Source organism: Cetorhinus maximus, chromosome 19 (genome assembly GCF_964194155.1).
Source record: "Cetorhinus maximus chromosome 19, sCetMax3.hap1.1, whole genome shotgun sequence".
NCBI lineage: Eukaryota > Metazoa > Chordata > Chondrichthyes > Lamniformes > Cetorhinidae > Cetorhinus > Cetorhinus maximus.
The window spans coordinates 28,972,784-29,090,770 of record NC_135897.1 but is presented as its reverse complement, the minus strand read 5'-3'; the positions used below and the strand labels follow the sequence as shown (position 1 = coordinate 29,090,770).

The 117,987-nt window shown below is 44.1% G+C and overlaps 3 protein-coding genes across 3 annotated transcripts; all 3 read right to left on the bottom strand.

The window, feature by feature from the left end:
• Positions 1-14,161: 14,161 nt before the first annotated feature.
• LOC144694066 (uncharacterized) lies at positions 14,162-51,711 on the bottom strand. The gene is made up of 6 exons (XM_078564427.1): positions 51,515-51,711; positions 36,820-36,921; positions 33,329-33,373; positions 23,566-23,717; positions 15,492-18,575; positions 14,162-15,415 (listed from the first exon to the last, which is right to left on the bottom strand). The coding sequence occupies exons 2-6, from the start codon at positions 36,890-36,892 to the stop codon at positions 14,162-14,164; spliced, it is 4,608 nt and encodes a 1,535-aa protein (XP_078420553.1). The 5' UTR covers positions 36,893-36,921; positions 51,515-51,711.
• Positions 51,712-69,088: 17,377 nt separating this feature from the next.
• cops9 (COP9 signalosome subunit 9) lies at positions 69,089-86,505 on the bottom strand. Its single transcript, XM_078563619.1, has 3 exons — positions 86,358-86,505; positions 78,617-78,689; positions 69,089-69,367 (listed from the first exon to the last, which is right to left on the bottom strand). The coding sequence occupies exons 1-3, from the start codon at positions 86,418-86,420 to the stop codon at positions 69,330-69,332; spliced, it is 174 nt and encodes a 57-aa protein (XP_078419745.1). The 5' UTR covers positions 86,421-86,505; the 3' UTR covers positions 69,089-69,329.
• Positions 86,506-92,846: 6,341 nt separating this feature from the next.
• Positions 92,847-95,238, bottom strand: otos (otospiralin). Its single transcript, XM_078564513.1, has 4 exons — positions 95,129-95,238; positions 94,873-94,935; positions 94,585-94,611; positions 92,847-93,623 (listed from the first exon to the last, which is right to left on the bottom strand). The coding sequence occupies exons 2-4, from the start codon at positions 94,928-94,930 to the stop codon at positions 93,394-93,396; spliced, it is 315 nt and encodes a 104-aa protein (XP_078420639.1). The 5' UTR covers positions 94,931-94,935; positions 95,129-95,238; the 3' UTR covers positions 92,847-93,393.
• Positions 95,239-117,987: the final 22,749 nt, after the last annotated feature.

The window sequence follows — 117,987 nt, the reverse complement described above, 5'->3', positions numbered from 1 at the left end:
GCCGGCCGAGTGTGGACGCCGTGCATGCGCACGAGTGAGCGCTGCGTAATCTCCCTGAGGCACGGAGCTGGGGCATGTTATTGAATATTTTAAATTTTATCTTTATTTGCTTTTGGAAACCTCATCCTGCCTGTGGAAAAATGCAAAGGCCGCTTGGCCTTTTCGCCTGCCCGCCAACTGTTAGGTTGGACGGGCAGCAAAAATTTTAAGTTAATCGATTAATTAATGGCCTTAACAGGCCTTTTAATTGTCAGCGGGTGCACTGGCGGCTCTGACGTGCGCCCATCGACCGAACTATCGCGCAACTGCACGTTGACGCTCGGCCGATGTCAGTGCGTGTCATTTCACACTCGAGCAGGTTGGGCATGCGCCTGCCCACTGAGTGAAAATTTCTGCCCCTGGAAGTTTTATGAAATACTGACTTGTAATAAAAAAAAAGTTAAATTCAGCGATAACACGTACGTAACTGTCCCAAATTTACAATAAGTGTGGAGTGGGCGGATAAAACAACATTTTACCCGCCAGCCGCAATGGCGGCTTTTCACACTGTATCGTCCAAAACTGCTGCATTAGTTATGCATTCCTGGGAATCTCTCATTCGCCTGTCATGCTATCACCTCGCCGCTTCATCATGCTGAGTGCCATATTTAAGGTTTAGCCGCGCGCACACATCTCAGTGCTTCCAGCCCAGGACTACTGCAGGGAAGATGTCCACAAAAAGCAAAATGATTGCAGCCCCCAGGTTTAGTAACGGGTCACTGAAACACCTTTTGGATGCCATGGAGGCCCGCCATGATGTCCTCTAACCCCGCTCTGGATGGGCAGCAGCGTGACCAACCAGGCTTGGTCGGTGATGGCAGTGGTGATCAGCGCCAATGCTGCACAGAAGAGGTTGGCCATCCAATGCAGATGGAGGATGAATTATCTCATCCATGCAGCCAAGGTATGGCAACCATCTCACCACTCTAAACTCTCACACTCAAGCCCATCACACATTCACTGACATCTCACTCACTGCCAGCTCAAGGGACATCACCACCCATTCTCACACACATACCCCCACATGTCCATCTGGCCTCATCTCTTATGGAGACTGCCTCCTCAGCCTCACCATCCTGATGCCACTTGCACAGATCAACATGTGCCCCCCATACACACCCTGGGTACCCTCCTTCCCCAGTACAGCCCTCGTCCTGCAGCCTCTTCCCTTGCCTGAGGCCACTTCTCCCCCTTCGCAAAGCAAGCCCTAGCCCTGCAGCCATTGAAAAGCCACCGACATATGGCTGATATGGTAGGTAGAGACCTGCTGTGAGCCCCCTTAAAAGTGATGTGGTGCTGTCTGTGAAGCCTGGTGCTGATGACTGTGAGTGCTGACCAAAGCAAGGTAGGCAAACAAACCTTGAAATCTCGAGCGAAGTGCAGCCCGCCAGGTGCATGTCGCTTATCTGCTGTTGTGAAATACGTTGGTGGGAAGGCGGACAATTCAACGGCGTGGGGGATGATCCCAGCAGGCTAGTCTAACAAAGGTATGCAGATGTATTACAATGAGGTTCCCAACATCCGATGGTGGGAAATGCCACCCTCTGAGAGCCAACGATCGCTAACTGGTTTCACACCGCTGTGAACCCAATTGCGCCTTATTATCTGCTCACACCACCAAACATGCTCGATGCTGGCGGTCACGGAAAATCCAGGCCCACATCACCTTTCAAGTAAAAGGTGATGAAGTTAATGGTACATAAGTGCATAACCTGCCAGGACATAAAGGAGAAAAGGGAGACAAAGGCTATTATTACCACTCAGCATTCAGCATGGGACTGACCACAAGAAATCCTATCCCAAACATCCTCATTAAATTCTCCACAATCTTTTACAATGATCAAAAACACAACAATGATATGAATGACCATTATAATGTTAATCTATCATTAGTGATGTTGAATGACAAAAGAATATTGGCTGGAGCTGTGGATAATTTCCTGTTCTTCTTCAAGTAACACCATTATTAATATCAAATCCCTACTTCCACCACATGTACCTCAGAGAAAAGTGAATTGGGGAGATTATGAAAAAGGCTTGTTGTAAAAGGAATAAATGCTATTGATGTGATAAAGAGGGTTGAGAATGTATCAGAGCGGGCATTGGGATGAACTTTTATACATGTCCCATGTGCTTGGGAATTAGAGCCAGGGGATCAGAAGATGCTAAACACTTTTTGAAAACTTACAATGTCTCCTTTCTTCTAGCTGTTAAATGCAAACAGCCTGAAAATTGTCAGATAGAAAACTCATGCTAAGGAAGCAGCTTATATCTGTATATCCTGATTTTAAAGGAGCACCAACAGACAGTGAGCCAAGGACCTGCCATCGGGCACAGCACTTACTGATTGGAATAGATTGATTTTAGCATAAATGTCACAGTTCAGATGTTACATTTACTTACTGATGTTAATCAAAATTTTAAAGTACATAGGAATATGGGACTTAGGAGCGGCAGTAGGCCATTCAGCCCTTCAAGCCTGCTCCACTATTCAACAAGATCATGCTGACCTGGTTGTGGTCTCAACTTCACTTTGCCGTCTGCCCCCCTGCCACCCCTGCCCCCCCACCACCCCCCTCCCGCCATATAACCCTTGACTCCCTTGTCTATCAAAAATCTGTTTAACTCTGCCTTGAATAAACTCAATGACCCAGCTTCCACTGCTTTCTGGGGAAGAGAATTCCACATACCAATGACCCTTTGAGAGAAAAAAAAAATTGCCTCATCTCTGTCTTAAACGGTAGACCTCTTATTCTTAAACTGTGTCCCCTGGTTCTAGTCTCTCCCACAAATGGAAACAGCCTCCCGATATCTAACCTATCAAATCGCTTCAGGGTATTATATGTTTCAATATGATCACCTCTCATTTTTCTAAACTCCATTGGGCCCAATCTGTTCAAACTTTCTTCGTAAAATAAATCCCTCATCCCAGGAATCGAGTGAACCCTCTCTGAACTGCTTTTAACACAATTATATCCTTTCTCAATAAGGAGACCAAAACTGTACACAGTATTTAACTGTACACTCCTAAAAAAAAACTAATGATTTCTTGCTGATTTTTTCGGACCTTAGGGAGGAGAAACTGGAGGTTTATAAACATTTGCCAATCTACAGAGAAATAAATGATCTCAGGATGTGGGAAATATGCCATTAGCTGATTTAACTGCCTTCTTTCAGCAACCAGACCTGGTGGCTGTCGTTCTTGGAACCCCATCTCAGTGAAAGCAAGCAGTACCAGGAGAGATTTATTAGTAATAACGAATGCGTTAAAGTTCAGTTGGTTTATTCTCCAATAGACAGTCATGGGGTTAACCTTAAGGCTATCTATCACTGTCATTCCAATTCCCATTGAAGAAATGTTAAGAGTGCTCACCTACCCATTTTTGGCAATGGAACACTAGCAAGGGGATATATTTTGTCCCTTTTAAAGGTTGGGATGGGATACAAATAAAACTGCTGATGAGCTCTGGTGTGGTCTTGACCCCTGTCCTGTAGAAGTATACAACTCAAGTTGTTCCACACAGAAAATGCTGCTTTGATTCAGTTTCCCAATTTTACCAACGCTGCATTGGAAAAGTTGCAAGTTAAAGTTGCAACATCCTGACAAGGCAAGAAAGAAACTGAGGGGGAAAGTTATCCCATTTCTGTGCATCTCCTTGCAGCCAATTCAGGACATCATTGGCTCAGGGTCTTTATCATCTTCTCAGCTACACTACATGCATGGTCCAGGAAAACTAAGAATTTATATAGGAGCAATCAGGCGAATCGAGGGAATTTACCCTCAAACTGGAAAAAGGCAAATATAAATCCATCACAAATATTTGTGAAAAAGAAAATGATAGACCTTGCATTCATATAGTGCCTTTCACAATCTCAGGGTGTGCCAAAGCGCTTTACAGCAGAACAAGTAGTGTAGCCCACAATTAAAGAGTAGATACTGTTGTAATGTAGGAAATGTGGCAGCCAACTTGTGCACAGCAAGCTACCATAGACAGCAATAAGATAAATGACCAACTATTTGATGTTGGCTGAGGAATAAATGTTGGTCAAGTCATCAGGAGAACTCTCTTACTCTTCTTTGAAAAGTACCATGGGACATTTTATAGCCACCTGAGAGGGCCAACAGAACCCCGGTTTAACATCTCATCCAATTGACAGCACCTTCAAGAGTGCAGCACTCCCTCACTAAAGTGGCAGCTGAGATTGTATCCAAGTCTTTGTAGCAGAGCTCGAATCTACCATATCCTGATTCAGAGATGAGAGTGCTACTACTGCCAGCTGCAGTGAAATATTAACAATATTAACTTAGCATTGTTTAATCCTTGGGTTAATTAAGATTCAGGCATATAAACATGTGAAGTAGGAGCAGGAGTAGGCCATTTAGCCCCTCAAGTGTGCTACACCATTCAATGAGATCATGGCTGATCTGATTGTAACCTCCTGGCAGGAGATTTAGAGGGGATGTGAGGGAGAATTTTTTCACCCAGAGGGTAGTGGGAATCTGGAACTCACTGCCTGAAAGGGTGGTAGAGGCAGAAACCCTCATAACATTTAAGAAGTATCTGGATGTGCACTTAAGATGCCATGGCATACAAGGCTATGGGCCTAGTGCTGGAAAATGGGATTAGAGTAGCCACGCACTTGTTTGACCGGCACAGACTCGATGGGCCGAAGGGCCTTTTTCTGTGCTGTAGACCTCTCTGAGTCTATGACCTACCTCCGATAACCTTTCACCCCCTGTTTATCAAGAATCGATCTACCTTTGCCTTAAAAGCATTCAAACACTCTGCTTCCACTGCCTTTTGAGGTAGAGAGTTACAAAGACTTTCAACCCTCTGAGAGAAAAAAATGCTCTTCAATTCTGTCTTAAATCATCGGCGACTCCTTATTTTTAAAGCATGACCCCTAGGTCTAGAAGTGCCTGAACTTATTCTACCTTGATTTGACATAGAAGGTTTCATTTTTCATTCACACACAGTTATTTTTGAAGTTGACAGGGCAAATTGAGGAGGCTGGTAAAAAAGCAAATGGCTGTATTAATAGAGGCAAATGATACAAAAACAAGGAAATTATGTTAAACCTTTCAAAATCACTGGTTAGGCCTCTCAGCTGGAGTGTTGTCTCTAATTTTGGCACCACAGTTTAGGAAGGGTGTCAAGGCCTTAAAAAGGATGCAAAATGGTACCAAGGATAAAGGGCCAGTTATGTGGAGGGACTGGGGTTATTCTCCTTAGGGCATAGAATGTTAACTGGAAATTTAATAAAAGCGTTCAAAATTATATAGAGTTTTGAAAGAGAAGAAAGAAGGATGGCTGCTAATCAGGGGATACAGATTCAAGACCATTGGCAAAAGAAGTGGATGGGAGCTATGGGGAATTGCTTTTCACGTAGTGAGTTATGGTCTGGAACACACTGCCTGAAAGGGTGGTGGAAGCAGATTCAATAATAACTTTCAAAAGGATGAATGTGAGCTTGTAAACTGTCACTTAGGTATTTACCAACCATATAGAATGTTTTAAGCTAATGCATTAGTTTCACAGTTTAACAAAGAACAAACTTTATCTTGGGCCAGAATTTTTTCATCAGCGTACAGGGGCGAGCCCCTCATGCTGCTGCGTCAAATGACGAGAGTGGTGACATCGGGCGAGTGTCCCAGCATCACCGCACGCCATCGTGATATTTCAGTCAGCGGGCGCGCGATGATCTCCGATGCGCGCCCGCCATCAATTAACGAGCCACTTAAGGCCCTTGAGGCAGCAATTGTCGGGGATTTTTCGGGGCTCGTGCAATCTTCAGGATGTCGCACGGGCGCAACGGGCAGGCCATATTTTTATAAACCTCATCCGCCGGCGGGATAAGAGGGGTGAGTGGGGTCACGAATGTTATTTATCAGATATTTAATGCTTAAAGTTACTGATACTTGCCTGTGTGAGCAGGAATACTTCAAAGCTCTTCAAAGCTGCTTGGACAGGGCTAACAGGCTTCAGGTCAGGTCTCTGAGTAAACATCATTTCTGGGGCCTTGCTGGTTTCAGGAAGCCTTCCCTTAGCCTGGGAATGGGAGTTCTGCTCTCCACTGGAGGCACCTCCTCTGAGGGGGAAGAGAGGGCCAGAAGGGAGAGGAGGCCAGGAGTCCACATTCAGCCTCCAGGGGAGCCACTTTTGGGGGAACAGGCGCAGGCACAAGGGACACAGGGCCAACAGGAAGTCCAATGCGGCAGGGGCCGCGGAAGGCGCCACTGTCCTGCTACCAGGGTATACAAGCGGCGAAGCAGCTACCTCAATATGTCTGAGGTGCAGTGCCGAAAGAAGCTCCGTCTCTCAAGGGAGACAGTCACCTCCATCTGTCAGATGATTGGCCCTGAGATCTGCACCAACTGTGTGGGTGGGCACCCCATGCCAGTGGCGTTGAAGGTCACAGCTGCCCTCAACTTCTATGCCTCTAGCTCTTTCCAGGGGTCAGTGGATAATCTTTGCGGAGTCTCCAAATCAGCTGTCCACACTTGTATCAAGCTGGTGACAGACGCTCTGTTCAGGAGTGCACTACCGCTGGGATGAGGCCAGTCAGACAGAGCAAGCCAGAGGCTTCGCGGCCATTGCTGGCTTCCCCCGCGCCCAGGGTGCAATAGACTGCACACATGTGGCCATCAAGGCGCCAGCGGGTGAGCCTGGTGCCTTCGTCAACAGAAAGGGCTTCCACTCCATGAACGTGCAGATAGTGTGTGATCACAGGATGCTGATTCTACAAGTCTGTGCAAGGTACCCAGGCAGCTCCCATGAGGCATACATCCTCAGACACTCCCAGGTGCTGAGGCTCTTCAGTGCACCAGCCTGGCTGGACAGGCGGCTGTTGGGTGACAAGGGCTATCCCCTCAGAAGATGGCTCATGACGCCTCTCCACCATCCAAGAACAGAAGCTGAGCAGCGGTATAATAGGAGCCACGCCTCCACAAGAGCTGTGGTAGAGAGAGCCATCGGTCTTCTCAAGATGCGCTTCTGATGCCTGGACCGTTCAGGAGGTGCACTCCAATACCTCCCAGATTGTGTGTCACTGATAGTGTTTGCACGCTGTGCTCTCCAGAGTCTGGCACTGGAAAGGGGCGACGCAGTGGATGAAGAATATATAGATGCAGTTGCTCCGGCTGCATGCAATGAGTCCAGTGGTAAGTCTGAGGATGAGCACTGTCAGAACACTGAGGGGGTAGACGCTGACCCGGGCAAATTCCAGGGAGGCAGGGACACCAGGGAGGCTTTAATCCAATGAACCTTCAGCTAGCCCACCACAGATGGATCTCCAACAGGCTGCAGGCTCCACACTCGATACCCGAGTGCAAAATCTGCCTGGGTAAGGACATTAACTAAGTGCTTTGACAATAAAGCTCAATGTCAAACAACTCACTCATAACATCATGTTACCTACAGAAGTAAGGAATCACCCTGAGCCATGCTCACATATCAAAATTTAATGATTTAACAAAATGAAGTACAAAAAAATAATTACAAAGGTGTTACACATCGCACCAAGTGGTCATGAGCTAATAGCGGGGCAACATAAAACCACCAGTGAGAAACACATGGAGTGACTAAAGTGCCTTAAGTTTGCGTTTGTGGGTGCTACATCTAGGTGCTCCCCCCTTGCTGGCACTGGCATCTGAGACAGCCTGCTCACTGCGCTGCCCTGTTGGCCTCGATGACCTTGGCGGGCATCCTCTGGCCCTTGGAGCCTTTGATGGCCCCACCTGGGAGGGAGCGGCCAGTACCACAGCTGGCATCTCCCCAGTCACCGCAGCCTCATTGGATCCCATGGTCACTGGCAGAGCGGCAGAGGAGCTGCTGCCCTCATCTGGGGCACCCTGAGAGGAGCCCACAGAGACGACAGGCAGCTCCTGCACAAACCTGAGATTGCTTCGGACCTCCCTGCTCACCAGTGATGGATGGGCACCGAGCTGGACTACTTGGTGCCCAAACCATCTCCCACACCAGCTGAGGTCAATGCCGCTGTTGGGGTTTGTATATCCGAGCGCAACCCCAGGAAGCCCTGATTGTTCTCCTGGAGGAGCCTCTTCACAAGAGTCACCAATCTCTCCATGAAGGAAGCATGGCGCTCGGCCATGAATCTCATTGCATCGATGATGCTCTGCGTGGATGCCTCCAGCACAGGCACCATGTCACGCATAGCCTCATGTATCTCCGCCAGATCCTCCCGCATACCCTACTGCACTTCCAGCTTCTGCTGCCTCACGGACGACTCCAGAAGCACATCATCAGCCACCAACCGGGTATGTTCCTGGTCCCCAGCAGTCCTCCGACTGCTAGCGCCATGGGCACTCTCTGTCTCTGCCCGCACCTCAAGCGAGTGTGAAGTGCCCTCACCGCTGTGCCCTGGGGCACTAGCCGATGATCTAATTCCTACCGAGGTGCTAGTATCTGCGCTGGTTCTTGCCTGGAAGAGGTGGTGTGACACTGGTGAGTCCAATTGTTCAGGGCGTTCAGGTGTGAGGGAGCCCCTCTGCCTCCTCCTCCCGACCCTGCTCTGGTGATGCTGAAAGGAAGAACAAGGACATTTGATTAGTTAAAGTGGAGACAATGTCACTGTGCATGCCTATCCCCCAGATCAGTATGTGCTCATCCTCCCATAATCAATGGTCAATCCATGTTGCAAACTTCAATCACTGAGCATTCAGCAGTGCCATGGCTGCTGGGACACACATGGTGACCTGAGTGCTCGGCAAACATATTTCCCTGTGGCACCCCAGCCTCCCCGCCACCGGTGGACCTGGGAGCATGGCGCCTCTCCAGATCCATCGCCTCCTGCTCACATCTGGTCATGATGGCCAACTGGGCCTGGCCTCCGCCAGTCCACATCCACTCGGCGGTATTGTGTGCAGTCTTCTCCTGAAAAGGAGAAAGGAGCATTGATTAGTCCAGCCTGTACCTGGATTCCCATCGCATCCCTTCCACCCCAACCAGAGTGGGACATTGCAGGACTCGAGTGCTTCATCAGCCCACAAAGAAGCCAGGGCTGACCCCCCTTGCCCAAATGCTGCCTCCATTACATTTGGCACCACATGGTCTAACCTTGCAAAGCAAGGAGGCACAAGCACGTGGAATGCCAAGGGCAGCAGATGGATTGGTGCCCCGCCACCTGGAAGCTCCCCTCCCAGCATGTCAGCACCCTGACTTTGACATGTTTCACAGTTCCAGCACTCTGCCTAGGTGCAGATCCTTGAGGTTGCCCCCAAAACTCTACCACACATGCTGCTGGTGCAGAACCCATCTCAGCACTGCCCTCTCAGGGTGAACTAGGCATGGGCAATATCTGCTGGCCCACCCAGTGAGGGAAACATGCTGTGAAGGATTCAATGCTGTAGCTGCGCTCAGAGTTTGGGGCGGGCGGGCCTGGGGGGGAAAGCCAACCTGCTGTGTTGTGACCTCTGTCAACATGGTACTCACCCTTCCCGTGCGCAAGAGGTCGTTGAATCGCTTGCAGCATTGGACCCACGTGCGTTGCACCACATCATGGGAGCTGACTATCTCAGCCACCTCCTCCCAGGCACGTTTGGTCAGGTGGGGGGTGTCTCTGCCTCCCGTCCCTCGGAATGAGGACCTCCCGCCGTGCTGCCACCTCCTCCAGGAGGGCAGCCAGGCACTCATTGGAAAACCGAGGGGCACACTGCCCCGCTACCCTACCCTCAAGCCTGGCCTGCTCTCCAGCAGCGCTTTGGGGAGCCCTTCTACTGGCCATGATGAACAGTCTTTGCAAGGCTGCCAGCGCTGTATGTGAACAGGCCGCCGGGTCGCCATTGGACCTGGCAGTCATTACACTCCCGCCACCGCCCGCCCACTCCCGCTATCCTCGGGAGCCGAGAAATATGCTGGGTGGGCCTTAATTGACCCGCCCACTCCCGAATGGGGAGTGACGGGGAGAAAACTCTCCCCTTGGGATATTTTAGGAACATGTTTAGTAAAATGTATTGAGCAAAATATGACAATGACATTCAACCTCAAAGTGTTAATCCTTCAATATTTTTGAAAGATAATTTATATCGTCATGTCATTTATTATTCTCCAAGTAGAGAGAAAGAGAATGTCAGGTATCCCGGCCCAGAAGCCAAACATTAGATGGCAATTTCCCAAGACTGACTAGGAACTCTGTGCTCAGAATAGTTTATTTGTTTTATATGTAGATGCCAAGTGGAGGCAGGCAGATCCCTATAGGAAGAAAACAGAGCTCAGATTACCCTCAGACCAAGGCTACTAAGTTGCTCAGGAGCTACAATGGCATAAACCAATAGTCAGTATTCACGACTCTTCTACCTGTTGCTCTGACCACCCACTTTCATTTTGCTCAATCATATTTCTCTGTATTCCAGCTTCAAGTGCTGGCAAAAAGGTTCACACCTAAAACATTAACCACTTGTTTCATGGCTTTAATTCCCTGAACACTCATCACCTAACTGCAATTGCAAATGGTTCGTGAAGACAAAAACATCTTTAACTTCATTGCTGCTCAAAATCCCAACACAACAGACAGATTTGGAAATGTGAGCCAATATAATATGGCATCATGATTTTTCCCATAAACATAACAAGGTTATCTACCCAACTGCTTCTAGTCCAATGTAAGGAAAAGTCAGCCAAGGGTACCAGGTGGCCCCATTCCTTCTCCCTCCCCACAGCCACGCCCAGCTCCCCACCCCCACAACTTAATACAGAATTCTCAGTTACAGGCCCAGATTTCTGTATGAACTAATAAACCTAACAAACTCCAAGTGCACAAAGGAGGTCATTTGTTCCCCTCTTTTAAAGTAATGTTAAAATCATTCAACATTCGCGACTAGAATTTTTCGTTTGATTCAGAAGAAAGTGTAATCCGGTGACTCTACAGGAAATATTGGCTTGCTTCAGTAAGTAAAACATATTGTTCAAGTAAACGAAATATGTAAGTGTCTTCGAGCCAAAGTTACAGGGAACAGTTTGTGAATTTACTCCAAAGACGTGTGTGGACTGCACTTAGCGGGAGGGGGCACCAAACCATTTGGAATACATTGAACTGAAGAATGGACTATTTGAATGAAATGTAGGGAAAACATACATTAGGGTCGGTCAGCAAACGTAAAAGCGGAGGCAAGTTGCGGAATTACATTGTGTTCCTTTCACCAGCCTTTGCTGTAAAGAGCAAAGATTATGCTGTCTGAACGGATGTGTATTTCTGGTGTTCTCTGATGTTCGCTCAGATTTCCAGCATTTTCACTTTTCCCAAATGGCCGGTTCCACTTTTCAAATACTAACACCCTGGCCTCCACGACATCTGAAAACGTTATCTATGTAAAGGTCCAACCAGGTTCGGTGACACATTTACAGAGAAATATGTTGTGACAGCCTTCGGCTATCGTTGTCTGTAAGTCACGCAGTATTGCACCTCTTGCTCCTCCCTTCCACCCCCACCCCTTTCACATAACAATCAGATTAAAAACATGTCAAATGACCCCTCTAAACTACCGGTTTCAGATTGGTATCTGTGGGAGTGCAGCGTACAGCTGGCAGAATGGAGTTATACCGCCGCAGGATATCCCTCCACATTGCAGCGAGATTGGCTACAAAGGAGCTTTGTGCCTCCGTCTTTAAAACGCACGCACGGAGCTCCCGCTGATCATTTCTCTCTCTCTCTCTCTCTGTCGGCAGAGTGGAGTCTCAGTTCTCTTTCACACTGAGCTCTGGCCAATTGTTGGAGCATCAGGCTCGCCTGGTGACTCCAGAGCAGCGCTGGGGAGTGTCTGCTGTCCTACACTGTTACTCAGTCCCGCGGCTCAGGCTGGGCTCTGCAGTACCTGACAAGTTTTTCTGTGTTATATATGAAGCTTGTTCAGATTTTTGCAAGTTTCATTGAGGCAAGGAGAGCTCAAGAAATGACCGCTCAGCGAAACGGTCAACAGACGGGAACAGGTCTTACCACCAGACTGTTCCCACCCCTTCCTTCTATCCGTCACTTCTTCCTCTTCCCGTTTCCCTCCTCCCTTTCTCCTCTCCCCCCTCTTCCTTCCCTACCTCCCATTCTTCTGTCTCCGTCCTCTACCTTTCCCGTTCCTTCCTCCTGCCTCTTCTCCCCCTTGCTTCCCTCCCTTTCCTACCCCCTCTACTCCTTCTTCCTTTCATCCGCCTCTCCCCTCCTTTCTCTTTATTTCTTTCCCCTGACCAAATTTCTCCCCTTCCCTTCTGAAAACTTGAATCTTTCTTAGCCTATGCTACCTGATCTAAGCGGCTATCCCTCATTTCTGAGTCTGTAGGGTGAGAATCAATCCCTTATTTCACCAGAGGGGACGTTGATGCTCAGGCGGAACCTTTCCTTCTATCTTCTACACAAACATCTAGCAGATGTCACTGTAATAAAGAATTGGAAATCCAGCCCATTTTCTCTTTTTTAAACCCAGCGACTAAACATACCTTCCTTACCATTTCATTGGCTCAGACCAGTTTTAGGAATAAACAGTGAAGCCTTGTTGATTTGTTCAGTCACTGGTTTATTCAGTTAAGCAATTCTGGGGAGCAAGCGATTGAATTTTAGTAATAAACTAACAATTCTTGTTCTTGCTTTCATTTTTTTAAATGCAAGTCATAAAATGTACATAATTATAAAGTTTGTTCACAAAACAGTATTCCATTATAGTTTTCAACCAACGTCTTTTGTATTTATCCTTCACATTAGATTCATGGAATGACCAGCCCACATTTCCTACACAAAGTTGGAAACTAAACTCTGACACTCTGGTGTTTGGTTACGCTCACGTTGTCCTTTAGCACATTTCATATCGTTAGCTTTTGAATAAACATTGCTACCATCTTTCAAAATTCTCTTTAATTGCCATTGGTTAACTTTGTAAATTAAAATTCAACCAAATAGACTTGTATAAATACATATCGCCGAAGGAGGTCATTAGACCAATCAAACCTCTAAGTGAGGTTACCACTTGGTCCCATTTTCTTGCACTTCCCTTTTTGCATATACATTTTTTTTTCTATTTTAAATATTCATCAACTTTGAAAGCCTGTTTCTTGTAGGGCATTTCATGTACTAACAATTCTCTGCATTTAAAAAAAAACTCCCAGCCTGAAATGAAAGCAAAATGCTGCCGATGCTGGAAATCTGAAATAAAAACAGAAAATGCTAGAAAAACTCAGGAGATCGGGCACATCTGTGGAGAGAGAAACAGAGTTAATGTTTAGAGTCTGTATGACCCTTCTTCAGAGCTGAACTCCCAGACTAAAACGTTCAGTTGGTATTGCTTTCCTAATTAATTTTAAAAGTCCAAGAGAACAACTTATATAATGGGAGTTATCTGCACAGGAAATAATCTAGTATTCAACGAATTTTAGTTTCTCTTAATTTCCTTACAGTCTGAAATATGATGACACATAACATTTGGAGTAAAGGAATTCATCACCCTTTTCTGTTTAAATGATATACAATCAGTGGGCTTCAGTTATAACTGAATTAAAATGGACGGCAATGGATATTTTGATGTGATATTAGACGTGTTGGTGCAGAAAGAAAACTACACTTTTCCATTTGAATATATTTATATCCCACAAGACACAAGATCAATTAACTAAAAATGCTTTTTTGTTTTTTCATAAGGTCATAAAAATCTGGCTAGGTATTAATACATGATTTAGACGTTGTAAATACAAGGCTGATGAAGGATAGAGAAATAAGTCTGCACTTATGATGTCTTAGTACGTTGTAGAATTATCTGTCAGTTTATGATGATCATATTGAAGTATGCTGCATCAGGACCCCAGTAAAAACTGTTGGCATAGACACAAATTAGTAGGAAATGTGTTCTTTTATTTACTCACTCAGATCAATATTTTAGATTCACATCTCTTCAATTTTCTATTATTCAAAGGCATACAATAAAAATAAAGCCATCACAAATAACTTTCCCCCACCAAAGGTAATAGAGTTGAGCAGATCTAATTATCTTCTTTAGAGGTGTTTAGATTTCCGTGAGAATCATCTTCAATTCCAGTTCCACGATGAGTCTCCTGATCACTTTGATATTGTTCCTCGTACCCTGCGCTATAAGGGTTATATATATTATGATATTGATCATAAGATGTTGTCACGTCATTATTACCATTTTCATAAGGACACGGAGTTTCAAGGTCTGGATCACAGATGATTTCATAACGGCTGGTATCATGGAAGTCAGCCTCTCCGTCGGTAACACCAAATCGCCCCATGCGGCATTCAAAGTCACAGTCAGAATCTGGCTCATAAAGACCGTCCTTTTCATTGCGACAATTGGAGTCATAGTATGAGTCACAATCTTCTCTGTGTATTTGGTCATCACCATGAGATTGAGAAGTCTGGCAGTCAGAATCATGTTCGGGATTACAGTTGTGTTCTGGCTGATAAGACTCTGTTGCCACTTCAGCACAATAAGGGTCATATGGGTCACAGACTTTTGTCTGTGTTCGTTCACTGGCATAGGAGAGACTGCTACTGCAATCAGGGTCGTGGTCAGGGTTACACTCACGCCCCATCTGTTTGTGACAGTTTGAATCATAATCTGGGTCACAATCTTCTGTAGCTCTTCTGTCTTGTGTTTGCTCATTAATGTGAGGTTGAGACCTGTCGCAATAAGGGTCAACATTAGGATCGCAATTCTCTGTAGCAGCTCTTTCTTGTTGTCGAGCACGATATTGGGAATAATAACACTCAGGATCAGAGTAGGGGTCACAATTCTCTGTAGCTGGTCTTTCTTGCTCCCTGTCTTGATATCGGGAATAACACTCAGGGTCAGAGTGGGGGTCACAATTCTCTGTAGCTGGTCTTTCTTGCTCTCTAGCTCTGTATCGGGAATAACACTCAGGGTCAGAGTGGGGGTCACAATTCTCTGCAGCTGGTCTTTCTTGCTCTCTAGCTCTGTATCGGGAATAACACTCAGGGTCAGAGTGAGGGTCACAATTCTCTGTAGCTGGTCTTTCTTGCTCTCTAGCTCTGTATCGGGAATAACACTCAGGGTCAGAGTGGGGGTCACAATTCTCTGTAGCTGGTCTTTCTTGCTCTCTAGCTCTGTATCGGGAATAACACTCAGGGTCAGACTGAGGGTCACAATTCTCTGTAGCTGGTCTTTCTTGCTCTCTAGCTCTGTATCGGGAATAACACTCAGGGTCAGAGTGAGGGTCACAATTCTCTGCAGCTGGTCTTTCTTGCTCTCTAGCTCTGTATCGGGAATAACACTCAGGGTCAGAGTAGGGGTCACAATTCTCTGCAGCTGGTCTTTCTTGCTCTCTAGCTCGATATCGGGAATAACACTCAGGGTCAGAGTGAGGGTCACAATTCTCTGCAGCTGGTCTTTCTTGCTCTCTAGCTCTGTATCGGGAATAACACTCAGGGTCAGAGTAGGGGTCACAATTCTCTGTAGCTGGTCTTTCTTGCTCTCTAACTCTGTATCGGGAATAACACTCAGGGTCAGAGTAGGGGTCACAATTCTCTGTAGCTGGTCTTTCTTGCTCTCTAGCTCTGTATCGGGAATAACACTCAGGGTCAGAGTGAGGGTCACAATTTTCTGCAGCTGGTCTTTCTTGCTCTCTAGCTCTGTATCGGGAATAACATTCAGGGTCAGAGTAGGGGTCACAATTCTCTGTAGCTGGTCTTTCTTGCTCTCTAGCTCTGTATCGGGAATAACACTCAGGGTCAGAGTGAGGGTCACAATTCTCTGTAGCTGGTCTTTCTTGCTCTCTAGCTCTGTATCGGGAATAACATTCAGGGTCAGAGTAGGGGTCACAATTCTCTGTAGCTGGTCTTTCTTGCTCCCTGTCTCGATATCGGGAATAACATTCAGGGTCAGAGTGGGGGTCACAATTCTCTGCAGCTGGTCTTTCTTGCTCCCTGTCTCTATATCGGGAATAACACTCAGGGTCAGAGTGAGGGTCACAATTCTCTGCAGCTGGTCTTTCTTGCTCTCTAGCTCTGTATCGGGAATAACATTCAGGGTCAGAGTAGGGGTCACAATTCTCTGTAGCTGGTCTTTCTTGCTCCCTGTCTCGATATCGGGAATAACACTCAGGGTCAGAGTGGGGGTCACAATTCTCTGCAGCTGGTCTTTCTTGTTCCCTGTCTTGATATCGGGAATAACACTCAGGGTCAGAGTGAGGGTCACAATTCTCTGTAGCTGGTCTTTCTTGCTCTCTAGCTCTGTATCGGGAATAACATTCAGGGTCAGAGTGAGGGTCACAATTCTCTGCAGCTGGTCTTTCTTGCTCTCTAGCTCGATATCGGGAATAACATTCAGGGTCAGAGTAGGGGTCACAATTCTCTGTTGCTGGTCTTTCTTGCTCCCTGTCTCGATATCGGGAATAGCACTCAGGGTCAGAGTGAGGGTCACAATTCTCTGTAGCTGGTCTTTCTTGCTCTCTAGCTCGATATCGGGAATAACATTCAGGGTCAGAGTGAGGGTCACAATTCTCTGCAGCTGGTCTTTCTTGCTCTCTAGCTCGATATCGGGAATAACACTCAGGGTCAGAGTAGGGGTCACAATTCTCTGTAGCTGGTCTTTCTTGCTCCCTGTCTCGATATCGGGAATAACACTCAGGGTCAGAGTAGGGGTCACAATTCTCTGTAGCTGGTCTTTCTTGCTCCCTGTCTCGATATCGGGAATAACACTCAGGGTCAGAGTGAGGGTCACAATTCTCTGCAGCTGGTCTTTCTTGCTCTCTAGCTCTGTATCGGGAATAACATTCAGGGTCAGAGTAGGGGTCACAATTCTCTGTGGATGTACTTCTATGACAATAAGGATCACGTTCAGGATCACAGTTTCTGTCGTGTTCAGGTACTCGATTATGTTCTTCATTTTCATGGCAGTTGGGGTCATAGGGGTCACAGCTGTCACTTGGCTGAGAATCATGAACTGGATAACAGTCTGGGTGATAATAGAGATCACAATCGTAACCGTCCTTTGTTTGACCTTTGTACATAGATTGAGGTCTGCGACAGTCACGATCATACTCAGGGTCACAATCAGGACCTTGAACACCTTGGCCAATAGATTTTACATTTTGTCGACATCTAGGGTCACGATAGGGATCACATACAAATTCACTTTTACCACTGTATACAGAGCTATCAGGACGACAATAAGGGTCATATCTGGGGTCACATTTAGAGTCTGGTGCAGGCTCATCCTTAGGATGATATGCTAACTGACAGTTGTGGTCATAGTATGGGTCACAATCATATGGACTTTTATATGCAGCCACGTTGGAACGGCAATATGGATCCTTTGCAGGGTCACAGGCAGAGTATGTGGAATGTACTTCTTTCTTTGTTCTTGGAAAACAGTTAGAATCTGAGTATGGATCACATATTTGCTTTAAGTAGTCAACTAGTGCCAGACAGTGTGGATTGTTTGGATCATATGGATTACAATACTGATTCACTAACTGAGCATATTGGGCATAAGTGTAAGGTTGTTGGGAACATTTTGGATCTTTAAAGGGGTCACATAACTGTACTTGGGCTCTGCAGTTGGGGTTTTTGTATGGGTCACAAGGCTCTGCTATGCCGTATGCAGATTTCTGTGAATCAACGGAGTACACTTCTGCTCTGCAGTATGGATCTTTCTGTGGGTCACAGGAGTACGCTTCTGCTCTACAGTATGGATCTTTCTGTGGGTCACAGGAGTACGCTTCTGCTCTGCAGTATGGATCTTTCTGAGGGTCACACGAGTACGCTTCTGCTCTACAGTATGGATCTTTCTGTGGGTCACAGGAGTATGCTTCTGCTCTACAGTATGGATCTTTCTGTGGGTCACAGGAGTACGCTTTAGTTCTGCAGTATGGATCTTTCTGTGGGTCACAGGAGTACGCTTCTGCTCTGCAGTATGGATCTTTCTGTGGGTCACAGGAGTACGCTTCTGCTCTGCAGTATGGATCTTTCTGTGGGTCACACGAGTACGCTTCTGCTCTACAGTATGGATCTTTCTGTGGGTCACAGGAGTACGCTTCTGCTCTGCAGTATGGATCTTTCTGTGGGTCACACGAGTACGCTTCTGCTCTACAGTATGGATCTTTCTGTGGGTCACAGGAGTACGCTTTAGTTCTGCAGTATGGATCTTTCTGTGGGTCACAGGAGTACGCTTCTGCTCTGCAGTATGGATCTTTCTGTGGGTCACAGGAGTACGCTTCTGCTCTGCAGTATGGATCTTTCTGTGGGTCACAGGAGTACACTTCTGCTCTGCAGTATGGATCTTTCTGTGGGTCACAGGAGTACGCTTCTGCTCTGCAGTATGGATCTTTCTGTGGGTCACAGGAGTACGCTTCAGTCCTGCAGTGTGGGTCTCTGTAAGGGTCACATTGCTTCTGAGTATAAGCTATTTGCTTGTGAAGAACAGTTGGCTGACAATCGGGATCTTTTGTTGTGTCACATTCCTCTTCACTCAGACGCTGCAGATGTGCTTGATATGACTGCTGGACCTCGTCTCTGTTCTTGGACTTAAGATAATGTAGATAAACTCTGTCCATTTCACGTACCTGTGGTAAAATGGAAGTAGTGGTGGATAACAGGGGCTGCTGCAAAAGTCTGACACATTTTACACTTTCTTTCTACTAATTTGTACCTGCTGGCAAAATAGTTCTTGTTCTCCTCTGATAAACTGCAATTTATCATTTCTTTATTCTCCACTTTATTTTTATGTGATGCACTGTTCCTCAGTCTGGAGGCTCAATAAACCTCTGGCTTTCTGAAGCCAGTGACTGGGAGGTAGGTGAGAGTATCTGTGCAGTTGGCTTGATTACTATGCATTCTCTTTCTACTGCGGAGTTTTCAATCCAGCTTAATTCATCTCTCTGGCAGCCCGATTGAGATTAGTGAACCACCATGTTGAAGTTAGTGCATTCAACCTGAAGTCTGAACTCCTGTCCACTCCACGTAGGTTTGACTGTTTGTCCTTGGAAAGGGGGAGACTGTGAGGTGACCCAATTGAAATTTGTGAAATTCCGAAAGGAATTAATGAAGTTAATCCAAATAAATTGCTCACTATGATAAAGGGCTGAAATAATTAGGAAGACACAATTTAAAAATTACAAACTGGGAGCAAGAAGGCCGTTGGGCAAGGTTTCTCACCCCAAAAATTGTGGAATAAATTATCAGAAAGGACCACAGAAGTGGACAGATTAATTCCATCCAATTAGATACTTCTATGGAGAAAGAGAGAAAAGAGATTTATGATAAGAAGATGGAGAGAAGAGATTTACTTGTTGTCACAGAGGTTAGCAATATTTCTCAATAGCATCATCACTCAGGTTCAACTAAAAATGATTTCTCTTAGATTATAGGCAAATTCCATACAAAGATAATTATGTTTTCTATCAAAATATTACCTACGAACCATTTCCATGGTTTGTCCTCAGATAAAGACAATATATCGGTGAAGTCCAAAGATTTTACAATGTACTTTTAGATTAAACAGATATATGTGGTTGTTTGGCTTAAGATAATTTACTGGGCCAGAATTTCCTTTAACAGGGCAAATTATGGCATTTGCCATTTGTTTGACTTGCAATTGCCTTATTCAGCTCAAAAAGATATTGCCCAAGAGTTGCTGAAAGTGCAAACTGATAATGATATAGAAAGAGAAATAAGGCATCTGGGACCTGAGTAAACAGGGTATCTCCTTAATCTATGAGATTTAAGGATTGGGTAATAAATACAGGAAAGGACTGAGAAGAGGCAATGAATGTAAATGGGTGAATTCAATATCTAATCAGATACAGAAAGAAACAGAGAGGAAAATAAATATTAGATTAAAAGAGAGAATAAAGATGCAGAAAGGAAAAGTGTATAAAAAGGTTTGACGTTTCTAAAATTCCCAAAAATTTCAAAATCTGAATGAATGAGAGTCCACGCTTGTTGAAGGTTAATTTTTGGTGCCTGAGAGGTTGATTCACAGTCATTAACACTTATCACATCATTAAAAAGGTACTGACGAGGCTTAACTTTCTGTTGAAAGTTTAATGGACAAATACAGCAAGTTCCGCAAAACAATGGGGAGAATAAGGGCAAGAATCAGTTTCCAAGTTAATGACAGAGTAGCAAAACTCAGTCAATAACATTTAGATATTGGCATTTAACCATGCACCTGCTTCTCACCAGAAGTTTAGCTGTAGGTAACAGCAAGTGCCATTAGTCTTTCTATTATTTTGACAGCAAAATCTGGCCCATTGTCTCATAATTAAATCTGATAGGTAAATCTGTTTATTTTTCATACACAAAGGGGGAGATGGTGGTGTAGTGGTATTGTCACTGGATGAATAATCCAGAAACCCAGGGTAATGCTCTGGGGACTTGGGTTTGAATCCCAACACAGCTGATGGTGAAACTTGAATTCAATAAAAATCTGGAATTTATAAGTCTAATGATGACCATGAAACCACTGTCGATTGTCGTAAAAAAAACCACTAAGACCCTTTAGAGAGGGAAATCTGCCATCTTTACCTGGTCTGGCCTCCCTGTGACTCCAGATACACAGCAATATGGTTGACTCTTAAATGCCCTCTGAAATGGCCGAGCAAACCCTCAGTTGTATCAAAACACTAAAAACTCTAAAAAAAAGGAATGAAACCAGACAGACCACCCGGCATAGGCATAGGAGCCAGAAATGACAACAGCAAACCCAGCCCTCTTGACCCCATAAAGTTCTCCTTACTAACATCTGGGGGCGTGTGCCAAAATTGGGAAGAGCTGTCTCACAGACTAGTCAAGCAACAGCCTGACATAATCATACTCATGGAATCATACCTTTTAGATAGTGTCCCAGGCATCACCATCACCATCCCTGTGTATGTCTTGTTCCAACAACATGACAGATCCAGCAGAGGTGATGGCACAGTGGTATACAGTGGAGTTGCCCTGGGAGTCCTCAACATTGACTCTCATCCCATGAAGTCTAACATAGGCAGGGAAACCTCCTGCTGATTACCATGTACTGTCCTCCCTCAGCTGATGAGTTACTACTCTTTCATGTTGAACACCACTTGGAGGAAACACTGAGGGTAGCAAGGGCACAAAATGTACTCTGGGTTGGGGCTTCAATGCCCATCACAAAGAGTGGCTTGGTAGCATCATTATAGACCGAGCTAGCCAAATCCTAAAGGATGTAGCCACTAGACTGGGTCTGTGGCAGGTGGTGAGGGAGCCAATGAGGGAAAAACATACTTCACCTTGTCCTCACCAACCTTCCTGCTGCAGATGCATCTATCCATGGCAGTATCGGTAGGGATGAGCACTGTACAGTCCTTGTGGAGACAAAGTTCCTCCTTCACACTGAGGATACCCTCCATCGTGTTGTGAGGCACTACCACCATGCTAAATGGGGTCGATTTCAAACAGATCTAGCAACCCAAGATTGGGCATCCATGAGGCGCTGTGGGCCATCAGCAGCAGCAGAATTGTACTCAAACACAATCTGTAACCTTAGGTCCCAGCATATCTCCCACTCTACCATTACCATCAAGCCAAGGGATCAATCCTGGTTCAATGAAGAATGCAGGAGGGCACGCCAGGAACAGCACCAGGCATACTAAAAATGAGGTGTCAACCTGATGAAGCTATAACACAGAACCACTTGCGTGCTAAACAGCATAATCAGCAAGTGATAGACAGGACTAAGTGATTCCACAACCAACAGATCAGATCTAAGCTCTGCAGTCATGTCACATTCAACTGTGAATGGTGGTGAACAATTCAACAACTCACTGGAGGAGGAGGCTGCACAAATATCCCTATCCTCAATGATGGGCGAATCCAGCATATCAGTGCAAAAGATAAGGCTGAAGCATTTGCTACAATCTTCAGCCAGAAATGCCGCATGGATGATCCAACTCGGCATCCTCCAGAGGTCCCCAGCATCACAAATGCCAGTCTTCAGCCAATTCGATTCACTCCATGTGATATCAAGAAATGGCTGAAGGCACTAGATACTGCAAAGGCGATGGGCCCTGACAATTTTCTGGCAATAGTACTGAAGACTTGCGCTCCAGAAACTGCCATGCCCCTAGCCAAGCTATTCCAGTACAGCTACAACACTGGCATCTACCCCGCTATGTGGAAAATTGCCCAGGTATGTCCTGTACACAAAAAGCAGGACAGATCCAACCCGGTCAATCACTGCCCCATCAGTCTACTCTCAATCATCAGTAAAGTGATGGAAGGGGTCATCAACAGTGCTATCAAGCGGCACTTGCTTAGCAATAACCTGCTCAGTTTGGGTTCTGTCAAGGCCACTCAGCTCCTGACCTCATTGCAGCCTTGGGTCAACATGGACAAAAGAGCTGAACTCCAGAGATGAGTGACTGCCCTTGACATCAAGGCTGCATTTGACTGAGTGTGGCATCAAGGAGCTCTAGCAAAACTGGAGTCAATGGGAATCAGGGGGAAAACTCTCCACTGGTTGGAATCATACCTAGCACAAAGGAAGATGGCTGTGGTTGTGCAAGGTCAATCACCTCAGTTCCTGGACATCACTGCATGAGTTCCTAAGGGTAGTGTCCTAGGCCCAACTATCTTCAGCTGCTTCATCAGTGACCCTCCTTCCATCATAAGGTCAGAAGTGGGGATGTTTTCTGATGATTGCAAAATACTCAGCAGCATTCGCGACTTCTCAGATACTGAAGCAGTCCATGTCCAAATGCAGCAAAACCTGGACAATATCAAAGACTTAGGCTGAGAAGTGGAAAGTAACATTTGTGGCACACAAGTGCCAGGCAATGACCACCTCCAATAAGACAGGATCTAATCATCGCCCCTTGATGTTCAATGGCATTACCATTGCCGAATCCCCCCACTATCAACATCCTGGGGGTTACCATTGACCAGAAACTGAACTGGACTAGCCATACAAATACTGTGGCTGCAAGAGCAGATCAGTAAGTCACCTCCTGACTCCCCAAAGCCTGTCCACCATCAACAAGGCACAAGTCAGGAGTGTGATGGAATATTCTCCACTTGCTTAGATGAGTTCAGCTCCCACAACACTCAAGAAACTTGACACTATCCAGGACAAAGCAGCCCACTCAATTGGCACCCCATTCACAAACATTCATTTCCTCCATCACCGACGTACAGTAGCAACAGTGTATACCATCTACAAGATGCACTGCAGGAACTCACCAAGGCTCCTTCGACAGCATCTTCCAAACCAATGACCATGTCGAAGGACAAGGGCAGCAGACATATGGGAACAACACCACCTGGAAATCCCCCTCCAAGCCACAAACCATCCTGACTTGGAAATATATTGAAGTTCTTTCACTGTCGCTGGGTCAAAATCCTGGAACTCCCTTCCTAACAGCACTGTGGGTGTACCTACAGCACATGGACTGCAGCAGTTGAAGAAGGCAGCTCGCCACCATCTTCTCAAGGGTAACTAGGGATGGGCAATAAATGCTGATCCAGCCAGAGAAGCCCACGTCCCACAAATTAATTTTTTAAAAATCCCTCTTTCACAAGAACAATGGTACTTACTCCTTCGTCAAATCCAATATCACTGAAATGCTGGTACGTTCTCCAGAAATCTGGGTTCTGATGATACTGTTTTGAGTGTCGTTTAGAACGTGTCAGTTTCGTTAAGAAGTTCTTTGCTTCATTGGGTTCCACAGTAATTTCCTGTTCATCAACTGGGGAGAAACAGAAACATGGCATTGGCTGAATCAAGGCTACTAATTTTACCAGAGTCCACTAAGCCTGGGAAACAAATGGTAAACTTTTCCCTTTTCGTGAGTTTTGGCTAAAACAACTTCCCAAAAGAGGAGGACCGTAAACTGCACTTGTTTAAAATAAATTATTTTAATATTACTGCAATGTCCCAGAACTGATTCCTAAATAAAATGTGTAAAATGCAATAGCAGGCCTATTATACTACCTTGTCACTCATTATTACACTGCTTTATATCACTTACTGATTTTAATAAAATTTCAAAACATCAAGCCCCACTTCCAGTGAGATCTTCACAATGTTTCATGTGGTAAAGCCTCAGATTTCACTTGAAAAAAAATACATCATAGAAGGTCCCAGATTTCAAATAATTGGCAAAAGAACCAGGGGAAGATGAAGACAATTCCTTCATACAACAGCTGTTACAACCTGGAATGCAAAAGGGAGTTGGATACATATTTGAAATTTGCAGGCTCAGTGGGCAAGAGCAGGAGAATGAGACGAGTGCTACAGTTTTTTTTCAAAATTAGGTACAGAAAGAGATAATAATGTGAAGGAAAGAGTATCTAGATTTCGAGACAGAGAAAAAAAGAGATAGAAAGGAAAAGTAAGAACAGCTTTTAAAAATGTTACATTTTAAAATCTCAAATAACAATTTATCACCTGAAAAAATAAGACTGCAATTTAAATTGTACAATTTCTGGGCCATTGAGGTTGATTGCATTGCAATAACAATTATATCCCTAAAAAAGATACTTGTGCTGTTAATGTTCATCACCAGACATTACTTCCTGTGGTAAGATTAATGTGAATTTAATGTGCAAATGCAGCACATTCTTAAAAATAATGGGGAAGCCAAGGGAGAGATGCTGTTTCTGTGCGCAAATTACAAGAGTGACAGGAATCAAGCAGTAAGTTCTGGAGATTTGCAACTCATAGTGTGTCTCATAATTCTCTGAATTTGCTGAGCGATCTGTGCATTAATAACAGTGTGCGTTATTAACACACCATTATTTTTCCATTTTAAAAAAATTAGTTCAGAGGATGTGGGCTTTGCTGGCTGGGCCAGCATTTATTGCCCATCCCTAGTTGCTCCTGAGAAGGTGGTGGTGAGTTGCCTTCTTAAACCGCTGCAGTCCATGTGGTGTAGGTACACCCACAGTGCTGTTAGGAAGGGAGTTCCAGGATTTTGACCCAGCGACAGTGAAGGAATGGTGATATATTTCCAAGTCAGGATGGTGTGAGACTTGGAGGGAACGTCCATGTGGTGGTGTTCCCGTCTATCTGCTGCCCCTGTCCTTCCAGATGGTACTGGATGTGGGTTTGGAAGGTGCTGTTGAAGGAACCTTGGTGAATTCCTGCAGTGTATCTTGTAGATGGTACACACTGCTGCAACTGTGCGTCGGTGGTGGAGGGAGTGAATGTTTGTGGATGTGGTGCCAATCAAGTGGGCTGCTTTGTCCTGGGCGGTGTCAAGCTTCTTGAGTGATGTGGGAGCTGCACTCATCCAGGCAAGTGGGGAATATTCCATTATACTGCTGACTTGTGCTTTGTCGATGGTGGACAGGCTTTGGGGAGTCAGGAGGTGAGTTACTCATTGCAGGATTCCTAGCCTCTGACCTGCTCTTGTAGCCACAGTATTTATATGGCTAGTCCTGTTCAGATTCTGGTCAATGGTAACCCCCAGGATGTTGATAGTGGGGGATTCAGTGATAGTAATGCCATTGAATGTCATGGGCAATGGCTGGATTCTCTTTTGTTGGAGATGGTCATTGCCTGATACTTGTGTGGCGTGAATGTTACTTGCCAATTGGCAGCCCAAGCCTGGATATTGCCAAGGTCTTGCTGTATTTGGACATGGACTGTTTCAGTATCGGAGGAGTCATGAATGCTGCTGAACATTGTGCAATCCTCAGCGAACATCCCCACTTCTGATCTTATGATGGAAGGAAGGTCATTGATTGAAGCAGCTGAAGATGGTTGGGCTGAGGACACTACCCTGAGGAACTCCTGCAGTGATGTCCTGGAGCTGAGATGACTGACCTCCAACAACCACAACCATCTTCCTTTGAGCTAGGTATGACCCCAGCCAGCGGAGAGTTTTCCCCCCCTATTCCCATTGATTTCAGTTTTGCTAGGGCTCCTTGATGCCACACTTGGTCAAATGTGGCCTTGATGTCAAGGGCAGTCACTCTCACCTCACATCAAGAGTTCAGCTCTTTTGTCCATGTTTGGCCCAAAGCTGTAATGAGATCAGGAGTTGAGTGGTCATGATGGAACCCAAACTGAGCAGGTTATTCCTAAGCAAGTGCCACTTGATAGCACTGTTGATGACCTCTTCCATCACTTTACTGATGATCAAGAGTAGACTGATGGAGTGGTAATTGGCCGGGTTGGATTTATCCTGCTTTTTGTGTACAGGACATACCTGGGCAATTTTCCACATTACCGGGTAGATGCCAGTGTTGTAGCTGTACTGGAACAGCTTGGCTAGGGGCATGGCAAGTTCTGGAGCACAAGTCTTCAGTACTATTGCTGGAATGTTATCAGAGCCCATAGCCTTAGCAATAACCAGTGCCTTCAGCCATTTCTTGATATCACGTGGAGTGAATTGAATTGGCTGAAGACTGGCATCTGTGATGCTGGGGACCCCCGGAGGAGGCCGAGATGGATCATCCACTCGGCACTTCTGGCTGAAGATTGTAGCAAATGCTTCAACCTTATCTTTTGCACTGATGTGCTGGGCTCCTCCATCATGGAGGATGGGGATATTGTGGAGCCTCCTCCTTCAGTGAGTTGTTTAAATTCCACCACCATTCACAACTGGATATGGCAGGACTGCAGAACTTAGGTCTGATCCATTGGTTGTGGGATTGCTTAGCTCTGTCTGTCACTTGCTGCTTATGCTGTTTTGCATGCAGTAGTCCTGTGTTATAGCTTCACCAGGTTGACACCTCATTTTTAGATATGCCTGGTGCTGCTCCTGGCATGCCCACCTGCACTCTTCATTGAACCAGGGTTGATCCCCAGGCTTGATGGTAATGGTAGAGTTGGGTATATGCCAGGCCATGAGGTTACAGATTGTGTTTGAGTACAATTCTGCTGCTGCTGATGGCCCACAGCGCCTCATGGTTGCCCAGTTTTGAGTTGCTAGATCTGTTCGAAATCTATCACATTAAGCACGGTGGTATTGCCACACAACACGATTGAGGGTATCCTCAATGTGAAGGCAGGACTTTATCTCCACAAGGACTGTGTGGTGGTCCCTCCTACCGATACTGTCATGGATCTGTGGCCGGCAGGTTGGTGAGGATGATGTCAAGTATGTTTTTCCCTCGTGTCGGTTCCCTCACCACCTGCCGAAGACCCAGTCTATCAGTTATGCCATTTATGACTTGGCCAGCTCGGTCAGTAGTGGTGCTACCGAGCCACTCTTGGTTATGGACATTGAAGTCTCCCACCCAGAGTACATTCGGCATCCTTGCCACCCTCAGTGCTTCCTCCAAGTGGTGTTCAACATGAAGGAGCACTGATTCATCAGCTGAGGGAAGGCAGTATGTGGTAATCAGCAGGAGGTTTCCTTGCCCATTTTTGACCTGATGCCAAGAGACTTCATGGGGTCCGGAGTCGATGCTGAGGACTCCCAGAGCAACTCCCTCCCAATTGTTTACCACTGTACCGCCAAATCTACTGGGTCTGTCCTGCCAGTGGGACAGGATACACAGGAATGGTGATGATGGTGTCTAGAGCTAGATCTAGCCCACAATAAGTTGGAGTAGGAGACAGTTCAATGAGTGCTGATTTCAACAAAGATATTGCATGGAGGAGAAACATACAGTAGAGTACTTGGAATTTAAAGGGAACAAAAGGAACGAGTTAAGAGAACTATCACCGTGGTCGTATTTATAGAATGAAGGACAGAAAGGTCGCTAATCGAGACAGAAAAATAAATTTGATGATGGAGGAGAGAGTAGGTTTACTCATCAGATGACAAAAGCAATTTATATGTTTGAAGTGCGTTTATCATAGTAAAAGATCCTGAAAGATCTGGCAAAATCAATATCAATAAAAACGCTGAACCACAAAAGGAGATATCAGGGCTAATGACCATAAATTAGGTCAAAGAAATAGGTTTGCAGAAGTATCTTAAAGGAGAGGCAGAAAGGTGTAGGGAGAGAATTCACTTTCTTAGGGCCAAGGTAGCTGAAAGCATGGCCACTAATGGTGAAACAATTTAAAGCTGGGGATGCCACAAGAGACCAGAATTGAAAGAGTGCAGATATCTCATAGGCTTATAGGACTGAAGGAGGCTACAGAGAACGGGAGTGGCAATACCATGGAGAGATTTGAAAGCAAAGATAAGAATTATAAAATTAAGGCATTGTTGGATAGGGAGCCAGTGAAGTTCAGCAAGCATTGGTGTGATAGGTGAACTAGGTTTGGAGTGAATTAAGATATGAGTAGCAGGATTTTGGACGAGCTCAAGACCATGTAGGGTGGAATTTGGGAGGTCAGCCAGAAGGGCATTGGAATAGCCAAGTCATGAGGTACCAAAGGAAACTAGAGAGCTTCAGTAGTATATGAGCTGAGGCAGGGTTAGAGTTGAGCGATGTTACACAGCTGGTGGTAGACAATCTTGGTGACAATGCAGCTATGTGAGTGGAAACTCATCTCAAGGTCAAGCAGAACGTCAAGGTTGCAAATGATCTTATTCATCGTAGGACAGTTATCAGGGATGGGAATGGTGGCCAGGGATTGGATTTGTGGCAGGGACTAAAGACGATGGCTTCAGCCTTCCCAATGTTTAGTTGGAAGAAATTTCTGCAGGACTAACATTGGATGTTGGACAAGCAGTGTGACAAATCTTAGGGTTATCGTTGAATGGTGAATGATAAGGAGCATTACCCAATAATGTTTTAAGTGGTCCAGCCGGATCTGGTGGTGGACGGTTAAACCCGTTCTTCACCAAAAACATTCAAATCCTTAACCCTGGGACTTAAGGGATTGGAAATGAGGGGTACACCAGAGGCAACAACTAGGGTGAAAGAGAGTAATAGTTCTAATGGTGATAAGGGCATTAAAGGTGGTGGAAAGGGTGTGATTTAGTAAACCAGTCGCTGCAAAAATGTCATGATAAAATGTAGGTCAAAGCTAGATTGCTGGGAATTTGAAAGTGCAGCGGTAAGTGATTTGAGGGAGAGTTTTTTCATGGACGCACACAGAGAGAAATGCATTTGAAAGGGAGAAGAGGAATATGGTTAGAGAGTGATACAAGGACATGGTCAGAGGTTGCCTCATCAATGATAGTTATATGAGGCTATGAAGGACATCGGATATAGAGGCTACAAACACATAGGACAAGCTATTCTTTTCATCCTGTTTGAGATTGAGAGAGAACTGACAAACAACTCTCCTCAGATTTGGGGATAGTAGATAAGTTTTGAAAAGCTTAACCTTTAGTGTTGAAGGTTGAAGCCTCATATCATAACTATCACTGATGAGGCAACCTCTGACCATGTCCTTGTATCACTCTCTAACCATATTCCTCTTCCCCCTTTCAAATGCATTTCTCTCTGTGTGCGTCCATGAAAAAACTCTCCATCAAATCACTTACCGCTGCACTTTCAAATTCCCAGCAATCTAGCCTTTGACCTACATTTTATCATGACATTTTTGCAGCGACTGGTTTACTAAATCACACCCTTTCCACCACCTTTAATACCCTTATCACCATTAGAACTATTACTCTCTTTCACCCTAGTTGTTGCCTCTGGTGTATCCCTCATTTCCAATCCCTTAAGTCCCAGAGTTAAGAGGACTCCATTACATTAGGAAAATAAATCATGAAATGTTACACAATATATTTAGTCTGAATTTAGCTTCAAACCAAAAATCAATCTGCTCCCCCATTTGGGCATCGTTTTATTAATTCTCTGCCAACTGCACAACATAATTTCAAACTGAGGGAAAAATTGACACATTGAAGTCTAATTGCTGATTGGTACCAGATTCAACTTCCGCCATACATAAATATTTACTATTACCTGGTAGTTATAAAAACCATCCAGGAATCTGAGCTCATTAGTAATTCACAATTTTGTTCCAGTATGTAGATAGTATAGCAGGAGCAGATGCTCACTTTATGTGCCAATCGTACTACAGACAGTGTGTTAGCACAATACAAATCGATGGGAAATCTGCCGTTCAAGTCTCCGCACAATTCAATTTAGCAGATCTCCAACTGAAGTACACTTTTTAAGAGTTATATTTAATTTTTCTAATGTTAACAAAGAGCTGGCTGTTAGTGAAAATCCACCGGAACTTAGAGACCAGGTGCCAGATCTCTGTTCATGCAGAGTTCCACTCTCCAAGAGTACAGTGGTGTAATTGAATACTGCCAACTCATACCAGTTGAAAAACAGGTACTGGTGTTCAAACATAAGACATAAATTTATGCAGGATACTTCCAATATCATTTGTGGACAATAAAGGATTTAATGTTATTGAACGCAAATTAAATTAATTTGTTTCCTATCATTTAAGGAATGATTTTAGAAAAAAATACTAATTTAAATAAATAAGGGAGGCTTCTTGAAGAGATCAGTCAAGAGAGTCAATCAAGCCAGTGACTGAACCATAAAGATTGCTCCTCGGGCCAGAATTTTCGGCTCGGCGAGAGGGGGCAGGGCCCGCTCACCAAGGCGTCAAATGACGCAGGGTGACGTCCGGCCTGCGTCCAGGCCCCAACTCAGGGAACCCTGGAACGCCGCCCCCCCGGCCGCACAGGGAGTGCTCAGTGCTTCCGGGCGCATGACACGCTGGGCGGGCCTTAATTGGCATGCCCACATAAAATGGCGGCGCGGACCCAATTGGGGGTGCCAGTTGGGTCTGTGCCCGCCCCCGCACAAGCCACCCAATGGGGGGAAAATTCTCCCATTGATCTAAAAACAGGAAATGCTGGAAAAGCTCAATAGGTCTGGCAACATCTGTGGAGAGAGAAACAGAATTAACATTTTGAGTCCATATGACTTCTTCAGAGCTGAAGAGAGGTAGAAATGTGATGGGTTTTAAGCTGTTGAAGAGACGGAGTGGAGCAGGTGGAGCAAAATAGAAGGTCGGGGATAGGTGGGAGCTCAGGAGAGATTAAATGACAAAGATGTCATGGACACAAGACAAAGGGAGTGGTAATGGTAGTGTTAAAGCCTAAGTCAGATGTTAAGAGTGGCATAAAGGTCAGATCACAGAATGTGTTAATAACAGAACAATGGTCAGCACTTCCTGAAAGCAAAACATGAGAACAAGTTACTCACTGGCCCTTAGGGGTGGCGGGGGGAAAGGGAGGGGGGGGTGGAAAAAAATTAAAATGGAGGACAGGGTTCATGGTCTGAAGTTGCTGAACTCAATGTTAAGCCCAGAAGGCTGTAAAGTGCCTAATCAGAAGATGAGTTGCTGTTCCTCCAGTTTACATTGGGCTTCACTGGAACATGGCCGCAGGCTGAGGACAGGGATGTGAGCATGAGAGCAAGATGGTGAATTGAAATGGCAAGCGACATACTTGCGGACTGAGCAAAGGTGTTCCACAAAGCAGTCACCCAGTCTACGTTTAGTCTCCCTCATGTAGAGGAGTCCGCATTATGATCAGCGAATGCAGTAGACTAAATTGAAAGAAGTGCAAGTGAAGCGCTGCTTCACCTGAAAGGAGTGTTTGGGGCCTTGGATGGTGAGGAGGGCGGAAGTAAAGAGGCAGGTGTTACACCACCTGCGATTGCATGGGAAGGTGCCATGGGAAGGGGATGAGGCAAGGACTAGGGTGTCACAGAAGGAACAGTCCCTATGGAATGCTGACAGGGGAAGTCAGGTGAAGATGTGTGGTGCTGGCATTATGCTGGAATTGGCAGAAATGGTGGAGGATGATCCTTTGAATACAGATGCTGATAGGGTGGAAAGTGAGGATAAGGGGAATCCTACCATGGTTCTGGGAGGGAGGGGAAGGGGTGAGGACAGAGTTGCAAGAAATGGGTCTGACACAGCTGAGGGCCCTGTCAGCCAGCGAACCTCAGCTCAGGAAAAAGGAAGACATGTCAGAAGCGCCATTGTGGAAGACAGCATCTTCGGAACACACGCGACAGAGATGGAGAAACTGGGAGAATGGAAGGAGACCTTACAGGATGCAGGGTGTGAGGTAGTCGAGGTAGCTGTGGGAATTGGCAGGCTTGAATATTGGTGGACAGTCTATCACCACAAATGGAGACAAAGAAGTCAAGAAAGGAAAGGGAAATGTTGGAGATAGACAATATAAAGGTGAGAGAGAGGTGGGAATTAGAAGCAAAATGGATTCATTTTTCTAGATCTAGGCGAGAAAACAAAATGGCACCGATACAGTCATCGATTTACCGAAAAAAGAGTTGTGGGAGGGGTCCGGAGTACCTTGATCTGTTTGCTAGTTGTGGTGTCACTACACCTAGGTTCATGTTCCTGAGGTAGGGTTGGGAAAGTCAATTAATGCTTGCATTGCTGTTCATCAATCAGCATACCCTGCTAGATGTGCATGTCTATAGATGTTAAATGAGAGCAATCATGTTTGGCCCTGATCTCACAACATGCTCACATAACATTCCCAAAACTCACCTACAAGGCCACACATTAATATTGGCCATTTAAGTGATGCACCAGAGGGTGCAAGATATCTAGGGACTATACCACAGCAAAGGATAAAAACTTTCAGAAGGGGAAGTAAGCTAATGTTGAATGTAGAATGCCTGGTTATGTTGTGGCCTATCATTTTACAGCATGTGATGTTTAAAATGAAAACATTCAAGTACACTGTCAAATCCTTCAAGATCCTCAGATCTTAACTGTGGCCGATTTAAAATAGTGCTTTACTAATATTAACAATAATGTTAATTTTAAAAATATTCAAAATTATAAATGGAAAAGGCACAAGACTAGTTGTAAAAGTTAAGTAGCAGACAGACCAATTTTTCTTTAGATTTCATAATTCCACACAACTCCGCCATCCACATTCCTGAAGGCAGTGATTCGGGTTGAAGGACTGTTCCTTGGGCACTAACACCTTTCAACTACCTTCTTGGTTGCTCTTCATGTCTGAGCTCAGAGATTGACAGCAAGCTAATTGATTTTCACTAGGAGATGGGGTGGGGGAGGGGGGGCAAGCGGGTGGGGGTAGCGGGTGTGGGGAGGGGGGAGCGCATAGGGAAGAAATACACCAAAATTATTTCCAGCAGGGGTCATTGCATAGCGAACTGCTGGAATCGTGGTTGACTTTTTTCTCCCAGAGTTTATTAAGGGTAATTATACTGTTCTTCTGTCTGTTCCAGCAATGATCAGCTCAATAGTCACAGAGCAGAGATCAAACTGGAGACCCACCTGCTCAATGTGGCTTAATACCATACCAGGCAGCACAGCCACTGATTGCATCATCTGGGAGACCCCTGCCCTGCTGCTTTTTAACTAGTTTTCACTAGAAAGAAAACAAACAGATCTCCCCTCAGTAATAGCTAGCTGTGCAGATGGTCCTTGCCGTGTTCCAATAGCATGCAGCAGGTTACTTACCATCCCTTTTAAAGAGCTGGCGCAGCACGTTAGCCTCCAGCATGTCTGAAAGAGAACAGCAACAAAGCAAACCAGATGTGACAGACTGAAAGAGCAAGAGAAAATCCGCTACCTGCTAACTAGGATGTTCTGTGCACACAGTGGGAGCCTCGTGTTTCAGTGCTACAGGTGGTATTTTAGTGGAGTAATCTTCAAACACTTTAGGTCTTTAATTCCAATACTAAATCAGCAGGAGTTAGTTGTTTCTGTGACTAAATGGAAAGCCAGGTCTAAAACTACAAAGCTAAACTAGTTTGCCCAGGGCATTATGGAAATAAAACCTTCTACAGCCTCCTGGCAAGGCGTTTTGCATGTTTATTCCAGATTTCTATTTTAAAAAATGTTGCTTAAGAACAACAAAAAAAACCAGAGTATGTTTTATAATGATTTAAAGCTAATCCGCAAGACAGCTCAAATAAACCATCATCACTGTTTATGCTTTATTCTCTCTCTACAAATTTAAGGGTTCGATCTTTAAATGGTATCTTAATTTTGGTTTGATTTAGCTTTAATAATATGCATATTTCCTGTTCTATAACACCTAAAATTTTACTTGCTGGAAATTTTCAGTAATGCAAAGTGGTTAAATGAAACTTGAGCAATGAATGGCACAATGTAGAGAGCAGTCACTGGGCCAAAATCCTGGAGCCCCCTACCTAACAGCACAGGGGGAGTACCAGACATACCGCAGCAATTCAAAACGGCAATTCTCAAGGGCAACTAGGGATGGGCAATAAATGCTGGCATTGTTAACGATGTCTACATTTCCAAGAATGAATAATAAAAAAAGATCATTGGGAGTTTGTTTTAAAGGTTGAATTTAGTTAAGGAGTTTATTTAGTATCATAGTTACTGGCTTGTCAAGGTCACTGAACCCTGGGCTGAATCTTCCGGTCGGCGTGTGGGGTCGGGCCCGACACACCCACGCATAAAATGACGCGGGATGACATCGGGTGTGCGTCCCAACATCATCGCGCATCATCGTGATATTTCATTCGGCGGGTGCATGCCGGAGTCGGCTGCGCGCCCGCCAAAATGTCAACGGCCTATTAAGGCCATTAAAAATATAATTAAACTTGTTAAGAACGCTGCCCGTCCAACCTTAAGGCTGGCAGGCAGCCAAAAAGCCCAAGCGGCCTTCGCGTTTTTCAGGAAACCTCATCCACAGGTGGGGTGAGGTTTCCTGAAGCTTTCATAAAATTAATAAAATAATTTCCCCACCTTTACAAACATGTCACAACTCATGTGACACTGTCACATAAGGGGACATGTTTAAACAAATTTTAGTATCATTTATTAAAGTTTTTGATTGTTTTTTTCAATTTCCCTGAGGTGCGAAAGAGCTCAGGCCTCGACTCTCCTTCCTCCCCCCGCCCGCACAGGTAGCACTGAGCACCACTGGCCAGCGTTACACTGGGTGGGCCTTAATTGGCCTACTTGCCTAAAATGGCGGCGTGCAGCTGATCACAGGTGGCGATCGGCTCCGCGCCCACCCCCACCCACTCCTGCCCAGCCCACCCGCCATAGGAAAAATTCTCCCCATTGATATTGAATTACAGTTCACCCTTTAACATATTCCAAGGGATTTGTTTACATTCATATATAATGTTTACATGTTTTATTGTCCCCCCCATGTTACGTAATGAGGACATTAAAGTGGCAGCTGCATAGATCAGGCATCATGACTAGTGACTTGAAGATAGATAACATCACAGAGGGCTAGTATTACAATACTTCATTGCAACAGTTTGGTAATTGATAAACTACAAATTATATTCTAGAATATTTTTATTTCCATTATTTTATGAATAATTTACAGAATTCAATTTTTCAGGATGGGACATGCTGTGATTATCAAAGGCTTATTTTTATTGACTGGTGAATCAAAATGGGAGCAAAACCAAGGACCAAGTAAACAGGGAGTCATTGCTATGTGATTTGTATTACCAAGTTTGTCCCCTCTTTAAAAAAAAAGGCATTCATTGAATTCGGTGAACTATGGAACAAAGAACCTTTGTTATATTCCTCTATTGTTTTCATCACATTTTTGTTCCTAAAATGTTAACTTCACATGATATACAGAAAGCATTCCACATAAACGTTGAAAATACTTCATTTTAGGTCCCCAGGTGGTGTGGTGTACAATTGAGTCTGATAGGAACATGGATGTATTCTCCCAACGTGATTTTTCACAATGAGTTCTTAAGCTAACTGGGCTGACATAGAAAGGTACTAAAGTGCTGTCATGAGTCATTTCTAAAGAAAAGAAAGAAGGAAAGTATCAGAAGGTAAATAAACCAATACTTTTCATGATAATTTCCTTGTAGCCAGCCAATGATCAGCTCTTGTGGAAGCCTAAAACCAGTCATTTATCTTTGCCCAGCCAAGGACTGATGCATGACATGGAGTGGGGGTGTAATTGAAGGGGAAAATTAATCTGTTCAATGAGCCGAGTTCATTTGTTTTTATATTTGCAAAAAGTTTAAATAAATTCACTGAGTCTGAAAACTGCAACATCGTAGGTTTTGATTTGGCAGTTCTAACAGTTCCTGCAAAAATACCTCTGGCAGGAGTACGGGTAACCAGAGGACACAGATTTAAGGTAATTGTCAAAAAGAACCAGAGAGAAAGTGAGAAGATTTTTTTACACACAGTGGGTTATGATGATCAGGAATCCACTACTTGAAAGAGCAATGTAAGCAGAATCATGAGTAACTTTTAAAATTCAATTGGATATATACATGAAAAGGGAAAATTTGCAGGGCTGTAAGGAAAAAATAGTGGGTAGTGGGGCCAATTGGGGCCTCATTCAAATAGCCAATACAGGGAAAATGGGTTAATGGCATCTTTCTGTGCTGCATCATGCCATGAAACAGAAAACTTTATTTATATCAAATATTAAATGTGAAAAACAAGCTTACGATATTCAGGGGCATTTTAACCTGTCAAAAAGTTTACTACTTTAGCTAAATGAGTACAATTTTAATAACCACAATTGCAGTAAGTCTGGTTTAAGTGTGTATTGGACAGGGAACCCCATAAAAAATAGCTGATATCTAAAAAAAGCATTCTTGTGAGATTAGAATCAGCACTTTAAGTCAAAGCTGAGGGCAAGTCCAAGAACAAATAGCAGACTTTATTTCAGGGGTGACTTTATTGCATAGATTAGAATGCATTTTCAACAAATAGCCTCGTAGCGTACAGAAGTAAACTGACTGTTGAAAGTCTGTATATTAATCATCTATTATATTTGCAAGTCAATATAATTTTACATACAAGTGTATTGCCATTAAATTTGCTGATTAAATATTCATCAGTTGGCTTTGAAATTGGAACAGTTTGGACATTCAGCCAGATGTGGTGCAGATGTGTAGCATTTAATCACCATAAATGCAATAAGAAAATAGAAAATCTCATTAAATATTAAAAGCGTTTAAAATAATCCCACTCACCAGGTAAGAACAAGACGGATAGAGCCACAGTAGCCAGGATCAAAGAGAGCACGTTCCTCTTTGTACAGTCCATGTTAACCTATATTTTAACACCTGTGTATACTGTGGAAAAACGTAATAAAAATGTGTTTAATTGCCTCTTGTGATGTTGAGTGCAAATTGATGGCTCATTTCCATGTACAATCTGGGATTAATAACATCCCATTTACCAAATGTAGGAAAATTATAAATCCTGTATATTATGTAAGGATTGTTAGAAACAGGAAAGACTATGAGCATATTCCTTTTCCACAAACCAGCTCCACTTTCTCATCATCTCCATTAATCTCTCCCTCAAAATGAGCTTATTTTAATTCTTCCCTTCAATGACCATCCCTGGTAACTTATTTCAAAATTCTATTCCATGGGCGAAAACATTCAGTCCAGTTTCCCTTCTTATTACTCAGTTTGAATCTTTCCTCCTGTTGTCTGCAGTCTTCACCTTAGTGACCTATTTAATTGGATCCTTTCATAATTTTGAAAACATGAAGTGAGTTAAAGAAAACAAACCCAACCTCTTTAAATCTCCCTCATAGTTTAAAATTCCTATAACTGGGCATATCTTTGTTGAGCCCTGTAGCCAATCAACAACATTAAGGACATCACACAATGCATATTTTGTGAGTTTTTTTTTAAACAGTATCTCTATTAATAAAGAAGCAATAATCAAAACTTACATATTATTATGCAATACTGTAGTACACTGATTTAACTGTTCTACCACTAAAACATTTTAATATGTTTTTATATTGGATTGAAGAGGTGTGACATTGTCCACTTGTGAGGGGCAATTCTTTAAAGCCAGAAAAAAATCAAAGTAAATTGCCCCTGATTTGTTGAGATTCATTATTTTCACTGAGTCATAATCATGGAACTTCTTAGCCAACAGCATTGTAGGAGCACCTTCATCACACAGACTGCGGCAGTTCCAATAGAAGGTCCACTACCACCTTCTCAAGGGCAACCAGGGAGGGGCTGTAAATGTCAGCCTTGCCAGTGATGCCTATGTCCTGAGAATTAATGGAGAAAAACAAGACGGTGGCCAGTGAGACTATTTTTTTGTTTTACTGGATCACCCCACCTTAGTAAATCAGACAAGTGTACTCTTGGGTTGCTAATAGCTGAGTAACATTGTGTGGGAATCAGCAGAACATGCATCCCAGTGAACTCACATTTTGCTCTCAAATGTTACCTCCTCTTCTAAATTGACACTATCCAGGAACTTATACCGAGGTATGCATCAACTCTACAAAACTGCACTAGAGTGAACGTTCAGATTTTACTTGGTGTGCACTGGATAATTACAGATTTATCATATACTCCTCAATATATTTTTGCAAATGTTCTTTCCTTCTGTAGTGTAAGCATTTACTTCTTGCTGGATGATATGTGAACTTTATTTGCCCAAATGGACATTATTCAGGTGTTCTTTGACAATGACTGCCAGTAGCAATTCTGCTGCAGTGGAACACCACAGTTAAGCCTGATCCTGTCTTCACTGCCACTGGTCAGCATCAGGAGTACCAAACCTCACCAACTTTCTTGTCTAATCCCAGGAGCAGGGCCAATTTTAGCATAGCTACTGCCACTGTCACTCTGATCGGCTAACTCAGGGCAGAACAGGGATCAAACATGAAAACTTTCCTGGTTTGCCTGCCTCAGCTGCTCAGCAGAATGACTTACTGAGTCCTCAGAGATCTGGAATTTAATAAGACATTATATTATTAAATTAATGTAAGCCCACAGTCAATGGATCATAGAGTCACAGAATCATTCAGTCCATCAGATCAAAGCCATGCAATTCTGCCGTATCCAGACATAAATGGTGGCAGACAACTAAACAACTATCATGAGGAGGTGACTCCAGGAACATCCCCATCCTCAACAATAGCAGAGCCTAGCATGTAAGTACAAAATACAAAGTTGAAATGTTTGCCTTCAACCAGCCGTGCCCAGTTAATGATCCAGCTCAAGTCTCCCCCTCCGAGATCTCTAGACTCACAGATGCCAATCTTCAGCCATTTCAGTTCCCCCCACGTGATGTCAAGAATTGCTTGAGCACTCTGAATACAGCAACGTCTACAGGCCCTGACATCATTGCCCAGGTACAACAAATAGCAGGAAAAATCCACTCTGGCTAATTACTGCCCCATCAGGCTACTCTCAATCATCAGCAAACTGAAGGCCCCAGACCTCATTTCAGCCTTAGTGCAAACATGGACAAAAGAGCTGAATTCCAGAGGTGAGGTAAAGTGACTGCCTTTGACATCAGGACAGCATTTGACTGAGTGTGGCATCAGGAGCCCTTGTAAAGGTTGAAGTTGATGGGAATCAGGGGAAACCATGACTGGTTTGAGTCACACCTAGCACATAGGAAGTTGATTGTGAAGGCCAATCATCTCAGCCCTAGTACATTGCTGCAGGAGCTCCTCAGTTTAATGTCCTAGGCCCAAACATCTTCAGCTGCTTTGTCAATGACTTTCCCTCCAACATTAAGTCAGAAGTAGGGGTGTTTGCTGATGCTTGCACATCATTCAGTCTCATTCACAATTCATCTGATAATGAAGCAATTCTGCCTGCATGCAGAAAGACCCAGACAGTCAGGCTTGGGCTGATAAGCGGCAAGTAACAGACGCATCTCACAAGTGGCAGACAAAGACCATCTCCAACAAGAGAAAGTCTAAGAAGTTCCCCTTGCCATCAATGGCATTTCCAACGTCAGTCCCCACCATCAACATCCTTGGGGCCACCATTGACCAGAAACCGAACTGGACTAGCCATATGTGGTAAAGTGAGCTACCCTGTCCCTTTAAGAGAATGCAAGTGTGTTGATCACGTGACAGCATTGACGAATCACTGTACAGCGCAGGCAACTGAGAATTGTAAGTCTAGTTCTGGAGGTTTTGAGTGAACATGTATGATCTGGTGCTATGCCCTATGTCTCAATAAACCATCTTTGTTTATTCTTACATCAGTCTCTTCCCATTATTGATTGCAAACAGCAACTGATGAGAATATAGGAAGGCAAGCAGTTAGAGTTTGGTTGGCCAACAAACTCATTTACCCAAGACATTAAATGGGCGACGAGGGTAACGAACAAGAGAAAATAAATTTCAAGACTGGTGAGCAAAGCATCGGAAAGTGCACCTGTACTTATCTTGTAAAATAGGCAACAGCAATTGGAGCAGAAAGCAATGCTGCAGTTTAACATTTAAAAAACCCTGCAGAATCGCGATCGTGGGGATCCCGCCAAAACCCCAAAAAGAGCGCAAAACCCAGCAGAGAAAAGCCGATAGCTGCAGAGACAGAGTTTTTTTAAAAGTGACAATATGTTTAAAAGGGTAAATACATGAAAAATGGCTATGGGCAGAAAATTATAAGAGACCCCAGAGAAAGGGTGACTCTGCAGTAAGCCAAACACCTAAATTCGTCATTACCTGGGAAGTCCAACGGAAGCGCAGTCACCTTGCTGTCGTTCACGATGCCGCAGTTTTGGTGTGTCGATCCATTCAACCCCATTGTACATGACTGCTCTCAGCATGTCGAACACCTAGCGCTCTTTTTACTGCCATCATCGCGGGGGAGAAGAGGGCGATTATTTTGTCCTCATGTGGGAACAAAGTGTACGGTCTGATCCGCAGCCTCACGTCACCTAGCGTCCCCAACTCGAAGACTTTCGACAAGTTAATAAAAATTGTACAGAGCCACCTGAGACCAAAGCCCTCAGTTACTATGCAACACTTCAAGTTCAATTCAAGGAACAGGCTTCCGGAGGAGACAATAGCTGACTATGTGGCCATTTTAAAGGCATTAACTGAACATTGCGAATTCAGAACGTCCATTAGTGATGTGTTAAGAGACCGGCTGAAAGGTGGGATTGGAGATGATACTATCCAAAGGTGTTTGCTAGCCGAACCTAATCTAGACTTCAATAAGGTATTAGAATTAGCTACCGCGATGGAGAGTGCTGTTAGAAATTCCGAAGTTATAAAAGATACACAAAGTGGCGCCATCCATCTGGTCGAGCAGGACAATGTGGCAACAAAAGGCGCAAAAACTTCGGACTCCGCGGAAAGGAGGGAAACACTGTCTAGCTCCAAACCATTGAAAAACAATGGTACTGCAGTGAAAACCCACAAAATGAATGAGAGAACTACATCCAGGCCTCCAGTGAGCGAACGACAACTCAAACAAGTCGAGTGCTTTTTCTGCCACCGCTATGGCCACATAAGGTGACCACTATAGAGAAAGGCTAAAACAACACTATAAAGGCAGAAGGAAAAATTGTGAAATGTGCCTCATGGAAGAGCCAAAAGGAATGGAATCAGACATCCATTCGTTATATAACCTCAACGTGGGTAGAACCGAGCCAATCCAAGAAGTCATTACAGTTAATGGACAACACATTAAGATGGAAGTTGATACGGGAGCATCATTATCCATCATTGGAGAGCATTCATTTAGATATCTGAGTAAAGGAACCCATCCTTTGAAGTTAGAAGCTTCGGATGCAAAGCTGAGGACATGCACAGGAGAAGAAATAAATGTGAAAGGGGTATGTCAAGTCAAGATGCAGTATGAGGAACAGTCTGCAAAATTAACCTATTTGTAATGTCAAGCAGGGGACTGAGTCTCCTCGGAAGGAACTGGCTGGGAGAGATAAGCCTTGAAGACCCGCTAAGTTCCCAATTCAAAACCAGAAGTATTGTTGCAAGAAAAAATGAGTAAGCAAAGACCCAACGGGAGAAGCCCGTAGAAGTGTTACACTGGGACAGAGTGCAAACTAAAGTCAGCATCCTTCGAAAGGAAATGGAAAATCTATTAAAGGACTTTTGTGCGCTACAAAATTCAATCGGCTCCCAATTTGCGCCACGAAAAAGATATGAAGAAGAAAAGGAAGAGTTAAGCCTGTCTCTAGCCGAGTTAAGGAATGAATTAGCTGAGAAGGGACAATGATATGTGATTCTTTAGGAAGCTATTAATGAGAATAGGAAAGAATTTGATGAGCTGAAGCAGCAGCTGCGTAAAAGCCCTGAGGTTTTAAAGCTAGAAGGCCCTGAATTCTCAGAAGAGCTGCCGGAAAACCCAACTACTGAGCTCAGTCACGTTCAGCTCGCGCCTGAGTCTAGTCCAGCCAACAGTGAAATTAAAGAGAAGACAGAGATATGGGTCAGTGCTACAAAGAAAAGGACACGGAGGAAGAAAAAGAGAAATTATTGACAGTCCCCGGGAAGAAAACAAAAATATTTTTTTTCCTCTTTCCCCTCACACATTGTGCAGCTCATCACTGTATTGCTTTGTGCTTGTTGCCCGTTATCTGTTTCAGCTTGGAGGGGAGGGGCAGCAGGAGTGAATGTGACTGCACCTGGAAGATGGTGAAATCATCCACTGAGGGACATAATGGGCAACTGCCCATGAAAAGGTCTCAGAAACACCAGCCGAGGTTGTTGGGCCACGATGCTCAACCTGTCAAAGAGGGCCTCCTAAGAGACTTGACCTGTGAATAGTTATTGTGTAAATAATTAATGTGTTTTAAGCTTGTTAGCTGTACTTTTAAGTAAAGTGTGAGGGATGTGGTAAAATGAAGTACCCTGTCCCTTTAAGTGAATGCAAGTGTACTGATCATGTGTCAGCACTGACAAATCACTGTACTGCGTGGGCAACTGGAAACTGTAAGTCTAGATCTGGAGGTTTCTGAGTGAGCACGTATGATCTAGTGCTCTGCCCTATGTCTCAATAAACCATCATTGTTCATTCTTACATCAGTCTCTCCTGTAATTGATTGCAAGCAGCAATTGATGAGAACATAGGAAGGCATGCAGTTAGAGTTCAGTTAGCCAGTGAACTCATTTATCCAAGACATAAAACCATATAAATACTGTGGCTACAAGAGCAGGGCAGAGGCTGCAGTGAGTGACTCACCTCCTGACTCACCAAAGCCTCTCCATCTTCTACAAGGTACAAGAAAGAAGTGTGATGAAACGCTTCTCAGCAGCTCTAACAACACTCAGGAAGCTCAACATAATTCAGGACAAAGCAGCCTGCTTGACTTAAACATTCACACCTTCCACATGGCACAACATGGCTGTCATGTGTGCTATCTACAAGACGCATTGCAGCAACACACCAAGGCTTCTTCAACAGCACCTCCCACCCAGAAGGGCAGCAGGCACATGGGAATGCCATCACCTCCAGGTTCCCCTCCAAGCCACACATATTCTGACCTGGAAATATATCACCATTCCTTCATTGTTATTGGGACAAAATTCCCTGCCTAACAGCACTATGGAAGCAACTTCACCACACAGACTGCAGCAGTTCAAGAGCTCACCACCATCTTCTTAAGGGATGGGGCAATAAATGATAGCTTTGCGAACAACACCCATAAATAAATAATTTACAATTCAGCATATCAAGGAATTTCATAAAAATTATGAAAATTGAAAGTACTTCAGTTGAAATGGATGTGACTTGGCGTGAAGTGTAAAGTTAGCTGCAGGGGTTTCTCAGAACAAAACTGGAAATTCTAGAGGAGCTTTGATCCTGCTTTACTCAGAATTTATTGTTTTATAGTGTACTAAAACAGTAAGTAGCTCTGGCAATGAGCCCGGAGACTACTGTTCAAAATGTGTGCTAAATGAATCTGTAAAATTGCCAGACACAAATCTGAGACAGCAAACTGTTTTAATATGCTGTACTATCTCCATTTATTTGGAGCCATCTGAATAATTCGGCTTGTAATGAGTTTTCAGCTATTGTAAAGGCAGCACCATATTCTCCTCCTTACCAAACTGGGCCCTTGAGTTTTCTTTAATCATAGGATGAAAGGAACATATAAACTAGCAGGGAAACTGCTGGTTGATGTGATGAAGTACTAATACTTCAGCCTGCTCACCGAAAGCTGCACTAAATGTAATGCTATGTTTCTCATTATATAATTGCAGACAGCCTGATAACTCATTGTTTTTCTGCTTAAATGAATGTTTTTTACAACTTGATCCAATCTATTCTCAGAATTTAGCAGATGTTAATATGGCTGAGGTTTCAAAAAATAAAAGTCAGTAAGACTTTTAAATTGTGTTTTATTATTTTAATGAAAGTGTTTTTCGCAGGCAATTAAAAAAAATGCTGGAAACCCGAGGAAAAATTGAAAAAAGATATTGGAAATACTGGAAAAGAAAGACAGGCCTGTCAGCATCTGAAAAAGACCGTGGGCAGAATCTTGTGGTGCCTGCCAGCTGGAGAGCCAGCGAGAGGCCCGCTGTTGGGCTGGTCCGCCAAACCATATACCAGGCAGTGGCGAGGCCAATGGCAGGGATTCCCCTGGAACCAAGACCCTGGTGGCAGAAGTCCCACCTAGCGAGAAGCTCTTGCGTTCAGCAGCTCCACTGAGGAGCTGCCGGAAGGACATCCACCACCCCCCTGCCCCTCCCAACTCACTGGAGTCCCGGGGTCGCAGAAGACCTAGGCTACAGATAAGTAATGTAGTGGGGGGGTGGGGGGAAGAGTGGATTTGCAGATGGGGGGTCACATGGAGAGGGGAGCAGGCGGGTCAGAAGCAAGGGCTGGGGTTGGATGTCAGCGGACAACGCCCCCCGCCCCCTCCACCCCCCACCGCCACCAACTTCCTGATGTCCAGTCCCTCAATAAGGCACTAATTGCCTTTGATCGAGGGACATCCCCCTGTCCCCCACCCCTCCAAACCCCAGCCCTGGTGACAAGCAGCCCACACAGGTTCAGCTGTCATGCACATCGCATGGCGACAGGAGCGCGGTTACTCCCAGTGGTGGCAGGATGTAGCCTTTAAGTGGTCATTAATTGGCCACTTAAGGGCCTCAAACAGAGGTCAGCCATGAGCCTTGCAGCCCAGGACTTAATTCTGCTGGATGCAGAAAGGCAGCGGGGTTCCGGTATGCCGCCATCCCATCTAAGTAAATGCTCTGCCTGCCTCCAAGCTCGCCACTGACGAGAGCAGAATATTGGGCCCCATGTTTCAAATTCCCATGAATCGTCTCTCTCAAAATATCACCAACTTGCATATATTTAGCAACTCCAATGCAGAAGAAGGTTACACGGTGCCTCACATCAACTGCTCTTTGTCTTTCAGATGCTGATTGACCCCATGTGCTTTTCCGGTAATTTTATACTGTTGAAAAAGAAAGACTTGCAGAGGTGAGCAGTTGATCACGTTTCATTTTAATCATGACAACGTCCCATATGTCAAAGTGTTTCGAATTGACTTACACATGTGTCAGTTGCTTAGACACAAATGGGAAAAATAGCAATTTAACCCTTACATTGCTTTTCTGAAGAAATCAAGGATCCAAGCAATCCGTTTGTGTACTCCTGAGCCATGTTAAGTGTCAGTTCTGCATGGCGTAGCTACATGGAAAAGTTTGAAAACTATTGGCCTTCTGACCCTGTGTTGACATTGTGTTTGTAGCTGACCATCAGTAAAACGTCAACTTGCAGCATTGGTATGGTCTGAGGCTTTGTTCTATCCCTCAGTATTTGGATTACATGAATATCAACGGTGCATCAAAAATATTCAAAATCGTTTTTATTTATTCTAGCCAATGGTGGCGATTCTGTGCCTTCTACTGGAGCTCTCCAGTGCAAAACTTTGAGGATAGTGTAAATGATCTTTGTGGTTCTCGTTATACCACATGATTAATTATTAATATGGCCCCTCCTCGACAATGGAGAGCGAAGAATCACCACAAAAAAATCGAGGAATGGATTTTTCACTGAAGATCAAGGTACATTTTACTATTATTGTAAGAAGAGTTATCCAATTTGCCTTTTTCTTACGCAACATTTAAGAGTTGAATTTGAGCAGAACTTAGCCTCCCTCCTTTGTGAACAAATTATTTTAAACTAAACAATTATTTCAGTGGAATTTTTCTGGATTGGATTGGTCGTGGGGACAAACACTGGCTAAATCCTAACGTGATAATGTTGCATTATCACTAGAGTGAGAGTTTACAGAAGTAAATAGTTTTTATGTTATACCAATCCAATTTCAATGCTGCATCCGCTGTTAAACAATCTGTTTGAAAACAAATCGCTCAATTTTATCCTTCCCCCAAAGGCACTGACTTCTTGATGGGATATAGTTCTAAGTTTTTCACTCGAGTGCCTGTTTTTAATGCATGAGCCTAGACTGAAGGTAGTGGTGAGCTATTCAATTGGAGGAGCATCACACTTGAGCCCGATCTGGTTTTTAAAAGCAGGATATCTTTTAAAAGGCGTGAAACTTCAAAATGTTGATATTCAGAGACACTTGGGTGTATTTGTTCATAGAATGTTTAACACAGAAAGTTAGCATTCAAGCAAAGCAAACAGGAAGGCCAATGGCATGTTGGCTTTTAGTGCAAGGGGATTGTGGTACAAGAATAGGAAATCTTGCTACAACTTTACAAGGCTTTGGTGAGACAACACCTGGTGTGCTGTATACTGTAAATGATATAAGGAAGGATATGCTTGCATTTGAGGCACTGCAGCAAAGGTTCACTGGATTGGTCCCTGGGATGAGAGGGTTGTCCTATGATGAGAGACTGAGTAGATTGGGCGTCTACTCTCTGGAGTTTAGAAGAATAAGAGGTGATCCCTTTGAGACACTGAGAGATTGTTTCCTTTGGCTGGCGAATCTAGAACATGGTGAGGAGGGGAGAGTGGGGGGACACATTCTCAGGATAAGGAGTCGAGCATTTAGGACCGAGACGAGGAGAAGTTTTTCCACTCAGAGAATAGTGAATCTTTGAAATTGTCCAGCCCCAGAGGGTTTGGATGCTCCATTGTTGAATACATCTCAGGCTCAGACTCATATTTTTGGTCTTTCAGTAAATCAAGGGATATGGGAAGCAGGCAGAAAGTTGAATTGAGGCAGATCGCCCATGATCGTACTGAATGGCAGAACGGGTTCGAGAGCCCAAATAGCTTCTGCTCCTATTTCTTCTTATGTTTACATGGTTCAAAAATACATGCACACTTTTATGATATGCGGGTTGGGGGGGGGGATGTGACTAGGAACAGGAAACCCTGGTTGATATCCCTCTCCACTCCTGTATGGAATCCAATACAATATATATATATAATATATATGTTAAACAAACAAAACTGTGACTAAACTCGTGCTGTAGCAGGAGAGAAAGAGATTTTTTAATTTAAAAAAGTGTTAAAAATTGAAACTCATACTTTGTGACAAGTTTGGTGGCACATGATGTGCTGATGTTTGGGATTTTGTCAGGTCCACATGCCATGCGTTCAGAGGGACCAAGTGGGGACCAGGAACTTCTCTACAGGGAGGGAGGGTGAACCGGGGGTCGGGCAAGTGGGGGGGTGGGGGGACGACAACTATATGCATCTTTCAAGAATTTTCTGGTAGTCAGTTGTAGAAGCCTGAATTCAGGCTGCTTCTTGCTATGTTGGCAAAGGAATGATATATCTGTAGAATTGAGGAGAAGGGTGTGAGGGAAAACAACAACTTGCATTTTTATAGTGCCTTTGAAGTAGTAAAACATCCCAAGGTGCTTCACAGGAGATTAATCAGTCAAAGACTGACAATAAGCCAAAGGAGGAAACACTAGGACAGGTGACCAAACATTTGGTCAAAGAGGTAGGTTTTACCTGTTTAGGAAAAAAAAGGAGATAATATGATTCACAAAATGAAGTGTAAATTAAAATTCTCTGTTGTCTCCAGGAGCTCAGCTTCTTTTGTAATCCTACCCATTTTGTATTTTAAATGTTTCAAGCAGACAGGATATACAAAAGTCAAAATTTTCCTTCATTGTCTGAGTTCTTTAGAATTCAATTTTTCTAAAATCAGCATTAATATATTTCTCTATTAAAGTTTGAATTACTGGTCAAAACTCAAAATCATTAGTGCCTCTTAATCATATTATAGTTTTCAAACCTGCAAAATAGCTGAATATATTTTTGAACCATTAAAAATACTTTCTGATCACTTAGCTGATTGAAGCTACAATATTTTGCTTTTTCCCCCTGATGTGAGTCTCCTGCTAAGGTAAATGTGTGTTTCTTTTAATATGAATAATACATTTATAAAGGTAGCAAGTAAGCCAGGAGGCTGCACTGAATTGGTCTTCCCTTTGTGCTCAATGACAATATCAAGCACTGAACTGATTTGCTCACACGCAATGTCACTCAGCCTCAGACGAGCATTGTTTCTTCAACAAAGCGCTCCTTTCACTGCTGAACTTTCTGGGCGGAATTTTACACCTGCGGGGTTTTATGGTCCTGCCGAAGTCAACGGACTTTTGAATGGCTGGCTGCATTATACAGCCCTGCCATCGCCACAACGGGACCATTAAATTCCGCCCTCTATCCTGGCGCTTTCTCCAGCACCTTATTTGCCACAGTGCAATTTCAATCAGGTGGACAGCATCCTTTTGGCCAGATCGTCAAAAATATGCTGCCAACCAGGAGAAAAGCATAGTGGTGGCAGCAAAAACATATATTGCTACCATTCCCTGCCTTTGTGCTTTTGACCTGCCTTCTCTCTGAACAATTTCATTAGAAATTACCATTGATACAGCCCCTTTAAGCAATGTTCAGCTGAAAAAGTAAAACAATGAGGTAAAAATGGCATATGCACCAACTTTTTTTCTACAACTTCCTTGTTTGAAGGATAACACAAAGTTTAAATTAAGGAGATGCTATTTAAGAAAAGCACCTTCTGTGGTTGAACAATCAACTTTGGATCAACATGCAGGAATTTCACCTGATTATGTGGAGTGGTTATGGAGTAGTAATTCCCATCATTTAAGAGGTGTCAGCTGTGGCTCAGTTCATAGCACCCTTGCCTTTGAATCAGAGGGTTGTGGGTTCATGTCCCACTCCCGGAAACCAAGAACTGTGATTGTACTCAAAAGAGTTGCAATCTGTGACTGTTGATAACTCGAAAGAGTTTCCCATCATTTGAATGAGGAGGGTATAATCTATAATAAATTGAACTATATAGAGTATGTGGAAGGCACAGGTATTTCTTATTCCATGCTTTCTTATGTGGGTTTCTTTGCTCTGTTGAAACCAATGTGGACATTGGTTTCAACAGGGCATGATTAGTCATGGTCATGATAATCCACCTTTGTAATTATAAGTATGAAACCCTTTTTTAATACTGACTTCATGATCTACAGAACAAATAAATATTATCAAGAAAGTAGATTTAAAGTACTCTTAGTTCAACAGTGCCATGATTAGAAAACAGAAGTCAAACCACAAATTCATCCCCTCTCCCCACATTAACAGCTTTAATAAATAACATATTCATGAGACTTAGCTAACTGATTCCAATTAAACTTGCATTACAGACAACCTTATGTTGTGAATTTGTGTCCACTGAGAATTCAGCTAGAACTCCTCAAACCGCTTTTATTTGGGGTCATGAGTGACTATCTGAGACAGGAAACTAATGCCCCATCTCTATGGACTGAATTAAAAAGTTCCAGATGCAAGAAAGTCTGTTCTAACTGAGTACAGCTCTGACCTCTAATCTGAGCTCTCTATCATTATATTGTTGCACATCAATTAATTTACATGGAACCACATTTTCACACAATCAAAAAGCACAGTCTGAAAGTTATGCAAATTGAATATATCAATATTTTTATGAAGCAAGCTTTCTGATATTTTAATAAATAGAACTTGTGAAGTTATTGTTTTCATCCCTTCACAGTCTCTTGGAGATTAGTGCAGAAGGATTCGCAGGCTGATAAACAATCTCACAGGCTGCGATGTGAACGTTCCTTCCATGGTCATTACCATCTTCATACCAGACAACCGGATGGTTAGTACTATATTGCAGGAGGGTTTAATAATCTCCAATTCATGAAGGAGCATGTATAATCTAGGAGGAAATGACCAGTTTCGAAGTCATGAACTTCAAAAATGCTTTTCAAAGCTGTATACTTGCAATGTAGATTTATTTTCTCTGCAGTGCATGTGATTTATGCAGATATTTTAACAGATGAGGCTGGCGGGCTTTATCTTTAGATACCTTAATTTGTGCCCAATTTATGCTGCAGTATCTTTATAGATCTCAAGGTTGGCCAATCTGCTCATCCTAGCAGAAGAAATCCAACCTATAATTTCCAGACCCAGAAACAAGCGTTTTCAATTGAACCAGGTGGAATCTGAAATCCAGAGTCTTACAGTAGGAACTATTTGAGAATGGAGAACTCTAATTAGCTACCCAGTAGGCATTCACTCCAGGTTTAAATATTAATAATGGTTCAAACATTCACACACTATGGATGTCTGAACCATCTATTAATGGCTGGCACTGAACTACCCTACCGCAAAACAGCCTAAAGCCGATTAAAACATGTGACTAGATAGTCCAGCATATTATCTTTTGGGCTGTATGAGGCAAGCTCTAAAGATAACACATCTGAATGGCAAACAACCACACCCAGAAGGTTTGTTTTACCAGAAGTTGGTCCTGATGACTTGCTCAGCTCTCAGTGGTGGCTCTGAGTGCCAGACTCTGGGAACTTGCTTCATCTGGCACCCTGAACCTAGCGGGTAGTCGGGGAGTAATGGTCAAACACTTGGTCAATTTCAGACCTCACCAACCCCATCATCGCTGCTTAGCTAACAGGTGGGAATTCATAAGTTGTACTGACAGATGCAAAAACTCACCTGATATCCTCTCAGAGTACATACAAATCAATGCATGAGCAGAAATGGAATCAAGATTTTATTTAAGCATTCCATCCTTCTGAAATATGGTTCTTTTAAGTATTGGCACACAATTCAATGTTTGGTATCTGATATTGCTCTCATCTATATTCCAGCTATTGAAAAGAACACTGAGCTGTTTTAGCCTGGTTTGGCAAAGCACCATCACAGCAACTGATTAAGGCCACCTAGGCTATTTTTGTGCTGCCTTAGATATGCCTTATTAGAAAAAAATCCCTTTTTGGACTGGTGAGCACAAAAATTGTCACAACAAAGATTTACAGAATAGACAATTTGTAGCTTGCACTTGAGTGTTTAATTTATACCAAAATCTGTATTATTTTCTGAACTTGAACAAACAATGGATTGTCTCCCTTTTCTCGATTATTCAAAAATATGTTTTCATTTTTTTCCACTGATGATTTAAAAATTGTAATTTAAAAAATTAAACATTTTTAAATATTTATTTTAAAAAGTTGTTTTAAAAATAATCTTTTAAAATGGTAGAATAAGAAGAGGCGGAACATTTGTCAGTCAGAGAGCAGGACGTGGGACCGCTATCTTGAAATGGAAAGGTACCAAAGTAGTTTGGATCCTTTTCCTGAAAGTTCATTCAAGTAATTCCCCCTCACTAACCCCACGACACATCACTGTGGATAGAGAGCAGTCGATTGGTGCAAGAGGGAGCTTAGATGCTACCACCTTATCTGGGCTTGAGAAGAATAATGATTCAATCCATTAAAATGCCAGGATAGGGTAGAATCGTCCTTATGCCCCACTGACCCACCATTCCACCCCTAATCTGATCCTGAAACACATCTTTGCACTAACATTCTGATAGACTCATTGCATAAAACGCTGTAATAAAAAAAAGTTTAACTTCAACAATATGCAAACCAGTATAATTTACTTTAAAAATTCATGGTACTGTCTAAAACCAAAAGCCACTCACCAGTTTTTCATGCGTATCATTACCTAGTTCTTTCTCCCCCCTCGGTATCTCTAGTTTGAGTTAATCAAATCTTCAGTAACTTCACGAGCTAATACTGTGAGCTCTCCCAGGCGATACTTCTGTTGCTGCTGGTCTATTGGAAATCCTAGGGACCACCTTGCTCCTACGTTCCTGCAACCTTTAGGAACTGTGCTGAATCTAACAGGACTACAGCTTAAGTAGCACCTTTTTAAATCAGAAATAAATAGGCACCTCACATGGAAATAGCATGTGAGAAACTGTAAAGTGATTGGTTCCTGTTGTCTGTCCAATAAACTCCTGCAACTGAACAGCCAATTAAGATATTAAATACGCAGGTTCTGGTCTGATAGGCTGCAATTTGTGTTACAATTTGTGCACACTAGTTTTGAAAAATTGTAAAAGGTAATTAACTGTATACTTCATTATAGAAAAAAATCTTGAACTAAAATGTTGTACAATATTAAGTAGTTAGGTTTTTAATATACCCTTTTTATTACACCTAGAAAAAATTATAGAAAATATAAAAGGGCATAAATGCAGAAGTAATTTCATTAAAAAAATTTTAAATATAATTTTTCCAATAAAACAGCTTTTGAACAGTGACAAACATGAGAAGGACACTGAAAGTGGTGGTAACCACTATTTCTGAGCTAGAATCTACGAGCAGATAAATTCCAGAAACTATAAAGCCGCCAAATTTCAGGAAATAAAAATCAATAATCCAAATCATTGCATTTTGAACCATTTCAGAAACTGTTCTTTATATTGAGATTCAAACTTTATAAGAAGTTTGATTTCAATGATTATAGGTCATTTTCTCCTTAAACTTTCATTAATGCCATGTGTGCTTTAATAGGGAACACAATGCAGCCTCAATTCCTTAGCCCCTGAATATGGAGGTGGTGATCACAATGTAGATTAACCTGTGCCTGTTGCTGCTGATGTAGGCAGCATACCAATTTGTTGCTGTCTGCTAATTAACTTGATTGCAGCTCGAAGCCAGTGATCACCACGGGCAGAATTAAACGTCCCGCAGCTGGGCATCTGCCTGACCTGATCAGGCACAAAATCGCACACGAAGATGTCGGGCGAGTGTCCCAACATCATCCCGTGCTCGCGCAATGTTTCACTCAGCGGGTGCACGCAAAAGTCGGAAGTGCGCCCGCTGACAATTGAGAGGGCAATTAAGCCCATTAACAGTGCAATTGTCTCCGATTTTTCGTGGTCCGTCCAACCTTACGGTTGACAGATGAGCAAATCGGCCAGGCGGACTTTGCATTTTTCATCAAACCTCATCCAAGCGCGGGATAAGGTTTCCCATTATTAAATAAAATAAAAATAAAAATCTGTGGACAGCACTTTTATCATCTATATGTTCAGATGCCTGGTTGTGATGCTTGGACATTTCCTTCCTGATTTTCAAAGCTTTATTTCATGGCTTTCGGGTCTGCGGCTCCCTGAGGCAGCTGTCTGCCATCTGGGAGCTTATTCTCAGCGCTCGTCCGTGCCCACATCATTGCCGCCCTCCTCCCGTCCCCACCCCGGCAGTGCTGAGCGTTTCAACGCGTGTTTCATGCTGGCTAGCTGTTAATTTGCCAGCCAGTGTGAAATCGTGGTCGGGGGCCGATTGTGGTCATCAGTCCGTTTCACCAGCGCTCCTAGGCCTGCCGATCGCGCCCCCCCCCACCAGCTGAAAATTAAGGCCCATGTTGTGGAGTTGCTGCACATCCAAGCAGGGGTCCCAAAATCGTGAGAGGCTAGAACTACTTAAATCATTTGCACTCACAGCATTTACACTTACTCTGGACAAATGCTTTTACTACAATCATTACCATTCCCTTTGCCTTCTGTTCCCTAACATTTTTATGATTCAATCTCTCATATACTCTACCCTAATCCCAGACTTTTCCTTTTGTTCTTCCCCCACCCCCTTTTGACATCATATAACCCATCACATACCCTCCTTCAGTTCTGAAGAAGTCACATTTAACTTGAAAAGTTAATTCTGTTTCCCTCTCCACAGATGCTGCCTGATCTGCTGAATATTTCCGGCACTTTCTGTTTTTGTTACTTCAATCACCCTGCATTATTTAAATCCAGCCTGCACATCTTAAAGGGGAGTTGCACTGTGTTTGGAGCAGACGTTGGCAGTTGTTGTGGAACTCATTTTGATCTGGAAAAAACCCCTCACTCATGGAACAACATGGGAGAGAGACTGTTCCGAGGTTCTCCAATGCTGCACTGGAAACTATGGCACAGGAAGCGGAAAGGACGAGAGAACTGCAAGGGGGCCAAGGAGGTCCTCCAGACAAATGCTCAGAAGGCAGTGGGAACAGGTAGCTGTGGTCAGCGCCAGGAGTTGAGCCCTGAGGACCTGGATACAGTGCCTCAAAAGTTCAGAGAGATCGTGGTCAAATGCCATATCCCACCAACTGGTCAATTACCCCATCACTCACCTACCAACAATCTCTACCAATCACAACTCTTCCCTAACATTAAATAAAAATAGGAAATGTTGGAAATACTCAGCACGTCTAGCAGTATCTGTGGAGAGAGAAAAACAGAGTTAACATTTCAGGCCCATGACCTTTCACCAAAACTTACCCAACATTCATAACTGCACCGCACCCCCACACAATTAACACTGCTAAAAACCTCACACCCATATTTCACAGCCTGCACACACTGCCAGCTATTCAACCATGACAGCCACACATTGCAATTGCAAACACATTGAATCACTGAACTGACACACCTTCTCTCTTGCAGGGCAAGGCGGAGGCAGGAAGAGCGAGCCGGCAGAGAGCATGGTTGCATGTTCTTACCCCGATGGAGGGGATGGTGCTCCCCATCATTGGAGTGGCCACCACTAAGACTGTGGCCAGGGCAGGACTGAAACCATAGAAGATGACAGTATCCTCATACCCAAACTGCCTCTCCCAGCCCACTTCCCCTCATCCCAGAATCTCATCTGATTTACAAACCATAGGCGGTCTGAACATGCACCTCATCCTTTTGCTCCCCACCCACTCCCTCAACCCCACCCCCAGCTACATGGCTCACCGCAAACTTTCCTTAGTGTCTTTCTCCCTCCAATACCCAAGGGCTGTAACCTGGACAGGCAGTGATGGAAGAGCAACAAGGCACTGCTGATGAAGAAATGCTGTCACTCAATTTCACACTCGCAGCCCCTAGCTGCATATACTTTAGTAAGTAACAAGGATCTACCTTTGTTGAGATGCCAGGTAAGAGGGACCTGCAGCCAGGGAAGGAAGGATGGTTTATGTAGGTGCCAGCTCACCAGAGGGTCTGCTGCAGAAGACTGAGACGAGCACTTTAATGGGGCAGGCTACAGGAGACGACTGATGGGTAAGCACAAGAAAATGCTTGGTGCATTGTTAGGCAGAAAGCCTGAGGCCACCGATAAAGTGCATGGAGGAGGCCGGCACTGACATTGTACAGGGTTTCGTGCAGAGCTTGGAGCCCATCCTTTTCTGCATGGAAGTAGTGGCCAGTTCCATTAGCACACGACCCATCTGATGTAGTCCAATGGTCAACATCTCAGCTTTCATTGAATCACAAGCATAAGCCACCCATCGTCTGAGCTTGAAGTGGAGGCTCAGACTTTAGTAACACAAACTCAGCTTGCTGCCATCATAACTGCTGATACCAGGATTCAAAAGGGGTCAGAGAGCACCGCAGGTTGCTAGTTTGCTGAGGTGCTGTACCAAGGTTGTACCAATGGCTCTGTGGAGCACGAACCTGCTGTCCTCTCTCAAGATGACAGCATTTGTCCCCCAACCTCTGTCACTCTGCCAGCACACTTGCAATTACTAGTCAGCCAGCCAGCCAGCCCAGACTGTTGAGATGGTTTAGTGCAAAATCTGGCCTTTTAGAGCTAAAGCTGCTTGAAGGTGTTCTGCAAGGCCATCTGCGGACCCCCCATTGAAAACCAGCTGCTTTCCATCAGTTATGCTGCTGCCACTGGAGTGTGTAGGAGCAGGAGGGCAGGAAAACACATGAAGGCAGACAACAAGGGAATGCACAAGCATGATTAGTTGATTTTTGCATGGTTTTATTTATAAATTTGGTTTGGAGAATGTTTAATGTGGTGGTTTTTGTTTTTGTATTGTGGCCAAGCAGAAGTTGTCAGCGGTAGAGGGAAGGGAAGATGTGGGACTGAGGAATTGGAGTTACGGTTACTGAGATGACAGACAGATAAGTTCTTCATGGATAGCCCTGCCAGATAGGAAAATCTATGTTGTCCCTTTCCTTCCTCTCCCTTTGCTGCTCACCTATTAGCTGGTGGCAAGGGCTTTGCCCTCATATTAGCAACGTTATGCAGAATACAACAGACCACCAAATTTTGACACCCACTCTGTCGAGGATAGCAGGGCTCATCCAGAGTGATCCAGGTTGCAGTAGCATTGTTTCAGCTGGCCAAAGGTCTACTTGGTCACATTTCGTGTGGCTACATGGATTTTATTTTATTGTGGATTGTGCACTGGTATCAGGAGTCAGGTGACCAATGGGTAGTTCCTGCTGACCAGTAGTTCATCTCAGATTTGCCATGGTGGCTCAAATACAGAAAGCACAATGGATTGCTGCAGAATGAAGGCATCATGACTGTTGCCAGGATACTGGGCATTGACCTGCATGGTCACACAACCAGATGGACTTTTGAGGGCATGGAATCCTTTCAGTTGCATCTCAGACGTAATATAGGGCACCCGCAAAGCAGTGAGTGTGCAAGTCAATGCATACTGCGTCATGGGGACACCCGCAATTCTCACAAAGCCATGCGCTCATTCCACTTACTCCTCTCTAAATAGAGAACTTCAGTGACCTTCCTTCTGCAACAGCAGACAGCAAACTGAAAGATGTTGAAAATATCACCAGCTCCAGCCTGGAAGGAGCAAGATGCATTAATGTTCATCACTGCTGACAGATTCATAGCTACCGGCAATGTGACCCTTGCCCTGCAGCAGGCAGCAGATTTCCTTACTGAAATGGTGACATCTGACATACTGTTCCTTGCTCAGGTTTGGGTAGAAAAATGCCCTGTGCAGATAGGGCCTCCTGCTGGGGACCCTTTTCCCCCTTCTAGCAGCTTGCCCTACTATGTCACCTTTTCTCATTCTCCCAATTCATGTATTCCAAGGGAAAGGTCTAAGGCTGGTCTCAAAATCCAGAGAAGTGTAAGGTAATGTATTTGGGGAAGGCAAACAAAGCAAAGGAATACTCAATAATGGGAGGATATTGAGAGCGATTAAGGAAGTGAGAGACCTTGAGGTACATGTCCACAGCTTCCTGAAGGTGGCAAGACAAGTGGATAAGGTGGTAAAGAAAGCACATGGAATGCTTTCCTTTATTGGACAAGGTATTAAATACAAAAGCAAGGATGCAATGCTGGAACTGTTAGGCCACAGATGGAATTTTGTGTACAGTTCTGGTCACCACATAATTGCTCTGGAGAGAGTACAGAGGAGATTTACAAGAATGCTGCCAGGGCTTGAAAATTGCAGCTATGATGAGAGATTGGATAGGTTAGGGTTGTTTTCATGGCAGACTGGTACAGAAGGTAAAGTCGCACGGGATCAGAGGTGAGCTGGCAAGATGGATAAAGAATTGGCTTGGTCATAGAAGACAGAGGGTAGCAGTGGAAGGGTGCTTTTCTGACTAGTGGAGTTCCGCAGGGATCAGAGCTGGGACCTTTGCTGTTTGTAGTATACATAAATGATTTGGAGGAAAATGTAACTGGGCTAATTAGTAAGTTTGCAGATGACACTAAGGTTGGAGGAGTTGCAAATAGTGAAGAGGATTGTCAAAGGATACAACGGGATATAGATCGATTGGAGACTTGGGCGGAGAAATGGCAGATGGAGTTTAATCCGGACAAATGCGAGGTAATGCATTTTGGAAGGTCTAATACAGGCAGGAATTATACAGTAAATGGCAGAACCCTTAAGTGCATCGACGGGCAGAGGGATCTGGGTGTACAGGTCCACAGGTCACTGAAAGTGGCAACGCAGGTGGATAAGGTAGTCAGGAAGGCATATGGCATGCTTGCCTTCATCGGCAGGGGTATTGAGTATAAAAGCTGGAAAGTCATGCTGCAGCTGTATAGAACCTTGGTTAGGCTACACTTGAAATATTGCGTGCAATTCTGGTCACCACATTACCAGAAGGATATGGAGGCATTGGAGAGGGTGCAGAGGAGGTTTACCAGGATGCTGCCTGGTCTGGAGGTTATTAGCAATGAGGAGAGGTTGGAGAAACTCGGATTGTTCTCACTAGAGTGACGGAGATTGAGGGGCGATTTGATAGAAGTTTACAAAATTATGAGTGGCATGGACAGAGTAGATAGTCAGAAGCTTTTTCCCAGGGTGGAAGAGTCAATTACTAGGGGACATAGATTTAAGATGAGAGGAGAAAACTATAGAGGAGACGTGCGGGGCAAGTTTTTTACGCAGAGGGTAGTGAGTGTCTGGAATTCGCTCCCAGAGGAGGTGGTGGAAGCAGGTACGATAATGGTGTTTAAGAGGCAGCTTGACAAATACACGAATAGGATGGGAATAGAGGGATATGGATCCCGGAAGTGCAAAATGTTTTAGCTGACGAGCAATATGATCGTCGCAGGCTTGGAGGACCGAAGGGCCTGTTCCTGTGCTGTACTTTTCCATGTTCTTTGTTCTTTAGAACAGAGGAGGCTGAGGGGTGACCTAATTGATGTGTAAAAAATTATGAGGGGCCTAGATAGGGTAGACAGGAAAGACTTGTTTCCTCCAGCTGAGGGTTCAATTACCATGGGGTATAGGTTTAAGGTGATTGGTAGAAGGATTAGAGGGGACATGAGGGAAAACCTTTTCACCCAGAGGTGGAATTCACTGCCTGAAATAATGGTTGAGGCTGAAACATTCAACTCATTTTAAAGATACCTGGATTTGCATCTGAAGTGCTGTAACCTGCAAATTTATGGGCCAGGTGCTGGAATGTGAGATTAAAAATGAGCAGCTAGTTTCTTTTTTACTCTATTTATGGCTGGCATGGGCATGATGGGATGAATGGCCTCTTCCTGTGCCATAACTCTTCTATGGTTCCATGTCTGGGAGCAAATGGGTGTACAAAATCTCTAAGTCAGAACAACATCCTTCTGCACCTGCCACACCACTCCCCATAGTCCTTATCAATTTTACAGAGTTCAAACACTTGCACAATCTTAACAACCGCAAGTAGAAAACAAACAACTAACCTGTAGACCATAAGACATAGGAGCAGAATTTAGGCCAATCAGCCCATCGAGTCTGCTCCGCCATTCAATCATGGCTGATAAGTTTCTCAACCCCATTCTCCCGCCTTCTCCCTGTAACCTTTGATCCCCTTACCAATCAAGAACCTATTTATCTCAGTCTTAAATACACTCAATGACCTGGCCTCCACAGCCTTCTGTGGCAATGAATTCCATAGATTCACCACTCTCTGGCTAAAGAAGTTTCTCCTCATCTCTGTTCTAAAAGGTCTTCCCTTTACTCTGAGGCTGTGCCCTCGGGTCCTAGTCTCTCCTACTAATGGAAACATCTTCCCCACGTCCACTCTATCCAGGCCTTTCAGTATTCTGTAAGTTTCAATCAGATCCCCCCTCATCCTTCTAAACTCCATCGAGTATAGACCCAGAGTCCTCAAATGTTCCTCATACGTTAAGCCTTTCATTCCTGGGATCATTCTCGTGAACCTCCTCTGGACCCTCTCCAGGACCAGCACATCCTTCCTGAGATACGGGGCCCAAAATTGCTCACAATATTCTAAATGTGGTCTGACCACAGCCTTATAAAGCCTCAGCAGCACATTCCTGCTTTTATATTCTAGTCCTCTCAAAATAAATGCCAACATTGCATTTGCCTTCCTAACTACCGACTCAACCTGCAAGTTAACCTTAAGAGAATCCTGGACTAGGACTCCCAAGTCCGTTTGAACTCCAGATTTCTGAATTCTCTCCCCATTTAGAAAATAGTCCATGCCTCTATTCTTCCTACCAAAGTGCATGACCTCACACTTCCCCACGTTGTATTCCATCTGCCACTTCTTTGCCCATTCTCCTAACCTGTCCAAATCCTTCTGCAGCCTCCCCGCCTCCTCAATACTACCTGTCCCTCCACCTATCTTTGTGTCATCTGCAAACTTAGCCAGGATGCCCTCAGTTCTTTCATCTAGATCATTAATGTATAAAGTGAAAAGTTGTGGTCCCAACACTGACCCCTGCGGAATTCCACTAGTCACTGGCCGCCATCCTGAGAAGGACCCCCTTATCCCTACTCTCTGCCTCCTGCCCGACAGCCAATCTTCTATCCATGCTAGTACCTTGCCTCTAACACCATGGGCTCTTATCTTACTGAGCAGCCTCCTGTGCGGCACCTTGTCAAAGGCCTTCTGGAAGTCCAAGTAGATAACATCCATTGGCTCTCCTGTGTAAAATATGGGTCTGAGTTCTCAGAAGAATAAACTGGTCCTTCTGTGATACTTTTAAAAGGGGCAGCCTTTATAGACTACACAGCTTTCAAAGTGTTAGGAGAGATTTTGAAGCAAATTTCAAGAATAATTAGTTGGCAAAAAATGTTACAGGTGCTTAAAGACTTACAGACGTTCGATGTCTACTGTTTTCAGCACAGCACTGAAGGGGAGAGGCAGCTTGCATAATACCATCACACAAACCAGAAAATGGTAGACTTTACAGCAGCGAAACAAAACCATTTAGTCCATTTTCTTTCTATTTTTTCTTTTCAGATACTCATTCAATACTTTTTAGAAGTGCTATAGTTTTCTGCTGCATTAGTCATTTGCAGTAAAGCATTCCACAATCTGATCATCCTTTGTGTGGATATACTAGCTTCTAACTTTTCCTCTTTGACTTTGATAATCCTGAATTTATGCCCCCTTGTTCCAATTTACAAACTAATGGAAACAACCTTTCACTATATATTATAAATCTTTCAAAGATTTGGAAATTTACAATAGATCTATCCTTAATCTCTGCTTTAGTGAAAGACATTTTTTAATCCCTTTCATAACTACAGCCTTTCATTCCTGGTATTAGTGTGATGAATCGATTGTATACTCATTCCAGGTCTAATATCTTTCCTAAAGTGAAGTGCTCAGAATGACATATATTTATCATCTACAGTCTAACCAATGCCCTCTCCAAATTCAATACGATACAGAAGTCCACAAGCTTCAGCTTTGTAATATATTAGGGTTTCAATAAGAAAAGAAAGTCTTAACTGTTGAACAGCAGATAAATCACACCATTCCTTTGCAACATTGATTTGATTTTAAATACAATTCATTTGATGCGAAACATTTTGGGATGCCTGAGGGCAGTATATAAATGATTTTTGTTAATTTAGTTTGTGTGCCTCTAGTGGCTGAATCAAGAGGAGCATTGGCGGAGGTCCGAACTGGAATAACTGCATGTTCCCTCAAGTAGGGCACATGGCACAGGCTGGGAGAGAATTAGTCAAACCAAAGAGGGGACAAAAAGTTATTAAAACAGAAAGTGTGATTTAATTGCAAACCTCCTTCATGATGCTTCACTCGATCCAGATTGACAAATGAAATCCAAAATGTTACAATTTTAGATATTTAGAGAAGAATCAGTGATCATTGTTCCTTTAAATCTGCCCACTAAAGAAAATGCTCCTGTATTAATACTAAAGCTAGCTGGTTACTGCAGTGGGATCCTACCACCTGTTGGTTTGGACAACAAAAATAATCAGACTTAGATGCAACAGCTGTGTCAGAAACAAAACTAGGGCTTGGTCAAAAATGTACAGATAGCATGACCACCACCTTCTCAAGGGCAGTTAGGGATGGGCAATAAATGTTGGCCTAGCCAGCGATGCCCACATCCCATGAAAGAATTTTTAAAAAGACCATTTTTAAAAAAAAGGATTGGGTGTGTGCTAGGTTGTACTGCAATTCTATTATATCAAGAACTGTACTGAACTGTTAAAAAATTGTCTTACGAAGTTGTGCCTATTACCTTAATGCCAATGCTGTATTATAAAACCTTTATTATACCAATTTTACACCTTCTCATTAACTCAAATTTCCTCTTAAATCTCTTGGCAATGGACCACATATTTTTAAGACTTTCTTTCTAGTGTATTTCCACTGACAAATCAAAGTTTCGGGCAGAGATTAGGCAGCTGTGTGTTTGCCTGATTAAACTACAGTCATTAATGTTGGGTCATTACTTATTATTTGAAGTCAGTTATAAATTGCATTTCCTCGCAGTGTGGTTATTGTGACTCTTCGTATGATGCATTTTAAACAAGGGTGTTAAACACTTTCATTAATTATTGCAAATGTGATTCCTTTAGCACAGGGACATCAATTATTTTTGGGCAACTTTACTTGTTGTTTTGATGAAGGACAGGTAGAGTGTTTCAGCAATGGCAAACTTAAGCTGAAGGCATGCTGATTACAGAGAGGAAAACAACAGCTCTGGACAAATCCATAGCCTGGAATACCAATATCATAGCAAAGTGACAGCAATTTGGCACGAGGCCAACAAAGATGGTGGGATGTATTATGGGTTTTCAAACCACCTCTGTGCTTTGAATTCTGATTTTTAAAAAATCAGCACCAACGCTCCCTTGTGTTTCAGTCTGAATGGCTGCAATCATGCATCTCAAAAGTAATCGCATTTTTTAGGAAAAACACTTTCAAATCTGTTCCAGCTGTCACGCCATTCCCAACGTCAGTCGCTGCAGCCAGCACAGCATTGATGCAAAAGCAAGGTAAAGTTGAATTTATTGCCATAACTTTTGACAACAGGTTTAAAATTTCTGTAGAAAGTTATTAACCTTTTTTTTCCCTCACAGCTCTCTAAATCCATTGCTCTGCTAGTATCATCCTATAGCCCTAACCTACCTATTGCAGCTCCAGCCTCACACCGCTCAAGTAGCTTTCTCCTATTACTTGATCCTGAGTCTCCTGCTCTCTGATGCGAATTTGCCTTTGCTCTTTACCTTCTGACTCATTCTAGGATTGCCACATCCACAGTTTCTCTGGCCTCATTCTTGATCTTTGAGCAAGACTTTTGGAAGATACAAGACATAAGGAAAACAGAAAGAAGCAGAAGAGACAAGTCCAGGTCAGGCAGCATTTGAGCAAGATTTGAAAAAAAAAAATTGGGTAGGGACGCCACCAGAATGAGGGCTCCTGACAGAGTGCCTTAATCCAAAACATTAACTTAGCCAGGAGTTTGGGGTCAGCAGTGAAGCAAGGGCACTTCTTTGCTAACCAGGAGGAAAGTTTTGCTGAGAGATATAGTGACCTTTTTGACAGGAATTTCATTGCCATCACCGTGCAGTGATACTATGTATAACACATGACAGCATCCTTTACTAAGCATTGTCAGTATGGAGCTGGAAACATCTCACCAGGGTGTCCAACCAGCCATACACATACCGCTCCCAACCCAAAAAAGGGATCAAAAAAATACTGAAATAAAATTACTTTTTTTAAAGAAGTTTTTAAAAAGGAAATTAAAGGTTGGGACATATACATGAGTGAAGATAGAAGGTAAAGTATTGATTTTTATTAAATTTCAAAAATTTAGTTTTAAAAATCTACTAATTAATCAATTAGTAGCACTCCACGATTATACCATTATTTTTTCAGAATCAGTTGTTGTTCACCAAATTTTATTAATCACATCACCATTATAAAGCTACACCTGATTGAACAAGGTGTAACTTTATAAAGAGGTTTCAAATGGTGATATGGGGAGAGGTAAAATTGAAGTTCTCATTGATTTTAGTGATTACCAGCTCTCAGTGGATCCACTGTGCAGCCTGTGTCGGAACCCTGAGTGACAGACTGCAACATCAGGATTTCCATGCTCATCTGCACACAGTTGACATACTGAAGTTGCAGTCAACTTCAGAGGGGTAATGACGATGAAGGCTATGCCCCCACAAAATCTGGCTGCTTTTCTCTCCAGGCAATGATGGGTCGGCTGTGACAGGCCTCGGGATGTTGTGTGTGCAGGTGAGCACCGAAATCCTGAAATTGCGGTCTGTCATTCAGGATTCGGAAACTTGTTCAATCAGGTGCAATTTTGTTTTAATGGCTATGTGATTAATAAAATTTGGCTCACTGATTCTGAAAAAAATGTTATAATTGTGGAGTGCCATTAATTGATTAGTAGATTTTTAAAACTAAATTTTTGACATTTAAAAAAGGGAATATTTCACCTTCTACCTTCATCCATCTGTATGTATGTATTCCAGTATTGCCATGGAGAAAGCAACAGCTCCCCAAAGTCCTGGGTAATTCAAGAAATGGCGCAATCCTCGAATATATTCCTCTTCTTTGCAGAGAACAGGTCCTTGTGTATGAATGTATGTCACTTCCAGCAAGTATAAATAAACATGTTATGAGCTTGACTCATGATCTTAAATTGATTGCTAATGTAGCTATTAGCACACTCAGGATTGCTCAATAAGTCCAATCGCAGAATCACCTCTAAAATTATACGTTGTGTTTTGGATTTTGCAAGCATGGGCTGCTTGAGTATAACAAACAACCAAAGCTACATGCTGTTTGATTTAATCAGCCAATTATTGGGACATATGCCAGATACCTGGCATCGCACCAGCACTGGAATTCATACACAACGTTGCTCAATTGTGTGGCACAATTTTTTTAATTACCTGGGAACTTGGAGAGCCTATTGTTCCCCATTATTTTCTCCACAACAACACCTCGGTCAATCAGGGTCAACTTGCCAACCAATCAGCGCCCTTTTCACCTGCAGAATAAATTTTTGTGATCGTTTGAAAGTTGGCATTCTTGCATTTGTCCTGATGAGTGCAAGATTAAAAGCTTCAGCAACGTGTTTCTCTTTTCAGCAATATTCAAGTTCTGTACTACCAAGTGACAGTTTCAAAGTTCTGTGCAAGACAGCAGAAGAGGCTATTTAGCATATTAACTGCATATTCCAATTATGAATGTGCAAATAATTACAATACTGCATACATCTCTGATAATATAATTCAAGCTGTTCCCAATTATGTGTGAGGGAGTAAGGAAGAATTAAAGCTTTAAAACGCTACTGTTTATAATTAAGACAAACTCAAGAGCAACTGTTCTTGAATATGTAACTCAGCTTGTGATTCTGGTGGGGGAAAATAAATCAAAATAACTGGACAGCTCTACTACTGTGACAGACTTGCAGATATTCATGCTCTTTTGTAGCAAACAGAAGTCAAGTAGCCAGTAAAATCAATTGTGACCCATTAGAAGCAACAGCCATTTATTTTGGCTTAAAAATGTGACCTAATGTATATATCATTCTTAAAAAATAAACATGGTTCTTATTTAAACAACTTAATAGTTTCCACTGCTCCTGCTGATTTTCTTTCCACTCTAAAGATGTGGGTGGAAGTATAAATCCTAACACTTTCCCAATGTTGAAAGATTTCCATAATTTAGCAACATTTTTTTTGAACTTGAGATTGAATTGTATTCCCATTCTACATGTATTTCCCCGTATCTTAAAACATTTGCATTCAGTAGTGACACTTTGTTAAAACAACATTTTAGAAGTGTTTCGAAGGGCCACAGTCTATTGTCAAGGCATCACTAAGGTTGTAAGGTTCAAAAGAGATGAGGACAATTAACAAGCCTGGCCTTTTAAAAGCCTGAACATTATTCTTACTGCAATTGCCACTACATTTCCAGTAAAGACAACAAGGCTTTGTATCATACTTCACCAGGGTTGCCATTCTTAATATACTACTGTCCACAAGGGGAAAACAAAAGAGGTGAAAATAGCAAAGAGATCACACTATACATGTGACTGCCACTATCACTTTGTGTGTCAGGATGGGCACATGTAAAATAAACACATTGGAAATAAAAAATTCATGATGTGAAGAATCAATAATTAGAACTAAAGTGACACTTTCTCACAAGCAACTGACTAGAACACACTATAGGCACCCATTGCGATGAGCTCTACTTCCTACTTCAGTTGCAAAGAAGCCTTTTCTATATGATACTTTTAAAATGTTTCTTTAACAAAACGTCACTACTGAATGCAAACATTTTATCTATGGGGAAATACATGCAGACTGGGGGAGATAATTCAATTTACATTCAAGTTAATGTAATCCATATATGTCCTATTACAACAATGATTTTGAATATACCAGTCAATCTGCCATGGCATTGCACACTGAATAGACTTCAGTTAAAGCAAGTTAGAGAACAGGGTATTACTGGACTGGGGCGGGGTGGGGGGCCAGGGATGGGTGGAATACAAAAATAGTCTATATTTTGAAGTCATGCCACTATGAATATCTTACATTATTTTTATCCTCCCTTCAATTTTATTACCTCCAATGAACAGAAGGAAAACCGAACCGAGCATAAAAGAGGCAGCTAATCTGCAACAATGAGTTTACCATCCAGGCACAAAGTGAAAATTTCCCCAAAATTTTCCAACTGTATGCCCCCACCAATCTGATCTTTAACAGAGAGTATGTGCATGTTCCTGTACAATGGAAACATCTGAAATTATAACAATATTCATAAGGCACCATTCTGGTTCAGAAATCTTTAACTATACTACAACCACAATTTGGGTCCACCTCAACAGCTATTCTTTTACATCTGAGGTACTTCAGTAAGATCAGAAGGATCATAGACATTAAAGAACCTCATAACGCAGCTGAAGGCATGGCCACCAATGTGGAACCATTAAAATCGGGAGTGTTCAAAAGACCAGAATTAGAGGAACAAAGTATCTTGGATGGATGTAGGGCTGGAGGATATTACAGAGAATGGGATGGGCGGGGCCATGGAGGGATTTGAAAACAAGGAAGAGAACTTCACAAATCGAGGAGTTGCTTAACTGAGAAGCAATGTGGGCCAATGAGCAAATGTGGGTGAACAAAATAGTGCGAATTAGGACATGGGCAACAGAGTTTTGGATGATAAAGTGCATGGAGAGTAGAATCTGGGTCACTGGCTAGAAAGCACTGGAATAGTCAAATCTACAGGTAATAGAGGCACGGATGAGGTTTCAGCAGAAGAGCTGGTGCAGTAGTGGAGTTGGACAATGTTGCGCAGTGAAAATAGCTGGTCTTGGTGATGGAGCAGAAACATGGTCAAAAGCTCATCTTGGGGCCAAATGTGCAACCAAGTTTGCAAACAGTTTGGATCAGCCTCAGACAATTGTCAGGGTGGGGGAAGGAGTCAGTAGCTAGGGAACAGAGTTTGGAGCAAGGACCAAAGCCAATGGCTTTGATCTTCCCAATATTTAATTGGAGAAAATTTCTGCTCATTAGTCTTTCTTAGGTAGTCCCTTGCTGATCAAGGATGACTTGCTTCCACTCTGGTTCGATGGATTCTGAGATGGCTGATAAATCCAATGCATGATCTGCAGACTTTACCACATGCAGGATAGGTGGTGCTTGAAGTGTTGGATAGATAAGCTGTTTGGAGGTTTGTGTGGTCTCTCCAATGCCTGGATTCACCACTGCATGTTCCTGACAAAGTCCCTTGACATGGTTGGTGACTTCCCAAATGAGCCTTCTCCATTCTGGTTAGTCACAGGCCACAGACTCCCATGAGTCAGCAGGGATGTCTGATCTCTTCATGGATGCTTTGAGGACATCCCTAAAGCGTTTCTGCTGTCTTCCTGGGAGTCTCCTGCCAAGTTGCAAGTAGAGCAGTTGCTTCAAGAGTTTAGTGTCAGACACACGAACAATATGAGTGATTAGCGTCTCAATGCTGGACATGTTGGCTTTGGAGAAGACGCTGATGTCAGACCATCTTTCTTGCCACCAGATTCGGAGGGTCTTGCGAAAGCACCGCTAGTTTTAGTTCTACAGTGCTTTGAGGTGTCTACTATAGGTTGTCCATGTATCTGAAGTCTAGTACTGGATGCTGGACAGACAATCTCGTAATTTAGAGACAATGGAAGTCGTGAGACGTGTGGTAGAGCTAAAGTAATATTGTGAAACTAGTGCACTAGTTTGAAGTTTCAAGCTGTATTGCACTCAGTTCTGGTCACTACAGTACTTGGAAAACAGCCAAGTCCTGACAGGGATGCGTAGAAGGGTTAATCCTTATTATCAAAGGAAAGGAACTAAAGTAGAGGGAACCTTGTACATATATAGAATACTAAGGGGTACAGAAAAAGTTTATCAGAAGCACTATTCCTACTTAAACACCAGGAATGCAGAGCAAGGGGACATAGGTATATGACTTTCAAAATTATCACTGAATCCCCCACCATCAACATCCTGGGAGTCACCATTGGCCAGAAACTGAACTGGGCCAGTCATATAAATATTGTAGCTGCAAAAACAGGTCAGAGGCTGGGAATTCTGCAGCAAGTAATTCACCCCCTGCACCCCCACAAGCCATGAGTTAGGAGTATGATGGAATTTCTTTCCTGGATGGCAGCAGATCCAACAACATTCAAGGAGCTCAATGCCATCCTGGACAAAGCAGCCTGTTTGATTGACTCCTTTCACCACTGATGCACAGTGGTAGCAACATATACCATCTACAAGATGCATTGCAGTAACAATGCTCCTTCGACAGCATCTTCCAAACCCACAACCCCTACCACCTGAAGAAGAACAAAGGCAGCAGGCACAAGGGAACACCACCATCTGCAAATTTCTAAGCCGCACACCATCCTGGCTTGGAACATATAGCTGCTCCTTCATTGTCACTGGGTCAAAATCCTGGAATGTCCTCTCCAACAGCATTATGGGTTGTAACTACACCACATGAACTGCAGTAGCTCAAGAACATAGCTCATCACCACCTTCTCAAGGGCAATCAGGGATGAGCAATAAATGCTGGCCTTGCCAGTGATGCCCACGTGCCATGAATGAATAAAAAAAAAATTGTAAGAAGGAAGTTCAAGACTAATATCTCAGGAGGCAATTCTTCACATGGTGATGAGGGTTTGGAATGGTCTTCCAGGTAGGGTTAATGGAGACAAACTTAACTAAATTGGAGGCAGCTGGATGTTGAGGGAGAAGAGCATTGGCTCCAGTGGAAGGGCGGGTTAGATGGGCTCAATTGCTTCTTTCATCTGTATTTATTTTTGTGGTAATTAGTACTCAAAGATGTGCATTTAGCATCTGAGTCAAACAGGAGAAAATTGGAAACCTCCACAATGGAGTTTAATAGACTTCTCAGCTCTGTAATAATCTCAGCTTGCATTTTTGTACAACACATACCCTATTCAATCCATATGCTCACATGCACAGAACTTAATGATAACGAAGTGATTTGCTGCCATTAGAACTAAGAATAGGACTTTACTCAAATAATTATAAACAACCTTTGTACTGCAGCAGGAGCAGGTGTTTTGCAAAACTCAGCCCTTCAATTACATTTCAACTGTGATTAGGATCTGAAAAACCTCAACAAAAATGCTGTATTCATGATGGAATGCCAGGTTTGTTGGAAAATAATCTGTACCTTATCGGTAATATCTATTTTTTCAAAACAAACACAAGATTTTGTAACATTTTACTTTAATAAAATAAATTCATAATTTTAAAAGGACAAAAAATTAGCATGACGACCATACATAAGTCTATGCAGGTTTGTAAAATATGGCCTCCTTCTCTAGAAAATGCCCTGCTTTGCGCATTTTCCCATAGAACATTAGCAGCAGTCCTTCCAAGGTGTCAACCATTCTTTCCCTCCTCCTCGTTTGAAAATGTAGTGGTTCAGATGGTGAAGCGTGGAGAACGAATCACTGAATATCGTCATCATCAAAGAGGTCTTCAAAATCTAAAGAGTTTAAACAGTAGCACAATTAATATCCTCAAATCAAGATTTGCTGTACTTTCTCTGTTCTCTTTTCCTTCCTTCTCTTATCTCCTCCTCTCCTTCCCCCGCCACCACTCCCCGACAGTTACTGCCCCATGAGTTCCACTCACGATAAAAATGAGAAAAACTGTAAGCTGTATTTATGTCTCCACGAATTCTATTATCAAACCCAGTCCAAAAAGAGAAAGGCACATTTGATGACTCCGAAAGGACTTCCCACCAATGCCTGATCAATTTTCCTTCCCGGTGTTAGCAACAAGTGAAAACTGACAAGTTTTAAGAAAATCTTAGTGCAGATCCCAGTCAACAGTAGAATTTTAATACAGGGGTCAAAACCATGTCTTAGGTTTGCTGTTTTTTCCTGCTCCACTCATTATGACAGATTGAACTCCTCTCAATTCAGGTATCTGTCAAGCGCTCCCAGGTCAACAATAGCACAGTTTGTTACAAAGTGAAGCTTCCTCCCCTCAGGCCCAACCATCAGCATACTGCACCAGCGTCACCCCACTTCTACTTCCAACACCCAGCCTCTCAGTGACATTTCCAATTAGTGCCGTCTGTAACCATCTACAACCCTGCAAAATTTGTGGGCTGCTCCAGTTTTGGCCACTTGAACACCCCCAATTTTCATCACTACCACTGGTGGACGTGTCTTTTGTTGCCTCAGCCCTCAGCTCTGCAATTCCTTCCCTAAACTTCTCCATCCCTCTAGTCTTTCTCTCATTTTTTAAGATGCTTGTAAAATCTAGCTCTTTGACAAAGCTTTTAATTGCATGCCCTAATATTTCCATATGCGGCTCAGCGTCAAATTTTGTTTGATAACACTCCTGTGAAACACCTTGGGATGTTTCACTAGATTAAAAGGTACAATGTAAATGCAAGTTGCTGAATTTGAAACAGTTTTGTGCCATTGGTCCAAATCCAGTAATTAACAATTTAAGACCCTTCAAACTAATTTCATACAAGACCTTTGAGGGTGGGGCACCTGGGCTGTTGGAAAATCTTCCATCAAACAATGTCTCACGCAAAAACCTATTACCATGAATCAATGTAAATTGCTAACCTACAGGCCACTGATTTACTGCCTCACCACAAACTTTTAATCAATGGATTTTTCGGTTGACAAATTTCATTTGTACAAGGTTCTCATCATTGTTCTCCTCTAACAAGCTTTTTTTTTATTCGTTCATGGGATATGGGTGTCATTGGCTAGGCCAGCATTTATTACCCATCCCTAACTGCCCTTGTTGAGAGGGCAGTTAAGAGTCAACCACGTTGCTGTGGGTCTGGAGTCAGATATAGACGGTTAAGGACAGCAGATTTCCTTCCCTAAAGGATATTCCCTAAAATGGCACCTTTACAAGAATGCTCAGGCCTCAAACCTAATTCAGAACTCCACTCTAGAAGAAGTCTCAATTCAAACCACTTATTTTGATTTAGGATTTTGAATAACATTGGTTTATAAAGAAACACCATTTTTCCTGCAATGTCATTCTTAAATTGAAATTGACAGCCTTACCTTTCTACAATGCTTTTGATCATTCCCTTCAATTATAGAACAGAAAGGGATTATAATAAAATCAGAATATACAATGCTGCAAAATTTTGTTGCCATATTGAAATTTTGTTTAGGAGGAACATATGTACACTGGAATGCCACTCAAAAACAAATATTTACAAAAATGTTTGCAGTTTCGCTCATCTGACTATTGTTTATTCAAGCTCATTCGTATATTTTTGAATTCACAAGAGTTTTGAGGATGGTTTGGCTTATATCAGCCTCTATAGTTTTGTCCTCATTCCTATTTCAAATACTCTGTTACCTCTCCAGTCCAGAAATCTATCATTTGGAAACACAAGTGATCCAGAAATTTTTTCAGCAGATCCAGTATCATTTTAGTACAATGCTTGGGGAGTGGAAACATGAAGATACAGTTTTTGGATAAGTAAAACAAAACATTATAAAGCAGTAATAAAATTATCACTGTTTTGCTTTCAATAAATATTTACATCTATGGTGTTTTCTGGTTCACACACTTGTGATTAGTTATTTTAACATTATTCTATAATTCAGAAAATTACAAAATCCAGAAATGACTTGGACCCAATCATTCCAGGCTGGAGAGTGTATATGAATGAGATCTCTGCTTTTATATATAGTGTAAATCAGGCTTTAGCCATCATTCAACATATTTTAACTTAAAATTTATTGACGTTTAGTGCATTTTGTGGTGGGTGATCTTGGCGCTTTTCTACTCATGCCATTCGATATCCACACGATATACGGAATAGTCTGATTCACAGGAAATGCCTCTCTTCATTACACCAACTGCACCAGCATGCATTTCCCAAATTAGCCACTGAAGTCTCCAAGTGAGCTTTTCAAGTTAGTGCCAATCCGTGGGCAGATTTGTGCATACATCAGAGTGTGGCTACGTGGGAGCTGTGTAGTAGCAGAGCACTGTTAGGTTGTGAAAGCAAAAATAGTAAGGAACATCTAGTCAAGATCATCACCTGCTGACTTCGAAGGAACTGAATGAGACTGCCCTCACAATTAGACACCTCCACAACTGGATCCCTGCTTTTCAGGGCAAACCAAATAATGGACCTTAGCAATGCCTAAAAATTCTATTTTAGTTCCTTAGGTACATTGGGTGTGCTTCTACTCTGTAAGGCACAGGTTCCAGCCATTGTAGGCTACTTAACATCATAGTTTCCATTAAATTATTTGGAATGAATTAGTGTTAAACATGGAAGGACTTGAACTTGTGATCCATGTATGGCAAATTTAGCTCAGCTACCACTGGGACCTTACAAATTGCAAGCTAATAAAGTATAAATACAAGATTTACATATATGAACAAGATGATCACAAATACTCACCCTGGAGTTATCTAATTGAGGTATGCAATGACACTGCTGTCTTATTAATTTTGAAAAGATTAAACCAAAACTTCAAATGAAAAGCAACAATTTTTATTTTGGGAGGCTTTCACATAAAAATTTGGCAAGATGTACAAAAATAATTTATTTATTTTATTATGGTTTTGAAATGCACAGGGAAGGCAACCATTACATTGCCATTCCTGGCTAGAAAAGCATCTCTAGGGGCTGTAGGGAGATTAAAATAAATGCGGTCCTACATTTGTAAGATAATGTTCTATTGTTGCATTTTTACAGCACTGCATACTGAAAGTCTTTTTAATTTGCTTCTTTATGCAACTCAAGTATAACAGTGTAGACAATATTTATACCAGTATGTTGGAATCCATCGATTTGTAGCCTTGAACATTAGGATAAAAAAAAACAAGTTACAAGTAGAGTGAAATTTTGGGAGGGACCCTTAAGAGAAAGGCATTTTCACGTTACAGTATTCCAATCAGCAAGTAACTCTGTTCAATATTTGAAAACTGCTAGTCACAGAAAAATACTTAAACACAGAACAAAGGTTGTAATGTTGAGCTTAAAAGAAATTCATATCCACAGGAATCATACTTTCCACAAAGATTTTTATTGCTTGTTAAAGATTTTACAGTGATTCATCATTTTTAATTATGGTCATGTCATTTCCTCTAAGTCTGACAAGTAAACGATGAGTAATTGGAGCTGTAGCATTGATCATAAGAACACAAGGTACAAATATAACCAGGAGTATTTAAAAATGCTAAAACATATAATCCGAAATCTTGTAACTTGTGAATTAATTTGACTGCATCAATAACTTTTCATATGATTTCAGGCACCATCAGGTACTGAAGGAACATTTTTTAAAAATGAATTCGTACACAAAAATGTATGTTAAAAGCAACATAATTCCTTCTTTTAAATGTAAAATAAGTGTGTTTCTCAGGGTTATGGTTGATCTGTGATAATGCAGCCCCTTTCTACTAACCCGATTGGCGTGCAACAACTATAGGACCACAAAATGGTTCTGGCATATTATTTTTAATGGGTCTCCTGTAATCATGTGATAACTGTCTCCAATCACACGCTTACGTTACCCAAAGCCTGCCAGAAAACTGGAAGCCATTACTGACCAACACCAGCTTCTGACAGGTCTCTTCACGATTTGAAAATCTCAGAGGCTGTTCATGATATATAAATGTTATCCATCTTTACTAATTTTATTGAATATTGCACATTTTAAGTCACATTTCCTTTGCAATTTGAATTATTTTTCAATTTAAATTCATATTCCTAAGCCATTCTGCACTCTTTGACAACTGGAATTACTTTTTATTTGCATTGCTGAAAAGAGAGAGGCATGCTGTCAAAGCTTTTCATCTTGCACTCATCACTTGCTTCCTTTGAAATTGATATTCTTGCATCTGTCCTGATATGAGCGCAAGATGAAAAGCTTTGACAGCCTGTTTCGTTTTTCAGCAATACTCAAGACCTTTACTACCAAGCAACTATTTTTATTTATTCTTGGAACGTGAGCACCATTGGCAAGGTCAGCAATAATTGCCCATCCCCAACTGCTCTAGAGAAGATGGTGGTGATCCACCATGAAGCACTGCAGTCCATGTGGTGTAGGTGCACCCGCACTCGCTAGGTCATTTCAGAGGACAGTTGGGAGTCAACCACAATGCTGTGGGTCTGGAGTCACATGTAGGTTAGACTGGGTAAGGATTTTTTAAAAAATTCATTCACGGGATGTGGGCTTCGCTGGCTGGGCCAGCATTTATTGCCCATTCCTAGGTGCCCGTGAGAAGGTGGTGATGAGCTGCCTTCTTGAACCGCTGCAGTCCATGTGGTGTAGGTACACCCACAGTGCTGTCAGGGAGGGAGTTCCAGGATTTTGACCCAGCGACAGTGAAGGAACGGTGATATATTTCCAAGTCAGGATGGTGAGTGACTTGGAGAGGAACTTCCAGATGGTGGTGTTCCCATCTATCTGCTGCCCTTGTCCTTCTAGGTGGTAGTGGTCATGGGTATGGAAGGTGCTGTCTAAGTAGCCTTGGTGAATTCCTGCAGTGCATCTTGCAGAAGGTACACACTGCTGCTACTGTGCGTCGGTGGTGAAGGAAGTGAATGTTTGTGGATGTGGTGCCAATCAAGCACCACATCCTTGGTGCCTGCCAGCATTGCCTGGATGGTGTCCAACTTCTTCAGTGTTGTAGGATCTGCACTCATCCAGGCAAGTGGGGAGTATTCCACCATAGGATGGAATACTAAAGGATGGCAGATTTCCTTCCCTAAAGGATATTAGTGAACCAGGGGAGTTTGTATGACAATCTGGTAGTTTAAAGATCATTATCGACACTAACATTTTATTCCAGATATATTAATTAATTTATTTAAATCCCCTCAGTGATCATGGTGGGATTTGAACTCATGCTCCCCAACAATAGGTCAGGCACCTGGATTACTAGCTCAGTGACATTACCACCATGCTACTGTCCCATGTACTGAAGTTTACTGAAGCCTAGACATTTTATTCAGCATTAATACTTCTCTGGAGTAAGCCTTGGGCTCAGTAGTATAATTCGCTCCTCTGCGTCAGACAGCCCCATCAAACAGAGACAAGATTCAGCCTGTAAATAACAATCTGAGGCCGGGAGGACAACTCGCATTCCATGGGAGTCGTGGACCCACTCATTGTAGCCCTTGCAAGCAGGAGGTCACAGCTCTAACCTCAATATTGGGCTGACATTAGTAGCTTACTAGTGTCTCTTGGAAGTGGACTGATGACACCTCCCTCACCCACCCTTCCCATTGAATGTGTCCAGCCAATCCTCCAGGTACAGGAACAATTTAATATTTCATTCAATTTATGATATCCATATTGGAGAAGAGTTAAAACATAACACTGGCTGTCACAATATGTTAAGACTGTCCTTTTACCTCCAATTAATGCTTAAGCCCAGGGATGACAAAAATCTCCTGAACTAAGTGTTAATTTTTCACAAATATTTTGCCACCTCCTAATCTTTGGTTGCTGTTGAACAAAAGAAATAGGAGAAGTAGGCCATTCGACCCATCATATCTAATCTATGAGATCATGGCTGAACTGATTATGGACTTAACTCCACTTTCTTGCCTGCCCCCATTACCCTCAACTCCCTTGTAGGTCAAAAATCTGTCAAACTCAGCTCTGAATACATTCAATGACCTAGCCTCCACTGCTCTTTGGGGTAAAGAATTCTAAAGAGTAACAGCCCTCAGAAGAAATTCCTCCTCATCTCAGTCTTAAATGGGAGACCCCTTATTTTTTAATCACCTGCACTCTTGATGAATGAGAATTCAATCAGTCATTATTTGGTTAATAATGGAAATTTTCAAACCAAAATTAGTAAGTATATTTAGTAAAGCCATGTAAATAAATATATTTCTGTCATCCCAATAGAAACCCTATCCTTGGTGAGGGGAAATGAATGAGTTAGATTGTCTGAAATAATGCTTACCCAAGGTCCATACAGAGACAGCTTTTACCCAAAGTCAAGATAGGAGCAGCGGTCATAAGGGACTGAAGAAAAACAAATTCTTCATATAGAAATATTAGGTTGTACTCAACTCAGTTTCATTGAGAATACAACAGATGTCATCAGGATGTCTGGTATATTATAACTGTATGCGTGACATTAGCTTGAAGCTAAAAGATGACAACTACTGAGGAAGTATGAAGGATCAAATCATACAGCATAGGAGGCCATTCAGCCCATTGTGTCTATGCTGGATTTTTTGCAAGAGTTATTGAATTAGTCCCACTCCTATGCTCTTTTCCCTATAGCCCTGCAAATTTCTCCATGTCCAAAAAATATCCAATTCCCTTTTTAAAGTTACAATTGAATCTCCTATCACACTTTCAGCAGTGCATTCTAGATTATTACAGACAACTTAGCAAAGACATACCCTTGAACCTAGAATAAATGGATTGTCTAGGGGAAAAAAGACTGTTTTGATATACTGATTAAAAGAGTTGTATGTTTTTATATGATCATCCAGGATACAGAAAGAGCATAATTGCTACTTGTTATACAGAGAAGACCTAACGTTGTCAAACGCGTTATAATAAATACATTTTGAGGATTAGAATATCAGTAATTAAAGCTGCGATACTGAGATTTTGAATAGAGTCTTCCTATGTGAAATCAAATATAGTTCATGTTTTAGCTATAATTCTGAAATTACGTTAATATTTGTTTGTGAAATTGCTTTGCATGTCCAGTACTCTGGACTACAGATGCAGTGCAACATAGTAACTATTGTACATTAAAACTGTGATCTGTTCAATCCTCAATATCTTGGGCTAAATGGAGTCAAATGTGTCTTTTTAATTGGTTTATGTAGCTGGCTTAAGAACAAATTTAAGCACTTGGCAGATAAAGTCTTGATATAAAACTAAATCCCCATCTATTATTCTTACAACCATTTTTGGCGACTAAAGGCTCTACTGCGAATGGGATTGTTGGGGTTGTGGGGGCAGGAGAACTTAACCCAGTTCCCCACTGATTATGAGTACTGGCACAAAACCGCTACTCAAAATACATCAGTAAAACATCAAAGTAATGTACGAACACAATGTAAACTCAATGATTTAGATCTGTCAGTTTGCCTCAGGTTTAGAAGTTTTACTCAGAGGCGCCACAGGACGGCTGGTGTAGCCAGTGAAAAAACGTTGCATGGGAGTTTTTGTTAAGCAGGTGAAGCCCGAGCTGAGTAGGAAGTTCCACTAAGCATCTCATCACATACCTACCCTGGGAGCATTGGATTTGGAAAATGGGTACCTGAAATCTAGCAAATAATTTCACTTAATCAGAAATTTTACAAATGTATATTTGAAAAACACAATTAAACAGTCAGAGCCTAAATCAGTCTTGACGCCTGTTACAGTGCATGAATACTTGACTACAACTAACAGCACCTGCCCCCTAGCTGTAAGCAATACTAACAGCAGGAAAACATCCCAAGTCATAATTGCACTGAGACACTATCCCACTGGTCTATTGCGCACAGAGATTATTTCCAAAAAAAAGTGTCATCTAGTGCAAAATGACATGAAAAACAAATTCCATCGATCAGCCGAAAAATTCAAAATAAATATAAAAGTCACTCCATTTGCAGACATTAGTAAACTTTATTTTTTCTTTCAGTTGGCCATATTTTAAGATCTTTTTTTTACAGCAGACCTTTTCTAAAAATATTTTATATTCTTTTAAATAGTTAGCTTTATGCTAGACTGAGGTAAATTATTCACTCTCAAAAAGGGCTGAATTGTAAACAATGTAAAACTATGCAGATTTCACTTGCAGTTTTTGTTCTTGTACTTTCTGCAATTGTTGCATTTGTCAAAGCAGATGATGGAGTTGGAAAAGCAATAACTCATGTTTAAAAAATTATTCATTTGAATCCAACTTTCCCAATAACCATGGGCAGCAGTTCACAAGATCACATCAGCATAAACTGGGTCCTGAAGTAATGAAAAGTGGAAAACAGGGAGGGCAACTGGCAGCGATGATGATTTAGTGCAAGAATCACGATGACAGAGGATTTGAAAAAAGATGAAACAGATGAGAAAATGCTGAACACAAATAAAATGATTTATGTAACTGAACAAAAATTTCTTCCGCAAATTAAAAATGTTAGAGCTAGAACAGGAGATCTCATGGACCAACTGCAATGTGTGACAGAAGTATTAGAGATGTATTTCAAACAATCTGAAATATCTAAAAGGCACATTGGTGCGTATGGTGCACAGAAAATGTCTCATTAGAGTGAAAATGAATTCCTCACCACAAGTTGGAACAAAGAAACAGGAAGAAGCCTTTCAGCTTCTTGAGCCTGTTCCCCCATTCAATGAGATCATGGCTGATCAGCAACCTAATTCCATATACTCGCCTTTAACCCGTATCCTTTATATCTGATACAAAAGCAAAATGCAGCGCTGATGAAGGACCATCAGGACCTGAAACACTAACTCTGTTTCTCTCTACAGGTGCTGTCCAACCTGTTAAGTATTTTCAGCATTTTATGTTTATATTCCTTTAAAGCTGAAATTGATAAATTTTAATACTTTTGATTAGCAAAAAATCTAACAATTCATCCAACACCAATTGCCTTTTGCAGAAGAGAGTTCCAAACTTCAACACCCTTTGCATGTAAAGATGTGACTTAATTAAAACAGACTACTCAGACAGCCACAATAAGTTTGCAATAAAAAGGCTGAGTGCTTGAAATAATCTAAGAAGTTACTGAAGGATATCTCACCATTAAAGAAATCTGCATGGACAGCTTTTTCATTAGCTGCAAGATCCATTAGAAGTCCTGAACTTCCTCCTGCCTAAAAAATAAAAAGACTGCAGTTATTTAAAGATATTTTATGGGCTTCAAAGACTGTTAAGCATTTGATCTACTTAGAAAAATAGCATAGCCTAACCTTTCCCAATGAGTTATAAATAAAGAGTAAATATATAGGTGCTAAAGAATCTGATAACTCTAGATTCAATCCTGGGCTTTCACAGTTAGTTGATCTAAACTGCGGCAGTAACAGGCAAGCTATAAGTGAACCAAGGAAGGTGAAGGGAAAAAAATCAGTCATGGTTTCTTCTAATTTCCCTTGGAAAATACAATTGTGGGCATTGGGCAAGGACTAGGATTGACTAGGCTGTGTTGTGCCTCTGATCAATCTGTGAACACTTCCTGTCTAGACTCATATTGAGCAATGTTCTGGAGTGCTGCCTATAGATTCTGATTCTAGTATAATTCATTGCCTTACTGTAAGGGAGAACAGTAGGCCATTCATCCCCTCGAGTCTGTCCCATCATTCAATTTGATCATGGCTGATCTGCAACTCTGTGCCATTTATCCATATTTGGTCCCTATCCCTTGATCCCCTTACCTGACAAAAATGTATCAATCTCAGATTCGAAAATTCCAACTGACCCAACATCCATAGCCTTTTGTGGGAGTGTTCCAGATTTCTACTATCGTCTCTGCTTCCCTAAATGGCCTGCCTCTAATTTTAAAATTCTGCTCCCTTGTTCTTTATTCCCCACCAGAGGAAATAGTTTCTCTGTATGTACTCTATGAAATCCAATTATCATTTCAAGCAAGTTTATGTAACCTGGCCTCATAATTTAAGCCTTTAAGCTCTAAGCATTCTGCACTATACCTTCTCCAAAGCACATACCTTCTTCCTGAGGTGCAGTGCCCAGAACTGAACACAGTACTCCAGATGGGGTCCAACCAAAATTCTGTATAACTGAAATATAACTTCTTCCCTTTGACTTCATTCTACATCACCACTGCCTCTCTTGACCCTTTCAATGCTTCTGATTTGTTACACTACTTATCCAACATCCAGTTTTGGATGATCAAATATTTCCTCAAACTAAAGACTGGGAGGACCAAAGTCATTGTCTTTGGCCCCTGCTGCACTGACCCCATCTCTCTCCCTAGCAACTACTTGAGGCTAAATCAGACTGTTTGGAACTTTGGCTTCCTATTTGACCCAAAGATGAGCTCTGATCCTATACCTGCTTTATCATCAAGACCACCGACTCCCACTTCTGTAAGATTGCCTGCTCCACTCAGTTTCACAGAATCACAGTATCTTTACCGTGCAGGAGGCCATTCGGCCCATCGAATCTGTACAGGCTCTCTGAAGCAGCATTCTACCTAGTCCCAATCCCCTGCCTTATCCCCGTAACCTTGCACATTCTCTCTTTTCAGATAGCAATCCAATTCCCTTTTGAATACCTCGATCAAACCTGCCTCCAGCTGCTCTCAGGAAGTTCATTCCAGACTCCAACCATGTTCCGGATGAAAACATTTTTCCTCACATCACTTCTCCTCCTTTTGCCAATTATTTTGAATCTGTGCTCTCTAGTTCTTGATGCCCACTCGAGTGGGGACAGTTTCTCACTATTTACCCTGTCCATACCCCTCTATCAAGTCTCCTCTCAGCCTTCTTATCTCAAAGGAAAACAGTTCCAACCTTTCTAATCTATCCTCACAGTTCTTTATCCCTTGAATCATTCTTGTGAATCTCCTCTATATTCTCTCCAATGTCTTCACATCTTTCCTCAAGTATGGCATTCAGAACTGGACGCAGTGCTCCAGATGAGGCCTAACTGGTGTCTTATACAGTTCAACATGGCCTCCTTGCTCTTGTACTCAACGCCCCTATTAATAAAGCCTAAGATACTATATATGTTTATTAACTGCTCTCTCAGCACACCCTGCCATCTTCAATGACTTATGTACGTATACACCAAGGTCCCCCTGTTCCTGCACCTCCTTTAGAGTTTCTCCCTTTATTTTATACTATCTCTCCATATTCTTCCTGCCAAAAATGAATCACCTCACACTTCTCTGCACTGAACTTCATCTGCCACTTATCTGTCCAATCCACCAACATGTCTATGTCCTTTTGAAGTTCAAGACTATCCTCATCACAGTTGATGTTTCCGAACTTTCTCCTTCAAGGGAATATACCCTGACATTGCCTGCAATACTTTGTCTCTGAAAGTGGATCATTGTTCAGCCACCGTCTTTTCCGCCAACATTTGGTACCAACTCACTTGACTCAAGAGGCATTCTCATCCCATCGAAGTTGACTTTTCCCCAATTGATTATCCCTGCCCTCGACTGTTCCTTGTCCTTTTCCATGGCAAACTTAGACATTACGATACAATGCTCACTGTCCTCCAAATGCTCTCCCACTGATATTTGATCCAATTGAGCCAACTCATTCCCCAGAACCAGATTCAACAGTGTCTGCCCTCTCGTTGGGCCGGAAACATACTGCTGCAGAAAATTATCTTGAACATATTTCAGGAACTCTCACCCTTCTTGTCCCTTTGCACTATTCCTATCCCAGTCTATATTTGGATAATTGAAGTTCCCCATTATAATTATTCTATAATTCTTGCATCTCCCTGTAATTTCTTTGCAAACTTGTTTCTCTACATCCCTTCCACTAGTTGGTGGTCTATATACTATGGCAATCAATGTTATTATGCCTTTTTCATTTCTTACCTCTAGCCAGAGAGATTCCGTCCTTGACACCTCTGGAACATCCTCTCTCTCCAGTACTGTAATGCCATATTTAATCAATACTGCCACTCGCCCACCTTTTCTTCCTTCCCTGTCTCTCCTAAACACCTTGTTCCTAGGAATATTTAATGCCAAGACCTGCCCTTCTTTAAGCCAGGACTCTGTTATAGCAATTAAATCATAATTCAATTTGTCAACCTGTACCTGTAGTTCACCAATCTAATTAACCACTGTGCATTCACAGACATGCACATTAATCCTGATTTAGGCTTTTTTTACTTTCCCCATACTCTGACCCCATCTAATGACTTACTATTGCCTACTCTAATTCTATCAAACTCTCCAAGTATTCTATTTACCTTGATAGAACGCTCTGATATATCCTCCTTTTCAGTTAATACTTCTCTAATTCCCTCTGCCAGTTTTTCTCCTCACCGCTCCAAATTTCCCCTCATTTGCTTTAATATTTCTAAACCTGCTGATTCCAACGTTCTACTGTCTGGTCATTTACATTCAGCCCTCCTTGAGCCCAACCAAAATTCTGCTGCCCATGTCCTAACTCACACCAAATCCCCTTCACCCTATCACCCCTGCACTTGCTGTTCTACATTCCTGAATTGAGCAACACCTCAAATTTTAAAATTCCTCTTTTCATTTTCAAATCCCTCTGCAGCCTAACCTCTCTCAATCTCTGTAAATTCTTCCAGCCCCACAAACAATTCTCACAGAGAAAATTAAGGGACTGCCTGCTATGGGGGTCTATATGAGCGGGGGTGCGGGTGCGGGGAGTGCGGGTGCGGGGAGTGCGGGTGCGGGGAGTGCGGGTGCGGGGAGTGCGGGTGCGGGGAGTGCGGGTGCGGGGAGTGCGGGTGCGGGGAGTGCGGGTGCGGGGAGTGCGGGTGCGGGGAGTGCGGGTGCGGGGAGTGCGGGTGCGGGGAGTGCGGGTGCGGGGAGTGCGGGTGCGGGGAGTGCGGGTGCGGGGAGTGCGGGTGCGGGGAGTGCGGGTGCGGGGAGTGCGGGTGCGGGGAGTGCGGGTGCGGGGAGTGCGGGTGCGGGGAGTGCGGGTGCGGGGGGTGCGGGTGCGGGGGGTGCGGGTGCGGGGGGTGCGGGTGCGGGGGGTGCGGGTGCGGGGGGTGCGGGTGCGGGGGGTGCGGGTGCGGGGGGTGCGGGTGCGGGGGGTGCGGGTGCGGGGGGTGCGGGTGCGGGGGGTGCGGGGAGTGCGGGTGGTGCGGGGAGTGCGGGTGGTGCGGGGAGTGCGGGTGGTGCGGGGAGTGCGGGTGGTGCGGGGAGTGCGGGTGGTGCGGGGAGTGCGGGTGGTGCGGGGAGTGCGGGTGGGGGGAGTGCGGGTGGGGGGAGTGCGGGTGGGGGGAGTGCGGGTGCGGGGAGTGCGGGTGCGGGTGCGGGGAGTGCGGGTGCGGGTGCGGGGAGTGCGGGTGCGGGGAGTGCGGGTGCGGGGAGTGCGGGTGCGGGGAGTGCGGGTGCGGGGAGTGCGGGTGCGGGGAGTGCGGGTGCGGGGAGTGCGGGTGCGGGGAGTGCGGGTGCGGGGAGTGCGGGTGCGGGGAGTGCGGGTGCGGGGAGTGCGGGTGCGGGGAGTGCGGGTGCGGGGAGTGCGGGTGCGGGGAGTGCGGGTGCGGGGAGTGCGGGTGCGGGGAGTGCGGGTGCGGGGAGTGCGGGTGCGGGGAGTGCGGGTGCGGGGAGTGCGGGTGCGGGGAGTGCGGGTGCGGGGAGTGCGGGTGCGGGGAGTGCGGGTGCGGGGAGTGCGGGTGCGGGGAGTGCGGGTGCGGGGAGTGCGGGTGCGGGGAGTGCGGGTGCGGGGAGTGCGGGTGCGGGGAGTGCGGGTGCGGGGAGTGCGGGTGCGGGGAGTGCGGGTGCGGGGAGTGCGGGTGCGGGGAGTGCGGGTGCGGGGAGTGCGGGTGCGGGGAGTGCGGGTGCGGGGAGTGCGGGTGCGGGGAGTGCGGGTGCGGGGAGTGCGGGTGCGGGGAGTGCGGGTGCGGGGAGTGCGGGTGCGGGGAGTGCGGGTGCGGGGAGTGCGGGTGCGGGGAGTGCGGGTGCGGGGAGTGCGGGTGCGGGGAGTGCGGGTGCGGGGAGTGCGGGTGCGGGGAGTGCGGGTGCGGGGAGTGCGGGTGCGGGGAGTGCGGGTGCGGGGAGTGCGGGTGCGGGGAGTGCGGGTGCGGGGAGTGCGGGTGCGGGGAGTGCGGGTGCGGGGAGTGCGGGTGCGGGGAGTGCGGGTGCGGGGAGTGCGGGTGCGGGGAGTGCGGGTGCGGGGAGTGCGGGTGCGGGGAGTGCGGGTGCGGGGAGTGCGGGTGCGGGGAGTGCGGGTGCGGGGAGTGCGGGTGCGGGGAGTGCGGGTGCGGGGAGTGCGGGTGCGGGGAGTGCGGGTGCGGGGAGTGCGGGTGCGGGGAGTGCGGGTGCGGGGAGTGCGGGTGCGGGGAGTGCGGGTGCGGGGAGTGCGGGTGCGGGGAGTGCGGGTGCGGGGAGTGCGGGTGCGGGGAGTGCGGGTGCGGGGAGTGCGGGTGCGGGGAGTGCGGGGAGGGGAGTGCGGGGAGGGGAGTGCGGGGAGGGGAGTGCGGGGAGGGGAGTGCGGGGAGGGGAGTGCGGGGAGGGGAGTGCGGGGAGGGGAGTGCGGGGAGGGGAGTGCGGGGAGGGGAGGGGGGTGCAGGGGGTGGTGCCAGTGTTGAGAGAGCGGGTGGGAGGGAGGAGTGCCAGCGCTGTGAGAGCGGGTGGGAGGGAGGAGTGCCAGCGCTGTGAGAGCGGGTGGGAGGGAGGAGTGCCAGCGCTGTGAGAGCGGGTGGGAGGGAGGAGTGCCAGCGCTGTGAGAGCGGGTGGGAGGGAGGAGTGCCAGCGCTGTGAGAGCGGGTGGGAGGGAGGAGTGCCAGCGCTGTGAGAGCGGGTGGGAGGGAGGAGTGCCAGCGCTGTGAGAGCGGGTGGGAGGGAGGAGTGCCAGCGCTGTGAGAGCGGGTGGGAGGGAGGAGTGCCAGCGCTGTGAGAGCGGGTGGGAGGGAGGAGTGCCAGCGCTGTGAGAGCGGGTGGGAGGGAGGAGTGCCAGCGCTGTGAGAGCGGGTGGGAGGGAGGAGTGCCAGCGCTGTGAGAGCGGGTGGGAGGGAGGAGTGCCAGCGCTGTGAGAGCGGGTGGGAGGGAGGAGTGCCAGCGCTGTGGGAGCGGGTGGGAGGGAGGAGTGCCAGCGCTGTGAGAGCGGGTGGGAGGGAGGAGTGCCAGCGCTGTGGGAGCGGGTGGGAGGGAGGAGTGCCAGCGCTGTGAGAGCGGGTGGGAGGGAGGAGTGCCAGCGCTGTGGGAGCGGGTGGGAGGGAGGAGTGCCAGCGCTGTGAGAGCGGGTGGGAGGGAGGAGTGCCAGCGCTGTGAGAGCGGGTGGGAGGGAGGAGTGCCAGCGCTGTGAGAGCGGGTGGGAGGGAGGAGTGCCAGCGCTGTGAGAGCGGGTGGGAGGGAGGAGTGCCAGCGCTGTGAGAGCGGGTGGGAGGGAGGAGTGCCAGCGCTGTGAGAGCGGGTGGGAGGGAGGAGTGCCAGCGCTGTGAGAGCGGGTGGGAGGGAGGAGTGCCAGCGCTGTGAGAGCGGGTGGGAGGGAGGAGTGCCAGCGCTGTGAGAGCGGGTGGGAGGGAGGAGTGCCAGCGCTGAGAGAGCGGGTGGGAGGGAGGAGTGCCAGCGCTGAGAGAGCGGGTGGGAGGGAGTGCCAGCGCTGCGAGAGCGGGTGGGAGGGAGGAGTGCCAGCGCTGCGAGAGCGGGTGGGAGGGAGGAGTGCCAGCGCTGAGAGAGCGGGTGGGAGGGAGGAGTGCCAGCGCTGAGAGAGCGGGTGGGAGGGAGTGCCAGCGCTGAGAGAGCGGGTGGGAGAGAGGAGTGCCAGCGCTGAGAGAGCGGGTGGGAGGGAGCAGTGCCAGCGCTGACAGAGCGGGTGGGAGGGAGCAGTGCCAGCGCTGAGAGAGCGGGTGGGAGGGAGGAGTGCCAGCGCTGTGAGAGCGGGTGGGAGGGAGGAGTGCCAGCGCTGTGAGAGCGGGTGGGAGGGAGGAGTGCCAGCGCTGTGAGAGCGGGTGGGAGGGAGGAGTGCCAGCGCTGTGAGAGCGGGTGGGAGGGAGGAGTGCCAGCGCTGTGAGAGCGGGTGGGAGGGAGGAGTGCCAGCGCTGAGAGAGCGGGTGGGAGGGAGGAGTGCCAGCGCTGTGAGAGCGGGTGGGAGGGAGGAGTGCCAGCGCTGCGAGAGCGGGTGGGAGGGAGGAGTGCCAGCGCTGAGAGAGCGGGTGGGAGGGAGGAGTGCCAGCGCTGTGAGAGCGGGTGGGAGGGAGGAGTGCCAGCGCTGTGAGAGCGGGTGGGAGGGAGGAGTGCCAGCGCTGTGAGAGCGGGTGGGAGGGAGGAGTGCCAGCGCTGTGAGAGCGGGTGGGAGGGAGGAGTGCCAGCGCTGTGAGAGCGGGTGGGAGGGAGGAGTGCCAGCGCTGTGAGAGCGGGTGGGAGGGAGGAGTGCCAGCGCTGAGAGAGCATGCAAACCCGAGGAGAGCTGGTACTGAGCATGCGCGAAATTTAAGTGTCCGAATGATGGGACAAACAATACCCTGGCACCATGCAGCCCGGGACATGGGTTAGTGGAGTCAGAGACTGGACAATCCCATAAAATAAGGGACGATTGTGAACCTGCCCCCAACCCTCCGAGATCTCTGCGCTCCTCCAATTCTGGCCTCTTGTGAATCCCTGATTTTAATCACTCCACCATTGGAAGCCAGGTCCTAAGCTCTGGAATGCTTTCCTCTCTGCCTCTCCCTCTGCTCCTGTAAGCTGTTCATTAGGACATAGTCACTCACTACTCCCTATATCTCCTGACTTGGTCTACATGCCAAGGGTTTTGATTGATAACATTTCCGTGAAGCACCTTGGGGTGGTTAAGGGCGCTATATAAATGCAAGTTGTTGTTTCCTCTCCCACTCTGCTCCTTACGACCCCGACCCCTACAAACCTCGTCCAGATCCACGTACGGCCCCGCGCCCTCCGGGAACATCTCGTCCACCGCCGGCTTCATGGTGACTGGAATTTTCTGTCCCAGACCGTCGCCCGTCTCCGAGTCCCGGACTCAAAAACAGACGGAGCTTCCGGTGTCCCGCACTGGTTCTGGTCCGCTGGAGATTCGGTCCGCGGATAAAGGGGCCGCCCTGTGCCAGCTGGCAACAGCAACACGTCCCATGGGCTGGTTTATTATTTACATATATGGAGATACATATCGACACATAAACATTATATCTATCGAGGAACGCTTTAGTAATATTTTTGTGTAAATGTAATCATTTAACAGCAGCAGTTGAAACATTTTTGCTGATAACCAAATGCAAATCTAAACACAATGCAACTGGGGAGTTTTGTTAAAGAAGATAACTACAAAATAAGCAAACTTCAAAAAAATAGAAGTTTTTTTGCAACCCCTGCCACTCCTGTGCATTAAAAATGTCGCTTTATATTCCTCTTTCAGATTTTGTTAATAACTTGGCACCAATGTCAAGCAAAGGCCATGGAGACTCAATTCAATATAATAGAGTAGTTTGTAAAATATATCACTCCCTCACAAATTGTGAGAGAGCCAGTCTTCATCTCACCTGCCTCAAAAATAGATGCACTTGATGAGCCAGAAGTGAGTCATTCTATATTTCAATTTGTGTCCCATTTCACCTAAATGTCAAAGAACTTTTGGCGCAAAAAAACAGCAATGGTGAAAGATGTGAAAAATGTGCAGGGATTCAAATGAATGTTAGAAGAAGATTAGATAAGGTCCTAATGGGGAAAACCATAGCCACATCAAAATAAATCAATGGAAACAGTCACTTGGTAGTACAAAACTTGAATATTGCTGAAAAGAGAGACATGTCGTTGAAGCTTTACATCATGCACTGATCAGGACAAATGCAAGAATGTCAAACTGCAAACGATCACAACAATTTATATTACAGGAGAAAGGGGTGCTGATTGGCTGAAATGTTGTCATGGAGAAAGCAATGGGGAACTATAGTTCCCGGATAATTTACAAAAGACACAAGGTTTGAACATATTCCAAGTTTCGAAGAAGAGACATATGCGACTCAAAACGTTAACTGTTTCTCTCTCCACAGATGCTGCCAGACCTGCTGAGTTTTTCCAGCACTTTCTGTTTTTATTATTATTGAACACGTTCCTTTTGTTTGCAGAGAACAAATCCCTGCGTATGAGCATACATCGCTCCTAGCAAGCGTAAATAAGCCATGTTACAAGCTTGACTGATTATCTTAAATTGGTTGTTAGTGTGGCTGCTCAGGGTTGTTCAGCAAGTGCTGCCCAATTGTGGAAACACATCCAACAGTTGACATTTTGTTTTGGGTTTTGCAAGCACGGGCTGATTGAGTACTCTGCCAGTTATGAAAAACTGAAGGAACAGCGTGTTACAAATATTTTATAGTGTAAATAACTGACAATAAGAGAGAAGGAAAGAAAATGAAGCTACTCATATCTCAAGTTTGCTTTTTAAAGAGAGTAAATAGAGTTACAAATCGTATGTCTGTCAGTCACTGAATACTTCAGTATCAGAAAGATGTAATACTTTCCCTTCTCTCAGTCATGTGATATATTGTCTCAGCACATTTGCAGCAATGGATGAATCACAGTCACTGTGAGGTTGTAGTTAAAAACACAAGCCGCTGTACACCCCACATCCCAGATCATCTGTTAACACTGCCAAGGATGGCATCCCAGTCTTTATTTTTAATACGATTGGATACAGAAATTTGTACCAAAGAGATAAATAATGGCTCAAGTGTTTATGAACAATCTCTTAAATACAACTTCATCTCTTCAAAGCGAGTTTCAGGCTCCTATCTGTTGATTCAGCAATCTAAGGTGCAGGTAACTATAGACACCAGATTCACTGCACAGACTGCCATGGTGAACAAATTAGCTTTAAGCTCAACCTCCCAGAAATAATCATTTGCAATTTTGGGTCGTGGGCTTCACTAAATAAAATGTCCTATAAAATAAAATGTGCATAATACTCAACTATGCTAGCTTTTCCCTTATATTCTTACTGCTAGATTAATAATATCAGTGCCAGAATAATCTATGTTTCAGTCTGGCTACCTTGCAAGATCACAAATACCTTAGCCCATTTCATTGCTGTTCCATCACCATAGCATTGGGTGAACGTCAATGACTGAGGTAACCATTGATGGTAAAAAGGAGGAGCAATGAACAAAAATCAGAAAAATACAATTTCTAAAGTTTAGAGGGAAAACTATCTCCTCATGTAAGGATGGGCCTGATTTTCTTCAGCATTGCACTCTGGGTTTGTTTATTTTCTGGATGCAAGGCGAAGGAAAAGAGGCAGAGATCTATTATAGAATTTATCTTCCCCTGTTGCATCTCCCAGACATTTCCAGAGTTCTCCCTGACCAAGGACAGAGTAGTCTGCCTGGATTGAGAATGAGCTGCCAATTGCTCCCTTCAACCTCCAAACAGTGCAGTGTTTTTTCTTTCAGGGCTGAGAAAGAGGGTCAATGAGATTGGTGGTCTGTTTGTAGACAACAGCCAGAAAGCCTTGAAGCCAGCCACTAGTCAAATTTCCTCTTTCTGATTTTGGGTGTACATCAGAAGACATAACTTTAAATTAGTGTATAGGAGATGACTAATGCCACTACAATACTGCATTTCCCAAAGCAGAAGAGTCATTGATTGCTGGCTGCAGACAGCAGGATCCTGTCTGCCAAAACTAGATACTCTGTGTACTGAAATTCAGCCATGTTCCCCCCTCAAGCTCACTAACTACATTCTCTGGTGTTCTTACAGACAGGGGAGAGAGGCAAACTGGGCTCCTTTATTTTTCTCGCTGTCTGTAAGCAGAGGTGTTTTAATTTTTTGAAATAGACTGTGGCGTGTTTCCCCAAACCCTTGATTGTGAAGCCAACTTTAACATGACTTGCAGCAAACTCTCTTTGGGGTTAAATCAGAAGTATCATTTATTCATACATTCAAACCTGGGGTATGGTCACTACATGCACTCAGACACACAAGTAGGAGATAGGAAAGAAAAGAGTTTTACAAGTAGGAATAACTTAAAACAGAAAAAATAAAGATATGGATATTAATTCACATGACTGTTAGAGTACAGAATATTAGAGCAGAGAGGATTCCTTCACCTAAAATTCAGATGGGCTCAGCGAGCTGAAAGCAGGAATTGCCAAATTCCTTCAAAGTTGGTGATGACGCAGCAAGATGTGATTGGTATACAGAGACTTGGTTCACTCTACAGGCAATGGTAGGAATGTTCAAGAGAACCAGGCTTTGAGGAGGTTTAAACTTGAGGTAGGTTTTGTTGTTAGCCTGGGGTTCTGCTTTGGCATTGGCAGGTTGGATGTTAACAGCAGATTGCCCTGGGAGTCCAGGAATGTAACATTAAAACTTTCCAAAGACCAAAGGAGCTTAGAACGTATGGCGTTTCCCATTGATGAGTCAGTTTCAGGCTAACAATCAGTTCCTATATCTCTGGTCAAAATCCATTGTTTATTTTATGAGATAGATGGTGGCTATTAGTGCCTCTGCAGGTATAGTGAGTTTTGGTGGCTCTCTCTTTGTTATAAATCTAGGCTGGGGAGGCAGACCATCTCCTGCACCCTTGTTTTATTGATTGTAATGGATCCATGCAATGATATATGTGAGATATCAAGGGATGACGGTTGAGCTCTGCCCTGTAATTACTATTAGAAGTTTCCAGAACTGAAGCCAACTTGCTAATCATGACCTGTAGCAGCCATGTTTTTGGTCCAGCAAAGTCCATTTTTAAATAAGCAGAAAGTAAAGTTTGATTTAGACAGTTATGATCTCTTTCATGTTTTATGGACATGACAGTATATAAATAGCTGTTTCCTTGCTTGCAAACATTGGCGAGGAGAATGCAGCATGCTTTCAGATGCTGAAGAAAATCGGAACTCATCCAATAGTGAATGCTGCACTAGCCATCTGTCAACAGAGAGAGACAGTGAAGGGCTCGAGACAGGCTGGGGAGAAGAAGAGCTGAGTGTATTCATGTGGATGGTGACACCATGTCTGCAGATGATGTTGCCAATGGAAATATGGGGAAGAGGAAGAAGAGAGGTTCTATGATAGATCCTGAGTAACTGCGGAGTATAAGTGTAGTCGTGAGAAGGGATGGGCTTGATACAGTCAGATGGGTGACATTGAAATCCTTTGAAGACATAATTATACACTGACTTTCAGTTGAAAATTCTGGCGAGAATGAATGCGTCATTTTTCCTCATCATTGACTTTCATCATTTTGATGAGCACAAAAATTTACAAAACTTGAAAATTAGCCACAGTTGGATTTTTCTGGGAACAGTTCGTTAAGCTGTATTTTACATCCTTTAAAAATGCTTCAAGCTGATAACTACGGAGTAGGTTTTCCTAAAAGGACCTTCAATCTTGACTTTTGACAGGCGGGTAATTATTCACACCTGCCTGACCATTTAATGTACTGACCCAGTCTAATCTTGCAGCATCGGATTAATGTGCATGAAGTAGAATCAAGTAGTGGTCACCCACTTACTTTGTTTAGTTACCCACATTTCTAAGGGTGCCCCTCAGGCTTCAATATACCAGAAAATAAGCCAAAACTGTCTTGTCTAGGCAGGGGCAGGAAGATACATGTGTCCTCAGTGAACTCTTTTCTAAGGGGGCTGCATATTAAAAAGCATTGACATACTTTTGCTTCAAGCTGGTTTGAACACACAAGTGGGTACCTTTGGGGAGCCTGGTACACTGCTTCACACTGGTCAAACAAACCAAAAATCTTCCCTTTATCTGCTCCTAGGCCAGGGAACGTGGAAACTCCTGAACCACCAAATCTGACCCTGACTCTTCCTATGCCACTGGCCTTGCAAGGGATCAGTGGAAGTTCTCTTTATTGCAAGACCTAGGCCAGAATTTCCCCGTCGGCGATTTGGGGGCGGGGTCCACTCGCCGACAGGAAAATGACACGGGATGACATCGGGAGGAATGCCCGATGTCATCCCAGTCCAAATAAATTTTTAGGAAGGCGGGCGAACAGCGAAATCAGCTGTCTGCCCGCCGACCTGTCAATGGCCAATTGAGGACATTGACAGGGTCATTGAGATAATTAAAGACCTTGCCCGTCCAACCTTAAGGCTGGCGGGCAGGCCAGGATGCCCAGCAAGCTTCTGAAAAAACATGAAACCTCATCCACTGGCGGGATGAGGTTTCATGTTCGTGTTTAAAAGTTTAATAAAGTTTTAGTGCTTCTTATTAACATGTCCCATCTCGTGTGACATTGTCACATGAGGGGGACATGTTAATAATGTTTTTATTTTTCTATTTTTAGAGTTTTTTAACCTGTCACTAATCTCTCTGAGACAGCACTTAGTCTCAGGGAGCAGTGCGCTCTTTCGAGCGCGTGCGTGAAAAAGCGCACTTTGACAGATGGGGAATCCCTCCAGCCCCCGCAAAGGAAGCGTATAGCCTTAATTGGCCCGCCCACTCAAAATGGCGGCGGGCCCCGTTTCGGCGGCAGAGTTCAGCTGCCCACCCGCCGCCGAGCCGGTGGGGCCCGCCCATCAACCGAGGGCAAAATTCTGCCCCTAGTATCAGATAAGGACATGGAAAGACTCAGTAAGTCTGTGTCCTCGTCCATTTGTGGCACCATCTGTTGCACTCCCACTGGAATTTCAGCAGAGTAGTACAACAGAAGAGCCAACGTTTTGAGGCCCTTTCATCTTCATAGTCTTCGGATGCCTGTTTGAAATGTCTAGTGGAAATGTTTATGTAGCTCTTTAGGATGAACCAAATATGAATCTCACTTTTTCTCTTCTACCTTTGATGAAAGTCAGTAAAATATTTATGTACATACAATTCACTTTTGTGAATCACTTTTAGGAAATTCAGAAACCTAGCTATTTTAAATAAATAAATAATATCTGAAGGCAATCTCTTAGAGAATTTGACCAGTACATCATCTTGTGAGAAGAAATACTGTAACAGTGACTGTGAGTACAAACTGTAAGTAGAGAGCTTACTAGAACAGAGGAAAAAATGCCTGTGCACACAACATCTGACAGTGTTAGGTTAGTATGAGTTTGGGGAATTTTACATTAAATAGTGCAATTTTGTGGTTTTGCCTTGGATTCATAGTTCAGTAGAATACTCTTAAGATAAAGGCTTTCTTTAGATTGCTAGATATTAGAATATTGATAAATATATAAAAACAAAAAAATACTTTTCTGTAGCATTTAATCATGGGAGGTCATCCAATTAAATTATACAGTGGTTGGTTAACAGATATAAGGAAATGTGGGCATTTAGATCCCATTCCGTTATTTCTTTTCATATATATATATATATATATCTAATCCATTAATTTTATGGTTGTGATGGACACATAGAACCATGTGTCACTGAATACAAATTGTAGTCCTCGAGCAAATTAAGTCCAGTACTATTTAATTAAAGAAACAATATCCCTCTATTTGAAGCAATGAAATCGCACTTTGCTGGTTACATTTTATAATAAAATATGTAATGTTACACCCATTCATTAAACAATTGTGTTTTAATACAACTAGTTATTTAGAAACAAATCAGTCTATGCACATTGGCTTGTAGATTCTGAATTTATGATATTGCATGTTTGACAGGTAATAAGGCCTATTTGAATAATTCAGATAAATGGTTAAATGTTACACCCGCCCCATTAAAACAATACAATTTTAAGTCACAAAAGTTAAAACAAATCATTTCTTTCCAAAATAAAATGAGGATGCACACTGTGAGAGAAGCTTTTAATACAATGCAAGCAAATTCTGTAACAGGATTATCTATAAGGAGTCATGCAATTAGAGTGCTACATAGGTGCAACAGATAGATGAGGCAGATTATAGTGTTGCAATAATTTTGTTCTAATGCAGTTCACTTTAGCTCAATTTGTTTACATGTTAAACCAAAGGGTATCCTTTCTTTGTAGGTTTTCTTCCCTACTCATCTGCCTCCTTTGCAATCTCGACTTGTACTTCGTGTTGTATTTCTTGTTGTTCTGGAGTGTCATAGCCCATAGTATTTCCCAGGGGGAAATGAGCATAGAAAGTGTGCGCCAACTGCTGGATCCTTTCGTAGTCTCCAATGCTTCGGAAATACTCCACATATCTCCAGAAATCGGTAGTGGAGTAAGGCCAGTATGGTGGGCTTCGTTTTTCCACATGGTGAGCTAAATAAAGAGGAAGAATCCACAAATGGGTGCTTCTTACACAAGAATACAGTGTGTGCTTGTCAGTAAAATTATTTTATCTTAAAGGCACACTGGCTACTGTACATAATTGCAATCCACATAAACTGATACTGGCACAGAACCTCCAGAATGATACAAATATAATATGGGCACCTGGCACATTAAAAAGTAATACTATTACTAATTTTAAAAAGATTTTGCATGCACTGCAGGTACATTTTACCTACAATATATAACAACACAAATGTAATTCAGGTACATCGATCACCTTTATCATGCTTGGGCATCAATAATCTATAAATGTATAGCATATTCTTATATCAGTAAATAAATACAAAAACCATGCATTTTAATATCAATATAAAATCACTGCAGTTTCATTAACATATATATTCCCTAGCTCTATCTACTTCTAAAATTAACAATGTTAATGGTCCAAATAAATTAAGATTTAATGAAAGCCCATTAATTAAGTTCTAATAGTTATTTTGCACACGTACAATATAAATATTTTATAGAAGTGTTGCCAAAGAGAAATTATTTGAAATGTTATTTCAGCCAAGCTTTTACTACCCGCCAGGCTTCCTTTGCCCGTGCAATGATCCAAATATTTTCTATACAGATGCCCATTTGTACTCACTAAATGCTGCGCTTCAAGCTTTCTTCTGGCGTTTAATTAATTTAATTTTCCTTCAAATCTAAAGAACCTTTAATTTACCTCTTTTGGAAGTGAATCGTATTCTTGGCTTTTTATCTCTATTATATACCCATCACACTTAAATAATCCAATGGATCAATGCCAAGTTACATTCCTACACTTGCATAATTATAGTAAATGTAAATTATACATTTAAAAACCTATCAGAATAAAGTAAAGCTTTTTATACATTTCCAGAGCTGATAAGCTTTTATTGCAAGAATGTCAAATAATATTTTTTACCATCTGACTGTCGGATCACACTGGCATCTGCAAATAAATAAATGGAGAAATGGTCAGAATTCAGACCCGCACAACTCACAAAAGGGCTTTTCATAGTCCTGAAATAAAACACTTCACTTGAGTAATGCCAACATGGCATTTTAAGATTCATCTAGATTACTAAGCAAAATTAATAAAATTAGCTTAGAATCACCCTGAGGAACTTTAAAAATGTCAATATTAACTTTTCAAGCTTACAGCCATTTTGAAGTTAAAATAAGTTTCTGAAATAGATTTTATTGAACTTACCAGTTAGTATGTTCAAGATGAGAAATACAAACAGCCCAATACAGACAAACCATTTCATTTTGACTATTAAAAAAAAACATAATAATTAGGCATCCAATCAGTCCCAGCTTCTCCAAATATTTAGCAGTGGTTACAAATTAAACTTTTTATAGGGTTTGCAGATAAATTTATAAGTATTAAATGAAATCACATTTTATTTACTGATCTAAACTTTAACTTACACTTAAAGACTTCCAAATAGATGTTTTATACTTACGTATTTTGTAAGGAGTTACAGTGATTGAAATAAAGGTTTAGAACTAAAATTCAGCTTCAGATCTTGAATGCAGTCCTGGTTAGCTGTGGGACAAAATGTTTAAATTGGCTCAGTCTAAATTGCAAGAAAAAAACGTCACTTCTCTTACTCAATGTGCCCTTTCTATGATGTTCAGGTCTGCTGCCATTTGTGAACTGACCAGTTTGTTTTTTTAATCCAACAGCGCCCCCTGAAGTTAATTCATGAAAAGTAAATTTATAAGGAGAAATAGAATTTGTATTAATTTAATAGCCCAGGCTTTGCTGGAATGGGGCAATTCACAGTGTACCTCCTGAGTTAGAGTTGTTCATGCACATTCACATTTTAAAATGTTTTGACCACAAAGTTGCTGGAAGTGTGAGCTGATAATGGCAGAATGAATTGTTAGTTGGTTTCAAGACAGAAAACAGAGATTGGCAGTAAAGGATAGTTATTCGGTGTGGCAGAAGCTGGGTGTTCCATAAGGATCACTGCTGGGACCACTGTTATTCCCAATATACATTAACAGTTTGCACTTCTGAAGCAAAAACACAATTTTTAAATTTGTGGATGACACCAAATTGGAGGGAAGGAGTATAGTCAATGCTGAGGAGGACTGCAATAAATTACAGGAGAACATTAATAATCTTGCAGAAAGGACAATAATTGGCAAATGAAGTTTAATGCATAAATGTGAGGTTGAACATTTTGGTAGGAAAAATAGGGAAGTCATTTATTAGGTGTGAGTCTGGGTGGGGTTGAAGAATGAAAGGGTCTCAGAGTAGAAATACAGCAATCACTTACACATGCACCATAGGTTAGCAAGGCCAGAAAAAAAGCAAGCCAAGCATGGGGCTTTCTTTAAAGAGGGATAGAATTGAAAAGTAGGAAAGCTATGCTAAACCTGTACTAAACCCTAGTCAGACCACTTAGAGTACTGCTCACAGTTCTGGTGACCATATTATCAAAAGGATATAGAGGCACAGGAGAGGGTGCAAAGCAAGGTTACAAGGATGATACCAGGAATGTATGAGTGTACATGTCCAGGAAGCATGAACGGGTTGGATTTCCTTAGCCTTAAAATAAGAAGGCTGAAGGGTGACCTAATAGAGAGAACTCTAAAATTATGAAAGGTTTTGATAGAGTGGATACAGAGAGAATGTTTCCATTTTTGGGGAAGAGCATAACCAGAGTCCATCAATATATGATAGTCACCAAGAAATCCCATAGGCAATTCAGAAGAAACTTATTTACCCAAAGAGTGGTAAGAATGTGGAACATGCTACCACCAGAATAGTGTAGATGTATTTAAGGGGAAGCTAACAAGCATATGAGGGGGAAGGGAATAGTGGGTAATGATGGTGAATTTAGATGAGGAAAAATGGAAGGAGGCTCGAATGGAGCATAAGACAAGCAAGAACTGGTTGGGCCGAATGGCCTACTTCTCTATATCCTATGTAGTATTTAGTATTGCAGACATATCTCAAAATTATTGGCTTCATATGTGGAGTAATTTTTTTCCCTAACCCCCACCCCTTTCCCTTTTATCTCTTATCTTTAAGGCTGGAATGGAACTCCTTAGCAACCAGACATTCTCCAACACATTACCCCTTCTTTAGGGTAGAATTTCTTTTTCTTTATTCTTACATGGGATGTGGGTGTCACAAGGCCAGCATTTATTGTCAATCCCTAATTGCCCTTGAACTGAGTCCATTTCAAAGGGCAGTTAAGAATCAACTACATTGTTGTAGACCTAGAGTCACATGTAGGCCAGATGGGGTAAGGATGGCAGATTTCCCTCCCTAAAGGACATTAATGAACCAAATGGGTTTTTACAACAATCAATGATAGTTCCATGGTCACCATTACTGAGACTAGCTTTTAATTTCAAATTTTATTAATTGAATTTAAATTCCGCCAGCTGCCTTGGTGGGATTTGAATCTATGTCCCCAGAGCATTAGACTGGGCCTTTGGATTACAGAAAGCCCTCACTATAGGTTGTGGTTGCATTCCTGAAAATCAGAACTTTAAGTGAAACAACTTTAAGTGAATCATAAGTTCCCATAGGAATCAATGTTAAAGCCAGAATCGTGTTCCTTTGGACATTTCGTGCCCAAGTTCAGCATGGGGGTGGTGGGGAGCAGGGCCAGAGTGCAGATGACTTAGAATTGAAACTGGCAACGTAAATCGGAAAAAACAGGCCCTAAAGGGTAAACAACATTACAGTGAAATGACTTAAAGCAGTGACTTATAGTAAGGACTTACTGTATTTCAATGACATTAGCACTATGCTACCGTCTCCACTGTAAAATCCGTATATTTTGCATTCATTTTATGCCTGAAACTCACCTGGTTTTCTCCTCCCAATCCAGGGTGCTCAGGCTAATCCCAACTTTAAGTGCAGCACAGACTGAGCCTGCAATCCGGCTCCATCCAACTCACTCACTCGTGATCACCCAGCTGAGCTTTAAGGGAAATCCACATTAATAATGGACATGTTAAAAAGTAAGGGTTAAAAATTGATTGTTCCAGTAATAAACAAACTAAAATCAACATCATCAAAACATTACTTAGTAGGCAACTAATACACTAAACTAGAGAAAATATACCTTCCCCATTAACCAACTACCATAACTGAAAATCCCATGCCACATTTATACGGTACACAGCAGGTGTGTAGCCTTGTAGAATAAAGTCACAAACTCCTCCCAACTATTCAACAGGCCCTTCTTCTGCCTGCCACACTAGGGTGAGTCTTCCAGTGTCCCTTTGAAAGTCCCTTCACTCAATCTCCTCAGTATTCTCAATCTAACATCCAACAGCAAGGCACCCTCCGGCGACTCCTTGGTCTTTAAATCTCTACAAGTCTCATCTCCTCAAAGAGGTAATCCATTCTCACAAGTATTCTGCTTCGTGTTTAACCCAGAAATGGTCTTCCCCTCTGTTTGGTTTAGCAGCAGCAGTTTTCAGTCTCCCTCTCCAGGTCTCTCTGACTACTGGAGGCTGAGAGTCTGTGTCCAACAATGGCAGCTGCCCCTCTTTTGTGTCGAGATGTGAAAACTGGTGCTTGAGTTTCTATGGGTTTCGGCCTGGGCCTTTGTCCCCATGACAAACAAATCACATGGGCCTGTCTCTGTGCAGAGTTCAGTATGATCACCAGGCCCCACTCCCGGATATTTCAGGTTGTGAAGGAATGTCCTTCATTCAACAATCCAGGAGGTGCACTCCAGCAAGTACTGCAGGACTCCCCCTTGCAGTCCAGGCAGTGGAACCATTGTTTGAGGACATCAATGGATGGTTCCACAACATGCCTGGTTTCATCTGTCATTGTCAGAGCGGTGATCACATGTGGCTGGGTTGCAGAGCCACCTGAAGAATGGGTAGTCCTTGTCACTGAGCAGCCACGCTCTGGCTCAACATGGTGGCTCGAAGGTAGCAGGAACGGTGAACTGTGCAGCATGAAAGTGTCATGATTGCTGCCAGGATAGTGGACATTCACAAATATGATGGTCTGTGTAAGGCTATACACCAACTGTGGAATTCTTGGCAGTTGTGATACATCTCCCCATTGAGGTAAGGCACCTGCAGAACCTTGCATAAACAGTCGATTTCTCCCTGCACCATTTGGAAGCCCACTCTGCAGTCCTGCTCCTCCTGCTTCTCTCTGCTAGAGGGAAGACAAAGAGATCCCTTTCCTATTGTCGAGGGCGTCACTGCACTGAAGCGGGAAATGTTGGAGATCTTGCCGGCTCCAGGCTGGAAAGATCCATTGATGTGGAAATTGTGGGCCATGGTGAGCATGACGCCTCCTGGCAGTGCCATCCTCACCCTGCTCTCAGGTTGAAGGCCTAGTTTGAGGAGGTGGCACAGTTCTGTGATCACCTCCTTGTGAGGCGCAGTCATTGCTCTTGGCAGAGGTTATGTAAGAGAAGTGTTCTCTGAAGACTGTGTGGTTAACACCTCCTGCTGAAAAGCGGCTTCCTCCCCCCAACTCTATGAACAGCTGCTCCTCTCTGCTGCCCCTGCTCCATCTCCCTGTCATGATGCAGCCCACGAGGAAGTGCACCTACAAATGTCCGTGACTGAGAGCAGCTTTTTTTGCAGAGAAGCCTTCCAAATCCGCTCCTTCCAAAGTTCCAGCACCTCTCCCTGCCGACTGAAAGAATTTGTGAGGCCTCCTGAACAGCACAGCACACAGTCCTTCAACAAACTCTGCAGCAGCAAAAGAAAATTAAAAACACCTCAAGCTGCATGTTGATCCCAATAAATAGTAGTCATGGGTGGCTTCTCGGACAACTGAAATCGTGTTTGGCTGTAATAAAAACTGAAAACGCTGGAAAAACTCAGCAGGTCTGGCAGCATCTATGCAGGGAGAAACAGAGTTAATGGTCGGGATTTTCCCTGGCCACCGGTGTCGGGAGTGTTCGGCGGCGTGAGTGGACAATATGGCGAGAAGGCCAAAAATTCATGACGTTGTGAGACCAGTTTGCGATCGTCTGCTCCATCCGCCGATGGTGGGCCGCATTTCCCGCCATCAGGTGTCAGGAACCTCATTGTAATACATCAGCGTATCATTATAAGGCCAGATCTCCGGACTCATCCCCCCCTCCCTCGCGCCGGATCATCTGCCTGCACAACAACATATATAAGGTGTGAAATTGTCAGGCTCCACTTCGCTTGGGACTTCGAAGTTTGTTTGCCTACCTTACTTTGGTCAGCACTTGCAGTCATCAGCGCCAGGCTTCACAGACAGCACCACATCACTTTTAGGGGGGGCTCATGGGCAGGTCTCTACCTAGCAGATCAACCTGTGTGGGTGGCTTTTCAAAGGCTGCAGGGCTAGGGCTTGCTTGGGGAAGGGGGAGAAGTGGCCTCAGGTGAGGGAAGAGGCTGCAGGATGAGGGTTGTACTGAGGAATGAGGGTACCCAGGGTGTGTGTGGGGGCACATGTTGATCTGTGCAAATGGCCTCAAGATGGTGAGGGCCAAGGAGGCAGCCTCCAGAGGAGATGGGGCCAGATGGAGATGTGAGGGTGTGTGAGAGAGAGTGGTGATGCCCTTGAGCTGGCAGTGAGTGAGATGCCAGTGAATGTGTGATGGGCTTGAGTGTGTGAATTTAGAGTGATGAGATGGTTGCTGTACCCTGGCTGCATGGATGAGATCATGCATTCTCTATCTGCATTGGATGATCAACCTCTTCTGTGCAGCATTGGCACTGATCACCACTGCCATCACCTACCAAGCCAGAATGGTAATGTAGCTGCCACTCCTGCAGCCAGAGCAGGTAGAGGACATCACAGCGGGGCCTCCCATGGCATCCAAAAGGTGCTGGAGGACTGCAGTCTTTTTGCCTTTCAGGGCCATTTCTTCTTTGCTGCAGTCCTGGGCTGGAAGCACTGAGCGCGGCTGTAGTTTAAATGTGGTGCCTGGCGCGATGAAGCGGTGAGGTGATGGTGTGGCAGGCGAATCGGAGCCCGCCCACCGTGGAAACAGTGTGTTTCCTGGGAGTGTTGGGTTTGGGACGATACAGCATGAAAACCCACCATCATGGCCAACAGGTAAAATGTTGTTTTACCTGCTCGCTACTGCACTTAGTGCAAATCTGGGATGATTCCGCCCCACATTTCGAGTGTGTGATTCTTCTTAAGAGCTCTGTTAACTCGGTTTCTCTCTCCGCAGATGCTGCCGGACCTGCTGAGTTTTTCCAGCATTTTCTGTTTTTATTTCAGATTTCCAGCATCCGCAGTATTTTGCTCTTGGTTTCTTTTTTTTACTGTACGTGTTTAAGACAGCATATTACCAGGACACGTGAGGCCCAAAATGATAGGTCAGGTGTCAAATCAACATTAGGCTCTGAGTGATATCATGACCTGCCGCTCTGCATGCTTCCTGTGTGCATGCTAACCTGACGATCAACACAGGTTGTGCCGGAAGTTGTTGGGACCGAACCCCGCCATTTGTTTCTTCTCTGAAACTAACAGCATTAAAAAGCTGAATTTTGAGACCATACTCTTCACAAGCTATTTCTTTGCTAATATTTGCGAGTCGTTAATCTTCCTGTTCTCCCAAACAGCCTCAAGCCCTCCTTTTCAACATTCTCTTTTCATCGCAAACCCTTCTGCAGCTGCCTTCAGACTGCCAGCAATGTTAATTTAATGCCACTTCCTTCTTGTTTAGCACATCCCCTGTTTTTATTCCAGCTTTGCTCTTGCAGCAATGTAAGAAGTGCGATGTGGGATCCTCATCAAATTAAATCACGTTGGACTCCATAGCCACCGGTCTTTCCTACCGGCTTGGGAAGTTAGTGTTCTATGTATATGTACGGTGGACGAGGTTGTAGCACCTTTTCCATTATCTGAGGGGGCTGCCCCTCAATGTTTGGTTGCACTTCAGCCCCATGCTCCAGATCTTTGGCCACCTGGTGCAGGGGGGTTGGGGGAGAGTAGTCGGGCAGATCAGAAGGCTTCCTCATTGGTCTGCTCCTGGACCTGGCCACGGTGGCCATTCGCTGGTCTAGGCAGCAGATGGTTGAGGGGATCATTCAACTGCCTGCCTCCCTTCCATGATTACATCAGCGCCCGGGTGTCCCCAGTGAGGGAGCACACAGGCGGTTCCGAGATTGGTGGGCCCCGCAGGGGTTGGAGTGCAGTAACTCCCCTGGGAACATTATTTTAATTTGATATGTTTCCTTTGTAGTTTTGCTTTAGTTACAGTACACCTTTAAAGGGGTTGTTAGTTTGTTTATTTGGTTTTAGTTTACTCAAAAAGAGTATAAAGAGACACTTCCCCCTTTAAGGGGTTGATCATTTGTATATTTATTGATTATCGTTATTTTCAAGAGAGTATAAAATGGACACTGCATAGGACAGCCTTTCCACTTATTTAATCTTTTCTCAAAGTGGATTTATTTCTTGCAGTTGTTGCAAGTAATTACTGTCTTTGTTTCCCCCTATTTTAAAGGCTTGCATTTTTAATGCTCTAAAGAAAAACAAACTCTGTGATTCTTAAAGCTGAACCCCATTTACTATTTCTGTCTGTTTATGCCTTCTGGAAATATACCTATTTAAAACTAACAGTTGAAAAATGGTGCACAGCTCGTGCCAACATTTCCAATAGGTGATTCTAACACCCAACCTCTTATGTTGGCTGGCACTAAATAGAAACTTGTTACAATCTCAATAGCCACCTCACATTAAAATAACCAAAACACACTGGATTCACCGCCTAATGCCACCTGAAAATTTCTGCACAATTATTTCGCCTTTCAAGTGCATAGTTCCAAGAAAGTACAATTACTGGGTTTAAAGGAACGCGGGGCAGAATTTCACAGTTGGCGCACAGGGGCTGGCCCGATACGCATCCGCGTAAAATGACGCACGATGACGTCGGGCATGCGTCCCAATGACACTGCACGCCATCGCGATATTTCGGAAGGCGGGCGCGCTATGAGTTCGGAGACACACCTGCCATTAATTAACGGGCCCGTTAAGGCCCTTGAGGCACCAATTGACATCAATATTGTGCAGCCTGTGCAATTTTCAGGGCATCACACAGGCGCAACAGGTGGGCGGGTAGGCCACATTTTTAAAAACCTCATCCACGGGCGGGATAAGATGGGTGAGTGGGCTCACTAATGTGAGTTGTTAGAACTTTAGTTTATTACTTACTGCTGCTTGCTTGTGTGAACAGGACAACCTCATTTTGCTTCAGAGCTGCTTTTACAGAAATAACAGCCTTCAGTGCAGGATTTTGGAGGAGTCATACCACTCAGGGCCTTCCAGGATCAGTCAGCCTTCCTTTCCCTTAATGGGGATTGTGCTCTCCACTGGAGGCACCTCCTCTGAGGAGGAAGAGAGGGCCAGAAGGGGGAGGAGGCCAGGAGTCCATATTCAGCCTCCAGGGGAGTGACCTGTGGGAGGACAGGCACAGGCACAAGGGGAGCAGGGCCAACAGGTAGTCCAAGACGGAAGGGGCCAGAGAAGACACCATTACCCTGGTGCCACGGTTTACAGGTGGTGATGCAGCTACCTCAATATGCCTGAGGTGCAATGCCAAAGGAGGCTCTGACTCTCAAAGTAGACAGTGACCTCCATCTGTCAGATGATCGGCCCTGACATCAGCTCCGACTGTGTGGGTGGACAGCCCATGCCAGTGGCGCTGAAGGTCACAGTTGCCCTCAACTTCTATGCCTCCGGCTCTTTCCAGGGGTCGGTGGGTGATCTTTGTGGAGTCTCCTAATCAGATGTCCACAGTTGTGTCAAGCTGGTGACAGACGCTCTGTTCAGGCATGCATTGACTTTCATTCATTACCATATGGACGAGGCCAGCCAGGCAGAGCGAGCCAGAGGCTTTGCCATGATTGCTGGGCTCCCCCGCATCCAGGTTGCACTGGACTGCACACATGTGGCCATCAAGGTGCCAGGGGGTGAGTCAGGAGCCTTTGTCAACAGGAAGGGCTTCCACTCCATGAACGTGCAGATAATGTGTGATCACAGGATGCAGATTCTACAAGTCTGTGCAAGGTACCCAGGCAGCTCCCATGATGCTTACATCCTGAGACACTCCCAGGTGCCGGGGCTCTTCAGTGTTCCAGCCCGGCTGGATGGATGGCTGCTGGGTGACAAGGGCTATCCGCTCAGAAGGTGGCTCATGACGCCTCTCCGCCATCGAAGGACAGAGGCCGAATAGCGGTACAATAGGAGCCACGGCTCCACAAGGGCGGTGGTAGGGAGAATCATCGGTCTTCTCAAGTAGTGCTTCCGATGCTTGAACTGTTCAGGGGGCGCACTCCAATACCCTCAGCTCGTGTGTCACTGATAGTGGTTGCATGCTGTGCACTCCACAATCTGGCGCTGGAAAGGGGGGACACAGTGGAGGAAGAAGATGTTGACGCAGATGCTCTGGCAGCAGACGATGAGTCCAGTAGTGAGTCTGAGGATGAGCACGGTCAGGAGAACGCTGAGGGGATAGACGCTGACCTGGGCAACCTCCAGGGAGGCAGGGACATCCGGGAGGCTTTGATCCAATGCTCCTTCAGCTAGCCTACTAAATAAGAACCACCAACACATGCCAGGGCTGCAGGTTCCACACGCGATACCTGAGAGCAACATTTGTTTGGTCAGCAACATGCACTACGTGCCATTTCAATAAAGTTCAATGACAAACAAATCACTCATAACATCATGGCTTACCCTTCACCTGCAGAACTAATGAAGCACCCAGAAGCTTGTTGTGAACCAACACATTTAATGCTTTTCAGCTTGGCATAAAGAAATCAAACTAAATGAAAAGGTGTTGAACAGCACACCAATTTAACAGTAACATAAAAGTGGGGCAATAGAAAACCACTAGTGATAAGCCCGTGTTGTGCCCAAGGTGCTTTACATTTACGCTTGCCGGTGCTACATCTAGGTGCTCCCCCCTTGCTGGCATCAGCATTGGAGACAGCCTGCTGACTCTGCTGTCCTGTTGGCCTTGATGATCTTGGCGGGCATCCTCTGGCCCGTGGAGTCTGTGACGGCCTTGCCTGGGGTGAAGCGGCCAGTGGCACAGCTGGCATCTCCCCAGTCTTTACAGCCTCATCAGATGCCACGGTCACTGGCAGAGGGGCAGAGGAGCTGCTGCCCTCATCTGAAGTGCCCTGAGAGGAGCCCAGAGAGACGACAAGCAGCTCATGTGCCAACGTGAAGTCACTTTGGACCTCCCTGCTCACCATTGATGGATGGTCACCTAGCTGGGATACTGAGGTCAATGCCACTGTGAGGGTTTGCAGGTCCGCGCGTAACCCCAGGAAGCCCCGATTGATCTCCTTGAGCAGCCTCTTCATGAGAGTCGCCACTCTCTCCATGGAGGAGGCAGTGTACTCGGCCATAAGGATCATTGCATTGCTCATGCTCCATGTGGACTGCTCTACCACGGAGACCATGGCACGCATTCCCTCATGTATCTCTCCCGCACACCCTGCTGGACTCCCAGCATCTGCTGCCTCAGGGACGACTCCAGAGGTACATCATCAGCCACCGACTGACCATGTTCCTGGTCCCCAGCAGTCTTCCAACTGCCAGCGCTATGGGCACTCTCTGCCTCCGCCTGCACTTCAAGCGAGTGTGAAGTGCCCTCACCGCTGTGCACCTAGACACTAGCCGACGATTTTATTCCCACCGAGGTGCTGGTATCTGTGCTGGTGCCTGCCTGGCTGAGAGGGTGTGACTCTGTTCATATCTTCTGTACCCTCAGGGGTCAGCGGCATGAGCCATGCTAACACAGTACTCACCCTTCTCGATCGCAGAAGGTCATTAAATTGCTTGCGGCACTGCACCCATGTGCGTCACACCACATCGTGGGAGCTGACCCGTGATGCCACCTCCTCCCAGGCACGTTTGATTAGGTGGGGGGGGCAGGTGGGCCTCCTCCTCCCGTCCCTTAAGACAAGGATATCCCGGTGTGCAGCCACCTCCTCGAGGAGGACAGCGAGGCACTCATCGGAAAACCTCAGGGCCAACTGTCCCGCCGACCTGCCCTCCCGCCTGGCCTGCTCTCCAACGACGTTGTCCATTGCAGCTAACTGAACTCAATGGCAGATGACTGAAATCAGTGGCAGCCTTAGGACGGCTGCCTGTGCGGTTTTTGAATAGGCTGCTGGGTCGCCATTGAACCCAGTGGACCTTGGCCTCCCACCGCCTCCCGCAGATCTTGGGAGCCGTGAATTACGCTGGACGGGCCTTAATTGGCCCACCCGCATAAAATCGTGATGCGCACCTGATCGTGGGTTCCTGACTGCCTCCGCCCGCTCCCGCCAAGCCCACGCGCCAACTGAAAAATTCTGGCCACTGTCTTTGTCAGAAAATGTTCATTAAACTTCCTTTGTGAGTGCATGAGGTTATATAAATCATGTTGAATTAAATCTCTGTTCCATACTTAAACCACATCATTTGGTTGAAAAATGACCAATCTATTTCTCTCTACCCAACAAAAGGATGTTTCCCAATTACGCCTTTGTGAAGACATTGCAAGTCAATCCAGATGCAAGATGGTTTACATATTAATACAAATCTCTACTGAAGAAGAATTGACAGTTGCAATCTTTAATTTTCTTAGTAGTTTACAACATTTTGTTGATGGAAAGAAAACAGTTTTGACTGCAGGTATGGATTGGGGCAGTTAACCTTATCAAATCAAACTTTTCAAATACCAGAGGGCCCTTGATATAACCTTACTGGGCTGCCCTCCCACAACTCTGAGGTGGGTGTCCTGGACTACTGGATGCCTTATTTTCATTATTTGTGCTACTTTAAACTCACAATGCATGGATCAAAATGGCTGTTCCTTTATTCATAACTTTATTACCTCTAGATTTGACTTTTCTTTAGTCTTTCATGGGGTGCCAATGTCACTAGCAAGGCAAACTTTTATTGCCCATCTCTAATTTCCCTTGAGAAGTTGGTGGTGAGCTGCCTTCTTGAACTACCGTAGTATATGTGGTGTGGGAACACCTACAGTGCTGTTAGGAAAGGATTTCCAGGACTTTGGCCAGTAACAGTGAAGGAACGGCAATATATTTTCAAAGTCAGGGCCTTAGTCCCAAATGATCATCCCTTCATCCTGAGACTGTGCGACCCCCCCCCCACTCCGTGCCCCTGTATTTTAGATTCCCTGACCACCAGAAACAATCCCTCATTGTCTCCCCTATCAAGGACCTTCAGATCTTGTATGTTTCAACGGCATCACCTCTCATTCTTCTAAACTCTAGAAAATATAAGCCCAATTTACTCAGCCTCTCATCATAGGACAATCCCCTCATCCCAGGGACCAATTTACTGAACCTTTGCTGCACCCCCACCTCCAATGCTTGTATATCCTTCCTTAAATATGGAGACCAAAACTGCACATGGTACTCTAGATGTGGTGTCACCAAAGCCTTGTACTATTGTAGCAAGATTTCTTTATTCTTTACTTCATTCTCTTTGAAATAAAGGTCAACATGCCATTTGCCTTCCTTATTACTTGCTGTACCTGCATGCTAACTTTCTGCCTTGTACAAGCACACCCAAGTTCCTTGGAACATCAACGTTTATGAGTTTCACGCCTTTTAAAAAATATTCTACTTTTCTATTCTTATGACCAAAGTGAACAACTTCACATTTCCCCACGTTATACTCTATCTGCCATGTTGTTGCATTTCACTGAACCTGCCTATATCTCTTTGCAGCCTCTTTACTCTGGACACTTTAGTCTCTGGCCCTTCATCTATATCATTAATATGGATTGTAAACAGCTGAGGCCCCAGCACTAATCCTTAGTCACAGCCTGCAAAACATGAAAATGCCCCGTTTATGCCCATTCTCAGCTTCCTGTCCATTAACCAATCCTCTATCCATGCTAATATATTACCCCAATTCAATGAGCCCTTATCATGCCTGTTAACGTTTTATGTGGTGCCTTATCAAATGCCTTTTGGAAATCCAGGTATATTACATCTATTGGTTCCCCTTTATCTGCTTTACTAGTTACATCCTCAAAAACACTCATAAATTTGACAAACAGGATTTCACTTTTGTAAAACCACGTGGACTTATTATAATCATACTATATTTTTCTAAGTGCATTGTTAAGACTTCTTTAATAATAAATTCCAGCATTTTGCTAATGACTAATGTTTGCCTAACTGGCCCATAGTTCTCTGCTTTTTTCTCTGGTGAGTTGCTGCACACTGGACTGGTCTCCCACATTCTACCTTCCGTAAACCTCAGGTCATCCAAACCTCTGCTGCCCATGTCCTAACTCACACATAGTTACGTTCACCCCTCCTCTCGCTGACGTGCATTGGCCCCTGTCAAGCAATGTCTTGATCTTAAAATTATCATCTTTGTTTTCAAATCCCTTCATGGCCTTGGTCTTCCCTATCTCTGTAATCCCCTCCAGCCCCACAATCCTGTGAGATATCTGCGGTCCTCTAATTCTGGCTTCTTGAGCATTACCGATTTTAATTGCTGTACTATTGGTGGCTGCGCCTTCAGCTGCTAAGCTCTGGAATTCCTTTCCTACACTTCGCCTCCCCATCTCATTTTCTCCTTTGATACACTTCTTAAAAACTACCTCTTGGTCCAAGCTTTTGGTCAACTGACCTAATATCTCCTTACATGACTTGGTGTCATATTTTGATTTATAATGTTTCTGTGAAGAGTCTTGAGATGTTTTATTATAGCAAAGGTGCTATATAAGTATAAGTTGATGTTGTTGTGGTAGTTGGATAAGAATTGGCTTGCATTTCTCATGCTTCGTTCAACACAGCCCAGGTTCAGACTGGCAAAAGGGAAACTAGGACTGTTGTCAAATGCTTTCTTTCATACTAAAAAAATTGACAAACACATGGAATAAATCTCTGGGTAGGATAATGAAAGTAAAAGTCTTAGAATTAATGAAATTAGGTAGATGTGCTGATGGGGGAACAGTAGGCTCGTTATGTTTGGTGCAGGATTGACTAAACAAACTTCCTCATTCATATTTATCACCTGCACCTATGGTATGTTCATTCGTGGCACTTCAAGTAGCAGAGGTACGAATCAGGTAGAAATTCCTTTCTACAAAACTAAACACAAGAATGTGATCTGAAAGATAATTGTAAGGGTAAGCTGACCCACCAGGGTTGAATGCATGCACTGGGAATTCAGCCGTGCACTCTCCATAGTTACCTCCCCATTATAATGAATGAAAATCATATTGAGTGAGATTGTATTTCATATACAGATGTCAAGGAATATGGATTCAGAAGGTATTTGAGGAAACCAGTCCAAAAGATTGAAAAATTAGAGCCTTGCCTGGAACAGTGGATTAATCTTAAACCACTGTAATTGATAGCAGGCTTCTGCAGTCCAATCTACAATCTTTTTGATTAGTTTTTAATATTGGGGCTTGGTAAACTACATTTTAATTTTTCAGCTTTGTTATGCTATGGTTACATTCATCCCCCTAATAAAAGTAGTAAAGAGCCAGTATTGTGAGGCTTGATTGCAATCAGTTAGGCCATTAATTGCTAGGTCTGCAGGGTGGACAATTAAATCAGAGAAAGCAGAAGCTTGTGGTGAGACTGAAGACAGATATATGAAGGGTCCAAGCACTGTCAGTGCCTGGACATGTACATACCCATATTTTTATGGTTTATTTAGACCAAAGCATTTGTGTGTGTGTGTGGCTGCAAAGTAATTTCTGCTTTGCAATGATACCAGAATTTCAATATAAATCTAGAATCAGGGATTCATACTGAAACTTTTGTGTTATTAGCAAGTATTTGATGACAGAATTGCCCCTATGAGATCTTACTTTTGACGCTCTCACAGGTACCTCCACACCTCAAGACTTTGACCTTTGAGGTATTCACCTCCACATTTAGCTTTGCGTTGGTTTGACTTCCTCCCAATTCGGCAACAATGAACAGTTCTGCTGTGTGGGTTGTTGCTCTGCACAGCTTATCTTTTACAAGGAGGCAACAGGAACTTTACAGTGGTTTACAGTCATACAATTCAAACTAGACATGGAAAATGGCTTGGAGTTTAAATTCTGCACAGTAAGGCTGACTTCAATATGCTCAAAGACCAGTCTGAGATTAGTAGATGAAGACAGTGAGATGCAGCATTTTGTTACTTCTTCCATGGGATGCGAGCATTGTTTGCAAGCCTAGCATTTATTGCCCATCCCTAATTTTCCAGAAGTGATTCAATTATGTTGTTGTGTGGTCGACTTTTAATGAGAAGACACAGGATTGGAAAATCACCAGTTGTGGATCATTTATCAACAAATGAACATACAAGCAGTTAAAAAATAAGTTCAATAATTAACAGAAATCACTCACCATGGTCTTCATTTATTATAATGGGGAGATTATGGAGAGTGCATGGCTGAATTTCCAATGCATGTATTCAACCCTGGTGGGTCAGCTTACCCTTAAAATTACCCTTCAGATCACAAATGCATTGGTTGTGCTTTACTGCAACATGAACAATATCAGGTGAGAGAGAGCTCTATCAATAAATCTATTGTGGCTATTTTTAATAGCAAGTTAGTGGAGGTGGCAGCTTGCTGCCTGACATTTCTGTCCTAAACCTAAAGTATTCCAGTGAAGCTCAACACATACTTGAGGACTAGCTCTTCATCTTTACACTTGGCACTTTACAGTCTTCTGGGCTAAACACTGAGAGTTCAACAATTTTCAATCATTACATTTGCACCCATTTTCTTTCATGGTTTTTGCTGGTTCAGTTTTTTTTCTCTTGTTTCTTTCCTAATCCCTTCACTTTGCATTTGGATGGCTGCTTTCCTGCCATTCATGCCTCATTTAGACATATCTTTTGTTTCTTGTCCCATTATCACTCCCTATGGGGTTTTGTACCATGAAACCTTTTATCCTTTAATCTGTCCTACCCTCCACCCTATCACAGACCTCCCCTTTAGTTGTTCTTCCTCTTCCCTCTTTCACTTGCTCAAAACCTATCATTTTTCTAGTTTTTCTCAGCTCTGATGCACGGTGACAAGACCTGAAACTTTATAATAAATAAAAACAGAAAATGCTGGAAAACTCAGCAGGTCTGACAGCATCTGTGGAGAGAAACAAAGTTAATGTTTCGAGTCCACATGACCCTTCTTCAGAGCTGAAGAGAAGTAGAAATATGATGAATTTTATACTATTTAAGGGGGTGGAGCAGGTGAAGCTGGATAGAAGGCCAGCGATAGGTGGGGGCTAAGGAGAGATTGGCAAAATTGTCATGGACAAAAAGACAAAGGGAGTGTTAATGGTAGTGGTAAGGACTAGAGAAGGTGCAGCTGGGGCACAAAGGTAAGAAAGCAGAATGTGTTAATAGCAGAACAAGGGTCGACACTCTTTAAAAGAACAACATGGAACAATTAACAGATAACCCTTTTGGGGATGGGGAAGGGGGCGGTGTTTGGGGAAAAAGGATAGAAAAAGGGATAAAAAAGGGGATAAAACAATGAATAAATGAATAAAAATAAATAAAAATACAAATAAGTAGATAAAAAATAAAAATAAATTTTAAAAAAGGGAATAAAAGAGGGGGTGAAGATGGAGGAGAGAGTTCATGGTCTGAAGTAGTTGCACTCAATGTTAAGTCCGGAAGGCTGTAAAGTGCCTAATTGGAAGATGAGGTGCTGTTCCTCCAGTTTGCGTTGAGCTTCACTGGAACATTGCAGCAGGCCAAGGACGTACATGTGGGCATGAGAGCAGGGTGGTGTGTTCAAATGGCAAGCAACAGGAAGGTCTGGGTCATGCCTGTGGGCAGACCGAAGGTGTTCCGCAAAGTGGTCACCCAGTCTGCATGTGGTCTCTCCAATGTAGAGGAGACCACATTGGGAGCAGCGAACACAGTAGACCAAATTGAAGGAGGTATAAGTGAAGTGCTGCTTCACCTGAAAGGAGTGTTTGGGCCCTTGGACAGTGAGGAGGGAGAAGGTAAAGGGGCAGCTGTTGCACCTTCTGCGATTACATGGGATGGTGCCGTGAGAGGGGGTTGAGGTGTTGGGGGTGATGGAGGAGTGGACCAGGGTGTCATGGATGGAATGGTCCCCACGGAATGCTGGCGGGGATTGAGGGAAAGATGCATTTGGTGGTGGCATTATGCTGAGTTGGCAGAAATGGCGGAGGATGATCCTTTGAATGTGGAGGCTGGTGGTTGACAGGGCCTTCAACCGTGTCCGACCCATCTCCCACGCCTCTGCCCTCACACCTTCCTCTCCCTTCCAGAACACTGATAGGGTCCCCCTTGTCCTTACTTTTCACTCCACCAGCCTTCACATTCAAAGGATCGTCCTGCACCATTTCCGCCAATTCTAGCATCATGCCACCACCAAACACATCTTCCCCTCACCACCCCTGTCAGCATTGCATAGGGACCATTCCTTCTGGAACACCCTAGTCAACTGCTCCATCACCCCCAACTCCTCATCCCCTTCCCACGGCACCTTTCCATGCAATCGCAGAAGGTGCAACACCTGCCCTTTTACCTCTTTCTCTTCACCGTCCAAGGCCCCAAACACTCCCTTCAGGTGAAGCAGCGCTTTGCTTGCACCTCCTTCAATTTGGTCTACTGCATTCGCTTATCCCAATGCAATCTCCTCTACCTTGGGGAGACCAAATGCAGACTGGGTGACTGCTCTGCAGGCACCTTCGGTCTGCCCTCAAGCATAACCCAAACCTTCCTGATACTTGCCATTTCAGCACACCATTCTGCTCTGATTCCCATATGCCTGTCCTTGGCCTGCTGCAACGAACCATATGAAACCCAACATAAAGTGGAAGAACAACACCTCATCTTCCAATTAGTCACTTCACAGCCTTCCAGACTTAACATTGAGCTCAACAACTTCAGACCATGAACTCTTTCCTCTATCTTCACCCCCTTTTTAATCCCTTTTTAAAAAATTTTTTTTTTTTTGCCTACTTATTTTTATTTATTTATTCATTGTTTTATCCCCTTTTTATTCCTTTTTCTATCCCTTTTTCCCCAACCACTGCCCCTTCCCCCCACCTGACCACAAAAGGGTTAATCTATTACTTGTTCCATGTTGTTCTTTAAGAGTGCTGACCCTTGTTCTGCTACTAATGCATTCTGCTCTCTTACCTTTAGCCACTATCAGCACCTTCTTTAGTCGTTACCACTACCACTAACACTCCTTTTGTCTTTTTGTCCATGACATCTTTGTCCATCTCTCCTTAGCCCCCACCTATCGCCGGCCTTCTATCCAGCTTCACCTGCTCCATACTCCTTAAACAGTATAACTTTCATCCTATTTCTATTTCTCTTTAGCCCTGAAGAAGGGTCATACGGACTCGAAACATTAACTCTCTTTCTCTCTCCACAGATGCTGTCAGACCTACTGAGTTTTTCCAGCATTTTCTGTTTTTAACAAAAAAATCTCAGCACTCAGTGTATGCAGTGCCCAAAATATGCAAAGGACAGGCTGAGCACTTTTTAAGTCTGGTTCAACACCAGAATTTTAGATGCTTTTATGGAGGAGGTCCCATGTCATTTGGTTTTAATGCGCTTTAATTCACCTGCACCGGGATTTTCCGGCCCCATTGTGACGGAACCCACTGCAGGAGATTCGGCGGCCCAGCCAGAAGCCCTTTGACTTTCGGTGGGACCGGACGATCCCGGTGGCAGGCGGAGATGGAAAATCCTGGATGTTGGCCAGGGGCTGCAGCCGAACTGCTGACACAGGCAAAAGCAACTTTTGACCTGAAGTAACCTGAGCCCAGTCACTGGCCTGAGGTGGCTGGAACCAGTTTGAAGTAGCTGAGTTTCCTGAAGAACAAAGGGAATGAGATAAGACACAAGTCCTTATTTAGGAAAGGAGTAACGAGGTAATGCTACCTAAGTCCTTGGGACAGAGCCAATAAGAAGATGCCACAGACTAGGCAAGCAGGCCTAAACCAACGGGAGAGAGACAACACAGCTTGAAGAGATAAGATTCAGTATAAGAATAGAGAATTTTGGGCGTGGTGCCAGCAAGAACTCCGGAGAACAACCATTGTGGAAGTGGAAGAACCTACGCCAGCAACGTAGAGATGACGTCGAAAGAGAAAGAGAACGGAACGCCTGGTCAGTGTCAGCTCTCCTTTTCGGGTATTAGCTTTTATATTCTGTGACCACTCAGGGAGTATAAGAGAAATCTATTGGGTGTCTGTTTAAATCCTAGTTTGGGTATAACACTGTATAACCTGCTGCAAACTGCATGTCTATATCTAACCAGACATATAAGCTATATGTATATAATCTAACAACGTGAATAAAGCGAATTTAGAGTTAAGAGAGAATTGACTCTTCTCTTTTTACTAAGCCAATAACTGTTACCGGTAACCTCCGGTCAACATATTTGGCGTCCCTGAGTGGGCCCGAGGGTAAATCTCTCCGTTGAGTCAGCGAGAGACTCGAGCCGAACCGAGTTGGCAAAGTACACAGAGAACAGGAGTTTGGGTTAATTCATATCTGTTAACATAAGATGACGAATCAAAGAGAATCTCCAAGCCCTGGGGACTTGGATTGTTTTGACTGGAAGGGATTCTTCCAAAAATACGTAATAGGGAAGTGGCCGCAATATGGGGAGTATGCAGGTCACATTGGTGACAAGGGAAAACCCGCTGAGGAGGCCCTTTGGAGAATTGCGCAAACAAAGATGTCAGATAAGAAATTTAAAAAGGCAAAGAAGTCCGTAGCGATCGGATGTTTACTTGAGGAATGGATAGAATGCCAATAGCAGGCTAGGAGGGAGAGAGACAGACTAGAGGAAGAGAATAAAAAACTCCATGAGGAGATAGCCCACCTTAGTGAGAAGGTAACTGATTTAAAGGGACAGAGAAGTGCGGATTTGATGCACATGAACCAATATCAGTTATAGTGCGAAAAATTGGCTAATGAAAAGAGTAAGAGAGAGGGAGAAGCCCAAGCAGCTAAAGCTGAGGTGGAGAGATGGAAACAAGAATGTAGTGATTTAAAAACTGCTATGAATGTGATTCACAGAGCAGCTCAGGAAAAGAGGAGCAGTACTGGTGATCACACAAAGTGTTAGAAACTGACAGTGAAGCTGCAAGATCAGCTAGCCACACAGAGGGGCACACTGTGTGCTTTCGCACCCAGAAGAGGTGAAGAAAGTGGTCAAGGGGATATAGATTGGGATGATTTAGCAGACGGGCAGATAGATACAACAGCGGTGACGGGGAATCTCCACCAGAGGATCCACCGCCAGCATATATTCCAGAGGTGGAAAACCGTCTGCCCCAATGGCCCCCCTTGTAACCACTAGAGCACAATCAGGGGGCAGATGACCAGGGGCCAGCCGGCCCGAATATGACATATTCCACCCCACTTGGGAATCAAGAATTGAGGGATATTGCGAAAGATATTGGGACATGTGTGCCCGGGAATGATCCTAGGGAGTTGTTCCTAGTGGTCAGGCAACAGAGAGGGGTACACGGCTTAGACGATGCTGAGGAAAGAAAATTAATTCTAACGTGCCTACACCCACATATACACTCCGCCCTACCGGAGGAACAAAAACTTAGTAGAGGCACAAATGAGGCCTTAAAGAACCAGGTATTATCTGTTAAGGGTGGTAACAGAGGGGACTCAGTGGAGGCGCTAATGAAATGCTATCAAAGAAAAGGTGAACACCCCATTGCATTTTCAACTCGCATTTGGGGAGTGTTTCAAGGGGTCTATGGCACAGGCCTAGATAGGGATAATTTACAGCCAGAGGTTGGGAACCAATGGCTGAGAACTCTAGTGTCGCAAGGCACTGAGGAATCGAGGAAAGCACTAGATCAGTTTGATCCCACTGATGACACACATACGGAGCCCTGGATAATTAGGAAGATGGTTAGAGTATGGGAAAAGGAAACACCAAAACTACCCAAGACATCCAGGGACATAGCAATGCCTGTTAAGGATCAGGCGACAACCTGGAGAAATGAAGGGAGGGGACCTACTCAGCGGGAACCCCCTCCAACTTATCAGACAGTGCGAAGAGGTAGATGCAGAGGAAAAGGAAACTTCTCAGGAACAAGGAGAACTCAGGGCGAGGTGTCCAGATGCTATAACTGTGGCCAAGAGGGACACTTCGCAAGGGACTGCCCAAACTCGAGACGAGAGAATGCAGGTAAGGGAGGAAACCAGAGTCTACCCGTGGAAGGGCTGAATAGGCCAAGTCCTCAGTGCGATCTGACAGAAATACCACCGAGTTCCGGGTTGTACCCCGAACTGCAATGACGATCTCAGGCCTCTCCGTTATGGGTGTGTGATACGCGGTGGGATGACACGGGGAGACCTCTAGTGAATGGTAGGGTTGGGGGCCGCCCTATTACATTCCTTTGGGACACAGGGGGGTCCCAAACCACCGTTAACACCACTCAGATCATTGATGTAGATTGGAAAATTCAAAACAAAATTGTTCTAAGCGGATTCACAGGGCATTCACAAGTAGGATATGTGAGTGTACCGTTGGAAGTTGGTGTGGGAGACATAGTGATAGAGCATTCAGTGGTCCTTATCAAATTACCCAGAGAACAAGAACATATATTAAGAAGTGACTATATGGCCAAAGAGGGACTCTGCTTTGACCCCGTTAATTGTATGATTTGACAAATGCCTTTGGGCATAGACACTATAAATCACACACTCATCCCGATGGGGGAATATCAGGATAGGATATGCACGATCGGGGAAATGTGGATAGAACCAGAAGAAATGAGTGACAATCATGAGGTACAACAAATTATCGCACAAAACTCAATAGTATTTGCCCAACATAAACATGATTGTGGGGAAATGACCGGGAATGTCTGTATACAAGGTCCAGACCCCAAACCACAAAAGCAGTACAGTTTCCTAAAGCAAGCAGAAGAAGAGATAGGGAAGGTGACACAGAGTCTGCTGCACCAAGGGATATTAAGACCAATAGCTTCTACTAACAACGCACCTATTTGGCCGATGAGGAAACCTGATGGTAGCTGGCAACTAATGATAGACTACAGGGAATTAAATAAAATCAACAGCCCCTACTGTAGCGACTAGCCCAGAGACAGTAGTTCGACAAAATGAGGATGCGCAATGGTTTACAGTTTTGGACATAAGTAACGGTTTTTGGTCTATTCCACTGGAGAAAGAATGTCAATATAAATTTGTGTTTACTTTTCAAGGATGGCAATATACATGGACCGCCCTGCCACAGGGATTTCACAATTCCCCATCCATATTTCACCAACGGCTGAGGGAAGGGTTAAAAGGATTCTCGAGGCCTGAATGTCTAGTGCAGTATGTAGACGACATACTCCTACAAACTAAAACCAAAAAGGAACATTATCAACTGCTAAGTGAATTACTGTAGTTGTTACATGACTTGGGATTAAAGATTAACCCTAAAAAAGCGCAGATCATGAAACAAAAAGTTACTTATTTGGGAATGATTCTGACACCGGGGAAGAGGGACATTGACAAGCGAAGGATAGAGACGGTTGGCAGACTCCCTGTTCCATGGGATGTAAAAGGGTTAAGGTCCTTCTTAGGCTTGGTGGGATATTGCAGTGAGCACATTCATGGATTCGCCACAAAAGCGGTCCCGCTAATGGAATTAGTAAAAAAGAATGTGGCCTGGGAGTGGAAAACAGAACACACCCAGGCCATGACCGCTCCAAAGCAAGCACTAGCTGCTGCGCCTGCTCTGAAAACTCCAAATCCAACTGAGCCATTTTCATTGGCGGTGGCTACCACAGACACCACCCTTTCGGCAGTTCTATTACAGGAGACACACGGGAAATTACCACCAGTAGCGTACGCCTCACATATGCTCTCACCAGTAGAGCAGGGGTATACGATATGTGAAAAACACTTGCTAGCTGTCTTTTGAGCAGTGCAGCATTTTACCTAAATAGTGGGACTAAACCCACTTACAATATTAACGGAACACACTCCCGTACAGCTCCTGTTAGACGGAAGGATTAAGGATGGTGCAGTTAGCCAAAATAGAATCGCTAGATGGACATTGTTGCTGCAAGGGAGAAATATAACCGTAAAGGGGATAAAAACCACCACTATGTTAGCAGACATCTTAGTTTATCAGGGAGAATAACATGAGTGTCAATTGATGATAGCAAATGACCCCAAGGGCCCATTTGTATCAAAGAAAAAGGGAGGGAGTAAGACGGGGCCTGAAAGTAGAAAAACAAAGGAAACAGGAAAGGAAGAACCGTATTTTAAAATTTTTGTGGCTGGCTCTTCATCAGTACAGGATGGAGAAAGGAGAACTGGCTGTGGGATATACATGGAGGATGAACACGG

Coding starts and splice junctions, on each gene's coding strand:
- cops9 (XM_078563619.1), bottom strand. CDS start 86,420: ATGAAGCCGGCGGTGGACGAGATGTTCCCGGAGGGCGCGGGGCCGTAC. Junction 78,690..86,357: donor CGTACGTGGATCTGGACGAG/GTTTGTAGGGGT, acceptor TTTATTTTTTAG/GCAGGAGGAAGTTCAGGACT. Junction 69,368..78,616: donor CCATGCAGATTTCTTTAATG/GTGAGATATCCT, acceptor TAAACTCTTTAG/ATTTTGAAGACCTCTTTGAT.
- LOC144694066 (XM_078564427.1), bottom strand. CDS start 36,892: ATGGACTGTACAAAGAGGAACGTGCTCTCTTTGATCCTGGCTACTGTG. Junction 33,374..36,819: donor ATCCGTCTTGTTCTTACCTG/GTGAGTGGGATT, acceptor GTTCTCTTTCAG/ACATGCTGGAGGCTAACGTG. Junction 23,718..33,328: donor CCAGCTCTTTAAAAGGGATG/GTAAGTAACCTG, acceptor GTTTCTCCCCAG/TTGATGAACAGGAAATTACT.
- otos (XM_078564513.1), bottom strand. CDS start 94,930: ATGAAATGGTTTGTCTGTATTGGGCTGTTTGTATTTCTCATCTTGAAC. Junction 94,612..94,872: donor CATCTTGAACATACTAACTG/GTAAGTTCAATA, acceptor ATTTATTTGCAG/ATGCCAGTGTGATCCGACAG. Junction 93,624..94,584: donor TGTGATCCGACAGTCAGATG/GTAAAAAATATT, acceptor CTCTTTATTTAG/CTCACCATGTGGAAAAACGA.